Source organism: Notamacropus eugenii, chromosome 5 (genome assembly GCF_028372415.1).
Source record: "Notamacropus eugenii isolate mMacEug1 chromosome 5, mMacEug1.pri_v2, whole genome shotgun sequence".
In the NCBI taxonomy this organism is placed as follows: Eukaryota; Metazoa; Chordata; class Mammalia; order Diprotodontia; family Macropodidae; genus Notamacropus; species Notamacropus eugenii.
Window position 1 is genome coordinate 72,533,078 of NC_092876.1, and position 136,688 is coordinate 72,669,765.

The following is a 136,688-nucleotide window of genomic DNA, read 5'->3' on the forward strand; positions in this document are numbered from 1 at the left end:
AACATACCCAAGATTCTCCTTTCTCCAAGCACAAAGACAAATGGAGCACCACAGCATGTACTAGATGACTTGGGTTGGAATCCTGACTCTGCTCTTTCCTACTGAGGGAGTTTGGATGAATCATTTGGGTGCATCAGCCTCCCTGGGCCTCCAGTTTCCTCATCTGTAAAATGAGGGGCATTGGACTAGATAAGACCCCTTTCATCTCTAAATCTGTGAGCCTATGCAGTGCTCAGAGTACTGGACCTGGAGTCAAGAAGATGCGAGTTCACATGTGTCCTCAGACACTTCCTAGCTGTGTGACTCTGGGAAAGTCACTTAACCTTGTTTGCCTCCCTTTCCTCATCTGTAAGATGAGTTGGAGAAGGAAATGACAAGCCACTCCAATATCTTTGCCAATTTCAAATAGGGTCAGGCAAACCAAATCGACTAAACAACAACCAATTTATTGAGTGCCTCAGTTTCCTCATCTGTAAAATGAGATGGAGAAGTGGCAAATCACTCCAGTATCTTTGCTAAGGAAATCTGAAGAATCTGATATGACTGAAACAACAACAAAATGTGTGTGTGGATATATATATATATAACATACATAGTCATATATAATATATATTTAATTATATATAATTTTTACATATAATATATATAAAATATATGTGTATGTATATATGCATATACATATAATGTATGCATGTATATATACATTAAGCATACATAACACACATATACTCACATACACATATACATTTAATGCATATATTATATGTATATGCATATATACTTATACATACCTACACATAAAATCTTCCAGAGTTGTCAGGGGGCACTAAGAAATCAAATGACTTGATTAGGGCCAGGAAGTGTCAGGGACTGACTAGAATCCAGACCTTTCTGATACTAAAACCAGCTCTTTAGCTAGTTCAGCTCTCAGCCTCTGAATTTGTGGCCTTTTGCTTTAGGAGATGATCTAAGGAGCCTCTGAAAGGGAAGATAAGGGAAGGAATGGGACATTTATCATAGGATTTTAGATTTAGAACCAGAATGGAAATTGGAGGCTGTTTAGTTCAAAACCACCCCCTGCACCATTTGGTTGTCTTTTCACCCGTGATAATAGAAGAGTATTAAACAAACAATATAAACCAAAGAAATAGGGTCTATATTTTCATTTCTTTCCATTTAAGGCCACAGGTTGACATGGTGGGAGTACATGTATGTGTTGAGGATGAAGGTGAAGGAATCAAACTCGACACTAAGCTAGACTGAGTGACAAGAAAAGAAGAGATCTAATGGCAATCCAGGATCCTGATGGAGAAAAAGAACATCTAGATGAGTGGAAATAGAAGATATTAAATAACATTCACATTATAACATGACAGAGACTGCAGAGGGAAAAGAATGAGAAACTCCATTTCAAAGAAGAAAACTGAGTCCCAGAAGAATAAATGATTGCCCAAGGGTTTCGTAGTTGGTAAGGGGAGAAGTTGAGACTGGAATCCAGGTGTTGCTATTTTTAAATTTACTTTTATTTTATTTTTTATTTTGGCTTTCAAATTTTCTTCTTTTCCCCACCTCCATTTGACCCTGCCCCTCTTGAAGGAACCCTGGTTCCTTTTAACTCCAAATTCAGTTCTGTTTTGACCATTCCACTCTTCTGATCCACAGACCCAAAGGGAGAAGAGTTCGAAAGACCCAAAGGCTTTTATCGGCCCAGGACTATTACAGCTCCACTTTTGCTGAGAGATGCTGGGGATGCTGAGATCCATAAACCTCTCATGGGGCCAGACGAGGGAGGGAGGTGCCTCCTTTGGGTCTTTCCCCCCAAATCAGTGTACCAGGTCGAGATATGGGGATGGGGAGATAGTTTTCCCCTGTATCCAGTTTAAAATTTGTGCAGCAGGGATTTGAATTGAGCTTCTAACCTTTCCATATCCAGAGAAGCTGCCCACTTCCTTTTTTTTTTTTTTTTTTTTTTTTTGCCAAACTACATCTTGGAATTATGTTTCCTCTAGAAAGAACACTTTCCCTAGAGTGTTCTCTTCCTAGGAAAAGTATCCTCCTGCATTTTGTCCAGATCCTGGGTCCCAACATAACCCACCTGTATTCTATCTTCCTGGGTATATATCTCGTTTCCCCCTCCCCAATGATGTAAATTCCTACAGGGAAGGACCTGGGCCATTTTTTTCTAGCACAGTGCTACATGCTTGATTAATGTTTATTGAATTAAATATTGAAGTGGGAAGCATTTTGTCATCATGGACCCCACTTAGACCTCTTTCATGCACATACCAAGATAATATGGTCACCCATGCCCATGGATACACATGATGTTCAGAAACTCATCATTCTGCAAGATTAAATAAACTCTGAAATACCCACCTCCTCCCAGCTCTAACACCTGGGCATCCCCTTCCTCTGATTGGAGAAGGTAGAGAGTGGGCATTAGAAACCTCCATCCATATTCTCCCTTTTAAGGAGGGAACCTGGGGCATTCACCTCATCATTTCCTATCTGGCTACTCTCATGATCTCCAGAAACTCATCGTTCTGCAAGAAGAAATCATCTCTGATACCCCATTAGAGTACTTGCTCATGCCACCCCCACCCCCAGCCTTTTCCCTTTTCTTTTCATGTATTGTCTTCCTCCCTTAAACTGTGCAACTGCCTCTGAGTCCACGCCCCCTTGGATCAAGGTGGAGACTGCCAGAACCCAAGAGCTTTGGGAATGGCAGCATCCCAAGTCCACTGTCTTTGCTTCCAGCTTGCCCTATAGCGATTCTTGGGAGGATGTGGAGAAGGGCCTCACCTTCCTCCCCACCCAGCATTGTCTGTCACCGATTGGCAAGTGAAGCTGAGAGTACCCTGCTTCTGTCCCATTGCAGGGGTGGGGCATCCACAGTTAACAAAGACCCAGAAGAGGACCTTCTTAGCACCCAACTCCTTGGCAGATGGTTCAGCATTAGAAAATGATGATTTTATGGGGGAAAAGAAATGGAAGGGAAATACTCCCATCTGCTTTGCTTCTCTCCCCTAAGGACCATGGGACCTTTCTAGATATGTGTTGTCTCCTCCATTAGAATGTGAACTCCTGGAAAGCAGGGGTGACCTTCTAGTTCAGTTTAGATCCCTAGCCTTTAGCAAAGGGTTTTTGACACAGTAAGCACTTAATAAATGCTTTTTCATTCATTCTTGGCCGATGGTGTCCTGGGCTAGACAGCAAGTAGTGCTTTATGATAGCTAGCATTTATATAGGCATGTTACAAGTATTATCTCATTCGATCCTCACAATCCCGAGAGATAGGTTATCATTCCTTTTACACAGGAGGAAACTGAGGCAGAGCTTAAGTGACTTGCCCAGAGTCATACAGCTAGTGAGTGTCTGAGGTCAAATTTGAACTCGGATATCCCTAACTCCAGGTCCAGTGTACTAACTCCACTATGGCACCTAGCTGCTGCCTCCTAGCCATGGCAAAGTCGTAGCTTCCTCCCAGCATTTCTTGACTTGGTGCTTATAACTCAAAGAGTAATGTTCCCATTTTCCTTCACTGGAACCTGATCGGGCATTGATCGCCTTTATCTTGCCTTCATATTCTCTCATAGCCATAGCTCACTTCTTGCCTGGTATAACACAATTACCTAACTGGTTTCCTGCTTCCCTGCTTTCCCATTTCCCATCCATCCTCTACATACCTAGCTATGGAACCAATCTTCCTAATGTGAAACAGTGATCCTATCACTCCCTGCCTAAGATCTTTCAATAGCTCCCTATTGCCTATAGGATAAAGTCAAAATTCCCTTGACCCCGCAGTTGGTGGGGTCACACTCATAAATAAGAGTTGAGAAGACTGGAGTTCCAACTTTGAAGGAATTAGGCTGATTAGCATAGTAATTGACCAGGGTTCCAGAGGGCTGACTATGAAACATACTACCCACCTCCTGATAGGAGGGTGAAGGATGAGTGCAAAATGGGGTACATCTCTTTTTAGACGTGGCCAATGTAGAAATGTTTTGCTCGACTATACATGTTTGTAATAGGGGTTTTGTTCTCCTTTCATTCTCATTTTGGGGGAGATCGGGATTCAAGTAGGAGGGAGAAAAGGCAAATGTTAGTTGAATGAAAAAATATAATTTAAAAATACTTCAGTTCCAATTTGGTCTTGTGACCTTGAGCAAATCATATTCTGTCTGCTTTAGTTTCCTATTCTGTAAAGTGGGCATAACACCAAGGGTGCTATGAGGATATTTATAAAAGTGTTATATAAAGCCTAGTTATTATTTAACATTTCCTCAATTTGGTCCTCACCTGTATTTACGGTCTTCTTTTTCACTCCTCCACGACAGGATAGTACGATTACGATCCATCCATGTATCTTTATCATTGCCTAAATGGGTTGTGTGCATTCCGGTCTCCTCTGCTGACTCCCTCTCCTTACCTGGAATATATTCTATCCTTCGATCCCTCTCACCCTTCAAGGTTCAGGTCAAGGATCATATTGTACTTGGGAGAAGAGTCAGCAGTATATTGCAATACACACTAGAATGGGATTCAGACATACTGTAAATCTGTAAGAGGCTAGGTGACCACAGGGGACACTGTAGGTGGGATTCATGTTCTGGTAGGGATTCTATTAGGGGATTGTGTTAGAGTGCTGGGGTCAAATGACTTGAGTTCAAATCATGCTTCTGATATGTACTGTGGGTACCCTGAGCCTCAGTTTCCTCATCTGTAAAATGAATTTGGACTATTCTGCCTTTGTGCTTCCTTCCAGCTTGATCTTGATGATCCTATGAAGTCTGAGTTTCTCAGGCTGACGCAAAGGGAATATTGATCACAGTTGTCAAAGTGCTTGCATGCATCGGACACATCCTAGTCCTGGGACAACCTGTCCGGATCATGACTATCAGGGCTCTGTCTACTTCTAGATGGCTCCTGGTTCCTGACTAGTCTTGGCTCTTCCCCAACTGCTAGCTTGTCCATTAGCCTTGTTCATTTTAATCTTTTTGGTTCTGGGTTTCTGGATTTTGCCATCATCTCTAGATAGCAGTTCAGGGCTGCACTCAGGTGTTTGGTAGTTCCAGTCATGTCTGATTCTCTGTGACCCCATTGGGGGTTTTCTTGGCAGACATACTGGAGTGGTCTGACATTTCCTTCTCCAGCTCATTTTACATATGAGGAAACATACGAGGCAAACAGGGTGAAGTGACTTGCCCAGAGTCACATAGCTAGTGTCTGAAGTCAGATTTGAACTCAAGTTTTCCTCACTCCAGGCCTGGCACTCTATCCACTGTGCTGCCTCTCAGGGTCTGCCCCCATTCAATGAATGTTTGTTGCTCATGACCCAACTTGTGGACTTGGTTTCTTGGAGAGAATGGGACTGCCCACTTCTGCAGTCCAACTCGCCCCCTCCCTGCCATCCTCTTGGCCATTAAGGCCTCTTGTTTCCAGTCTCTAGGAATCTCTCCTGTTAGGTCTTCTCTGATCCCTCTTGTGTTTGATCCACTCCTCCCATCCTGTCTTTCTGGCCCTGGGATGGGATGTGAAGGGTTCTGTCCCTGGTCAATCAGGATATGGGAGGAAAAGAAAGAGAAAACACCATTTTTAATCAACCCATCTGCACAGAAACCAGGGGAGCACCTTTGGGGGGAAGGCAGGCGGCTGGGGGAATATAGCATCCTTCTGGCCCAAATTAGAAAAGAAAGCAATTCACTTTACAAAGACTGTCTTAAAAAACCAAAAGGCTTCAAAGCACCAGTGGCTAAACCTGTTGAGTAAAAACAAGAGAGTGGGGTGGAAAGAGGGTGAGGAGAAAATTAGCTTGAGGATGGTGGGGGGATGCAGAGGAAGGCTCTGGCCCAAGAGGGACAATAGAACAGAAAGCTAAGGATGTGTGGGGGAGTCAGCCTGGGCAAGGGAGGGTGGTTGAGGGGGTATGTCTGGAAGCATTTGGCCCAGGGGGTGGAAGTGATGTGAGGGAGGTAAGAGGGAATGCTAGCCCAGGCCCAGGAGGGAGCTAACCTGAAAGGAGAGCTTCCCCCTTCTTCGTTCCCCAGGCTGGTCAGAGGGCTAGAGGCAGAGGCTATGAGTCTCAAGGGTTCCAGTCCTAGGAAGGAAGCTTCAGAGAAGTTACTAAAGGGAGCTAGAGCCCAGGCAGGAAAAGGGAAGGGCTATTGCTAGGTCCTGGCATAGAGAGTCCAGCTTTTGGGACGCTGTGCCCCTAGAGGGGATAGTGGCTGTTAAAGGTCATCTGAGAGGGTGGCATCATCAAAGGCCAAGATGAGACTTAGTTCCTCTTCCTCTTGGGATTCCTGTATCCTACAAGGCAAAGAGGCCCAAGTGTCTACGCCTCCTCTCCCAAGAGCTAATCTGCCCAATCCTTTCATTGTGCCTGACAGACCAGCACCAGGAAATAGGAATGGCACCTGTTTACACTTGAGAAAAGGGAACACCAAGGACCAAGTCAGGTGTCCAAAGCATTCCATCTGGAACTTAGTCCTGGTAGAATTGCTCCTACCAAGTGAGGCTAATTCATCTCACTGTGTCTAGCCCCTAAGGGAAGGAGGCAACAAGATGTCTCCCACCACTATGTTCCCCAGTCAAAAGAGACACAGGTTTCTCCAGAGAAGCAGTGGGTACTTTGCCCTTCCAAAAATCCTGGTCCCCCCTCCTTCTTTACATCTCACGAAAGGGAAAAGTATGTCAGATTTGAGTGGCCTCCAAACTCCCCAATGCCTTGGGTTCCTGAGTTCCAAGGGGGTTTGATAGGCCTACAGAAAAGGTGGGTCACCCAGGAAGGAGTGTGTGTGTGTGTGTGTGTGTGTGTGTGTGTGTGTGTGTGTGTGTGTGTGTGTGTGTGTTGGGGGGGGGTGTCTGGGTCAAGAAGTGTGGGGGGCTGGAGATGGGGCCAAAAGAAAGGTACAATGAAAAACGAGGAAGGAGGAGGTAGGCCAGGCATGCGAGGAATCACTATGGCTGGCCCAGGTCAAGAAGACCCAAGAAAGGAAGGAACTGGTCTCAGACTTTTCTTTCCTTTCTGGAAGGGGTGGGTAAGAGTTCCCTACAGGAAAGTAAACTGTTCTTCCTCCAGTCACTGGCCTCTGGCAACTTCTCCCCAACACCAAGAACTGCTCTATTGCTCTATTGGTAGATGGCCCAGGCAGTATGGGCAGAGGATGAGTGTGGAGGTGAGGTGGGGGAGGCTAATAGGGAAGGTAGTGACTGTACCTGAGTGGTGGTGAGGGGAGATACAAAGCTAAGAGATCCGGGGCTGTGTGGGAGGGAGGGTGGAAGCAGTGCATGTCGGCTTGATGTCTGACCTGGATCGTGGGGTCCGTGTGGAGGAGGGGAAGAAAGGGGGGTGATAGTGCTAGGGCTGGGGCACGTTATTGTTTGACTCTGGGGTCCCATTGACAATCTGCCCTCCTGGAAGGTGGGTCCCCCACAACAGAAAGGACAGGGGCTCCACTGTGGAGGGGAGGGGCTCCCCAGTGAGAGGGGTGCAATTGCCAGTAAGGGAAAGAGGACGGGTAGGATCAGAGGGGAGGGACAGGCTCAGTACCAGGGCTAAGTTTAAAAAAACAAACATACAAATCCCACGAGTCCCTTCCCTCCCTCCCCCCAAGTTCCCAGGGCTAAGCCAGGGGCCGGGCCAGCTGCTCCGGGGGCCAGTCCCCTTCCTCCGCCCGCAGGTCCGAGTCGGGGCTGTGTTTCCGCGGGCCGGCAGGGGGAGCTCCTGTCCGTGGCTCCGTGGGTGGCCGCCCCGCAGCGTGGGCGCTGGGCCCTGGCCCAGAGGGGAGCTCGTCTGGGCTGGATGCGCAGCGGGCGGGCCGGCGAGCAGGCGAAGGCGGCTCCGCGGCGGCGGCTGCACAGTCACGTCCAGAGGGCGGGGTCCGGTGTCCAGCGCCGGGGAAGGCCGGGGCGGGGGCTACCCCGACCTGGGTGGGGGGGGGAACCGGGAGCGATCACTGCCAAGGAAGCAGGCAGGGACCCCGCCAGGGGACTGCCCTGGCCGTCCGGACCCGCCCCAACCTCCACGCCCAGCCCTGCCCTCTCCCAGCCGGGCCCTGGCGCTGCCTGCACTGGCCAAGCCCCGACCCTGGCTGGTGCCGCTTGTGGCCCCCAAACCCTGCTCCTGGCACTGAGAGCCCCAACGGATGGACTTTACAAGCCCTCGAGTGCTCGGCTTCTCAGCCTTAGGCGGCGGCGGACCAGCGGCTTTGGCAGTTTTTAAGAGCATAAAATAGAGTAACAAAGGAAACCAGTAATATTTAAAGTTAAAAAACAACAACTAGGTTATAGCACTTGATTTGCAAAACATTTTGCAAATATTATTTCATTTTATCCCCATAAAAATCGGAGGAGCTAAGGGGGTTGTTATCATTTTCCCCATTTCACAGACGAAGAAAGTGAGGCAGACAGGTTGAAACACTTGCCTTAGGTACACCGCTTAGTAAGTGTTTGAATTTGAATTCTGATCTTCCTTTCTCCAGGTCTAGCACTCTATCTACCCAGTTACCTGGCTCACCTAGGTTAAGAACTAGGTTAAGAATTCAGTCCAACCCCTTTATTTTATTATTTTTCCTGTAATTACGGTTCCACTTATTTTACAAATGAGGAAACTGAGGCTTGGAGAAAAGTCACCAGCCCAAGGTCACACAGGTACTAAGTAGCAGAGAAGGGTTCAAACTCAGGTCCTCTGGTCCCACATCCTCCACTCCCTCCATGGAGCACGCTGCCAGGCCCAGCTCTGTGCCTATCATGTCTCCCACCAGTGCCCTGCCCCTGCCCTATTGCCTTTACCACCTTGGCTACTCACGTGTATAGAGGCTGCAGCTGTAAGTGTGAAGTCTTCTGAGGGGCCTGGTAACCGTAGGAATCAAAGCCTCCAATGAAGTCAACTGTGGAGAGAAGGGACAAGGGTGGCTCAGGAGAGACCAGGCTATGGCCAGGAGGGGACTGGGTTGGCCTAAGAGGGGCAAAAGCTACAGTGATGACAGTGGGCGGGGAAGGGGGGGGCAAGGCAAGAGGAAACTAGACCAGCATATGAGAGGCAAGGAGTGGCCCTGGGGATAGCGGGGATGGAGAGGTTTGTTTCCAACGGGGCCCTGGGGCCTGGGAGCTGGGGCTGCGAGGTGGGGTTTGGGGTTCCTCAGCCCCAGAAGACTTGTTTCCTTTGGGGGACGAGGGTCTGCCTGTGCCAGATGGCTGTCGGCCACAGCTGGGCAGAAATCCAGGGTTGCTAGTGGCTTCCATTGCTTCCTTTGCCCAGGTCTGTAGGAGCCCAGTGGGGCACCAGCAGGCCACCCGGACACCCCCATGTCCAGGAATCTAGGGCTGGGGGGACTTACAGCTGTCCTCTTCCTCCAGGAACACTTTGCTGACGTAGCAGGCATACACAAAACCAAATAGCTAGAGGAAGAGGGAGATGGGTAGTCAGTGGAGCAAGGGGTGGAAAACCCTCTCCCCCCAAACCCAGCCTTCCCTTGGGCAGAGTGGTGAAGTCACCTTTTTTTTAAAGGGATTCTTCCCCCCTCCTTCACCCCTTTAACTTGGTAGAGGCCAGAACTCCAATTAGTGCCAACAAATTCATCACCCTGCAGCCAACTTCTTGATTCTTAAGACTCAGCTGAGCTGGAGCTTAGACACAAAGTCCATTACTGTATGTCTATCCTCAGAGCCTGTCTGGCTGGGACATCACCTGCCAGAATTAATACTCTACTGGCTGAGTCTTAGAGAACCTAGGATTTCTTCTGGGCCGGGATAAGACATCCGTTGGAGGTGGCTCCATCTGTAAGCTCATTAATCTGGGTATTCTCTCCAAGGCTGATGAACGAAGCACCTTGCACCTCCCTCCTTCAGGACTCATCCATGTTCTCCCAGAGATCTTGCACAGAGGATGATCATAATAATATAAGTGGAGGATTTATATGGTGCCTTGAGTTTGCTCTGACTCTGTTACAGGAACTGCGATTCAGCATTGCAGGTGTGGTCCTACCAGCAAAATCACAGTTTCTGCCAAAAAATCAGCAAGGGTTGGCAAAGCACCTTATATGCATACATTCTCTTAGTTAAGCCTCACTACAGGTGGCACAGTGGATAGAGTACTGGAGCTGGAGTCAGGAAAATGTGAGTTCAAATCCAGCCTTAGACACTTATTAGCTGTGTGATCCTGGGCAAGTCATTTAACCTCCATCTGCCTCAGTTTCCTCAATTGTAAAATGGGAACAATAATAGCATCTACCTTGAAGAATTGTTGTCAGGATCAAAAGAGATAATATTTGTAAAGTGCTGAGCACAGTGCTTGGCACATAGTAGGTCTATACGCTTTTTCCCTGCTCTGTTGTTATTTAGTAGTGTCTGTCTCTTTGTGACCCCATTTTGGGGTTTCTTGACAAAGATACTGGTATGGTTTACCATTTCCTTCTCCAACTCTTTTTACAATTGAGGAAACTGAGGCAAAAAGGGTGAAGTGGCTTGCCCAGGGTCAAGCAGCTAGTAAGTATCTGAGGCTGGATTCCAAGTCTTCCTGATCCCAAGCCCATGTGCTACTGACTGCACCACCTAGATGCCCTCATTCCCTTCCCTACAACCCTGGGAAGTAGATACTAAACATGAAAGAAAGCATGGGAGAGTGGACAGAGTCTTGGCCTTGGAGTTAGGAAAACTCAGGGTCATATACCCTCTCTGATAGAGCTAGCTGCGTCAACCCTAGTCAAGTCAATGAATCTCTCTGTCTTGATTGCTTTGTAAAAGGAAAGAGCTGGTCTACATGGCTTTTAGGTCCCTTTCAGCTCGAAATGATCCCATGTACTTTGCTCATTCTAGCTGTTTCACATGTGGGATTTCACCAGTGTAGGCCACATTAGGTGTGGCATCTCCCTACAGGGATGCTGATGGTGAGTTGAGCAAGTGGCTTAACCTCCTGGAGTCTGATTTTCCTCATCTATAAAATAAGGGAAGAGGGCTTAATGACCTCAAAAGTTCCTTCCTAAGCTCTAAATCAACCCTCCAGTGATTCAGCCGCAGCTTTTCTATAAATTATAGTTTTGAATAGGATGGGGGTAATGGAAGGACTGGGAGGGGAGTAAGCTGTACATGGTCAGATTTATCCTTTGTCACTGTCAGAGACAGGATGTGAACCCAGGTCTTCATGGTTCCAAAGTGGGCCCTGTATTTGTTATGCCAACTGCCCATCTTACTTCATGTATTACTATACCCATCTTAGAGATGAGGTCATTAAACCAAGGCTCACAGAAGTTGCTTATGGTCACACATTATAAAACATTAGAAGTAGTACCTGAATTGATATCCTCTTGACTCCAAGTCAACCTAATATGCTAAACAGTCCTTCCTCTAGGTCTCTGAACATTTTGTGGATACCAGTATGGCACTGAAGCTGCTAAGAAGCTCTTGCTCTGTGGCTGGCTCAACTTTCTTGCTGATCATAGCCTTCTTGAAAAAGGTGCTTTCCCCCTCATTCTCTCTCATTGGATCCTCATCAAACCTCCATGACAGAGGTAGGGAAAGGATTATTATCCCCATTTGATTGATGAGGACACTGAGGGCCAGAAACAATGAAGCATCTTCTTGTCCAAGGTCACAGAGAAAGTCAGGCTCAGTACTGAGACTAAAGGTCTCTTGAGATTAAAATAAAAATGATTTTCATTGAATTTATTTATTGGCTCACTCTGAACTATACAATGATCCAAGACAATTCTGAAGAACTCATGATGAAATATACGATCTGCCTCCACAGAGAGAACTGATCAACTGAGTGCAGACTGAAACATACTTTTTTCATTTTATTTTCTTGCTCCGCTTTTTTTGCAACATGGCTAATATGGAAATATGTTTTGCATGATTTCTCATGCAGAACTGATGTCATGATTTTGCCTTCAATGGGTGGGGAATCTACCTTCTATCTATCTTCTATCTATCTATCTATCTATCTATCTATCTATCTATCTATCTATCTATCTACCTATCAATCTATTTATCTATCATCTGTCTAGCTAGCTAGCTATCATCCCAAACTTGATATCCCAGAAATATCTCAAACTCAACATGTTCAGAACTTGTTTCCCTCAAAGCCCACCTTCTTCCAAATTTCCCGTATTTCTGTCAAAGGCACTACCATTGTTTTAGCCTTCCATTAAAGGGGATAACCTTGGCATGATCTCGTACTCCTCACTCTCCCGTACCCCACAAATTCATTCAGCTGCCAAATTTTGTTCTTTCTAGCTCTGAAGCCCTTCTCACATCTGTCCTCTTCTTTACTCACACAGCAGTCCTCATCACTTTCCTCTGAAGTTATCATAATAGCCTCTTCCATGGTCTCCCTGCTTCACTTCTCTCCATCCTTTATTCAGCTGTCCCAGTGGTTTTCCATAAGTGCAGATCTGACCATATTACTCCCCTATTGAACAAACTCCAGTGGTACCTTGTTTCCTCTAGGAAAACAAATAAATTCTTCTGGCTTTCAAAATCCTTCCTAACTTTTCCAGACTCATTCTACAATACTTGTTTTCTTGTACATTATGAGCTAGCCCATGCTAGACTTCTCCCTACTTCTCACATACAGCTCTTCACTGTGAGTTTTCTTGTCCAGGTACTGGCCATTTCTCATGCTTGGAACACACTCCCTTCTTTAAGCTTGCCTCATAGAATCTCTCTTTCCTCAAGGCACAGCTAAAGCAGTGTCGCCTTTATGCCTTCCTGATTCCACACCTCCCTCCAACTGCTGGTTCCTTCACCCTTTAACTTCACCTTATATTAATTTTGTACTAATTCTGCATGTATTTCTATATGCACATCTTGTTTCCTCCGAACCTTAGTAAGGCCCTTGAGAGAAGGAATTATTTCATTTATGTCTTTGTATCACCATCATCTTGCACACTTCCTTGTACATGGTGGTGCTTAATAATTCTTGCTGAGTGTTTGCTTGTACCAGGCTGCCTACCTGGAGGGGAGAGCCCTAAGAGTTGGTTTAGCTAGCTGCCCCTTTGCAGGAGCAGAGGAACAGAATGATTCTATTCTGGGACCTGTCTTGTCCCAGTAGGTTGAGGCAGGAGGCAGAATATTGTAGCTTTTAGACCACAGCAGTCCACCCCTAGGGAGGGGAGAGGAGCTCAGGGGAAGGCTTGTGGGGGCTGCAGGGTAACTCACTGCCAGGAAGATCTGAAGGGCGCTGCTGAGCACCTCAATGTAGGGGTAGTCAAGCAGGCAGCCAGTGACAGTGATGACGTGGTGGTCCTCCAGGGCCAGGCGGGAGTTCAGTACCGGAGTCACGAGGCAACCAGGGCCATTCTCCATCCACCAAGATCGATGCAGGGATGTGTTGAAGGTCATGATGAAGTCTCTGTCCTAAAGGGATCAGTATTCAGGAAGTACAATATATATATATGTACCCTCCTATACCCACTCCATTTAGGTCAAGATGGTCCTGAGGAGGAGAAGGGGCCTAAAACTATCCCTGGACAAGGGCAAAGGAAATCTGTTGGGTTTCCTTACCTCCAACACCTAGGAACAGTGGGCTAGGGGGGAACCTAAACTTCTCATTTCCCACATCAGGAAAAGGAATCAGTACTGTGCTCTGTCTCTCCATTCCTGCCCCTCAGCTCTGAGCTCTGTGGCCTCCCACCCCCACCAAAAAAACCCAAAAAACCCTAAAAAATCCTTCTCCAATTGAAAGTAGAAGAATGAAGGTGCAGAGAGAATGCTGCTGAAGTCACTGCAGGCCTGGGGGCTTGTCTTGAGACCTCAGACACTGAGAGAGGAGATCTTTGCCCCCTTCCCCCTGCCCACCCCCATGTCAGGTCTTGGTGCGTTGGTCCTCTGTCCAGGCTGGGTACTGAAGGTTCATTCCCTACCCTCAAGGATCCTTGAACCACGTGGTGGCCCCCTCCCTCCACAGTCCCCTCCCTTCCTCCTCCCTCCCACCATTCCCCCATGTCCATAGGCAAATTTTTATTACATAGGGTTCTACAGAATGGTCCACTTATACGAAATGAGAACTGTCTGATTAGTACTTTAAAGTTACATACATTTACATACATTATCTCTGACTCTCCTTATAACTTTCTGTAGCCAAAAGGTCCTTCCTTGGCTTTATGTGTTACTCCTCCATTAGGATACAAGTTCCCTAAGGGCAGAGGATGGCTTTACCTTCCTTATTTGTATCCCAAACATTTAGCACAGTGTTTGGCAATTTAAGCACTTCATTCATTCATTCATTCTTTCATTCATTCCTCTGTCCCATTTTGCTCCCCCCCACCTTTTTAGAATCCCTGGTTCCTTTCAAAACTTGGCTAAAATGCCATCTTCTGTAAGAGGCTTTTCCCTGTCTGTCTGTCCCTCCTCTCTCTCTGTCTCTCTTTCTCTCTCTGTCTCTTTTCTCTTTCTCTCTCCCTCCTCTCTCTCTCCTTTCTCACCATCCTTTACTTGTCTCCCCACTCTCCTCTCTCTCTCTCTAAGGTAGCCTTTTATCTATTCCATATCTGTTGCAAGTACCTATTTAGATGTTGTCTCCCTAGTTGAGGCGTAAGCATCTTGGACTGTTTTGGCCTTTCTTGTGCCCCCACCCCCCACCCCTCACCAGGCTTGGTTTAGCGTAGTGCCTGGCTTATAGTAAGTACTTAATAAATTCTTATTGATTGACCATAGACAACTGTTTCATATTTCACTGAAGCTACATTCGATACCCCACCTCTCTGGCTTTGCAGAGGGCTGTCCTTTATATCTAGGATACTCTACCTCCCTTTTGCCTTTTGAAATCCCTGCCCCTTGGATGCTAAGTTCAAGTTCCTTCTTTCTGATTTCTCCCTTTGTTATCGCACCCATATTCCCCCTGTCAATTATTGTGTATTTATTCTGTATCTCTCTTGCATCTATGCATCTCTATATGCATGTTTTATTCCCTTTGTAGAATGGAAGGTTCCTGAGGGTAGAGACTGTTTCATTTTTGTCTGTGTATTTCCAGAAGCTAGTTCTGGTACTATGTACTTGACACTTCGTAAGTGCTTTATAAAGGCTTTTCATTCACTCATTCATTTGTTCACTCACTCACCCCCTCACTCATTCATCCCTTGTTGATTGATCACTCTCATTTACAACAACTGTGTAGGAGAGGCAGCTGAAGTATTATTTTTTCCATGAGACAACTGAGCCTTAGAGAGAGTAAATAAGATAAGGTGAGATAGGAAATGGTTAGTATGTTCCATAGGACTAAGCCGGCATGGGCTGGGACAGGCGCACATGTATCGCCTCAGGATTCTGGTGGACATCCTTCTACTTTCTACTTTCCCCACCCTAACTCAGCATTACACACTCCTGGAAGAAAGGAGGTAGAGGCAGGGAGAGGCTCTTCTTGAATTTCTCAGGTGGTGGTGGTGGGGCGACAGAAGTTGAGGGAGAGAGAAGGCAGGGATTGGAAGAGGAAAAGGTGTGTGGGTGTTTGTCAGTCTGTCCTTCCGGGTGGGAAGGAGTTCAGGGCTTTGGATTGTCATAATCTTATAAGTGGCCAGCAGGGGGCAATGGTGGGCCACACATATTCTTTCCTTACCTTGCTTAGGGTAACAGGGATAATTCTTGGTGCTACTGTGTGGCCATGCAGGCATGGTGGGGAGTGGAAGGGGGACTGTGGGAAGGCTGGCTCAGGGGACAGCAGAGGAGACCCCTCCCTAACCTTGTAAGCCGCCATTAATGCTTGATTATCTCCCTTCCTTCTCGGTGACTGATTCAAGCTCACAGACCCTGTCCAATGCTAGGGTGTCGTCTCTTGGGCACAGCACAGCACTAGGGGATATTTGGGCTCCTCAGTTCTGGGACAAGTTTGAGGGGTGGGCACTAATAGGAAATGCTCCAATAACAAAGTTGGGAGCTCTCAGACTCATGGGGATAATTACAACACCTCCCCCTCAATGGGCTGTGAGGATCAGATATCTTTGTAAGGTGCTTAGCATAGTGCTGTGCACACAGTAGGTGCTATATACATGTATATTACCTTCCCTTCCCTCTTTCCGACTTGGAACACTGCCATAGTTTGGATCAGAAGCTGTCTGGCATAGGGATGGGCAAGAGAAGACCAGGCTGAAGGACTTACCTGAGACAAATGCCCAACTTCCAGGTAGAAGCAGATGATGAATGCATTCCAGCCGACCCAGAGAACAAGCCAGCCTGCATACTGGGGAGAGAACAGACAAGCAGGCAGTTGGGCAGCTGTGGTTAGTAGTGGGATCTACGTGAGGAGGAGAACCTGATAGCTCGAAGCATCCTCAGAGCCCATGACAAGGGAACAGAGGGTCTAAAAGACATTTGCAATCAATTGGTGCCTATCTGTCAGGGACAAGGAGAATCCCAAATGAACAGGCTTGACTGTAAACGCCAACCCAGTTTCCACAGATTTCTTCTGCATAAACCAGTGAATCCTTCAAGTTCCCACTACCCCGGTCTCTCAGTTCAGCTCCTAACCCTGACTGGCTCAGCCTATAAACACTCCTGGCCTGACCCTACCCTCACCCCTGCAACTAAAGTCACCCACTAATAACACAAATGACAGGTGAAGAGACAGTGCTTGGAGGGATGAGTTCTGGGGCACTGAGGTCTGAGCTGGAGAATTCCTGGAAAAGACTGCAGAGCCTGAGATCCTACGAATCCCTTTGGAAAATGGCATTCTGCCAGAAAGGCCCAGGCCTCAGCTGCCTGTAGAGAAGGGGACAAGGCAACAGGGAGGGAGATTGAGGTGGGGGGGGAGGGACGAAGTGGGTTATTCTATTCTGGGGTTGATTCATTTATTCAAGCACTAGTAACATACTTACTGTGGGCCAGGCACTATATTAGAAGCTGGGGATACAAAAACAGAAAGAAAAAAAAGATCCAGGACCTGCCCTTAGAGGGCTTAATGTTTTACAGAAGAAGAAGCTTACATTGTATTAGGTCTGGGGGGTACACCACTGGACCAGAGAGCTCTAGAGGAACACCATTTTATACATTTGACTTTGCAAGGCCAGTAACCCCGAAATGTATTTCCCATCAGGCACCAATGGGGTGGCGGGAACCTGCTAACCTTTCAGTTCCAGGGCTGGGGTACCCTGGTTTGGGGCTGTTGTAGTCCAATCTAGCTAAGCTTTCCTAGCATGCCTGTGAATGTATGTGTGTATGAATAGATGTGTGCATGCATGTATGTGTGAATAAGTGTAAATATATGTGGATACATGTATGTGTGAATGTGCAAATATAATTGTGTATGTGTGAATATGTGTAAATGTGTGTGTGTGCAGGTACGTGCGCTCATGTGCATGCGCTCACGTGCATGCATGTAGTGTCTGATGGGCTGATGGGGACAAAAGGCAGAAGCTTGTTCATCCCAGCCCTGTCCCCTCTTTGTTCTGTTACACTGAGAGACACCCTACCCTTTCCTGGGTTTTGGTACCAAGAGGCTCCTCCTCCCTTATCCCCTCTTCACGGGGATCTGAAGGCACCTGAGAGGGCCGGCAGGTACAGACAGTGGCAGAAGGAAAGGGCTCACTTCTCAGTGACCATCATCACCAGTTGGGGGCTGCAGGTGGGGTAATCAGCCCAATTCAAACCAACAAGTATCCATTAAGCACATGCCCAGTATAAGGCACTATGCGAGTTATTAAGGAAACAAAGGCAAAATAAATAAATAAATAAACATTCTCTGCCCTCAGGGAGCTTACTTTCTGCTGGGGGTGATGGTGGAGAGGATAGAGCCCATAAAAGGACATGGGTCTTCTGTAACTAGGCTGAGGATCTGGAGAATTCCAGGTCAGGTATTTAATATATAGAAACAGGATCATAGGGACAGAGACTTAGAACTGAAAAGGACCTTAGAGGTGATCAAGGGCAACCCTTTCATTTTACCAAAAGGTTAAGTGACTCACCCAGGGTCACACAGATACTAAGTGTTTGAGGTGAGATATGAAACTAGATATTCTTGACTCCTACCATGATGAGATATCTGGATCGGTACTGCACAGTCCCGAAGATACCCAGGATGACAGCCATGATGTGCAGAAAGTTGGCCAGGATGGGAGCCCACTGGTAGCCCAGGAAGTCAAAGACCTGTCGCTCCAGGGCTGCCACCTGAGGGTAGGAAAAAAGAGAAAAGGCTGAGGATCCAGCAATCCTTTCTAAGGCCCCTAGGAGAAAATAAATGCAAGTGTCTCAGTTTGGCATTGAAGGCCCTCCAGAATCTGGTACCCATTGAGCTACCCTGTCATATTACATGAGCTTTCCAGGTTACTAAAAAGTGGCTCTTAGTTATTTCTAGCACACTCCATTTTTTCTGTTCTTTGTCCTCACCTCCAGGGCTGCAGATCCCTATATCCCTTCATACACTCTCCTCTGTGGGTTTTCCTGCTCTGCTCTCTCTCAGTTTCCCTATTAGCTACCTGCTCTCAGTTTCCTTTGCTGATTTTTCATCCTTCTTGTGCCCTCTAACTGTTCATATCCCATAAGGATTTCTCCTGAGCCTGCTTTTATCACTACACTATCTCCCTTGGTGATCTAAATAGCTCCTGTGGATTTCCTTATCACCTTTATGCAGATGATTCCCAGACCTGCACATCTAGGATGAGTCTCTCATAGGTGATGCAATCCCACATCTCCACTTACCCAGTGGATATTCCAAAGTAGATGTCCCAGAGACATCTCAAACTTGTGTCCAAAACCAAACTCATCATCTTCCCCCTGACTCCCCACTCCATTCAAACATTTCCATTTTCCCAACTTTCCCAGTACTATAGAGGGTTACCACTATCCTCCCAGTCTCCTACATTGACAACCTCTGGGTCTTCAATGATTCCTCAATCTCAGACCACATATCCAATCAATGACCACATCTTCTTTTTTCCCTCATAAGATTTCTTGTAAATAGGCTTTTCTCTCCCCTCACACATCCCACACCCTGAGTTCACTCCTCATCACTTCTTGCCTGGACTACTATAGTAAGTTTTCTGATCAGTCTCTGTGCCTTAATTGTCTCCCCACTCCCATCTATCCTTCACACAGCAGACAAAGCGATTTTACTGAAGTGTAGGTAGTACACACAATTCCCTCCCCCATACTCCCCACTCAATAAACTCCAGTGACTCCCTACTATCCCCAGGATCAAATCTGAAAGTCTCAACTTCGCATTTAAGACTTTTCACAACTTGGCCCTTTCTTGCCTTTCCAATCTTCTCACATTTCCTCCCCTCTACACACTCTATGGTTCACTGATAGCAGGGTTTTCCTGCTTGATTGTCCTTACACAGGACACAACATCTCGCATCTCCAAACTTTGGCATCCACCGTCCCCTGTGCCTGGACTGTTCCCTCTCCTCATTTCTGCCTCTTGCTTCTTTTAAGACTGCTCAACCACCACCTTCTGCAAGAAGCCAGTCCCCTTAGCCACTTGAACCTTCCCGTCTCAGGTGACTTCTACCTCCTCTGAATGTATCTTTTCTGTACCTATTTATCTACATGTTTTCTCCCCAATTAGAACTGAGGGCCAGAACCGTTTTTCTGTTTTGCCTTTCTTTGGATCTTTAGCACTTAACACAGGGACTGATATATATAATATTATTGTTATGGTTGAGTTGTGTTGGATTCTTCTTAACCCCATTTGGGGTTTTCTTGGCAAAGATACTAGAGCAGTTTACCTTTTCCTTCTCCAGCTCATTTTACAGAAGAGGAAACTGAGGCAAACAGGGTTAAAAGTAGCTTGCCCAGGCGCACACAGCTAGTAAATGCCTGAGACTGGATTTGAACTCAGGAAGATGAGTCTTCTTGACTCCAGGCTCAGCGCTCTATGCACTGTGGTGCCACTTAGCTGCCCAGCAGTTAAGCAGAGTGCTTAACCAATGTTTGTTGATTGATTTCTCTCTCACTTCCATGCTACATCGTTCCATCTATTATTCACTCATGCCTATCAGAGACTGGGGATAAAGTATGTTTGGGCACCATCCACTATTGCTGGCCTTGGCACCAATGTGGAAAAATCACTCTGGTGTTGAGGAAGCCACAGAGAAGCCAAGAATTAGCTCCTGGGAGGCAGGAATAGAGCCTGCTCCTGCCATCAGACCAATCCACTGCCTCTACTTCTTGATCTGAAGAAAGAGGCCATGTGGGCAGAAGGGCCAGAGTTCAGGGGTTTGGGTGGAGTGGGTCTCAATCCACCTCCACCACCCTCACCCTGATTCTTTTTTGCTCTCCCAATTCTGCCCTTAGAATTATGGATCTTAGATTTAGAGTGAGAAAAGGCTGTGGTAGCTATCTAAGCCAGCCCCTTCACTTTACAGAGGGAGAAACCAAGGTTCTGAGAGGAGAAAGGACAACCAAGGTCATACAGGTAGCAAGTGGCTAGATTTGAACCCACGTTCTTTGACTCCAGATCCAGCATTCTTTCTACTGCGCCAGGCTTCCCCTTCCGCCTTCTCTTGCTCTGATTTGCCTCAGAGTAGGATGGGGTAGAGGTCTAAATCATGGATCCCAAGAATCTCAGACCTGGAAAGGGACGTAGAGTCCAAGCCCTACCAGAAGCAGAATCCACTTTACAACAGTGGTCCTCCAGCAGCGTCTGCCTGAAGAGCTGCAGGATGTGAGGGCCCATGCCCCTCCCAAAAGAGTCCACCCCATCCTGGTCAGCTCTGCTTGGGAGAAAGCTTTCCCATTAGGGAGAATGATTCCCAGACACCACTCACCGTTCTATCCACCAGGGACCAGAAGAATCCCCAAATCTCTCTTTTGCACGACAGCTTTTCAAATATCCATCCCCTATCCTGGATCCAGAGTTGGAAGGGACTTTAGAAGTGATCTAGTCAAGCCTCAGTTTAATAGAGAAGGAAACTGAGGTCCAATGAGCTAGAAGTAAAAAACGCTTTGACCCCTGGACTCCTAGTTACGGCATCTTATTGCCTCCTGGGATGTCCTAGCTGAGTCTTCTAAATATCCTCCCATTCCTTTGACTAATTCTCTGGTAACATGGTACCTTCTCTGGCCTAGTGGCCCTTCCCCTGGATGTGCCCCAGTTGGTTAATATGCTTCCTACAATGTGAGGCCCAATCCATCCATCCATCCATCTGTGTTATTAAGTTTTCATCATGTGCCAAGTACTGTACTAAGCAATGGGGATAGAAAGGCCACCAAAAAACAGAAAAAAGAAAAAACAATCCTTACCTTCAAGGAACTTTTAATCTCTGGGGTGGGGGTAGGGAAATACATATATATATATGTACATATATACTAATAAGTCAATATACAGTACATACAAAGTAATTTGGGGGTGGGGCAGTAACTGGGGAAGGAAGTCAGGATAGGCCTCCTGTAGGACAAGGCACTTGAACATTATTTTGAAGGAAGGGAGGTGTAATTTCTGAGGGAATACGCTCAACCCCCCTTCTTGGTTTGAGACTGACTCTTTATCAGTCAGGATAGGGAAAGGAAAAAAAGGGGGTCCTGGGACGGAAGCAGTCTGGCAGGGTGAAGACTGAGGCAGTAGTGAAGTGGTTGTGGGGTAGGAGCTCTAGAAGAGTTAGATACAAGGTCCCGAATTCCTGAAGATTTCTCAGCCTAAAACACCCCACTGGGGAGGGAGGGAGGAAAAGAGACAGAGAGAGAGACAGAGACAGAGAAAGAGAGAGACAGAGAGACAGAGAGAGAGAGCCAGAGAGCCAGACAGAGACAGAGACAGAGAGCCAGACAGACAGACAGACAGACAGAGAGAAGGAGGGAAGGAGGAGAAGGAAGAAGAAGGAAGGAAGGAAAGAAGGAAGGAAGGAAGGAAGGAAGGAAGGAAGGAAGGAAGGAAGGAAGGAAGGAAGGAAGTTATTGTCAAGCAGATACATAGATAATAAAACAGTAAGCCCTAGAGGGCCAGGGCAGTGCAAAGCCTAGTGCTGGCAACCTCATGACACAGCACCAGTCCACCTCTCTGCAAAGGCATGGAAAGTCGTGGGTGGGTGGTTGGGGTGGAGGGGAGCTCTAGGTTCTCTCAGGTGAGGCCTCCTGAGGCCTATTGTAAGTTCTCTGCACAGTCCAAATTGGTTTTAGAGGTCGGAATGACAAGCTGAGTCTTATAAATGGAGCCCACAGTTGGAAAGACCTTTAGAGACCTGCCAAGCCTAACCTCTCCTGTGTAGGATTCCTTCTCCAGTAGCTCACCTGAAACTCAGTCTTCTAGCCTCTGCCTGAACATCCCCAGAGACAGGAGGCTGATAGTTTCCATTCCACTGCACTATGGGACAGCTGTGTTAGAACATGTTTCTATATAATGGAACCATCTAAAGGAAGAAAGTGAAAGCTGGGGACTGAAGCTATTTCACAATTTGGCTAAGCCATAGCCCTGCTTATCACATCCCATAGAGTGTCAGAGCCGGAAGGTGATGGAAATAAAGCAACAAACATTTATTAAGAAGACCCTAGAACACAGACTATCAGAGCTAGGGGTAGCCCTTCGAGATGATCTAGTCTAAATGTTTAATTTCATACAGCCAGTATCTGAGGGAAGAGAGTGGAAAAGAAGCTCACCTATTCCTGTCATCTTGTGTGGCCCACCCCTCTCCCAGCTCTTTTATCAGATTCAGAGCAGGCCTATAGCTCTTAGCCCCCCAACCAAATTTCCAACCCCCATTAGTCTTTTCAGGCACAAATGTTCCACCTGGATAGGGATGTATCTTCATGGCAGAGATGCAGCCTGGTACACATGACCATAGTCTGCCGATGGCCCTCTGGACAGGATCCCTCTCCTCCTCCTTTCTGCCCACTTTTAGCTCTGGTATGATGTCCTCATCTCCCTTGATCTCTGACTTTCCCAGGTCTCAGAGTCAGGTAGGACAGCCAAGCTGGAAACTCTGAACCCTCACTATTTGGGGGTCCCTCTTGAAGCTGCAGCACACCTGACCCTTAGCACTGGTTGGGGTAGTGGTGGAGGGGAAGTCCTGTTTGTTCCACCTCAAAGTCTACTGATTTCTTTGTGGAGTAGGATGGAGGAAAGAAGGGAAGGAGGAAGTTAGAGCAGAAAACCCAGAGCCAATAATGAGAATCACTATCCCTGTTTGACAGATGGACATATGAAGGCTCCATAAGTTAATCAGGCGAGTTAGCAAGCAAGAAGACCTCCCCTGCCCCCCAGGACAGAGCTGGAGGGGTGACACTGGGTGTCAACAGAAAGAACCTTGGACTAGAAGTCAAGAGATCTTACTGTTAGTCTTGGCTCCAAAAATTGCAGTGAGGTGAAGCAAGTTGCTTCACCTGTCTGAGTTTCAGTGTCTACAAAAGGGTTAACAATCCCTGCCTTACCTCCCTTTCTCACACATAGCTAGCATGTATAGAAAGCTTGAAGATTTGCAAAGCACTTCACATATATTTGATGCTCACAACAACTCTCAGAGGTGGGCACTATCATTATTATTCCCATTTTACAGATAAGGTAATTGAGGCAGAGAGGTCAAGTCAAGAGAGATCAATAACTAAACATTTGTTAAGTTCCCACTATGTGCCAGCACTGTGCTAAGTACTGGGAATATGAAGAAAGGAGCTCACAGGTCAAGTGACTTGCCTAAGACCACATGACTAGGAAATAAATGTCTGAGGCAGGATTTGCACTCGGGTTTCTTAACTTGTAATCCAGCACTCTCTCCACCCCATCAAGTCTGACAAATGAGAAAATATAAAAATACTTGGGAAAGTCTAGAGCTCTGGAGAAGGACAGTAACACAAGTCACTGATTCTATCGTCAGCATTGTGATTGTCACTGCTGCCACAACGTGCCAGTTGAGCTTGCTCCAGCCTCACAATTGGGATCCTTCAGCCCCAGGGCTCTGGTGTGTTCAGCACCAATCAGGAAGAGGCCACCTGTGCTCCACACCACAGGTCAGAAGAAGGGTCAGCTTTCCCCTGCCCCAGCCTTAATGCAAAGCAGTACCTAAATTAGCCAAGAGACCTCCCTCTGGTAATCCCTCTCCTGGACTGTCCCCCTCCCCTTCTTCTTTAAAGACATAGAAATCTCCAAGCTAAGCTGGCTCCCCCACCCCCTGATTATTTATTTGGTAGCTCAGGGGCTAAGGGGAAGTGGTTGCCATGGGGACCTATAGCTCCCTCCCACTCCCCATCACCCCTGGGCACGTCTGCTTCTTCCAGTAGGATGCTCTTCTGTGTCTAGACACTGGCCCAGGGGTTGGAGAATCGGAGGCTGCTGAATAATGCAGGTGGACCCCTGGGAAGTTGGCTAGGAGAGGGAACGGGCCTGTGGACTGGGCTTAGGTTGCAGTCACCCAACCCTAGATCCAACTCTAAGCTCCCACAGTCTCTTATGCCTAAGTCTCTGCCAACCAAGTTCGATTTTCATAGTCAAAGAGCCAACAATCCAGTTTTTCCTGCTGCAGTTCACCATGCTCTGATGACTTCTCAGGAAGCTGAGGAATTGTACTCCTGGGGACTTATGGATGAGGTTATGCTAGGATCTGCCAAGCACAGTTCAGGTGCATTCACTTAGCTACTTTCCTCTATCAGCTGAGTTCAAATCCAGCCTCAGACACTTACTAGCTGTGGTGCCAGGCAAGTCACTTTACCTATTTGCCTTAACTCACTGGAGAAAGAAATGGAAAACCACTCCAATATCTTTGCCAAGAAAACCCCATGGACCATATCATTCATTGCATCATGAATAATAGCAAAAATTATTTCTTACATCAAACATGATTGAAAGACTAAACAGTAGTAACAACAAACCAGTGCAATTTTGGGGAAGTCAACAAGCCAAGTCAATAAGCATTTATTAAGCGACTACTGGGTACCAGGCACTGTGCTAAGGGCTGGGGATACAAAGAAAATCAGTTCTTTGCTGTCAAAGAGCTCATTACCTAATGGACAAATCACTTACTCTCCTTGGGCTTCTGTTTCCACATCTGTAGAATGATAATAACTAGAATTTCTATAATTCTTTAAGGGTTGAAAAGCATTTTACAAGTACTCTCTCATTCAGCTCTTACAACAATGGCAGATGCCATTATCATCCCCATAAGGGACTTGTCCAGAGTCACCCAGTTACCAAGCATCTGAGGCCAGATTTGAAATCCTGTCTCTCTCACTGCAAGGCCCACGCAGTAATTTTTTGTACCACTTAGTCTAACTGTCTGAACAATGGGGTTAGGCCTCTGAATTTTATTCCAGTTCTAAATCTAATCGAAATCATGATTTCATGATCATCTAGTGTAGGGGTCAGCAAACTATGGCCCATGGGGTTGGGTTGATCCACAGCCTCCAGAGCTAAGAATGATTTTTATATTTTAAAATGTAGTTTTACTGTATTAAAAAAGGTCAAAACCATTCTTAGCTGGCAGGACATGAATGTGGTCCTCAAGGGTAGCTTGCTGGCCTAATGCATGCATTCCTGATGCATGAACGCCTTTGCGCTGTCCCTGCCAAATGATCCCCCCAACTTTTACTTAAATACATTGGGCCAGAAGTTAGGAGGCCCTGATTCTAGACTCATCCAGAGTCAGTCATTAAGTCATTGTGCAACCTTGGCCAATCCTCTTGGCTAAACCTTCTGTATCTTTATAGAATGAGTGAGCTGGTCTAGCTCAAATATCTCAAACTTACTGCAGCTCCGGCACTCTGCCCAAGCCCGAGGCATTTGAGGCTCTTTGCCCACTTATTCAGATAAATGTGAAATTGGATTATGAAGAGAAGCAGATTTAGATAGTATCATAGAGATTAAATCAAGGATCATTCAGAGGACCTAAGTAAGCAGAAATGGATGAGTTCTGTAAATTCAAAATCACTGCAATTCTCTGGTTGCAATTCTCTCCTCACCCATCCCACTCCATTTCATGTACTCCAAAGTCTTGCTTATTTATTCTCCACATTTCACTTCTTCTGAATTCCCTAATTTGGGAAGGCAAGGCAATTGGGGTTAGGTGACTTGCCAAGGTCACACAGCTAGTAAGTGTCAATTGTCTGAGGTGGGATTTGAACTCAAGTCCTCCTGACTCCAGGGCCGTTGCTCAATTTACTGTACCGCCTTCATCATCCTTCCACTCATCCTGATTCACAACTAAAGTGTCATCTCTTACTCCATTTATCCAATGTGTTGCCAAACCCTATTATTTCTACTTCCTCGTTATTTCTTAGAAGGCTGTTAGGTGGAGCCACAGTGGATAGAGCACCAGGCCTTGATTGAGGAAGACCTGAGTTCAAATCCAGCCTTAGACGCTTACTATCTGGGTGACCCTGGACAAATCACTTCATCTTGTTTGCCTCAGTTTCCTCTGGTTCTGCTCCTTCCTATGTGGGTGCCTTGGGACAGTTGTTCAGCCCCTCTGAGCTTGAGTTTTCAGCTCTGCAAAGTGGATGATTTGGACTGGATGGCTTCTGTATTGTTTAAATTTCCAGGAAAAAAACCCCCACATATATACCTACCTCACACTTTAAAGTTTAATATGCATTAACATTTTTTCCACCACTTTCTTAGGTCTAAAAAAATCAACAAAGTCATAAATCCAGCCCTGATGTGTAGTACTTGTCGATTTCTGAGATGTAGATGCTCAGCCTGAAAAATGTAATGATCAGCACACTCCATAATATATCCTTTTCCAGATCTAGATAGATAATTCTATGACTTGTTCCTGTTGTGATTGGAATTTAACAAAAAAGTAAACTGAGGCAAATCTCTGTGCAAGATAACATTTATTAGCAGGGGCATGCTGCCTGTCAATAAAGGGGTCAATGGATTGCCTCCATTTATGCCAACAACTCCAAGCAAAAGGACAGTTCTCTTCATATAGGGATTGGGCGGAGGGCAATACAGAACAAAGAACAGAACAGAAGAGATGACATCATGAAATTGAAGGCAACATGACTGGTTATAGAGCTCAGGCACAGGGAACAATCAGTAAGTATGTATTAAGTACCTGTGGTGTGCTAGGTGTTAGGGATATAGAGACAAAAAAAGAAACAGTGACTGCCCTCAGGGAGCTCACATTCCTCGAGGGAGATATAACAAGTTCACATAAAAGGCAATGCAGGACAACCTCCCCTTCTCTCATGAGACTAAAAAACGTTAATTATTTGAGTCCAGGCGGGAGACAGCAAACCAGACATCCTTGAAGGATAGCTTGGTGGTGCAAAGATATCAGGACCAACTCCCTTGAGTTTACATACATTCCCCAAGGTCAGTTAAATTCCTTGAGGCAAGAGTAGATCAGTGAGCAGCAGGAGAGCTGGATTTCTAAAATGAACCCATTATAGGCCAGTTAAAGTCTGAAGTGAGTTCAGAGACAAAGAGCCATGACTTAAGTAGTCACAGGACAGACAAACTCAGTCACTTGTAAATAAGAATAAAAGAATGATACAGCATGAATCTTAATGTTCTCCTTCCTCCATCTGCCTTTAATGTGGCGTGGTCATTCAACTCATCTTTCATGTTTGAAATGCACTTACTAGCTGTGTGACCCTGGGCAAGTCACTGAATCCCAGTTGGAGAGAGAGAGAGAGAGAGAGAGAGAGAGAGAGAGAGAGAAGAGAGAGAGGATTATCTTAGACTCTTATTTCTCCATGATTTTTCATAGTCAATCACTGTCAAGTCCTGTTTTGAATCCCCCTCCTCTCTTAATTCCTACTACTTCCATCCTCATACAAATTATCATTACCACCACAATTTGCATAGCCTTCTGACAGGTCTTCCTGTCCTAATCCATCCTTTATAAACTGTCTGATTCATCTTCCTCCTGTACACATTTGGTTATGTCTCTACTCAAAAATCTTCCTTGTCTCCCTATTATCTGTAGGATAATGTTCAAACATCTTGGCCTGGAAGAATCATTTTTAGGTGTAGTCTCTCAGTCTAGTATAAACCTGAAAAATCATTTCATCCACAACATAGCTAGCCTTTATTTGAAGACCTCCAGGAAGGAGAACCTCCTTGCCTCCTGAAGCAGCCCAGTCCACTTGAGAACCACTTTCATCACTGGGAAGTTTTTCCTGATACCACACTTACATTAGATTCTGTAATCTATACTTAGTTACCTTCCCGTGGACCAAATAGACAAAGTCTAGTCACTATTTCACAGGACAGACCTTCACATTCTTAAAGGCAGTTATTTTATCCCTAGCACAATGGATACAGAGTTGGATCTGAGGTCAGGAATTCAAGTCAAGTCACATACACATCAGCTATCTCAGGACTTCTTAAACTTCTTCCCTCTTGGGACCCCTTTTTGCATTTCTGAAGCATTCATTGGCATTGCATGGTGTGAGGGCATGCTCAGTGCAAAGTGCGCATGCTGTGTGTTCAGAACCAAGGCTGTAATGAAGTTATGCAATGCAACATGGGCAAGTGCTGCCAGAAACACCTTGGATTCACTACTTGTTTGACTTTTAATTAATTTTTGGTCATTGTGCATTCAGAAACCTTTTGCTGTTTCCAAATTTTTTGTGACCCCATATGGGGTCATGATCCACAGTTTAAGAAGTGCTGAGCTATATGCCCCTGAGCAAGCTATTTAACCTCTGTCTGCCTCAGTTTTCTCAACAGTAAAACTGGGATAATAATAGCACCTTCCTCACAGAGTTACTGTGAGGATCAAATGAGATAAAAATTGTAAAGTTTTAGCAGAGTGCCTGGCACACAGTAGGTGTTTAATAAATGCTTGTTTCTTTCCTTCTTCCAGGTTAACTAATTCCAGTTCCTTCAACTGGTCTTCATATGGTATAAACTTGAGGCCCTTCCCCATCCTGGTATCCCTCCTCTGGACACTATCATATCAACATCCTTCCTAAAGAGGAGTGCCCAGAAATGAACACAATAATCCTACTCCCTTCTGGAAGCTGTATCTCCTTTAAAAAAAAAAACAAACCCATTTTTTTTCCCATTGTCTTAACCTTGAAATACACAAATTAACACCAGTATTACCATATGCAAAGAAGAAAAAAAAGGACTGCAAAAGAAACCACGAATATCCATTATAAACCATTTGCCCTTGGGGGGAAAAAGCATATAATAAATGCAACATGGTTTTAAAGATGTACTGCTTGTCTATGTCCCCCTCTGAACCTCCTGCTGTTCACTTTTGTGGGGTTTTTTATGTGCTTCAGTGACTCTCTTTTCTTTCTCTTCTTTTTTAAACATCATTATTACTCCTCCCTCCCCCTCCCAACACTCCCTTCCAACCCAAAAAACTCCCCCCAAACAGAAGAAGCCAAAACATCACTCCCTAGTGACAAATAAAGTCAAGCAAAAACAAATCCACCCAATGGCCGTGCCTGAATATGTATGCTTCATTCAGCATCTTGAGTCTATCAGCTTTCTGTCTGGTGGTGGGAAGTGTGCAGCTGTCTCTCTCTCTTTCTCTCTCTCTCTCTCTCTCTCTCTCTCTCTCTCTCTCTCTCTCTCTCTGCCTACTCTGCCTCAAATACTTCCTAGCTGTGTGACTCTAGGCTAAAGTCTTACAACAGTGTGCCTCAGTTTCCTCAACTGTAAAGAAAAACAGGGATTATAATAGCACCTACCTCATAGTAATGATACCAAATGACATTTATATTTACTATTATAAATATCCAAATTAATTATAAAGGACATATGAAGAAAGACACTATCTGCATCCAGGGAAAGAACCGATAAATAGAAGTATGTATAGAATAAATTTACATATATGTAAAATATATAGGCATATATATGTAAATTTATTCTATATATAGACTATATATATGTGCCTATTTGTTTCTAATGATAGCCATCTCTAGGGCCAGGGTGGGGGTTAGAAAGAAAAAGAGAAATTTACATGATAACTTTATTATATATTTAAGAGGAATAGTGAATTGTACATAAATAGTTTACAGTTTCATGTGCCATCATCTCTTTTAGTATATTATGTTATGGAAAAGCCTGTTTTATTCCATAAATTAAAAATAAAATAAATAAATGTGAAAAAAGGTACTTAATACAGTGCCTAGAACATAGTTAGTACTTAATAAATACTTATTCCCCTTCCTCCTTTAAAATGGAGACATAATAATAGTCCCTACTTCCCAAAGTTCTTCTTGTTGTGAAGATAAAATAAGTTAATATTTGTATGGGGCTCTACAAAACAAAGTGCACATGTAAATGCTGCTACTGTTATTATTATCACCTAAGATCACATTAGCCTGTTTTTTGGCGATCACATCATACTGGTGACTCATTGAATATGGGGTCCATTAAAATCTTGTCATCTTTCTTTTTCTTCAAAGAAATACTAATTCTTCAGAGAAACCCTAATCATGTCTCCCCCATCTTGCAAAGTTGATTTTTTGAACCCAAGCTTAAACTTTTCATTTATCCCTACTAAATGTCATCTTAAATAGAATTTTATTAGATTTGGTCCAATGTTCTTCCTTGTCAAAATCTCTTTTGGATTACTCTCTTTTTAGGCTGTGGGAAGAATAAGGTGAATAAGACAGAGACCTTTCTTTGAGGCAGTTCACCAGCAATTGGAAGTGGGGAGGATATAACACATATACCCAGATAGCCACCATACACAGCATTACACAGAGAAGTATAAACAAAATACTATGAGCAGTCCCAGGGAGACCAATAGGGATATTTAGGAAGGTCTCTTAAAGGAGATGGCATTTGAGTTAGATTTTTTAAAATGGGGAGGAATTCAGCAGGGGGAGGAAGAGAAAGAAGAAGACTGCTCAAGGCATGCAGAAGAAAGAAAGAAAGAAAGGAAGGAAGGAAGGAAGGAAGGAAGGAAGGAAGGAAGGAAGGAAGGAAGGAAGGAAGGAAGGAAGGAAGGAAGGAAGGAAGGAAGGAAGGAAGAAGGAAAGAAAGAAAGAAAAAGAGTTTCTGCCTTTGAGTCCAGTTTGGAGAGCATCTGACCCCAACTCCCTGTTGCTGCAACAGTCCGTTCTCCAGGGAGATGTAAAGTGTTTTATAATCTTTAATGTGCTACATAAACATCAGATATTATTGTCATTGTTGTTGTTATATCAACAATTACCGTTAGAGGCAATATGGTGTAGTGGGTAAAGAATCAGAAGATCTGAGTTCAAGCACCCGACAAGCCCCCGGGAGAGATACTTGATCTTCAAGCAATCCTTTAAGATGTCAAGCTGAAGAACCTCTCCTGACTGACATTTGAGGAAGATATTTCCTCATCTGGAATTCCCTATACCAATTAAAATCCCAGATCCAGTCTAATTAATTATTATTTAAATTTTTTTTAATGAAGGTTTCTAGAATTCTCTCCAACTCAGAAATAAGGACTCTCTTTGTCCAAGGGCAGGGGAGTTGAGTTGGGGGGACATAGGAGGGAGGAAGGAGACTACCAACCTCTGTTGAAATACTTCCAGTGAGGAATCACTTCCTCCCTCCTGTGGCAGCCTCATTCTAAGTTTGGATTGTTGGAGCGATCAGAAAGTTCCTCTTTATATCCAGCCTGAATCTGTCTCTTTACAACTTCCCATCCACCCTAGCCCTACTCTCTAGAATTTTTTTTTTTTTTAATTATTAAATTTATTTATTTAACTTTTAACATTCATTTTCACAAAATTTTGGGTTACAAATTTTCTCCCCTTTTATCCCCTCCCCCCCCAAACACCAAGCATTCTAATTGCCCCTATGACCAATCTGCTCTCTCTTCTATCATCCCTCTCTGCCCTTGTCTCCATCTTCTCTTTTGTCCTGTAGGGGCAGATAGCTTTCTATACCCCTTTACCTGTTTTTCTTATTTCCTAGTGGCAAGAACATTACTCGACAGTTGATCCTAACACTTTGAGTTCCAACTTCTCTTCCTCCCTCCCTCCCCACCCCTTCCCTTTGGAAGGCAAGCAATTCAATATAGGCCATATCTGTGTAGTTTTGCAAATGACTTCCATAATAGTTGTGTTGTATAGGACTAACTATATTTCCCTCCATCCTATCCTGTCCCCCATTACTTCTATTCTCTTTTGATCCTATCCCTCCCCATGAGTGTCGACCTCGAATTGCACTCTCCTCCTCATGCCCTGCCTTCTATCATCCCCCCCACCCTGCTTGTCCCCTTATCCCCCACTTTCCTGTATTGTGAGATAGGTTTTCCTACCAAAATGAGTGTGCACTTTATTCTTTTCTTTAGTGGAATGTGATGAGAGTAGACTTCATGTTTTTCTCTCACCTCCCCTCTTTATCCCTCCACTAATGAGTCTTTTGATTGCCTCTTTTATGAGAGATAATTTGCCCCATTCAATTTCTCCCTTTCTCTTCCTAATATATTTCTCTCTCACTGCTTGATTTCATTTTGTTTTAAAGATATGATCCCAACCTATTCAATTCACTCTGTGCACTCTGTCTCTATGTATGTGAGCGTGTGTGCATGTGTAATCTCACCCAGTACCCAGATACTGAAATGTTTCAAGAGTTACAAATATTGTCTTTCCATGTAGGAATGTAAACAGTTCAGCTTTAGTAAGTCCCTTATGACTTCACTTTGCTGTTCACCTTTTCATGGTTCTCTTCATTCTTGTGTTTGAAAGTCAAATTTTCTTTTCAGCTCTGGTCTTTTCATCAAGAATACTTGAAAATCCTCTATTTCATTGAAAGACCATTTTTTCCCCTGAAGTATTATAGTCAGTTTTGCTGGGTAGGTGATTCTTGGTTTTAGTCCTAGTTCCTTTGACTTCTGGAATATACTGTTCCATGCCCTTCGATCCCTTAATGTAGAGGCTGCTAGATCTTGTGTTATCCTGATTGTATTTCCACAATACTTGAATTGTTTCTTTCTAGCTGCCTGCAGTATTTTCTCCTTGACCTGGGAACTCTGGAATTTGGCCACAATGTTCCTAGGAGTTTCTCTTTTTGGATCTCTTTCAGGCGGTGTTCTGTGGATTCCTTGAATATTTATTTTGCCCTCTGGTTCTAGAATCTCAGGGCAGTTTTCCTTGATAATTTCATGAAGGATGATGTCTAGGCTCTTCTTTTGATCATGGCTTTCAGGTAGTCCCATAATTTTTAAATTGTCTCTCCTGGATCTATTTTCCAGGTCTGTTGTTTTTCCAATGAGATATTTCACATTATCTTCCATTTTTCCATTCTTCTCTCTTTGTTCTGTGATTTCTTGGTTTTGCATAAAGTCATTAGCCTCCATCTGTGCCATTCTAATTTTGAAAGAACTATTTTCTTCAGTGAGCTTTTGAATCTCCTTTTCCATTTGGCTAATTCTGCTTTTGAAAGCATTCTTCTCCTCATTGGCTTTTTGAACCTCTTTTGCCAATTGAGTTAGGCTAGTTTTTAAGGTGTTAATTTCTTCAACATTTTTTTGGGTCTCCCTTAGCAGGGAGCTGATCTCCTGTTCATGCTTTGACTTCATGTCTCTCATTTCTCTTCCCAGCTTTTCCTCCACCTCTCTAACTTGATTTTCAAAATTCTTTTTGAGCTCTTCCATGGCCTGAGCCCATTGGGTGGGCTGGGACACAGAAGCCTTGATTTCTGTGTCTTTGCCTGATGGTAAGCATTGTTCTTCCTCATCAGAAAGGAAGGGAGGAAATGCCTGTTCGCCAAGAAAGTAACCTTCTATAGTCTTATTTCTTTTCCCTTTTCTGGGCATTTTCCCAGCCAGTGACTTGACCTCTGAATATTTTCCTCACACCCACCTCACCTCCTGATCCTCCCAGCCCGTGTTTGTGGTCTGAGATTCAAATGCTGCTTCCAGCCTCAGGGCTTTTGGCGGAGGCAGGGCTGCTATTCAGTATGAGATTATGATCTGGTGCTGAGATCGGGGCAGGGCCACCTCTCAGGCTCAGTTCCCTCAGGGGGTTTATGCGCAGACCTTCCGCAATAGATTCAGATTCAGGCTCCCGCCCGCTTGGGGAGCCCCTGTCTGCAGCCGCCTCTCAGCTTCTACCTCCCGGGGGGGGGGGGGGGGGCCTGAATTATGGGGGCACCCCACTCCCCTCTCGACCCGCCAAAGAGACTCTCTCACCCACCCCTGTCACCTGTGGGTGGAGGGACTTGTGCGGCCGCTGGAGATCCCGTCCCTGAAGCCTGCTCGGATCTGTTTCTCTCGGTGCCGCAGCCGTGGCCGCAGCAGGTCTGGGCTGGGCTTTGTGTCTGCAGCGCGACGGACCTTTTGCGAGAGGTTTCTACTCTCTAGAATTTTGAAGAATGGGTCTGTTCTCTAATATCACTCTCCCACCCACCTCCCTGCCCCCACCCTCCTATGCCAACCCTCCACCTAGCTGAAGCCAGTGAAACCACATCCCTTGATCCTAGGACAGGACGCTGTCCCAGAGGGCTCAGCTTCACTTCTTCCCAGAAGTCCCAGAGGAGAGCTGGAGAGCAGCTGGTTATTATCTTCCATGTAATTACCTTTCAAAGACCAGGACTGGAGTGTTTAGAGGATAGCGGCCAGGATCACCTTAGAGGGAATGACCCCAGCTCTCCTCAAGGCAGAGGCTCTAGTCCCAGTTGACTGGTCTCTATATGGTAACACATCCCTCCCTTCCCCAATCCTTCCCCCATCCCCAGCTCTGCAGCTTGCAAGGACTCATGGAGTTATTCCTGAGGCTAGAAGGTGGATGCCACCCCTCCATCCTGCCCCAGTTAAGTCCCCTTCTGTGTTGGGTTATTGGAAAAGATCTTTGAGAGGACTCATGATGAAATATGTTACCCATCCCCTGAAAGGGGTGAAGGACTCAGAATGCAGACTAAGACATATGTTTTGGACATGGCCAATATGGGGATTTGTTTTGCTTAGCTATGCATATTTGTTACAAGGATTTTGTTTTTCTTTCTTTTCCAATGTGTGTGTGGAGGTGGGGGAGTAAGACAGAGGAAAAAGTGGTTTTTGTTCACTGAAAAAAAATTTTAAATTAAATGAAGACATCAAAACAAAAAAAATCCAAAAGATCTGTGAGTTATTGACTCAAAAAAGAAGCCAGGGCAGTCTGTGCTCATTAACACCTCACCACCATGCCCTCTGCATACAACCTGGGTCTGTAGCCCCAGGCTGACATCTCCCCCCACCTCCCACCCCCACTTCCTTACCCCTTATTGTACTGGCAAAGAGAATAAACCTGCTTGCTACCTCACGGCAGCTACAACTGGCCTGGAGCCTGTGTCATGGAAACGTGGCCTTCTCCCTGGGATTCTTAGAGAGAACCTGGCTGGGCTGGACAGTTCCTTTGCCCCCGGGACCCCTCTACTCTCCCTTTTCCCTCTTTCATGCTGACCAATCACTGGCCCTCTACACTCTGGCTGGAAGCACCTTCCTCACCCATCTCTGGGAGGCTTTGCTTCCTCTCCTAGGAGTTGTCAAGCAACCTGAAAATTACTCAAATGTTTTTCCTCCCATGAAATAGGAAACATGAATTCCAAGAATCACAGGACAGCACTATCTATTTACTTATTTTTTTTGGTGGGGGGAGAGCTAATTACTATGAGTCTTCTGATACTGGTTTCTATTGGGAGAAAAGTTTCCTCCTTTGTAAAATGAGAACATTGAAAAAAAATTTTTTTTAAATGAGGGCATTGAATAGGGGAGGACTGGGGGAAGGGTGTTCTAAGGGCCTTCCAGTTCTGATTTTCTATGCCCTATGATTCCATGACCTGAACCAGATGTGCTTGCCAGGATTTACCTCTCAACTCCCCCTCCCCCTTTCCTGCAGGTTGGGGGCCACCCACTCCTCAAAAAAGAATCCCTCCTCTCCTCTACCAGGCTTTTCCTGATTCTTTCAGATGTTGGGGCTCTGGTTCTCTTGTAATTACTTTGTATTCAGTTGCTTGTGTCTATCTCCATGTTGTATCTTCCCTGTAAGCTCCTTGAGTGCAGAGGACTGACTGCTTCTGTCTTAGACTGTTAGATTCCCATCTGCCTGAATTTGATGCTTGCATATGAAGAAGGGCAGTTAAGCTGAGTCATGGTGAGGATGAGGAGGGGTAATGTGTAAAGGTCTTGGAAAGGGGTTTGAAGTGTCAGAGGAGACTGTATTTTATCCTAAAGACATTAGGAAGACATTGGAGTTCCTTGAGCAGGGGAATGACATGATTTGACTTGTTCTTTAAGAAAAATATTTTGGCTCATCCCCCAAATGATAAATGGTCAAAGGGTATAGTTTTCAGATGAAAAAATTAAAGCTATCTATAGTCATATGAAGAAATGTTCTAAATCACTATTGATTAGAGAAATGCAAAGTAAAACAACTTACACCTATCCAATTAGCTAATATAACAAAAAAAGGAAAATGATAAATGTTGGAGAAGATGTAGGAAAATTGGAACACTTTGTTGGTGGAGTTGTGAACTGATCCAAACATTCTGGAGAACAATTTGGAACTATGCATAAAAGGCTATAAAACTGTGTGTACCATTTGATATAGCAATACTACCACTAGGTCTGTATCCCAAAGATATCATTAAAAAAGGAAGAAAGGACCACATGTACAAAAATATTTATAGCAGTTCTTTGTGGTGGCAAAGAATTGGAAATCAAGGCAATGTCCATCAACAGAGGAATGGTTGAACAAGCTGTGGTATATGACTATAATGAAATAACATTTTTCTATAAGAAATGATAAGGGGGGCAAGGCCAAGATGGCAGAATAGAAAATTGTACCTACTCTAGCTCTCTCCCCATAGCCCATAAAATATCTGCAAAAAATGACCTGAAACAAATTCTAGAGCAGCAGAAGACATAAAATGACAGAGTGAAAGAGATTTTCAGTCCAAGGCAGCCTGGAAGGCAGACAGCAATAGCATCGGGCTCGCCTTGGCCATGCAGTATGAGCAGGTCTTGGGGCGGAATCCCTGGCAGCAGCAGCAGCAGCTGTGGTTCCCAGATTGCTCAACCCACAAATGCCAAAGCCAGCTTCAAAGATCCTTGGCAGAAAAGCTTGCGGTATCTCCCAAACCAGAGTGCAGGCCAGGAGAGGAGTAAACTCCTCTCCCTAGATTGTGCCACCTTGGAGGAACTGAGAACTTACAGGTCCCCAAAGTATACCTTCCTCTTGACAAAGGACTCAAAAGTCAAGTAACTGGCTGGAAAAATGCCCAAAAAAGGAAAAAAAAAATAAGACTACAGAAGGCTACTTTCTTGGCGAACAGATATTTTCTTCCATCCTTTCAAATGAGGAAGAACAATGCTTACCATCAGAGGAAGACCTAAAAGTCCAGGCTTCTGGATCCAAAACCTCCAAAATAAATATGCAATGGTCTCAGACCATGGAAAAGCTCCAAAAGGATTTTGAAAATCAAGTAAGAGAGGTGGAGGAAAAATTTGGAAGAGAAATGAGAGTGATGCAAGAAAACCATGAAAAGTGAGTCAACAGCTTGCTAAAGGAGATCCAAAAAAATGCTGAAGAAAACAACACCTTTAAAAATAAGCTAGTTCAACTGGCATAAGAGGTCCAAAAAGCCAATAAGGAGAAGAATTTAAATTCTGCTTTAAAAAGCAGAATGAGCCAAATGGAAAAGAAGAGTCAAAAACTCACTGAAAAAAATAGTTCTTTAAAAATTAGAATGAAATAGATGGAAACCAATGACTTTATGGGAAACCAAGAAATTACAAAACAAAACCAGAAAAAAGAAAAAATAGAAGACAATATGAAATATCTCATTGGAAAAACAATTGACCTGGAAAATTGATCCAGGAGAGACAATTTGAAAAATATGGGACTACCTGAAAACCTTGATCAAAAAAAAGAGCCTAGACATCATCTTTCATGAACTTATCAAGGAAAATTGCCCTGATATTCTAGAACCAGAGGGCAAAATAAATATTGAAAGAATTTACCAATCACCTCCTGAAAAAGATCCAAAGAGAGAAACTCCTGGTAATATTCTAGTCAAATTCCAGAGTTCTCAGGTCAAGGAGAAAATATTGCAAGCACCTGGAAAGAAACAATTTGAATATTGTGGAAATACAATCAGGACAACACAAGATCTAGCAGCTTCTACGTTAAGAGATCAAAGGGCTTGGAATATGATATTCCAGAAGTCAAAGGAACTAGGATTAAAATCAAGAATCACCTACCTAGCAAAACTGAGTATAATACTTTGGGGGGAAAATGGTCATTCAAATGAAATAGAGGACTTTCAAGCATTCCTGATAAAAAGCCCAGAGCTAAATAGAAAATTTGACTTTCAAATACTAGAATCAAGAGAAGCATGAAAAGGTAAACAGGAAAGAGAAATTGTAAGGGACTTACTAAAGTTGAACTGTTTACATTCCTACATGGAAAGATAATATTTATAATTCTTGAAACTTTTCTCAGTATTTGGGTAGTTGGAGGGATTATATACATACACACACACATACACACACACACACACACACACACACACACACACATAGAGAGAGAGAGAGCACAGGGTGAGTTGAATAGGAAGGGATGATATCTAAAAAAAATAAAATTAAGGTGTGAGAGAGGAATATGTTGAGAGGAGAAAGGGAGAAATAGAATAGGGCAAATTATCTCTTATAAAAGAGGCAAGAAAAAGCTTTTTCAATGGAGGGGAAAAGCAGGGAAGTGAGAGAGAAAAAGTGAAGCTTACTCTCATCACATTTGACTTAAGGAGGGAATAACATGCACACTCAATTTGGTATGAAAATCTATATTACACTACAGAAAAGTAGGGGAGAAGGGGGCAAGTGGGTTGGGGGGGATGATAGAAGGGAGGGCAGATGGGAAGAGGGAGTAATTGGAAGTAAACACTTTTGGGGAGGGAAAAGATCCAAAGAGAGAACAGAATAAATGGGGGCAAGATAGTATGGAGGGAAATATAGTTAGTCTTACACAACATGACTATTATGGAAGTCTTCTGCAAAACTACACATATATAGCCTATATTGAATTATTTGCCTTCTCAGTGGGGATGGGTGGGGAGGGAGAAAGGGAGAGAAGTTGGAACTCAAAGTTTTAGGAACCAATGTTGAGAATTGCTTTACATACGACTGGGAAATAAGAAATACAGGTAATAGGGTATAGAAATCTATCTTGCCCTACAAGAAAAGATAGGGATAAGGGAAGGGAGGGGTGTGATAGAAGGGACGGCAGTTGGGGGAAGGGGTAATCAGAATGAACAGCATTTTGGAGTGGTGGGAGGGGAGAAAATTTGGAACTCAAAATTTTGTGGAAATGAATGTTGGAAACTAAAAATAAATAAATAAATATTAAAAAAAAAAAAAAGAAATGATGAGCAAGCGGACTTCAGAAAAACCTGGAAAGACTTGCATGAACTGATGCTGAGCAAAGTGAGCAGGACCACAAGAACACTGTATGTGATAACAACAACATTGTAAATGACCAACTTTGATAGGTTTAGCTCCTCTCAACAATGCAATGATCTAAGACAGTTCCAAGGGACTCATAATGGAAAATGCTATCCACATCCAGAGAAAGAACTATGGATGAAGTCTGAATGCAGTTCAAAGCATACTATTTTTTTCTTTCTCATGATTTTTCTCTTTTGTTTTGATTCTTATTTCATGTGGTTAATGTAGAAATATGTTTAATGTGACATGTATAACCTATATCAGATTGCATGCTATGTTGGGGAGGGCCAACAGGAGGGAGAAAAAATTGGAACTCAAAATTTTATAAAAGTGAAATTTGAAAACTATCTTCACATGCAATTGGAAAAAATAAAACACTATTAAGTGGGGGAGTGGGGGGAGAAGAATAACATTTTGGCAGCTGCCTGGAGGATAGATTGGAGAGAGGAGGGATTGTAGGAGGGAAAAGTCATTAGGGAGGAGGCTTCTCCAATAGCTGAGGCATGGGGCCAAATAGTAGGTCAAGTCCCTAGGAGTTAAGGTTAGGGCAACTGCAGGCTAAGGCCTGGAAGCTAATACCATTCTTGGACTTTGGAGGACCTCACTCCAGCTGCTGGAGTGGGAAGAAAGAGTGATCCTGAAAGAGAAACCTAAGCAGAACCCAGTCTCTCCAGGGACGGGCTGGCCACAGACAAAGGAGCATTTGGATAAATAAAATTGTGATTAATCAGGCACCTCCATTAAACACAATGAGCTGCGCTTGTAATTAAGCCAAAAATTCGCAGTGGAAAGCACATTAGCAGAATCGGCACTAAGGCGTTGAAAATTAATTAAGACATCATTAAAACCTTCTATGCCACCAAGACCGGAACTACCCAGGGATGCACTGGCCAACAGTCCAGGGGCAGATGGGAGAAGAGAGAACTAAGACCTGACTTGGGGCACCCATTGTTCCATGGTCAAGGAAGGATCAATAGGAAAGAGAAGTGCTAGGGAAAGGATTTCACAGAGTTAGAAGGATCATGGGATCCTAGATTTAGATTAAGGATTTGAAACCTGAGGGGAGAGGTGGTTTTCCATGAACTTTTAGAATATGTATATATTTATATTGGCTTTCTTCATAATTTGCATAATTTACGCACTTAAAAACATGATTCTAAGAAGGGGTACACAGGCTTCGCGAAATTGCCAAAGAGCTGTATGATACAAACAAGGACCCTCGACTAGAGCTCAACAGGATGTTAGAAATCATCCAGTTCAACTTCTTCATTTTGCAAGTGAGGAAAATGAGGTACACAGAGGTTAATTAACTTGCCAAGAGTCACACAGCTTCTAAATGCCTGAGGCTAGACTTAAATCAAGGTCCCTCCCTGCCCCCCACCCCCCACCCCCACTCCAAGTCCAGTGTCCTATTACCACAAAGCAATAGCAAAACTTGTACTCTTCTCCCCCAGTCAGGTGTATCTATTTACTCCACCTAGAGGTTCAATCCTACTCACACACTGACCCAGGGTAATGAGCAGAGGGAGGCTCCTACTATCAAGTTCCTCCATGCCTATCTGGGAACCTTTAGCTTCATTGCAAATTCATGTCCCCTAACCTCAAGTGAGCCCTTGGCACTGTCCAGCAATCCTTCAGATCCTCTCTAAGTGACTAAGAGCCCCTGAGTGGGGTAGGGGAGACTCACAGATTGGATATAGCAGCATTGTGCTAAGCAGGGTGTATGGGGAGCAGAAAGTGACCTTTATGGAGCCCCATGCAATGGCTGGATTGTGCTGCACAAGTCAACCAGCCCCTCGGATTGCTGGGAAGAAGTGGGAGCAAAGTATATTTTAACTAACTCCCACAGTGTCCCCTCTCTCAGGGTTACGGGTCCTGGATCTCCCTGTATGCGCCTGTTCATTATTTCAAGTACCACCAGGGGTGGCTCAGAATAATTATCTCTCTCTGGCTGAGCACAAAGTCCCTAAGGTTTGCAGAGGCTCCTGAGTCCCATCATAACTGGGGTTCCTGGGAAGATACTGGTGGGGTCACCATCCTCTGGCCCCACCTTAGGTAGCCCTGTCTACCCTTGCTAATGAGGCTGCCTTCATTCTGGACAAGCACTTTTAAGCTCTCCAAAAAGTGATCTATTGGAGTGGCAATTTTCCATGTCAAATCCTGACAGGGGCCAAAGGAGGTGTCAGGGAGGCATATTCAATTATAGTGGGAGTGCTTAACCTGAAGTCATGGTTAGATGTCAGGTGACATGTGAATCTGGATGGGAAAGAAATTACATCTTGATTTTCACTAACCTCTGACTGAAAGTTAGCATTCCATTCAATGATGGATGTAAGCAACAAGCCAATATTTTGAGAAGGGATCCATAAGCTTCATGAGACTGCCCAAAGGGTACAGGACACAAAAAGGGTGAAGAACCCCAGAATGATAGAATCGTACCTTGCTGGAACCAATGGAGGTCTCAGCTTGCCAACCAGCATGTTGGCAGGCGATGGAAACAGATCAAAAGTCTCACTGAATTCCTTGGGAAAACTACACATTCCCCAAAAGAAGGTTGTTATGAGTAAAGTAAATGTTTGCCTAATGGGCAGCCCCAAGTAGGACACAACCAAGGCTCCTTTGCCTGATCTGTGGGTACTGCAAAGAGTCACAGGCCAGTAAACCATTTGCTTTGGGGTCTGGGCTACCCCTTTCCAGTTCACTTAAGGCATGGTTCTAGATCAAGTGTTCATTTATGTGTATGTGTGTGTGTGTGTGTGTGTGTGTGTGTGTGTGTGTGTGTTCCAGATACCTAGTCCCCCTTGGGCAATCTGGTGAGATTCCTACTCAGAATAAGATTTTTTAAAAACCTAAAATAAAATACACAAGATTACCAAAGAAATCTGTTAAATTGAAACAGTTATCATTTTTTCCCATTTAATTTTATGAACTCCCTGAAATCTTCCAAAGGATGCCAGGTTAAGAATTTCATAGCTAGTTCCTCATCCAAGAATCCTTCTGCCCTAGCTTCATTGTCTCTGGAGCCCCTCCTGCCACGGCCATTGTCTGCAAGACTCTCTGAACCCTCAGACAGCTTTTTCCTGACCCATCCAAGGCAGGACCTGGACTTGAAGGTGAACTCTCAATCAGCCATTACTTATTAAGTGCTTCCTATTTCCCAGCACTCTGGGTTAAGTGCTGAGGATACAAAGAAAGAGTTAAAAAAAAACCCAGACCCTGCCCTCAGGGAGTTTACATTTTCCCAGTAAGCACCACATAAACCAGAAAGTCAGGCTGGGTAGGTACCGAAGCATGTGGGGAACCCCTTCAGACTCTTTAAGGAGGCAGCCTGAGCTCACATGCCAGGGATGGGTACGACTCAGCCTCTTTTTGTTTTAGCCTTTCCTATCACGCCATTAGCAAATACAGCTCCTGTTTCCCTAGTCCCTCTGGGCCTGGGCTCTGACCTCTATTAACCTCTCTGTCCCTGGTTCCCAAAAGACTCATCTGCAGTCCATCTGGAACCCTACTCCTCTTTTGTATTGAGCTTTCTAAATCCCCTTCCCTATATTCCTTGCCCTTCTGGCTACCAGCTCTTAATACTAATAATAGCATTCAAATTGTACTTTAAGATTTGGAAAGCAATTTACATATGTTATTTCATTTGAACCTCACCACAACCCTGGGAGACAGGGGCTACAAATTCTCCCCATTTGAAAGATGAGGAAACTGAGGCAGAGACTAAGTGACTTACCCAGGGCTATACAGCTAGTTTCTGAAATAGAATTTGAACTCAGGCCTTCCTGACTCCAAACCCAGCACCACATCCACTGTGCCACCTGGTCAAGTCAATTCCATTCAACAGGCGCTTAATTAAGCACCAAACATGTCTCAGTCCTTGTGTTAGGTTGTGTGAAACAATAGAAAATAGTATCTTAATTTAAGGAGTTTTGAGTTTACTGGGCAAAAGATAAGTAGGATATGAAGATAATTAAATATGTAGACAGACAACACTGCCCCCAAAGGGGACACAAGATGACAGGTTTAGGCTCTCCTGGCCTGCCCAATCTCATTGCTGCTAACACTCAGGGCTGACAGCAAGGCCACACCTCCCCAGCAGGCAGGACTTGGCTCTGCACCGGCCAGGTCTGTGGAAGATAAACCAAGGCTACCCAATGGGATGTGATGGGCTGGGCAGATGGCCCACAGCATGAGGATACCTGGCTCGGAAGGAGATTAGCCAAGGGACTCCAGAAATGCTCCTAAATAGAAGAGGCTGAGAAGGTCTGCTGAGACCAGGTGGCAGCATCATGAAGTCCCTGAAGGGAGAAGCTACAAAGAGCCAGGAGCAGCTGCTCAGGTTCAGGCCATGCCAATCTGACAGCCCCACAGGGAGGCTGCTGGAAATGGGGATCTGGTGGAAAAGAGAGACTTCAATGGGCTTGGGGAGGACTTAGAGAAAGAGTAAAGCTGGAGTGGAGACCATGCTGGCAGTGGGAGCAGTTGTTAGATCTGAGGATTAGGTAATGAATACCTATCATTCATTCATTCTTTCAGCAAACATGGCAGGCCACAGGATTCAGGGCTACAGGCAGAAATGGGTGACCCTTACAGATCCCCTGTGGTCAAGGAGCTTATAATCTAGTAATAGAAGAGAAGACACAGATAAATGGAATGGCTCACTTGACTGATGTGCAGGCTGGAGGATTATTTGTTGTATTGATGTTTGGGGTCCCCTTGACCCCTCAACCTCGACAGTATGGGGTAGATATGTGGCTGCCAAGCCTGAAGTCAGGAAGACTCGTTCTGAGTTCAAATCTGGCCTCAGACACTTACAAGCTGTGTGACCCTGGGAAAGTCATTCAACCCTGCTTGCCTCAGTTTCCTCATCTGTCAAATGATATAGAGGAGGAAATGGCAAACCAATCTACAGTCTTTGCCAAGAAAACCCCAAAAGGGGTCACAAAGAATTAGACATGACTGAAAAACCACTGAACAACAAAATGTTGTATAGGGTGAGATTGCCTGGATGGTTTCTGAGATTCCTTTCCTCTCTGAGTTTCTGAACAGAAAACAAACAAATTTGAAAATAAAAGTCAGAAGGTGAGGGTGCAACAAGAGATGGGTGAAGGGTCCTGTTGATCCAAAGCAGGGACGGCTCCCTTCTGGCCAGGGAGATCAGGGAGAGCTTCCTGGAGGAGGCACCTCCACCATAGCTGGGACCTGCAGACTAGGTGGTGGAGACCGGGTGGCAAAGACTTAATGGAGGAGGTAGGATGGGCACCCAGCCTCCAAGGATGATCATTAGAATTTAAATCCTTTCAGAAATGGTAGAATGGGGATTTCCTACTTAGACCATTAGGAATATAGCAAATAAATTCAATTGAATGTGAGCCAACCTACTTTTGGTAAGGGCTTCCTGGCTTAGAGTGAATGACAATGGTAACAGTTTCTCTTCCAAACAACAACCCTGAGGCTCCTGCCCCTCCCATTGGGATTTATCTATTTTTTTTTTCTTTTCTATCAAAGGGGCCTATTCACTGAATGGGCATTACCTCACTTTAAGTGAGTACCTGAAAAGGCCTTAGCCTAAAAGGCCAAGGTCTCCCATTGCATCCTGGGCAGTCTCCAGTCATCCTGATGAATATCTGGTCACTGGATCCAGATGGCTCAGGAGGAGAAAGTGAGGCTGGTGACCTTGCACAGCCTCCCTCCCTCAAAATAAAGTCAACTGTAAGTCTTGTCATCACTTCTCTGACGTCATGGTCCTCTTCACAAAAAAAGGACCAACACAACAAGTAAAGGCCTACTATGTGCCAGGCACATGAAGTCTAGGGATAAAGACAGAAACTAAATAGTTCTTGCCTTCGAAGAGTTTCCATTCTACTCGAGCCTGCATCTCAGTCAATGAGACCTGCAAATAGTGTGGGGACTGGTCTGAGGCAGAGCCTGCAGCCTAACAGCAAGGGTATGACCTGCATACACATATGGGTGATACAAGGGCAAATGTAACATCACTTTTAGATGGGGGAAATCAAGGAGGTTTTCATGAAAGGGGTCAGTCCAGATCTGGACCTTTAAAGCAGAGATAGATTTTGACAGATGGTGAAGGGGAAAGGAGAGCATTCCAAGAATGCGAAAAGACCTGAGAAGAACATGAAGGTAGAATCAGAGAATGGCTGAAACCCAACTGGACAAATTTGTGGAATAGTGTGAAACAAGGTCTGAAAGGGAGGATGGGGTTAAGATTGTAAGGGCTCTGAATGCCAGACTAATCATTGTCTATTTGATCCTAGAGCCAGAAACAAAAGCAATCAGAAGCCATTCAAGTTTTTTGGTCCATGGTGAGGAGGCCAGACCTAATTTTAGCTGTTGTATAAAAGGTAGGTAAAGATCAGAGTTCATAACATTTTTCTGTGTATCTGAGTCTGAATTCGAATTCAGACCTTCCAGAGACCAGAGCTAGAGCTCTATCCAGTGTGCCGCCTAGTGGCCAGCTAGTAGAATAATTATTATCATTCCCATTTTACAGACAAGGCAACATTTAGTCAGGAAAGGTGAAGTAACTAACTTATCATTGTGGTGAAGTCAACTAAAAATCGCACCAGATGTTTCTGTATCACTTTACAATTGCAAAGGACATCTGTCTTTGTATTCACAGCACCTAGCACCTACTCGGAGCTTAATAATTGCTTGTGGAAGACTGCCTATGTTTTTTCATGTTAGCCTTCCAAGGATTCTGTAAGAATGAGGAAGGCAAGTAGCTTAAGGGATAAAGCACTGGATTTCAGAGAGACCTGAGTTCAAATTCTACCTTGGACATTTACTAATTGTGTGAACCTGGGAGAGTTGTTTTAGTTTATCTGAGCCTTAGTTTCTTCCTCTGTAAAATGAAAGAGTTGAACTTTAAATGGTCTTTACGATCCCTTCCAGCTCTAGAGTCAATGATCATAACAGTAATTGATATTTATTGCTATCCCTTTAAGGTTTACAGAATGATTTTCATACATTATCTCCATTGAGACTTACATCAATTCTGTCACAGCACAAATATTGGCTTAGAGACAGCAAGATGGCACAGGACCTGGAGTCTGAAAGACCAGAGTTCAAGTCCAACCTTAGATACAGACACTTACTGGCAGTGTGACCCTGGACAAGGCGCTCACTCTCTGTCTGCCTCAGTTTCCTCATCTGTAAAATGGGGATAATAATAGCATCTACCTCTCAGGGCTGTTTTAGGATCAAATGAGTTAATATTGGTAAAGTGCTTGGCACAGTGCCAGGCATACAGTAGGCACTTAATAAGTGCTTGTTTCCTTCTTTTCTTTTTTAACTTTTGTTATTCAGTCATTTCAATCATGTCTGACTCTTTGTCAGGGGGTTTTATTGGCATAGATCCTGGAGTGGTTTGCCATTTCTTTCTCCAGCTCATATTATAGATGAGGAAACTGAGGCAAACAGGGTTAAGTGACTTGCCCAGGGTCACACAGCTAGCAAGTGTCTGAGGTCAGATTTGAACTCATGGAGATGGGTCTTTTTGATTTCAAGCCCAGAGCTCTGTGCACTACAGCACCACCTAGCTGTCCTTTTTACAGGCTTCTTCATTTTACATGATAGACGTGAGTGAGCTGCAAACATCAATAAAAAATGTCAGAGGCTCAGAGTGATGGATGTCACCAAAGAGATAAATGAAAAAGAAAGATGGTGGGTTGGTCAAACATGGGGGGAGAGTCTAGGGTTAATGATGCCTTTGGAGTTCCTGGGCTCCCATTACATCTTCTCAAGGTCAAGCTACATTGTGGACATGGCTGAAGACCCTTGTGTGGTAAAGTCATGGAAGGATGTGGATGGCAGACATGCAGATTGGGTGGAGCACATGGGGAAACTATCAACACTGGTCCAGTCACAGATCCACTGCTGTATTTGACAGATGAGGAAACTGAGGCTCAAAAGTTGAATTCATGAAAGCTGGTTCATGCAGCTAGTAAGTGTCAGAGACAAGACTGGAACCCAGGTCTTCTCTTCTTCCTGTTCAGTGTTCTATCCACCATGCTGCACTATCTTCCTATATCAGAGCTGGAAAGGACTTAACTGGTCACCAAGTCCAAATGGATGAGGAAATTAAGAGCCTGGGAATGAAATTGACTTGTATCAAGGCCCCATGGTGGCAGAAATGCACCTCAAGCCTCAGTCCCCCAGCCCAGCCTTGGCACGTTCTGACTGACTGTGGCAGGCCTTTGTCTGAGTAAGATCCCCAGGATGGGGCTGGCCCATCCTGAGGTAAGGGACTGGGCAGGGATTAAAATGCCAGGCAATTTCCATGCTAATGCATGCAGGTTCTGTTCTTTGGTTTAGATCTGTGTGGAGCAGCCCTAATTCCTCTCAGATCCTGAATAGTGACTCAGAGTTAAAGGGGCAGTTATATAATCCGATGGAGAGGGGGAAAAAATCCAATTTACTGACTTATTTAGTGGCACCTTTTGTAATTGATTCTCCCGGGAAAGAAATACTGATTAAAGTCAACCTCATCACCACGGCAACCATGGGCCTTCTCCTCCCTTCTCCAGGGGCTCAGAGGAAAACTCAAAGTACCCAGAAGGCCTGGAGACAAGTCTGCCTGGTAACAGCGGGAAGATCTTCATAAAAGTCAGGCTGGGGGAAGCCAGTAGTGGTTCCTGTCCCAGGACTCTTCCTGTGGCCTGATCACTATGGTTACTTCATCACAATTACAGGTGATCATTTCAACAGCATTCCTTAAGTACCTACTGTGTACCAGGCACTGTGCTAGCTGCTGGGGATGTACAATGATCAAACAACAAGCAACTATTAAGCACCCCTGTGTACCAGGAACTGTGCTAGGTGCTGTAGATACACATCAAACGATCAACAAGTATTTATTAAACACCTACTATGTGCCAGGCTCTGGAGACACAAAGCAACCGATCAACAAGCACTTTTTTTTTTTTTTAGCATTTTTGGTTTTTATTTTATTTTTTCTCATTACATGTAAACAATTTTTTTTAACATTAGTTTCTTTACATTTTGAATTTCAAATTATCTCCCTCTCTCCCCTCCTCTCTCCTTGAGGACAGCAATTTGATATAGATTATACATCTGCACTCATGCACATTTCCATATTAGCCATTTTCGTAAAAGAAAATGCAGACAAAAAGGGCAAGAATAATTTTTTTTTAAGTTTTTAAAAAAGTATGTTTCAATCTGCACTCAGATTCCATCAGTTCTTTCTTTGGAAGTGGCTAGCATTTTTTTTCATCCTAAATACCTTGGAACTGTCTTCAACAAGCATTTATTAAGCACCTACTACTACATGCCAAGCACTGTGCTAAGTGCTCAGAGAGGCAAAAATAGAATTGAAAGTCTCAAAGGAGGGGACAGAATAACAGAATTTTAGGGTTGAAATGAAGCCTCGGCAGCCATCTAAGGCCTTCTGTTCCAAAAAAGAATCTCTCACTACAACAAATTGAAATAGGTCTTTGCTTGCAACCCTCCAGGTTGGGGGAACCCACCACCGTGAGTCAGTTTCCATCTCTAGGTCCTGTTTCCTCAAGTGTAAAATGGAGAGGTGGGGGATGGGTTGGCCAAGATGATCTTTCTATTTACTGTCAGCTCTGAACTGATGAGCCTGTGGCCTTGGGGGCAGCTCATTCCACTTATGGACTGCTCCAACTTCTTGCTTGTTTCATCTGGTTTTCAACAGTTTTAGTGACATCTTTTGATTCTCTATATCACCTCCAGTTCTAAATCTCTCTCTTCTCACTCCCCTACACAGAGAGTCATTCCTTGTAATGAAGAAAAACAACAAAAGAAATTCTGTAAAATGAACTCAGTTACCAGCTCAGTCTGACAGTCTATGTATACAACATTCCAAACTCACAATCTCTAACATCTGCAAAAAAGGGAGGGAGGTGCACTTTCTTATCTTTAATTTGGACCCAAATTTGTTCATTATGATACTTTTTTTATTTCAGTTGTCATTTCTTTTCTGCTTTTAATTCTTTCCCTCTCACCTCCATTAAGAAAGTAGGAAAGCCTTCCTTCCTCCAGGACGGAACCAAGATGGCGGACTACAAAGACACACTTACGTAGGGTCTTCCCACACAGCCCACAAAATACCTGTAGAGAGGGACTCTCAACAAACTCTGGAGCAGCAGAAGTGGAGAACAACAGAGTGGAGATTTCCAGCCGACAGTGACCTAAAAGGCCCACAGGAAACATCAGTTGCGCCAGACGCAGAGCGGAGCACGGAGCCCATCCCAGACTTGGCCGCGTGGCACAATGAGAATCTGGGAGTAGGACACCTCGGGGGTGGAATCTCCAGTCGCAGAAGTGGGTCCTCAGATCCCTCAACCCACAGGTGCCAAAGGTCAGTGACGGGGTGTTAACAGCTGGCCAGGAAGGGAGAGGGGACTTCCCATAGCTCCAGCAGCAGGCAGCGGCCACAGAGGCTGCACACCAGCCCCTACGGATGCTTCATTGTTGGAGCATAAAAACCCTTGGGGGCAATGAAGAGCTGAGTCTTACCTCAGCCCTGTGTGGAGGCCCTGGGCAAGCTGGTCTTTGTCTCACACTGAAAGGCCACCCTGCCCATCCAGCTTATCTGAAAATCAGCCCCCAGTGCTGACTTGGTGGAACTGGAGGCCAGGTGTCTGTGGAGAGGTAAATGCTAAGATTCTGGGCACAAGAATACCTCTCTGCATCCAGAACAGTACACGCTTGATTGTGCCACCTTAGAGGAACTGAGATCTCACAGATTCCCAGAGTATACCCTACTCTTGACAAAGGACACAAAAGTCAAGTAACTGGTTGGGAAAATGCCCAAAAAAGGGAAAAAAAGTAAGACCATAGAAGGCTACTTTCTTGGTGAACAGATATCTCCTCCCATCCTTTCAGATGAGGAAGAACAATGCTTACCATCAGGGAAAGACATAAATGTCAAGGCTTCTGTATCCCAAACACCCAAAATAAATATTCAATGGGATCAGACCGTGGAAGAGCTCAAAAAGGATTTTGAAAATCAAGTTAGAGAGGTGGAGGAAAAACTGGGAAGAAAAATGAGAAAGATGCAAGAAAAGCATGAAAAGCAGGTCAACACCTTGCTAAAGGAGACCCAAAAAAATGCTGAAGAAAATAACACCTTGAAAAATAGGCTAACTCAACTGGCAAAAGGGTTCAAAAAGCCAATGAGGAGAAGAATGCTTTAAAAAGCAGAATTAGCCAAATGGAAAAGGAGGTCCAAAAGCTCACTGAAGAAAATAGTTCTTTCAAAATTAGAAGGGAACAGATGGAGACCAATGACTTTATGAGAAACCAAGAAATCACAAAACAAAACCAAAAGAATGAAAAAATGGAAGATAATGTGAAATATCTCATTGGAAAAACAACTGCCCTGGAAAATAGATCCAGGAGAGACAATTTAAAAATTATGGGACTACTTGAAAGCCATGATCGAAAAAAGAGCCTAGACATCATCTTTCATGAAATTATCAAGGAAAACTGCCCTGAGATTCTAGAACCAGGGGGCAAAATAAATATTGAAAGAATCCACAGATCACCGCCTGAAAGAGATCCAAAAAGAGAAACTCCTAGGAACATTGTGGCCAAATTCCAGAGTTCTCTGGTCAAGGAGAAAATATTGCAAGCAGCTAGAAAGAAACAATTCAAGTATTGTGGAAATACAATCAGGATAACACAAGATCTAGCAGCCTCTACATTAAGGGATCAAAGGGCGTGGAATAGGATATTCCAGAAGTCAAAGGAACTAGGACTAAAACCAAGAATCACCTACCCAGCAGAACTGAGTATAATACTTCAGGGGAAAAAATGGTCTTTCAAAGAAATAGAGGACTTTCAAGCATTCTTGATGAAAAGATCAGAGCTGAAAAGAAAATTTGACTTTCAAACACAAGAATGAAGAGAAGCATGAAAAGGTAAACAGCAAAGAGAAGTCATAAGGGACTTACTAAAGCTGAACTGTTTACATTCCTACATGGAAAGACAATATTTGTAACTCTTGAAACTTTCCAGTATCTGGGTAGTTGGTAGGATTACATAAACACACACACACACACACACACACACAGAGCACAGAGTGAATTGAATAGGATGGGATCATATCTTTAAAAAAATGAAATTAAGTGGTGAGAGAGAAATATAAGGGAGGAGAAAGGGAGAAATGGAATGGGGTGAATTATCTCATAAAAGAGGCAAGCAAAAGACTTTTCAGTGGAAGGTAAAAGAGGGGAGGAGAGAGAAAAACATGAAGCTTGCCCTCATCACATTCGACTAAAGGAAGGAATAAAATGCACACTCATTTTGGTATGAAAACCTATCTTACAATACAGGAAAGTGGGGGAGAAGGGGATAAGCAGGGTGGGGGGGAGGATGGAAGGGAGGGCAGTGGGAGGAGGGAGCAATTTGAAGCCAGCACTCTTGGGGAGGGACAGGATCCAAAGAGAGAACAGAAGCAATGAGGGGCAGGATAGGATGGAGGGAAATATAGTTAGTCTTACACAACACAACTATTATGGAAGTCATTTGCAAAACTACACAGATATGGCTTATATTGAATTGTTTGCCTTCCCAAAGGGAATGGGTGGGGAGGGAGGGAGGAAGAGAAGTTGGAAGTCAAAGTTTTAGGAACAACTGTTGAGTATTGTTCTTGCTACTAGGAAATAAGAAATACAGGTAAAGGGGTATAGAAAGTTATCTGGCCCTACAGGACAAAAGAGAAGATGGGGACAAGGGAAGGGAGGGATGTTAGAAGAGAGAACAGATTGGTTATAGGGGCAATTAGAATGCTTGGCGTTTAGGGGTGGGGGAGGGGAGAAATGGGGAGAAAATTTGGAACCCAAAATTTTGTGAAAATGAATGTTAAAAGTTAAATAAATAAATAATTAAAAAAAAAAAAGAAAACAGGAAGATAAAATCATTACAAATAGGTACAGTCAAGAGAAAAGAAATTCTCACATTATCCAGATCATTATAACTATATAAGCAGTTGTTAAAAAGTTCTTCCTGAATCAAGCCTAATTTAGTTTCTTTGCATCTTCTCCCAAATATTTCTGGATCTGTCCTGTAGAGCCAAACAGAACAAGTGCCATTGCCCTTCCAGAGGACAGCCCTTCAAATATTTACTATCATGCTCCTCCCTTAATTTTCTCTTTTCTAGGCTGTACACCCCTGGCTTCATGTTCTAATGGGGGAGCTAAAGCAGGAATACAGATACATAAATATAAATTACACACAAAATAATTAATAAGTGATTCCAAGATGGAAAGAATATTAATCACAAAGGTCTAATACAATGTTCTCATGGGGACCTCACCTTCCTCCCTCAATTAAGTCAAGTCAGTCCAAGAAGTAAGCCCTTACTATGTGCTGGGCAGATAACCACACAGATGCTCCTATGTACCTCAGATAACCTCTAAAAGGACCTACAGTGTAGTTTGAAAGAAAAAAACTTATGCCACAATCATAAGAGTTATGACTGAGTATAGAGATCCAGTAATCTGTATTATGATTCCTGATTTTATCAATTAGTTTATTAACTATTCTTTCCAAATTCATGTCATCTGCAAACTTGATCAATATATGCCTTCATACAAATCTCTGACATATAACAAGACCAAGAACTGTCCTACAGCACTCTCAGAGAAGCTGCTAGGTGGTGCAGCTGGGCTTGGAGTTAGAAAGACCTGAGTTAGAATCTGGCCTCAAATATTTACTAGCTATATGACCCTGGGTAAGTCACCTAACTTGTTTGCCTCAAAGTCTCCTCATTTATGAAATGAGGATAATAATAGCATCTACTTCTCAGGCTGGTCGTGAGGATCAAATGAGATAATACTCACAAGGCAGTTGGCACAGTGCTGGCACATGGTTGGTTGTTGTCCTTCGTTCTCGAAGAGGACCAAAATGATATCTTCGTGATAAAGTGAAATTTCAGTGTGTCCCACTGGCTGATCAGATCAATACGAGCTTGGAATGCTCTACCACAGGTTGGGCAAAGAGTCCGTGTGAATATTTGAGGCAATTACTCCAAATCTGCACAGCCTACATTTCCTTTGTGCTGTCTCAATTCTGCTTTGCTCATAGAGCCCAACACCTTTTCTGATGTGGGCACACCATGCTGAGCAGTCCTGTGCCAGTGTCTCCCATATTGCACAGTCAAATCCAAAGTTCTTGAGAGAGACCCTGAGAGTGTCTTTTTATCGCTTCTTCTGATCATCATGTGATCACCTGCCCCATGTGAGTTCTCTATAAAATAGTCTTTTTGGCAAGTGTACATTTTGCATTCAAACAACACGGCCAGCCCATTGGAATTGCACCCCCTCTGAAGCATAGTTTGAATGCTTGGCAGTTCGGCTCAAGCAAGGGCTTCAGTGTCTGGTACCTTATCCTGCCAGGTGATCCCCAGAATCTTCCTAAGACAGTTCAAATGGAAGCAATTGAGTTCCCTGGCATGGCGTTGGTAGACTGTCCCTGTTTCACAGACACACAACAATGAGGTCAGCACAACAGCTCTGTAGACCTTCAGTTTGGTAGTCAGTCTAATACCTCTTCTCTTCCAAGCACATAGTAGGTGTTAATAAATGTTTGCTTCCTTCCTTTCCATAGAAGCCAGATTCCAGCCCCAGGTTGAATGCACCTATTTAATCCTTGGATCCAATCACTAAACTAGTTCCAAATCCACCTAAACAGACTACTACTATCATCTACTCCTCATTTCTCCATGTTGTCCACAAGGATATCCTAAAAGACTTCATCGAGAGCCTTGCTGAAAGCGAGAGATCCTATGTCTATGGCATTCCCATGAACTACCAAACCTAGTAAGCCCGTTGAAAAGGAAATGATGCCAGTCTGTCATGGCTCACTCTTCATTAGCCCATGCTGGCCCGCAGTAATTACTGTTTCCCTTTTTCAATTCTCACTAAACCATCCTTGTAATATTATGAATGTGTTGTAGAATTTGGCTAAAAATTGAAGTCTACTAGCTAACAAATCGAGTTTGTCCCACCCCAAGCTAGCTGTGTGACCCTGGGTAAGTCATTTAACCTTTTAATACCCCCAAGCAACTTCCTAAAAACTATAAGGTGCAGAACAACTGTAAGTCTGCATTGGTTGAGGGAGTGTCCTCAACAGGTCTCCTTCCATAGAAGAAATCGCAGGCCCAAACCAAACCCCACAATACCCCATCCATGCCAAAAACAAACAAACAAGTCACACTGACTTTCTGAAATGCCTTCCAAATCAATCCAGTTAAACATGTCTTCTCCCCTCACTCTCAAGAAGCATGTTATTCATTTGACAAAGTGGAGATCCAAGGTGGGTTCCATGGCCTCCCAAGAAGGCCAAAAGCTCGCTATCTTTCTTCTCAACAAACCTTTGTAGGCAGTGAACAGAGAGCACATAGTAGGCACTAAATAACTACTTGTTAAAGGACAAGTAGGCAGATTTCAGAAAAACCTGGAAAGACCTACATGAACCAAGGCAAAGGGAAATAAGCAGAGCCAGAAGGAACACCATACACAGTGACAGCAGTATTGTACCATGATCAGCTGTGAATGACGTAGCTCTTCTCAGCAATATAAAGATCCAAGATGGTTCAAAATGACTCATGTTGAAAAATGCTATCCCTCTGCCAGAGAAAGAACTGATGGAGTCTGAATGCAGATTGAAGCAGATGATTTTCACTTTATTTGTGTGTGTGTTTCTTTCCGTTTGTTCTGTTTCTTCTTTCACAACATGACTAATGTGGAAATATTTTGTGTGATATCATGTACATAACCTACATCAAATTGCTTACCATCCTAGGGAGGGGGGAAGAAGAAAATTTGGAACTCAAAATTTTACAAACAATGAATGTTAAATATTGTCTTTACCTATAACTGGGAAAAACCTACATGAATAATTACTTGTTGCTTGATTGGACTTGACTCAACAAGTCCAATGGGGTATGCTAATGGTCCTTCTACTGGAAAGCGGACTGCCCAGGACTAAAGGTATCAGCCTTAATGATCTGCCCCATAGACCTTTCATGTTCCCTTTCACTGGGGAGAACTGTCTACGCTCTTCCTATCTATTCAAGCTGGTGTGTCTACACTCCCAATATTGAAGGGTGACAGAAGGACAGAAGGTATAGTAAAAAGATGATAGATGGAGAGATGAAAGGGACCTCAGGTCATCTAACCCAACCCTTTTATTTTACAAAGGAGGAAACTGAGGCTCAGAGAAGTTAGTGACTTGCCCAAGGTCACACAGGCAGTGAGTGGCAGAACCAGGATTTGAACCCAGGTCCTGTGATTTGTTCAGTACTTGTAGTTATAAGATTTGGTTCCAAATTCTGGCTCTATAGTCTGCATGACCTTGAAAGTTAACCTCTCTGAGATGCAGTTTCCTCATTTATAACCTGAGGAGGTTTGACTGTGATTTCCAAGCTTCTTTTTGAGCTTAAAATCCCTTTGAGGGACAGAAGTGGGCCAGCTGTGGGCTGTCAACTCTTCCTGACGTGGCCTTCTGTTCACAATACCTCCCTGGATGGCCATTGGTACAGATGCCAAAGAGTTTCCAGGGAGCTATGTGTGGAAAACTCAGGGCTGACAACTGAATTAGGATATCTGTGGACTGGCAAACCTTGGAGATAGGAGGCTGGGAGATAGGACAGCTGCATGTCCCCTCCCCCCCCCCCCCCACCAGGTCACCATGTGGGAGAGTTATAGCTCTGGTTGGCCTCTATGGAGACACTGAATAAGGCCTACCCAAAAACAGGAGTCACCTGGGCAAAAATGCCCTGCCTGAGTATCGGAAGAACTCATAGGCTTTTCAAGTGCATGGCATCCAGCCTCCTGCACACTGTGAAGGCCTCCAGAGGTGACCATAGAGTGAAGAGGGGCACAGGATCAAGCTTGGGTAGTCATTCTGGGAAGGCCCTTACTGCTCTGGGCAGCAGCGATCCTCTTAGAAGACCCCACCCACCAATATCTGGCCTGGGTTGGCACAGTATGAGAGTAGAGGCAGTAGGCAGGGACACTGGCCTACCCCTCCCACAGCTCAGGAACTCCAAGATTCCACCTGCTCATGGCACGTCTTCCCCCCACCTCTCTCAGCCGTTCACTCACATATTTCATCTCTCTAAGTCAGCTTGCTTAATATCCCAGGTGACAAACCATGCTGGCTCCCAGACATGTACCAGCTGCCAGTTACTGGGGAGAGGGGGGAGATGGATGGGCCCTGCCTGGCAAGGAAGAGCTCAGGGTTCACTTGGTCTCCAGGAAGTGAGTTTTACTACCACAAGGGGTAGACAGGCTGCTGGGTCAGAGTGCCCATGAGCCAAATTCAGGCAACAGGTCTGGCTGGAGGAGGAGGGACAGGCTGCTCTGGAGTCTGGGCTGCTGCTGAGATAAAACGGCTGCTTATCCTCCTGAACTGAGCGTGAGGACTGCATCCCCTCATTTCTACATCAGCTGGTGAAAGAGAGAATCTGATAACAACCCACAATAATGAAGATAATGAGGAGGACGGTGTTGACACAGTAGATACTGTCCCATCATTCAGTCTCTTATCAGAGTAGTCCCAAAGTCTCAGTCTGAGCCTCCAGAGGATAACCTTCCAGACCAGTGCTTTTATCCAATTACAAAAGGCCATCATTTTACTCATTTCTGCAAGGGCCTTGGAATGTTAAATATAAAAGATTAACAGCCCAGAAGTGAGGGTTTTTATCTCAAAAAAGATGAGATGAGCAAGGTAACAGCAACGGCAACACAAGCTGACAAGCCTGTAGCACTTTCCATACATTATCTCATAACAGCCCTGCAGATGCTACAATTATCATTTATACATATCCCCATTGGAGGGATGAGAAAACTGAGGCTCAGAGAGGGGAAATAGTCAGTCTTTGATCATATGGTTACTAAGTATCAGAAGTGGGATTCAAACTCAGTCCTTCCCATAGGATCCCACATCCTCTCCACTCACTCAAATAATGTAGTACAGATGGCCATGTACCCTGTTTCCCACTGATGATTCACAGTCCAGCCTCTGGACCCTTACCCTCTTCTAATTCATTGCTATGTGTGTTCAGTCTGGCCCTCCCCCTGGCCTATCGGCCTGAGTGGCCCCTGGCATCAGCAACCGTCCCAAACACTGGATGTCCCAAACACTTCCACTGGGATGGAAAGTTATCCTCTGGAGGCTCAGACTGAGACTTTGGGACTACTCTGATAAGAGACTGAATGATGGGATAGTATCTACTTGGCTCTTTCCATACTACACCTCCCCATCCCCAACTCATAGTTCATACCTGCTACCTCTGGTCGTCCACCATGGGACAGATAAAGCTAGAGCCAACAGTAACCAGTGTCTGCTTTTTTTTTTTTTTTTTAAATATAACTGAGAACAGGTGGAGAAGGTGACACCCACTTAGCGGTTCTCAAGTCTGAAAAGATATGCTGAGTGTTAGATATGCTAAGTGTGATGCTGGCGGACATTCATCGAGGGATGTCCAACAGGCATTTCAGAATGAATCCCAGGGTCTCCTACGCAGAGGAGACCTCAGGGAGCGTCTAGCTAGCCCAAGCCACAAGTGACAAGGAGTGCTGACTAGGCTATTTCCAACAAGTGGGTCCTTCAGCCTCTGCTGGATAATCTCCAGTGAGGGAGACTGACTGACCTTCCAAAGCAGCCCAATGCACTCTGGGAAAGCTCTGCTTGTCAAGTTCTCCTGATCTCACACCTAAACTGTCTCTTTGCAACTTATAACTCTTCCTCCTGGTTCTTCTCTCTGGTGCTAAATGGAATTAATCCTTCAAAACACTCCCAGAATAGTGCCTGGCACAGATAATAATAACAAATGCTTAATGATAAAAATAATGCTTGATCAGCAAGCATAATAAATGCCTGCCAATTGGCTGATTTGATGAGACTGCAGCTGAGAAGAGAGGTTGCATCTGGAAATCAGCTGCATAGTCTGAGGACTGAAATCTTGGGAATGGATGGACCCACCAAGGGAAAAAGATTATCAAAGAGAACCAGACCATGGGCAGAAGGAGCCAGGGAGAACACCCTAAAGCAGAGAGGACAATGTCCTCAGAGGGTAGATGGAGAATGAGGAACAAAGGAGGGTGAACCAGAGAGGTAGGACCCAGGAGAGTACCAGAGGGTCAGAAAAGACAAGGGAGGAGAGTCTGAAAAAGGTGGCCCCAGAACGATCATGATGGACAAGAGTGGGGAAAAGATTCCTGGTTTTGGTCCTTGGGAGGTCACTGGTAACTTCAGAGAGAGAGAGAGAGTGAGAGAGAGAGAGAGAGAGAGAGAGAGAGAGAGAGAGAGAGAGAGAGAACAAAGAGAGACAGAGAGACAGAGGGACAGAGAAACAGAGAGAGAGGAGAGAGAGAGAGAGGGAGAGAGAGAGAGAGAGAGAGAGAGAGAGAGAGAGAGAGAGAGAGAGAGAGAGAGAGAGAAGTCTCTATAGCTCATTGGGGCAGAAGGCTGATCACAAGATATTAAGGAATAACAAACAGGTCATAGGAGGTGGAGGCAGCAAAGGCAGAATATCTTCTTTAGCCACGTGACCCTAGACAAATGAACTTCTTTGTTTTCTCATCTATAAAATGGGAATAGTCACTGCATCAACTATCATTGTGAAGATCATATGAGATGATTTCTGTAAAATGTGAGTTGGAATGAATCCAGAAGAGTGAAAATGAAACATGCCACTTACTTCCTACCAGAGAGGAGATGATGGTTTATTTAAAATGCAGAGAGGGACGGACATTTCCTGGCACAGTCAATGGGGTAATTTGCTTTGTTGGATTATCTATATTTGTTTATGATGAAGGTTTTTTTCCTATTTAATTGGGGGAGGAGAGTGGGAGGGACAGATTATAGTGCATGTAAAAATCAAAAATTAAGTTTACTTTGAAAAATTACATGTTACACACATATATGCATGTATATATAGGATATATGTACATATACACATGTGAATATAGAGGATAGATGTGGTATATACATATGTGCGTACTTATATGTATATCTATGTATATGTATACATACATGTGTCTATGTGTGTACATATACACACATAGACACATATATAAAACACCATTGGATAAGAAGAGTAGAATGGGACAGGGCCTGTGATTTTAATGGTATTAGATACCTCCTCTAAAAGCATGTCAGCACCTTCTCTGCAGCTTATAGCCTTAGAAAGTTGCCTAAAGAGCTGAGAGTGACTTGTGGGGCAGCTAAGTGGCGCCATAGTGCATAAAACATCAGCCCAGGAGTCAGGAGGATCTAAGTTCAAATCTGTCCCCAGACACTTACTAGCTTCAGGACCCTGGGTAAGTCATTTAACCCTGTTTGCCTTAGTTTCCTCTTCTGTAAAAAGAGTTGGAGAAAGAAATAACACATTGCTCCATTGTCTTCTCCAAGAAAACCCCAAATGGGGTCACGAAGCATTGGACATGACTGAATAACAACAAGGAGAAAATCTACAAATCCTAAAGCCGCTGTGACAACATTAGCTCTTATGATTCCCTCTCCCTGTGCAGGCTGCAGCCCACTCACTCTCATATCTTGGGCAGTTCTTGCTTCATCTTTCCCTGACTTCTTCCTGGTGGTTCCACCAGACCCAGTATCCTGGAGGCCTTCCTCTGGGGCTTTTAATATTTCATGGAAAACAGGGCAGTAATCAGGCAGTCCATCTGTCACCCTTACTCGTGCTACGTGACCAGCTCTGACAGCCCACCTCCTTTCCCAAATCATTAGTGTCTTTGCCTTTTGGTCTATGTAGGGAGGGTCCAGTTTAGAGTCAGGCAGGCCACAAACAGTCAGTGAGCACCTACAATGTGCCAGGCACTGTTCTAAACCAGTGCCAGCATAAAGAAAGCCAGTCTTCTCCCTTGAGAAATTTAAATTCCAGTGGGAGTAAACAATGCATAAAAGGGAACAGGAAAAAAGCAGGGGTGTGGGGAAAGTGCCCAGGTACCATGGAGAGTCAGCATCATAGCCAGGAGGGGATGAAGGATGGCAGGCCTGGGTCCCTGCTCAACAATGGGAGAAGAGGGTCCAAATGGAGATGACAAAGTTCAGAGAGTTAGAAGGCCAGCTACAGGGGGAGTCAATGAAGACTGAGGCTAACCCTTCCCTTAGGTGTATATTAGCAGAGTGACTACGGGCAAGTCACTTCCACGCTCTCTGAATCTCAGTTCTTCATCAATAAAACAGGAGCGAGAATAGCCCTTTATCTTGTAGGGATGATGGACAAAGATAATGTATGTCGATGCTTTATGTGGGAGACCTTTAGAGGGCTATACAAATGTCAGCTATTAGAATTCTTAAGAGGGCAGATGGAAGCATACTTTTTCACTTTATTTTTCTTGTTTTTGTGTGCTTTCATTTGCAACATCTCTAATATGCAAATATGTTTTCCATGACTTTGCATGTATAACTGATATGATGGTTGCCTTCTCAAGGGATAGAAGGAAGAGAATTTGGAACTCAAAATTTTTAAAAACGAATATTAAAAAAATTTTAATGTAACTGGGAAATATTTAATGAAATAAAAACATATTTAAAAAAGAATCATTAAGAGGCAGTATGGTATTGCTGTTGTAGATACAGAGCTGGTCTCAAAGTCATAAGAGCTGGGGTTCAAGTCCAGTTTCCTGATGGTTGTGTGACTTTGGGCAAGTCACTTAACCTCTACCTGCCTCAGTTTCTTCATCTGTAAAAAGTGAAATAATAATAGTGCTTATGTTCTAGGGCTATTGTGAGGATTGAGTGAGATACCATTTGCAAGGTTTTGCAAAAATGTGCTGACCTAGTCTGATGGGAAATAACCATACACTGAAGCTTCCTAACCTGATGAAAATCATAGGGAAAATTTTAAAATGGGATCATAGTTTTTTGAATTAGAAGAGTATTTTGAGAATCATCTGGTCCAACCCCATCAAATCAAGCCAAGAAGTATTATTAAGAGTTCACTGTATACCAAGCACAGGGGCCTGGAAAGAAAGGAAAAACCAGTTCCTATTCTCAGCTCACCTTCTAATGGGGGAGACAAGCTGTAAAGAACTAGATAATAAAAGATAGATGAGGGGAAGGGAATGAACATAAATTAAGTGTCTACTGTATGCCAGACTTTGTGCTCTGCACTTTTTACAAGTATAATCTCCTTTGATTCTCACAACAACTTTGAGAGGTAAGTATTGTTATTGTGGTGTGGTGGTGGTAGTTATTTCCCTTTTTTACAGATGAGGAAACTGAGGCAGGCAGAGGTTAGATAACTTGCCCAAGAGCACAAAGCTAGTTAGTGAGTGGGGTCACATTTGAACTCAGATCTTTCTGACCTCAGGTCCAGCACTCTTGTACTATGGTGCCACCTAGCAGTCAATGGAAGACGATCTGAGGAGGGAAGTCACTAGCAGCTGGGATGATCCCAAAAGACTTCCTATAGAATGTAGAGTTTGGAAGGAAGCTGGCAAAAAGAAGAGGTGAAAGAGACAAGGTAGAGTTTTCCAGGCATACAGAACAGCTGGTGCAAATGGATAGAGGTGGAAGAGAGAATGTCCATGTCTAAAAAACTGCATCATCCCATCCAATTGTTTGTCATAGTTTCAGCAACTTTCACTGAATATTATGTCATTCAATGTTCAGAACAATCCGAGATAGGTGCTATTATTATCCCCATTTTACTGATGAGGAAACTGAGATAAGCCAACGTTAAGTGACTTGCCCAGGTAGTGTCTGAGATTGGAGCTGAACTCAGATCTTCTCAACCCTAGATCCAATGCTCTATCCACATTCTTCATCCACTTTGTTTTTCCTCCATGGATGGCTGCGGATCTCCCTGAGATGGCCTCATACAATTTTAGGGATTTATGTAATCAATGCAACATCAGGCATAAATTTGAGCATCTGATGAACCCCTCAGTCAGTAGGGAATCCCTCTTCTCTTTGGCTTTTGTCCAGGACTTCCTCTGTGAGGTTGATGAAAGCCTTAGGTGAGCATATGTCTTCCCTGCTTCATGTCTCTCTTATTGTTGATATTCAGTGGATCTTGAGAACGGCGTTGTCTCTCTGGTCCCATCTGTCATGGAATCTAACAGATGCATGCAAGACACCTTGCTGAAGGAGAGCTTTTAAGGTTGTAATTTGCTCTATCAAGCCAAATGCTCTTTTGAAACTAACATAGACATGGGGGAATCTTATATTATCTTCACCTCTCTGTCAGCTGTGTGACTGGGAATGTGTAATCTGCTGTCGAAAACAATCTATAAAAGCCTGGCTGTTCCCTCCCCATGTCTTCATTGTGATATGGGTGTAGATGTCTTTCATCAAGATTTGATAGCACTAAGAGAGCAGGAACATGGGCCAGTAACTGCTGTCTCCTTGGTTGCCTTTTTTTGCCTAATAGCACTGTCTGTGAACTGCCTGTAAGCCTTTTTATTCTTTTAAAGTCTTCCCTTGGAGATACCTTCATGATGGACAAGTCATTCCTTCCCTCTGGGTTTTAGTTCCCTCCTTGGTGAAATCAGGAGCTGGGAAATGGCTGTCAGTCTAAATGGAAACATCCCTAACAGGAAGCTGATATAAACTCTGAGGAACTGAAAAAATAGAGAATGGTCCCAAAGCACAGATAATACCTCCCTCCCTGTGGCAGGAGCGGGAAGGTGGGGGACTCCAGGAGCAGAGTATGGAATACATGGCCAGATTCAGATTCAATCACTCCATTCAAATTTAGGTTTAACAACTTTTCTCTGTCACAGGGGAGAGTTGAATTCAACGTGAGTGGGCAGAAAGCCAGAAATAAACTCTGATACAGAATCAAAGTCATCACTAGCATTTAAAAAAAACTAAGTTGAAAATAAAAACTAAAACATTTCTAAGCGGTCTAGAAGGTCCTTGGAAGCTCTCAATGGAGGAGCCCAACCTGAGAACCAATGTGGGCAGAGAAGCCAGGTCCCCCTCCAGCTCTTCCATTATGATATATCTAATATAATCATATATTTAATATAATATCTGTATTTTCTGAACCCCAAATCAGGACACATCATCTTCAAGAAAAAAGGAGATGTTCCTTTTGTAAAACTTTATTCAAAGTACCTTTTCTTTTCTGATATCAGGATAGTGAAGAGGAGAAGGGGACAGGATATCAGGACATATGAGGATCAGATGAACCAGTGAATGCATCAATAGACACCTACTGTGTGTCAGGCACTGTGCTGGGCACTTGGGGTACATTTACAAAGAATGGAATGAAAGCCATGTCAAGGGGCCTATGTGTTCTCATGTATATTGGATCTGCTTAGCCTAGAGAAGACCGGAGGTAGAGAAAGACAATGGGAGTTGTCTTCAAACATTTTGAGATTGTCATGTGGAAGAGAAATTCAGACATTTTGGGCTGCAGAAGAAGATAGAGTTAGGAATAAAGGGTGGAAATTGAAAAATTGGAAAGAGGAAGAAAACAGGAAACACTGAGAGTATCCCAGTATTAAAAGAAGTGGTATACTGTTGTATAGCTGTGAGTCGGGGAACCATATGGTTTCCCTTATGAGGATAAGCAGAGAATAAACCTGTGATTTCATTGGTGTATGAAGTCCCAGGTGAGGATACGCCTTTCACCAATGCAGGTCAGAACCTTCTCCACCCTTTGTAGTCTTATAGTTTCAGATGAATTGAAAATAGGTATTGCCGAGGGGGCAATGAAACATCCACGTTCCAGGTGTGAGTAGGGAGCAACGTGTACTCACAAACAAGGAATCACCAGGGAGAAATGAGTAGATGGATATTATTAGAGAAATGTATAAGTGAAAAGTTTGAGTTTCACAACCACCCCCTGTACAGTAGGACCTAGAGGTATTAGTATCCTCATGTGATAGGTGAGGATAACCTCAGAGAGGTTAAGTCACTTGCCCATGGTCACACAGCTAATAAAAGATGGAGGCGGGATCTGACCCCAGGTTCTCCTAACTCCAAGTCCAGCACCCTAACCACTTCCCCAAGGGAAATGGCATAAGCAGATTGATACATGCAGAAGATGAGTCAGGTGATGGGATGAAGGATAGATCAGAGCCAAGAGAAGGGAGAAGCAGGGATTCCTGTGAGGAGACTTCTGCAAAGCTCAGGCAGGTAGGAATCAGCGTGAATCCTCTGGTGCTGGCACTGGAAATAGGGACAACCAGAAACAAACAGTCTCTTGGAGTAAGGATGCTCATCCCTCATGCTGACAAGCCAGGAGGTTGTCAGAGCCAAGCTGAGATTTCCACCCACCTGTCTGTGGGATAAATGGTTAGTTATCCTTGTATCTCTAGTGCTGAGGACAGTGTCTGCACCTAGTAGGCACTTCATGCATTTTTGCTGATGGATTGATGTCTCTAACTTTCTGCCAATGCTGCAGACTTCCTTATGGGAGGATGGGCCAACTCAGAGACCTGGGAGATTTTCTTTGAGTCTTCTAGGCAGCAAATGACCCTCTCTCTCCTCCTCAACCCTCCCATGATCACCTGCTCCCAGAGTGACCCTGATCAAAGCTTAAAAAAAAAAGAAAGACCAAAAAGAAGCCGGAGGCTTCCATCAAAAAACGTGGTCAGTTGGCAATGCAAACCAATTGTCTCCCTGCCTCTGCTCTTGTCTGGTCTGGAAGAGCTGGTAATGGGGGAGTGGGGGATGGGCATGGAGGGGAGGGACCCTGCAGCCTTTTCTACTTAGTGTCAAGGGCTCTTTCATAGACTCACAGGGATGATGGCACTGAAGCTGTGGGAGGGCATATGTCCATAGAGGGTGTTCCCATCAGATCCTGAGAACCTGAATGACTGTCTCTGAGAAGGGAAGCCTGAAAACTCCAGTCTGGAATTGGGGTTCCTTCTACAAGGCTTCCTAGATCTGTAGAAGGTAGGTCCAGGGGGTCAAGGAGCAGCACTGGTTAGTAATGGGACCAGCTTGGGGTGGGGGTGGCTTCTGGGGGAAAAATCTGCCTCTTTTCAACATTATACCACAGTAGCACAGAGAAAGAAAAGGAGAGTCTGACTTCTGCTGCCTCCTACTCCTTGGAATTTATTTTTATTGAGTGGCATCTGGATTCAAACATAGGCCTTCTCTGCCAACTCGACTGTGCTGGGCCTAGAGCTGCCCGGATGCAGAAAGAAAAGCTCTTCCAGAGCACTAAGGGAAATGGGGAAAGCAAACAGGCTAAGGGGGTGACCATCCACTGGGAACAAGTCACTTCCCCATTTTGGACCTTCTTCCTCATCTATGGAGTAAAGAGGTAGGACTAGATAATTTCTAGGGCATTCTAAGGGCCCTCCTACCTCTGACCTTCTGTGTTCTAAAGGCCCTTTCAGCTCTGACATCCTGTGTTCTAAGCTCTCTCCTGGCTCTAACATCCTGTGTTCTAAGCTCCCTCCCAGCTCTGGCATCCTATGTTCCAAGGTCTGACATTCTCTGTTCTAACATTTGTGGACTTGGTCTAAATGACATTAAAGATCCCCTTCCACTCTAACATCCTGGGAATTGATCTATAAGATCCATTCTAATTCTGTCAATCTATTTTACAGTTAGAATCCACTGATGTATTCTAGTTTTAGGGACTCACAACGTATCAAGAGTTGGACAGCTGCTCCTGCCCTCCAAGGGCTTATGATTTAATAGAGAAGACAAGACAGAACATCAGCCTCCACTTCCTCTCCTCTCAATCCCTTCTTAGCTCTTTGTCATCTAGTTTTCAATCCCATCGTTCCCCTGAAAGTGATCTCTCTAAAATGACCAATCAACTCCCAATGGAATGGCCATTCCAATGGCTCAGTGCACTGCAGCCTCTGATGCCTCTGACCACCCTCTCTATCTTTTTCTTTAATTTTTTATATTAATTTTATTTATTTTTAGTGTTCTACAATCATTACCATATAACTTAGATTTTTTTCTCCCTCCCTCCCCTCTACCTTTCCCCTACCTCCCCAAGATGGCATGCAGTTTTATATAGGTTCTACACATACATTTCTATTAAATATATTTTCACTATAGTCATATTGTATAGAAGAATTAAAATGAATGGGAGAAATCATATAACAAACCAAAATGTAATACAAAAGAAAATGATCTGCTACATTCTGCGATTGAATTCCATAGTTCTTTCTCTGGATGTGGAACATATTTTTCTTTAAAAGACCATTGGGGATTTTTTTAAGTCCTTGCATTGCAATGAAGTTCCAAGTCCACCAGAAAAAACTCTCGCACACTGTGGTCATTGCTGTGCACAAAGTTCTCCTGGTTCTGCTCCTTTCACTCAGCATCAGTCCAATTAAGTCCTTCCAGGCCTCTCTGAAGTCTTCCTGTTCATCATTTCTCATAGCACAATAGTATTCCATTACATTCACATACCATAGTTTATTTAGCCATTCCCCAATTGATGGGCATCCCCTTGATTTCCAGTTTTTGGTCACCACAAAGAGTGCTGCTATGAATATTTTTGTACATGTGGGACCCTTTCCCATTTTTATGATCTCTTGAGGATACTGTCCTAGAAGTGATATTGCTGGGTCAAAGGGTATGCATATTTTTGTAGCCCTTTGGGCATAGTTCCAAATTGTTCTCCAGAATGGTTGGATCACCCTCTCTATCTGAATGCCCTCTTCTCACTGGTCTTCATGACTCCTCTCTCTTGGATCGTCTAGCACCAACCTGACCATCCTTTCTCAGTCTGGTTTGCTGGTTCACCCTCCATCTCATACTCCCTACTTGTGGGCCTCAGGGCTCTGTCCTCGATCCCCTTCTCTCTCCCCTCTCTTGCTGGGTGACCTCATCATTTCTCATGCAGATATTTCCCACATCTACAGATCTGACCTTTATCTTCCCTGAGCACCACTTCCTTCATCACCAACTGCCTACTGGACATCTTCAAGTGGATATTCTACTTGTCACGTGCAAAGTAGAATTCATTATGTTTTCACAAAGCAAATCCACTCTTCTTCCTAACTTCCCCATTTCCTTCCAGTCCCCCAAGTCTCCCTAACTGCTCAGCTCTCATTCATCCCATTCCCCCCACCCCCAGCAGCATCCATAATCAACCATTTCTATGCCCACAACATCTCTGGCAGAGTCCTCTCCTGCACTCACAGTCACTAGTCCAGTACAAGCCCTCATCGTCTTCCTCCAGGGTGACTTAGACTTTTAAACAGTCTCTCCCTACTCTAATCTGTCCTCCACACAGCTACCCAAGTGATTTTCTGGTCTGGTTATGTTATCCTTCCCCCCTACTCAATAGACTTCAGTGACTCCCTTTTATGTCCAGGCCAAAACATACATTCCTCCATTTAGCATTTCAAGCTTTTCACAACTTGAACCCAATCTAACCTTTCCAGCTTTATTATATATATCACCCTTCTTCATGGACATTAGGATCCAGCTTAACTGGCCTTACTGTTCCTCATATGTAATACTCTATTTTCCTCCTTTAAATTAGAAGGAAAAAAAGAAGTATTTATTAAGCGTCTACTATGTGCCACACTCTGTGCCAGGGGCTTTACAATATCATCTCATTTGATCTTTACAACAACCCTGGGAGGCAGGTGCCATTATCACTCCCATTTTACAGTTGAAAAAACTAAAGCAGGCAGAGGTTAGGTGACTTGTCCAGGGTCATACAACTAGTAAGTATCTGAGACAGGATTTGATCAAAGGTCTTCCTGATGCCAGGCCTAGGGCTCTGCACACTGTGGTGTCACCTAACAGTCCCCTATGCCTTGAACACACTCCCCACCCCCCACCTCCACCTCTACTTCTTAGCTTCCTTTGTCTCTTTAAAGCTCAGTTGAGGCATCATCTTTAACAGGAGACCTTTCCCACTGTTCCTAATGGCTTATTCTCCAATTACTTTGTATTTAGTTTATAGCTTCCATTGTCTCCACTGATAGAATAGACACCTCCCATGGGCAGTCATGGTTTCATTTTTGACTTTGTATGCCCAGGGTAGCCAGATGGCACAGTGGATAGAGTGCCAGCCCTAGAATCAGAAGGACCCGAGTTCAAATCCAGCCTCAGATACTTCCTAGCTGTGTGACCTTGGGCAAGTCACTTAACCCTATTTGCCTCAGTTACCTCATCTTTCAAATGAACTGAAGAAGGAAATGGCAAGCCATTCTAGTATCTTTGACAAAAAAACCCTAAATGAGGTCTCAGAGTCAGATACAACTCAAAAATGACTGAACAACAAAATCGCCAGTACCTAGCACAACACATAGTAAACAATAATCAGTACTTGTTGATTGATTGAGGATTGATAAATAAATAACCCTAACAACTCCTCCTCACAGAGCCCTCTCTTCAGGACACCCTGGAGTAGCCTAAGTATTAGCATTTCCATTTAACAGATAAAGAAGCAGATTCAGAAAAGTTAAGTGACTTAGGTGAGTTATCCAACATCAGGCAGCTGTAGAATTGGAGATTCTCAGTCCATTTCTCTTTCTGCTACACCCATTCGCCTCTCCATAGAATACAAATCTTTATAATCATCCAGTTACTGGAACCAGAGACCTCCAGAGTTGGAAGGGCCCAGAGGAATCTCCTATTCCAGGGGTCCTTAACCTTTTTTGTGTCTGGGGAAGCATACAGACTCCTCAAAAGCATGCTCAATTCATAACTGAAGGAAATACTAAATTTCAGTTAGAGTACCACGGGAAACACACTGGAGAGAGAGAGCTGAAAGATGACTGCAGAGATAATGACCAAACTATGTTCCAGCCCCATGGAATAGATACAGAGTGGCTGGAGCTGTTCAAGTCCTGAAACGTGAGCTTGTGCAGCAACACTTGCAGTCTCTGCTGCTGCTCTCTCTCTCTCTCTCTCTCTCTCTCTCTCTCTCTCTCTCTCTCTCTCTCTGTCTCTTCTAATCAAGGGGTGGGGGATAAAGACAAACTTGAAATAATCACAGAAGGCCACTGAATCCTAATTTAGTGCAATATCCTTGTTAACCAGATGTTTTGTTGTTACTATGCTGCCAAAGGGTCACAGAGATTGGTTGCTGGGCTCAACCTAATTGTGGTTCTGGGAAGCAATGGTCCATCTGGAATGAGGCCAGAAGAGGAGTTCCAGGATGCTGAGGGGACTGGAGATCATGCCATATGATCAGCTGAAAGAACCAGGAATGTTTAGGCTTAAGAAGACTCAGGGGGGCAGGAGAGGAGGCTGGTTGGCTCCTATATTTAAGAGGGCTGGCATTGAGAAGATGGATTGGGCTCATTCTGCTCGGTCCCATAGGGCAGACCTTTCAGCAAAGGGTGGATGTTGAAAAGAGGTAAAATTTAGACTTAATGATAAGAAAACTTTCCTGACTCTGCTGGCATCAGGAGCAGCCTCTCCTGCCCCAGTTTCAGCTTTTGTGGAGCCGGGCCAGTGAATGCTCTCAGCACCATTCAGCCAGATGGACATTCAGTGGTATCTGATCGGAGATCCAGCTCCTCAAGCATTTTGAGCAGAAGGGATTCTTCCTTCCAGCCATGGAGGTTTCTTACAGGCCCAAAGGCATGTCTGAACAGCATTACAGATGTCCAAAGGGTGAACCATTTTCCTCTGAAGTCCATGAATTCAGAGCTGATTAGGGACTCAGGCAGAGTGAAGCATAGGGGAGATCAACCCAATCCACTCCAGGCCCAGCACTATTTGTAAGGATATCTACATGCATGTTGGCAGCAATTCATGCACAGCAGTGATAGGGTAGAGGGAAGGGGGGAAAGTACTGAAAAAGAAATTAGTCTGCAGTTTAAACCTGAAGAGCTGGCCAACTCTAAGTCTTGGGCTTCTCACTGGGTCTACAGGTAAGGATTTTAAAGGAGCAACCCCATCACATTGAATGGCCCATTCTCCCTCTCCCTCTCCCTCTCTCTCCCCCTCTCCTTCTCTCTCTCTCTCTCTCTCTCTCTCTCTCTCTCTCTCTCTCTCTCTCTCTGAATATAACTTTTTAATTTGTTAATATAACTGAAATTTACACAGGGTGTCCCAAAATTCTTGAAGCTTATTCCAGCTTATTCAAGACTCTAAAGCTTTTGGGATGCCCTATATAATGCTTTAAAGTTTGCAAAGTACTTCATATTTAAACCTCACACCATTCATGCTGTAGGCATTATCCCCACTATACAGATAAAATAAATTGAGGCTCAGTGACAAGTAGCTAGGACTTATGTAAAGCTTTAGAAGTTTACAACACCCTTTGCAAATGTTATTTCAATTTGCTCTCACAACAAGCTTGGGAGGCGATTGCTATTATTAGCTCCATTTTATATGTGAGGAAATGGAGGCAGGCAATAGTTAAGTGACTTGCACAGGGTCACACACCTAATAAGTATCTGAGGCCACATTTGAACTCAGACCTTGTAGGTTTCCAGGTCTTGCATTCTAGCCGCTGCACTAAGTAGCTGCCTCTTCGTGAAGTGAGCTGCACATCCTTGGTTACAGAAATAGCAGAATAGAGATTTCAACACCGATCTTTCTGATACTGACCGCATCCCACACTTACTCCTTCCCTGAATCATCATGCACATATTTATCTATTTATGTGTTAACAGCAGCCAAGTGATAGTGCTGGACTTGGAGTTGAGAAGACTACCTCCGTCTGCCTCAGTTCCCTCATCTGTAAAATGGGGATACTAACAGCACCTACCTCCCGGGGTTGCCGTGAGGACAAAATGAAATAAGAGATGTAAAGCACTTTGTAAGCCTTAAAGGGTTCTATAAATGCTAGCCACTCCTGCTGTCGGTGTAGGTTTTATGCCTCCAGTCAAGTACAATAGAAACTTCCTGAGGGCTGGCATGGTTTTTAGTTTTGTCTTTCTATTCCCACCACCTAGCACAGGGCCATGCACACAGTAGGCATACAATAAATGCACGTTGTATTGTATTGGAATAACAGCTATCCCAAGGTAGAATGGGCTGCCTCTGGAGGAGACAGATTCCCTGTGGCTCTGTTCTTGTCCATTTGCTCTTCAGTTGTGTCTGACTCTTCATGACTCCGCTTGGGGATTTCTTTTTTTTTTTTAATTATTATTTATTTATTTATTTTAATGTTCTACAATCACTACCATAAAACTTAGATTTTTACCCCCCCACCGACCTCCCCCCCACCCCCTCCCTCCCCAAGACACCATACAATTCTATATAGGATCTACATATACTTTCCTATTGAATACGTTTTCACTATAGTCATGCTGTGTAGACGAACTAAAATAAATGGAAGAAATCATACAACAAATCAAGACATAATACGCGCACACACACACACACACACATGATCTGCTACATTCTGCTAATGAATTCCATAGTTGTTTCTCTGAGTGTGGAAGGCATTTTGCTGTAGAAAACCACTGGGAATTTTTTTTTTAAGTTCTTGCGTTATCACGAAGTTCCAAGTCTACCAGAAAAAACTCAAACACCAGGGTCACTGCTGTGCACAAAGTTCTCCTGGTTCTGCTCCTTTCACTCAGCATCAGGTCATATAAGTCCTTCCAGGCCTCTCTGAAGTCTTCTTGTTCATCATTTCTTACGGCACAATAGTACTCCATTACATTCATATACCATAATTTATTCAGCCATTCCCCACTTGATGGGCATGCCCTTGATTTCCAGTTTTTGGCAACTGTAAAGAGTGCTGCTACAAATATTTTTGTACATGTGGAACCCTTTCCCATTTTTATAATCTCTTGGGGATACAGTCCTAGAAGCGCAATATTGTTAGGTCAAAGGGTATGCACATTTTTGTAGCCCTTTGGGCATAGTTCCAAACCGCTCTCCAGAATGGTTGGATGAGCTCACAGCTCAACCAGTAATGAATTAGTGTTCCAACCACTTGGAGATTTCTTGGCAAAGATATTGGAGTGGCTTGCCATTTCTTTCTACAGCTCATTTGACAGATGAGGAAACTGAGGGAAACAGGGTTAAGTGATTTGCTTAGGATCACACAGCTAGCAAGTATCTGAGGCCAGATTTGAACTCAGGAAAGACTCTTTCTGATTCCAGACCTGGCACTCTGTGCACTGTGGCGCCACCTAGCTGCTTCCATCACTGGGAGTGTTCAAGCAGAGACCAGATAAGCACGCATTGGGGATGTTTTAGAGGGAGTTCCCAGTCCAGTCCAGTCTGATCTCAGAGATCTTTTTTATCTCAGATATTATGTGAAATTCCAGTTTTGGATAGCTGCTGGAAAAATCAGACTCCCTTCTGATGATATATGGGTTTGGGGGTTAGGCCACAGCATGCTGTGTGGATTCTGTCATGGCAGATCCACTTTTCTGCAGCGAGCACTGAAGTAACAGGAAATCTGGAGACCCCATCTGTGTGTCCTTGGAAGAGTCCCCAGCAGACACTGCTGTAACAGGAGTTTTTGTACCAGACAGCATCTAAGGGAACCACCACAGACAGACACAGGATGTTTCCAAGTGAACTTGTCATTCTTAGAAAGCCATCTCTGGCTGCTGGCCTGAACACTTCTCCAGATGCCCTGCATTAGTGTCCAGGCTGGAAATTTGAGTCAGATCAATGCCACTTCAAAGTCAGCCAGACCTGACCCAGGCCAGACAGAGAACTCCAAGAACTTCTTTGAGAGGCATAAAAAAAGTTAAAAATGTGGCCAGTGGAGGAATGTACTCCCTCTGTCTCCAGTCCATAAGAAGTAGACAGTTGCTTGGACAGCAGATCTCCTCAATCAACTTCCTGGACTATCTTGGTCATGCAGCCATTAGGAATTGGCAGCCAGTTCTTGGAGGGAGAGACGAGCACGGGAATCACAGAGTCTCGGATTTCAGAGTTGGAACGGGCCTCAGAGGACATTTCGTCCAACCAGAACCCAAAGCAAATTATTTATATTAGTCAGTTAGTAAACACTTATTATGTACCTACATATGTGCTAGCATATATAACCTCTCGTTTGGGGTTCAAAACCACCCTGTGACTTTGGTAGTATTTCTAATAATACCCAGCATTTCTAAAGTTCTAAAGTTTAAGGTCTGTCTATTCTGTATTATTTGATCTTCACAACAACCATACGAGATAGATGCTTCTCATTACTCCCATTTTAAAGATGAGGAAACTGAGGGCCAGAGAAGGGAAGTGACATGCCTAGGGTTACAGAACTAGTGTCTCATGGCATGATTTGAACTCAGGTCTTCCTGAGTCTGACACTCCATCCATTGTATATTCTAATCTTCATTTTACAGATGAGAAAATGGAAACTTGGAGAATTCACTTAAATTCACAAACATTTATTAATATTAAGTGTCATTTATTATTAATAACAAATATTATTTAGTATTATCATGTCCCAGGTACTGTGCTAAAGGCTAGGGGTACAAATTACTCATAGTAAGTAGCAGAGCTGGAACTCAGTCTCAGGTCCTTTTCAAGGCAGTGTGGTGTATTGGCTACGGCCCTAAACCATTCTTATTAGCTGTGTGGCCTTGAGTAGGTCACTTCTTGTCTCTGGGCCTCAGTTTGCTCATCTGTAAAGCAAGAAATTTAGATTTACTGGCCTCTAAGATCCCTTCCAGGGCCAAATACCTGCCTCTCACTTAATCCCAGCACATTCTTTCCCCTGAATCTCCCTGCCTCTGCTTTATGGGAGCAGTCTACATGATTCACAACTTTGGCTTCCTTTATAAGTGATACCCTGCATGGAAAATTATGGTATCTTTCACACCTCTAATGGACTTTTTCTGCCACTAGCTGGTTTGTGTTGTATAAATGGTCACTGAGGAGAAATTCTGTGCTTTCCCTTTTTGTGACAGACAAATTGCAGAGGCCTGATAGGAAGCATTTTGAGGCATTGGGGAGGGGCTTTGGGACATCTCTGCTCATGCTCCAGGAACAGTGAGCTACCCATGTGGCATTTCCTAGACGACAGGAGAGTTGAATTTAGGCAAACTCACTTAGATGGGTTCTCAATATCAGCCCTGCCCAGAAGGCCCTCCTTCCTGACAGTCTAAATTCTGCCCAGTATTCAGTAGTAACTCCATGAAGCCTTCCCAGAATGCTACAGGCTTCAGTGGGCTTTCTATCAACCAGCCAACCAACTAACCAAAAAATCCACCAACAAGTAATTATTCAATGTGCATTATTTGTGACAGGTATCAGGAATACAAAGACAGAAAAGAAAACAGGTCTGGTCCTCCCTCCAGCTACTTACTCAATTTAATTCAATAAACATTCACTAGCACCTACTATGTGTCAGGTATATGTACAACATGTATGTGTCTGTGTAAGGGTATGTATGTATACGTGTGTGTGTGTGTAAAATAGTTTGGTTTGGCTCGAGTGAAGAGTATGTGGAGGGGTGGTGAAGCGAAAGGAACCAGATGTTGAAGGTATTTTAAATGTCTAAGACAGTTTACAGTAATAGGGAGTCACTGGAGTTTATGGAGTGATGGAGGAGTGTTCAGACCTGCACTTCAGGGAAATTGATTTGGCTGCTGTGTGGAGGATGGATTAAAGGGAAGAGACTGGAGGCAAGGAGACCAATTAGAAGACTAGTCTGAGTGAGAAGTGATAAGGGACTGAATAAGGGTGTTAATTGTGTGAATGAACAGAAAAGGATAGATGGGGGAGGTGTTGTGAAGGCACATAGTAGGCACTTAATAAATGCTCTTCAGTCAATTTGACAACTAGATATGAAAGGGGAGGAGGAATCAAGAATACTTCAAGGCTGTGAAATCATGTGACTGGATGGAAGCATAATCTTGACAAAAAATATGAACATCTAGGGGATAATAATCTGGCAAAGAATGAGAAGGTCACATTAAATAAATAGCAGAAGAACCAAGAGACAGCCATGGCCTGAAAACTCAGAGAACGGACTCAGACAGAGAGGATGGCCAAAGGCAGGGGTAAATGCTGCAGAGAGATCAAGAAGGATAAAGCTGAGAAAAGACTGTTCCATTTGGCAGCTAAGAGAATGTTGCTAACTTTGGAGACAGCGGCTTCAGCTCAGGATGAGGGTTTGGAAGAGAACAAGAGGACAGGAAATGGAGACCAGAGGAGAGACCCTGTCCTAGGAGTTTGGCTGTGAAAGGGGTGGAAGATAGAGGGCAGCAGCTTGAGAGGATGGTAGGCTTTTTAAGGATGGGGAAGATGTGGCCAAGGTCACCCAGACAGGAAGGAGCAGAGCCAGGGCCCATTGTACCTAGCTGTTTTGCATATTGCCATGGGTAAGCTTGGTAGACTTGGCTGTGCTGTAAGCAGCTTGAATTCTTAGACCCAGAGAACAAGAGAAGATTGGGCTGTGACACAAGGTTAGCTACCATTATATCCTTGAAAATACCTCCTGAGCCTCCACCTAATTTCTTAGACCTGGGTCAGAGGTCATGGGTCTCTGACAGTCAAAGGTTATGAGACCCTGACAAGGGCATGGTGGTTCAAATATTAAATAGTTGAGATCCTGCCATTCTGGGCCACCCTGGTTCATCAACACACAGGGTTGGAAGGAACTCCAAGAGTCATCTAATCCAACCCACAGCTAGACAAAAGTCTCCCCATAAATATCTCTGACAAAATATCATCTTCCTTCTCCTTGATGGACTCCAGCGAGAGGGAGCTCGCTGCCTCTTGAAGCAGCTCGTTCCACTCTTGTATATCTCTGGTTGTTTGGAATGTTTTCCTTATGCTGTTCAGTCGTCTTTAGTCTTGTCTAACTCTTAATGATTCCATTTGGGGCTTTCCTGGCAAAGATACTAGAGTGGTTTGCCATTTCCTTCTCTAGCTCATTTTTACAGATGAGGAAACTGAGGCAAACAGGATGAAGTGACTTGCCCAGGGTCATGCAGCTCGTAAATGTTGGAGGACATATTTGAACCCAAGTCTTCCTGATTTTAGACCTGGGGCTCTATCTAAACCCTAAATGCGCCAACTAATTGCCCAAGTTTTCCTTACATTAATATCCACCCATTGCTCCTAGTTTTGCTCTCCAAGGCAGACAAGATGAATGAAGCCTGAGCCTTCCTTCACATAACTGGAAGATGGTTACCATGCCCCCACCCAAGTTTTCTCTTCCCGAGTTTTAAACACCTCTAATTCCTTTAGCTTCTCATTGGTGATTCTCTCTGGTCCTCTCACTCTCTTGGTGGTCCTCCTTTGGATGAGCACCAGCTTCACAATGTTTTTCCCTAAAATCCAACACCTAGAGCTGATCCCAATGCTCCAAGGGTAGCTTGGCCAAGGCAGAGGAAAAAGTAGGGCCATCATGTCCCTCCTTTGTTCTGAATGTTCCGAAGCTTATGATTTCTTAGCTTGTTGTCTGCCAAGCCACAGGGCTGACTCACATTGACTTTACAGGCCACAAAAGCCTCAAGATCTTGTCACATAAACTGCTGTCTAGCCATTCCTGCCCCCAAAAGAACTGGTTTTTGAGCCCATGTGTAGGACTTTATATTTGTAGGACCCAGTGCCCCTCCCTCCACCCCTTCCCCATATACCCCTTTCTGCCTTACAGCTTTCTCACAGCAGCCCCTTCCTCTGACCAGTCAGTTCCTCCAGAATTTCCTTCTTTAAGAAAGGGCCAGGCACACCATATTCACACCGCTCCTCTTCTCTGGCCTCTGCTCCTGACCCTTCAGACTTCTTTCTCTACCATGTCTCCACTGGGTACCTTTTCTCTTTGTCTTATACCCTTGAGGGCAGGACTGTCTTTTTTAACTTGTATCCCCCGTGTATAACACAATGCCTGCCCCCATACATCGAGTCCTGTATGGCAAATTTATAGGAGGGCCTAATCACTGGCCACCAAAGAAGGGTGGTGATCTGCATCACTGGAGGGAATTTCCACATAGAGGAGATTATAGATCCATATGGGTGACAGAATATGGTCTCTACTAGGAGGAAGGGGTGGAGGTGGGAAAAGAAAAACCGGCATGCAAGAAGGATTTAAATGGGATTTTATCACATGCTTTCTTCTACTTTAGGAAGGAAGCATTTGTTTGAGAGTGGGCACTTCTTTGACCTATTTTTGACTTGATCATTAATAGGATTACCATAGAATCTCAGCACCAGTCTTAATAGTCTTTATCAGAGACAGCTAGGTAGCATGGAGGATAGAGCACTGGACCTGGAGTCAGGAAGTGGTTGTTGTTAAGTCATTTTTCCAGTTGTGTCTGACTCTTCATGACCCCATTTGGGGTTTTCTTTGCAGAGATACTGGAGCAGTTGGCCATTTCCTTCTCCAGCTCATTTCACAGAGGAGGAAACGGAGGCAAACATGGTGAAGTGACTTGCTCAGGGTGATATAGCTAGTAAGTGTCTGAGGCCAGATTCGAACTCAGGAAGATGAGTATTGTTCGAAACCCAGTGCTCTATTCATTGCACCAAGAACTGGGATTAAATCCAGTCTCAAACACTTACTAGTTATGTCACCCTAGGCAGGTAAGTTTAAATCTCTGTCTTCCCCAGCTTCTTCATATGTAAAACAGAAATAATACTAGCACCTACTTATCACAATAACCATGGGTTGTACTGAAGATCCAATGAGAAAATATTTGTAAAGCATTTTGGAAACTTTAAAGCCCTATAGAAGTAATAGTTACTATTATTCCTGATGTCTCAGTTTCTCAACTTGTGACATTACTGAAGTGCAATTCTAAGGATGTATTTTATCAAAAAAAAAAAAAATCCACGTATTTGTCACAGGATCTCCTAGTAAGAACAGATGTTGTTGGACATCTAGACCAAATATCACATGAATAGGTATTCCCTCTCCATAATATCACCAACAAATGGTTTTTCAGCCTCTGTCTAAAGGTTCCTGACCCCTCCACCAAGGAAACTCACTTTACTTCTGGGTTGTTCCAACTGATATCAAGTTTTTCCTGACAATAAATCAGTCTAAACTGGCCTTTCTATAACATCCAAAACAACTCTAATCCCCCCTCCTTTCCTTAAGATATCCCTTCTAATACTTGCAGACAGATTTCTTGGAGTGACTAAGAGCAGAGCAGCCCAGTTCCTATACACACACTCCAGAAATGACATTAAAAAGTAGCAGAACAAATAATGATTAAGAAATGAAAAAAGAAATGACAATAAGTATCTTCATCTCATCTGGATTGAGGGAAGAGGGTTAACACTCAAAAGGCTTCAGGCACTCAGGAGGAGATCCAGCCAGGGAAGCCTGGGCATCACGAAGATAGTGTTCAGAGGCCCTCTGCTGCATGCACCAACCAGGAGACCAGGCACATCCCAGAGGCCTGACCTGAGGACCACGTACTCCAGCAAGGAAGCTTCGGGTCAAGCAAGCATCCGAGAAGTAGGCTGGGAGCCTGCAAAGTTCCTACTGAAAGGGCAGTGTTTGGTCTAGAAGTCCCAAGGGCTCTGAACATTTGAAGAAACTGACATGAACCACCTCTGATAGAGGAGAGCTCAGAACCCAGAACCTCCCATTACTTTGTACAAGGAAGATATCAGCAGAGGGAAGGCCCAACAGAAGCATTCTACTCAATACAAATCCCAAAAAGGTGGACCTACCAGATCTCCTCCAAGTATGGAGGAGCAGCTGGAGCCTGGCACTGACAAAAAAAAAAATCCCAATTCAGGAAATAAAGCTGGGAATATTAGTAAACTAAAGAAGAGACTGATGATCAAGTCAGTTTTTTGATCTGGGGACATTAGGATACAAACTTGGAGAACAAGAGTAACTCCTCAGCGATTATAGGCAGTAAACGTATGGCTTGGCCACAAGGTCTATTTGAATTACTGGAAGAGATTAAAAAAGAATATTACAAATGAACTGATAACTCTAGAGCAGAGGTGACAAATATGAGGCCAGCATGAGGCCCATAACACCCACAACTCCAGAATCAGATTAAAACACAATTAGGAAATTGTTAACAAAATAAGCAAAAATACAATATCACATCGATAATGCAAATTTTCTATTTGAGTTCAACACCACTGTTCTAGAGGAAAGAAGTAGAAGAAAGGAAGGCAGGCTTAGCAGAGGAGGTACAAAAACCTTATCCAAATAATGGACTCCCTGGAAATTAGAATGGGCAAAACAAAAATCAGTGAGTTCACGAGTTAATAAGAAATAACAGAATAAAATCAAAAGACTGAAAAAAAATATAATGAAATGTGAACTATAGCCCACCAAAGGCAATGCTCTAGAAAACAGGCCAAAAAGAGTGAATTTAAAAATTGTCAGGCTTTGACAACCACAACCAAAAACGTCCATTCTGGATCCTATATTTTAGGAATTATAAGAGAAATTTTCCCAGACCTATTAGAACCAGACAACAAAGTGAAAACAAAAATAATTCACATCAACTTTTGAAAGAAACTCTAAAATGAAAGCATGTCCCAAGAATGTCGTAGCCAAAATCCAAAGCATCCATATTGTTTAAAGAACAAATAATGTAAACAGCCAAAAAGAAAGAGTTCAATTACCAAGGCCCCACAATCAAGAACACACAAGACTTGGCAGCTACCATGTCAAAGGACAGGAGGGCATGGAACATGATATTCTAATAGGAAAAAGATAAAAGATTACAACTACAAATAACTTAGCTGGAAAAACTAAGTGTAATTCTACAGAGGAAAAAATGAATCCTTAAAGAAAGAGAGGACTTTTAAACATCACTGATGAAAAGACTGTATCTGAATAGTATCTTTGCAATGCAAACACAAAGAAACTTAGGTAAATACATTGGAGCAAATGGAAAAAGCTAAAGGAAATGTTTACATGCTAATAAGGGGAGAAGAAAGAAGTCCTCTGAAACAAGTGTTCTAATGTCTTCAACAGTCATAGAGGAAGTTAAATAAATAGGATAAAGAGAGGGTATAAGAGATGCTTTTTGTTCCATTTAGATGCCCTTTAGTGAAGAAAGAAAAGGAAGGGCAAAAACAATACAAAGGAAGGAAAGGGAAAAGAAGGAGTGAAATATACTACTTCATATAATCAGAGGGCATGAGGAAAAGATTGTAACAACTTGAAGGAAGGGGTGGGAAATCTCTTTTCATCTGAATGAGATATTGGAGGATTGAACACACAAATATACACATGCAAAGAATTTTCTGTAGGAAAAAAAATATTAAATTAAACAAGGAATATAGGCAGGGACAAGGAGTGGGGAAGAGGAATTTAGGAGAGAGGTAAGGAATTAAGAATAAGGGAGGGATTAGTTATAAGCAAAACAAACTCCAGCTTCGGAGAGGGGATCCGGAAAGGGAGATTAAAAAACCAAATATCTGAAGATTGCTGTCACATCCGTCCTGAGTTTTCTTTTGTTCAGGCTGAATAACCCCAAGTCATTCAACCGATCTTCCTATGGCATGGTCTCCAGACCACGGATGCTCTTTAGCTTCTCAATGTCCTTCCTAAAATGCAGTATCCTCAGATCTCAGCATGACATTCTAGACATAGTATGAACAGAGCTCAACTAACTCCACCTTTATTCTGGATACTCTGCCTCCATTCATATACCCTAAGATTTCATTAGCTTTTTGGGGTTGCTGTGTCACACTGTTAACTCCTACTGAATTTACATTCTTACCACTTCATCAAAACAGAGGATGGTGTATTTAATTGGTAGCCAAAACAGGATCTCACTTCTTTCTCCCAGAAGAGCAAGATAATCTTATGTATTTTATTTATGAAGCGTCTAGACATGCTCACCCTGCCTCAAAGGAATATTCAGCGTTCCATTTTTTTCCCATTAGAAAATGTTACTTCAAAAATGTTTCCACCTCATTTCATTTATTCCTATTCCTATGGAAAGTGTGTCCATTTTTTGGACATATTAATACAGCAAAAACCATTTGTTGAAGGAGAAAAATCCAAACATGGGCATAGAAAGCCAATATTTATAGGTATAAATATATAGAGAGAAATACAATATGCATATATTTATAAATATATTTGATATATTTATACATAATATATCAAACATTTATACATATTTAATACATATTTGGGTCAACTAGGTGGTGCAGTGGATAGAGGGCCAAGTCTAGAGTCAGAAGAACCTGAGTTCAAATCTGGCCTCAGACATTTAATAGCTGTGTGACCCTGGGCAAGTCATTTAAGCTTATTTGCCTCAGTTTCCTCATCTGTAAAATGAGCTGGAGAAGGAAATGGCAAACCATTCCAGCATTTTTGCTAAAAAAAAAAACAAAAAAACCTCCAAATATAATTATGAAGATTCAGTCATGACAAAAAAAAAAACCCCATTCAACAACTGTATCCAAGAATCCACACTAGTTAATTAGAAAATCTTTATTTATCATCTACTATGTGCCAAGTAAAGTGTTAGGTACTGGAGGTAGAAAAACAAAAAAGGAAACAGTCCCTGCCTTAAGGAGTTTACCTCCTATCCGGGAGTCAACAGATACATCAATGGGGTCCAACTCCAATAGAAATGAGGTCCACTAGATCATACCAAAGAATCCTTGTGGGTGGCATATTGACTTAGAAAACCATATATTAACATTACTTATGTTCTACTGTATTTTTATTTTGGTAAATATTTCCTATTTACATTTTAATCTTCAGTAGTACAAGTGAGTTTGACACCTCTAATATATATAATAAGTATTCAATATACAAATATATCCAATATACAAGAAACACACAAAAAAGATGGAGATGGGGAGGCACTACCAGCTGGGGGATCAGGAAAGGCTTCATGTCGGAAGGGTGATGCTTGAGCTATGTGTTGAAGGAAATAAGAGGTTATAAGAGGTAAAGGTGGAAGAAGCCAGGTCTCTTGTCAATCTAGTGCTTTGTCCCAGATCCATGAGTCTCCCTACAGATATATTCTTCACAGGATCATAGATATATAACTGGAAGTGACTTTGGAAACCATCTAGTCTAACTCCCTCATTTCAGAGATGAGGAAACTGAGACCCAGAAGTGACTTACCCACAGTCACACAGCTCTCCCTAGATAAGATTACATCCGTGGCCATCATTTTTTTTTTCTGTCACACAGTCACTGAATCTCAGAGTTGGAAAGGACCTCAAAGAGTCATCTGTACTTGGACAGAAATCCCTCCAATAATGTCTTTGACAAGTTGTGGAAGATCTCTCTGAGTGAAGTGGAGACCTCTCCGCTCTGAGGAAGGTCAGGTATTCCCTTTTTTTCAGACAGTTCTCATTTGAATAGAAAAAAATCTCTTTACATTGTATGGAAATCTGTCTCTCTGTAACTTCCACCCCCTCTTTCTTAGTTCAACCTTCTGAGGCAAAGCAGAACAGGTCCAAAGCCCTCTTATCTGAAGCCCTGGTGCAGAAAATCCAATCCTGCTCTAACACACAGTCATCTTAACCAGCTGTTCGCTTTCTAAATCCGCCTCAGCTTCGGCCTCCAAGTCTTTAGTTTCTGGCCCCACAGTTCATAATCCCCAACAATGCCTCCAAGGTTGCTCCTGGCTGAATCATTTGTGCTTGGCTAAGTCACCAGGAGTGGGTGCTTAGACAAGTCTGAGGATTCTCTCTATCGCCCTCCCTGGAACAGGCCCCACGAAGATAGCACCCAACCCTTCAGAACAGCTCAACAGAGGGTTGCTTGGCTACCCCTCAGCAAGGAGTTACTAAGCACCCAGATTTCTCTCTCCTGACCTTTTACAGGACTTTCCTCTCTTCCTACTCTTATGGTGCCTCAGTCTCATTCCCTGGAGCATGAGAAGCTGTTTCTTCCTCAGGAGGTCTAGCCCACCCTCAGCAAGAAGAGTGTTACATCTATTATATCACATAGCTCCAAAGTCTCAGTAGTACTCCTCTCTCCCTGAATTGGAAGATGGACCAGAGTGTGGAGGGACTTGAGGCAAACAGACCCATTTGTAAAATGCTTAGTACCGTGCTTGGCATTTAATAGGTGCTCTATAAATGCTAGCTTTTCACCCTCTCTGTCCTCAGTGTCTCTGTAAAATGAGGAGGCTGGTTTCAACGGAGCATAATGAATCTCCCTTCCATGGGATAACCCTTCAAATATTTGAGGACTGCTATAATGTACTCCTTAATTCTTTTCTTTTCCAGGCTAAACATCTTTGGTTCCTTCATCTGACTGTCAAATGAAATGAGCTCAAGGCCACTCACTAATCCTGGCTTCCCTCCACCATATCAGTCTGTATCTGTGTCACATTTCTTTACTAAATAACAAGAAGGCAAGATTTTCTCAGTGGTCAAAATAGAGTATCAAAACCAGAGTGTTTTGTTTTCATTGTTGTGGCCGACAGATATGCATAATAAAGGCAGGAATGTGGTATGTATTTGTAGGTTGGTAGGGGAACTACCTATCTCCTTCCTTAGTTTTGGTTCTAGCTCAAATTCATTTGCTTCCCAAGCCAGAAAGAATTTTCACATTAACTCTAAATTAGATGCTATAGAGTCCCAGATGTAGGGAATTAAAAGAAAATCTTAGCCTGGGGACATTCTACCTGGCATTTGTTCAGCAGGCCCTTAGCTCGGTATGTATCGTGTTTCTGAGCCTCTAGCTGTGATTAAAGAGCTACTCCTCTACTCTTATCAGGGAGAGGCTTTCTAGTCATTGTACCTTAATAGATGGGAACTGAGATGATCAACAGTCAGGCAGAGGTGAAATTCTAAAGCCGATTGTAGAGACAAGCCCAGACACTAACTACATCCTGGGCAGAAAGTAGACACGATAGCCATCAGAGAATACCACTGAAAAGTATCAGTAACCCCAGAGAATAGGAGGTATGAATGGCCTTAGCCACACAAATGCCCTTCCTGTGTGCCCCAGGCCACTTGTGCTCTTGGCGTGTGCCTCTTCACACATATACTACGTACTTATCCCCTAGATGTGTGCCCTTCATGTTGGATCCCTGGTCAAGTGTTATCCCAATACACGTACTCCCCACTACTGGTCTGGATAGCCTGTGGGAAAATACACCCGCATGTGCATATGGTGGTGAATCTTCTTGTTACTTTATGTGCCATGATACTGGATTGTCTTTAGTTTGAACTCTGGCTGGCTGAAAAAAGTACTCATGAGTTACAGTTTGGAGTGAATGTTAACCTACAAGTAACTCAAACCTGAGGCAGTTTTGAGGTACACTAGATGGTAAGCTTCATAAGGAGACGGCCTATGCCTGCTCTCTTTGTACCACGTCCGGTACCTAATATACCTCTAACAGGGAATTGAATGAATTGCTGAATATGACAATAGACACATTCCTGAAAATATCCACAGTTTGACTTTTCAAAGTTCTTTCATAGCAATATCTCAAGGGATCATCTCTGTCTGATAAATGATGAATTAGGCTCAGAGATAGGAAGTGAGTTGTCCAAGTTGACACGGAGTTAAAATGGCAAGTGCAGAGCCCAGAGCTCAGGCCTTATGATGAACATTGTAGGTTCTTTCCAATATACCACACTGCCTGGTGTAAGATGGAGAAGGTAAAATATATCATTCCTTCCACCACCACCACCTGCTCCCATCACAAAGAGGTCCCCAACCTCAAATCTTGACTAACTGGAGTCCTCATCTGCTGGGGTGCCTGAGGTGGGAGCAGCACCCCTGAGCATGTACCTCAGCAGATAAGGGTGGAGAGAATTCATTGCCTACAGTTCCCCACACAGACCCTGAAAATGGGGGGAGGAGGGTTAGGACAACAATGTGTCTTCACCTGGAAGGGTGGAGAATATGGGGGGAGGGATTTACAGGCTGGCTCCCTGGTGGGCAGATACCCGTTGCCATGGCAATCGACTCAGTCACTCAGAGTCAAGGGATAGGGGCTTGTCTGAGCTCTTCCCTCTTCCTCTAAGGCTGAGGCAAGGAGGCTCTGTTGTCATGACAACACCCCTTAGTTTAGCGCTCCACCCCCCTTTTCATCTGCTACTTTATTGAGGGGAGGGGGCATCTCTGAATCCCCATATCCCCTCGGTCTGTCCCCTTATTGTGCATGCATGATTTCCACAGGCTGGGGGTTGGGTGGATGGAGGAGGGGAAGTGAGGGGAATTCTTGTTTATCCTCCTCCCCCTTCCAGTGCCACACAACTCTTCTGACTGCTGGGGCTAGCTAATCATTTGCCACGAGAGGGTGTCTGATGATGAGGGGTCTCCCTGGTAACAGGTCTAGCTCCCGTCTCCATGGCGATCCTTGGTTAGAGACCCTTGTCTTACACTCCGGAGGGATTTATTGACTTCTACTTTCCAAGGCTGGGCTCCAGGCATGGCCACCTGGGTTGGGTGAGTCCAGCCTGGATCACCTCCCCACTGGGCTATTCAGAGATAGGGGTGAGGGGTGAAATGCTTTCAAGTGTCTTCATCTTCAAAGCCCGAAGGCAGAGAATTGATCCACAGAAGAGGCAAGGGAGTGGACAGGAGACATCATCACAGGACTCATTGTCACTCAGGCCCTTTTTCTTAAAGGACAAATAAAGTACCTTTCCAGTAGTCCAAACTTCTCTCACTCCCAGGGCCAGTGAAGCTCCCATGGAGATTTGGGGAAAGGAGAGTGAAAGCCGGGACAGGCACAAGCCTAGGTCTCTCAGTCTCATTACCCTTCCATCCTCAGTTCTCAGTGCGGGGAAACCAGAAGCTATTGGGCAGGGCATGGTGAAGAACTGAGGTCTCTGAGGAAGCTAAAAAAAAGCAGAGTGGGGGCCATGCAGACCAGGGACAGCCAAGGAGAGCTCTGGCAAAAGGAAGGCTTCTGAAAAGGGGCAGCACAAAGAAGAAAGAGAAAGCTGAGGCAGGCCACTGAGCTAAGTGCACCAGAACAGAAGGAGAGGGCACCCCTTCTCCATATTGGAGGATAAAAAAACCCAAGGTCCAAGGTTTTGGAAGAGGCAAGGCCAGTCCTGGCAGCTGGGACAGGACCCCAGAGGGTGGGAATAATAAGGAATACAGTACTAGCTTCCATTCCCAAAACCAGGGAATGAGGATTCCCTGAATGATACCCTCCCCCCTCTCTCCCAACACATGGGGGTGGTGGAGAAAAATCCTGGAGGAAGGGCCGTCCTAGACCCAAGGGGACTCCTGGGGCCTTGAAAGTCAATCCTATTGACCTTGTACGGATGGCTCTGAGAAAGCCTCCCTCCACCAGGGTATCATCTGGGGACTTGTGGGTGTGAGACGGAGGTGCTATGCCAGGATATTTCCACCATATCATGACAGCTCTTCTAGGGTTAAGATTCTGGATCTTGTTTGTGTCCTGAACTCCTCTCCTGTCAGTCTGGTGAAGTCTATGGACTCCTCAGAATTATGTTGTTAGACATAAAATAAAATATATAGAATTACAAAGGAAACCAATTCTTTTTATGGATCCTAGGTTAGGAAGCTCTGCTTTAAGGAGTCATTAATGTATTTTAAACAGGAATGATGTGATCTGATCTATGCATAAGAAACCTTAGAAGTTCAGGGCGGGATGAAACTTCACAGACCAGCCAATCCCTCCCGGCCCTCAAGAGGAGAGTCTTCTGACATCATCTCTAACATGTGGCTGCTCTTCCTTTCTAGCGATAGAGAGCTCACTATCCCTCTAAAATGGCCCATTCCACTTTAGGGTAGATCTAATTGTTATGCAACTTTTCTCTACACAAACCCCAAATCTGCCTCGGGGACTTCTATCAGCTGGTGCTCATTCGGTCCTCTGGGACTAAAGACAACAAATCTAATCCCTCTTGGGGTGGGGTGGGGGGCTCTTCAGATACTCAAAGCTGGCTATCACCTTCCTTTCTGCTAAATCTTCTCTTGTTCCAACTAAACAGCTCTTATTCAGTCTCAAGTGGCTTCCCCATTCTGGTGACCCTCTTCTGGGTGCTCACAGGTGTGTCAATGTCCTTCCTAAAATATGGGGACTGCTCTACTGTCAGATGTGGTCCAAGTAGTGGTTAGGATTGGATTCTCCCCACCCCTACCCCTGCTTTTAAAAATTAAAAAAAAAAATCTTTGTTATAAGAGATAGCCCTCTGGGTAGGAGAGGGGGAAGAGACATACCTGGAAATAAAGGTGATGTATTAAAAAAAACCACAAAAAAATCAAAGATATCAATAAAAAGCCAATAAAATGTAACAAACATCTATGGCAGACACTTAGACACAAGGGATTAAACTGGCAGGTGTGAACAACATATTGAAGTGAGTAGGAAAGGAGAGGTGAAGAGTCTGTCAGGAAGCTAATTCTATTTCCCAGGTAAAGGAGGAGGAAAAGAGCCTACAGATGTGAGAGGAATGGAAGAAATAAAATGTGGAGGATTTGACAACTGATTAGATGTGGGGAATGAATGAAGGACGTCAAAAAACGGCTCAGATCCTATGATGGTAGATGAAAGCTCAGAGGAAATGTCTAGTCCAAAGCCTCTCATTTTAAAGATAAGGAAACCGAGTTCAGGAGCTCAAGGTGGCCAGGTGATTTGTCAAAGGTCAGATAGGTGAGTGTCAGAAGTAGGATTTGAGCCAGTATCTTCTGATTCCTGAGAATTATTTCCCATTGTACCATGTTTCATAGGTTTTCCAGCCTAGGGGTGATGGGAGGGAGGGTACAAATGGTCATAGATTTAGAGCTGGAGGGGATCAAAGAGGCCAGCTAGTCTAACTCCCTCATTTTACAGATCAGGAAACTGAGGTACTTGTCCAAGGATCACTCGGGCAATGTCAGACGCAAGATATGAACTCATATCCTTGGACTCTAGAGCCAGAGCTCTTCCAATAATAATAACAACATATAGTACTCTACTATGATCCAGGCACTATTTTAAGTGCTTTACAAATATATCATTTGATCCTCACAAAAACCCTAGCTGTTCTATTATCATTCCCATTTTAGAGATGAAAACACTGAGGCAAACAAAGGTTAAGTGCCCGGAGTCACACGGCTAGTAAGCATCTGAGGCAAGATTTGAACTCTGGCCTTTCTGATGCCAGGCCTGGGGTTCTATTCACCCATACCACCTAGCTGCCCTCATTATAGAAGCTGCTGCAGTTTTAGAGAGTCACCTAAGGCACTTGGAGCTTGTCCACTGTCAGCATCTGACCAAAGCCTCCTTGATGGTGCGGCTATCCACACAGTCTCTGGAGTGTGACATCCCCGCCAGATGTTCAGGTGGGGCTGTCCAATAAGTAGCAGTAGATGAAAGAACAGAAATCAGAGAAGACTAGGCTAGAATCATAAATCCTAACCGGAAGAAATTTAGCTAAGATCACCTATTTAAAGCCCCTCATTTTAAAGCCAAGGAAACTAAGGCTGTTCATAGAAGGAAACACCCCAATATATGAGATAAAAGCTTTGAGAGTCATGTGTGAAATGAGTCGGAAGTTGGGGAGTGGATGAATTTGCCAATGGAAAGAAAGACTGTAGAAGGAGAGAGAGAAGGGTTTAGGACAGAAGAAATAATGAAAGAGGAGGTAATGGGAGGAAGAGATGTCAGACAGGAAAAATAATAATGCTCCCCTAGCAAGACCTGGAAACAAAATAGATGCCCATCAGTAGGTGAATGACAAAATAATCTGTGGTACATTAATGTAATACAGTAATACATAAAACTACTCACAAAACCTTACTTCTATTATTTTTCCCATTTTAGAGATTAAAAAACTGAGAGACAAACAAAGGTTAAGTGACTTGCTCAGGGTCACCCAGCTAGTACTGCAGTAATAATATAATACCGTGTTGCTGTACTTCTTGAAAAAAAAAAGAAGAGGAATATGATGGATTCAGAGAACCACAGGAAGACATATGATCTGATGCAAAATGACACAGGCAGAATCAGGAAAGGAATATAAGCAACAAAAACAACAGAAACAGAAACAATCAACGCAAGACAATCAAATTTAGATGCTGACAAATGATATTGACCAAGTTCAGCTCCAAAGGAGAGAGTTGTATCTCCTTTCACTTCTCTGCAGAAGTAGAGGACTCTGAATGTGGAACCCTGTGTATGATGTCAGGCTTTTTCTAGGTTGTTTTGTTTTGCTTAACTTGTGTTTTTTCTCTTTCTTTAAAATTTTCTAGTGATGGGGAGGTTACTGGTGCCAGAAAGGAAAGCAAAAGCTTGGAACAAAGTGGTGCCCAGTGACTAAGGAATGGCTAGACCGCTGTGGTATATAGACATCATGGGATGTTATTACACCATAAGAAATGACGGTTATGAGGAATTCATAGAAACAAGGGGAGATCTGTATGAAGTGATTTAGAGCAAAGGAAATAGAACTAAGGTAACGGATTCACAGTGACTACCGTGATGTCCACAAAAATAACACTGGATAGCAGCTGAACTCAATTTGCAATCCTGTTCCCTGAAAACAGAGGTTTTAACATAAACATCCCTTCTCGGGAGAGGTGAGGGACTGAAAGGAGGACAGAATGTTGTATACACTGTAAGACTGGGTTGTTGTGTTGGTCAGTTTTTGTTCAACTGTACCTAGAGATTTTACCCTCTAGCATTACTTTCCCTCTATTCTCCATCAATGAATATGGCTTAGGTCCTTGCTATGTGCCTAGCAATGTGCTAAATGCTAGAGATAAAAAAGGCAGAAGACAACTCTTCTGCATGAATCTTGCATGCCTCTAATCATGATTTCCTATATGAGAATGTAAGCCCCTTGACGCCAAGGGTTGTTTTTGCCTAGCATGGTTTCTGACACTTAATAAGTTCTTAATAAATGCTTGTTGACTGACTGACTTGGTTATACCAGGGAGGACTAGGTGGGGGCGAGGGAGTTGTACATGGAAGGATGGCTGTGAATTTTTTTTCTTTATAAAGAATCAAGGCAAGAAGAGGGACCACAAATTGAGCAGGAGGAAGAAATGCCCCTGGGGCAGATTCTGAGAAAGTGATTCTTTTCAATGACCCTACTTGCCACCACAAAGACCACTGCTGTAACATCAATATTGTCTCTTGCCAGTGCATTCTCCTGATAATTTCCATGACAGCAAAACATGGAAAACTGTGCTCTCAGAAGGATCAAAAACTCCAAAAGCCCCAAAGGATGGGCTATGGAAGTGGGCTGCCAAATGGTAAAATAAACAACCAAAAAAATCCCTGCACTCAAATGAACAAAGAAACTCTTCTGGGAAAGGAGGTGACCCAGTGGAGCAGGGAGAGTGACAGCAAAAGTGGTTGGCCAAGTGGTGATATTGGTAATGAAGGGAGGCGAAAATAATGAGAAGAGCTTCCTAAGGTTGACTCCTATCCCCAGCAGCAAGTACGGTGCCTGCCAAGTAGCAGACACTTTAGAAATGCTTGTTGGGGAACTGATTGACAGATGAGAGAATCCTCATTAGAGGACCAGGGAAGGAGGGAAAAGCAGCAGTTCTAATGACCCGAGTGACCTTAGGCAAGTCACAGCTACTCTGGGCATCAGGTTCCTCATCTGTAAAACAAGGTTGGACTGGACAGATGGCCTGTGACGACCCTTTCAATTCTAATCTTACAATTAGCAAGGGTTGTAATTGCTATTGGGGGGTGGGATTGAACCCCAGATAAACCACTGACAGAGTGGTATGAGAGAAAGTGCTGGCCTGGATCACCCACAGCTTTTCTATTTTCCATCCCACTGAGCAGAGTGCTGGGCACACATAAGCACATGACTGATTGGAATTGATCACCTCTCCCCTTCCTCCTCCTACCCTAGTCAGTTCTTATTCATCCTTCAAGGCCCACCCCCTCAGTGAATCCTGCGCTAATAGCCCAGGTGAGATATGATAGCTGCCTCTGAATACTTGAAAAACTGTCACAGAGAAGAGGGATCAGATCCGTTCTGCCTGGCCCCACGAGGCAGAAAGAGGAGCCATGGAGAGGAGCCGTAGGGAGGTCAGTTTCAGCTTGATGTCAAGAAAGATTTCCTAAGCACCCCAGCTGTTTACAAGTGAAATCAGGCCTGGCTTGGGAGATCATGAGACATTTGCTTGACTACAGTTATTTATTATCAAGGCAAGGAATGTACTGAGGCAGGGGAGGGAGGGAGAAAGGAGCTAACGATGGTGACTCTGCACCCCACCCCCACCCCACCCCACTCCCATTCCACTCAACCCCCCCATCCCATCTCTGAAAAAAAGCAAAGGGTCTCAATGAAATAATTTTTTAAAGTGCACAGAGGAAAACAAATGAAAGTTCAGAGGAAGGCACAGATAAGTGGGAGAGCTTTGGAAGTGATGTGAATTTGCTTCCAGATGCCAAGGTCAGCAAAATATACGTTTGTTTGTTTTTTTTTTTTAAAGCTATCTAGAGAGTGTGATAAATAATCCAGTGTTTTTCTGGTCTTCTTTGTCTATAGAAATGGTCACAATCGTCAAGTTCAGAAACACAAAAATTACAAACTAGAGGTAAGCTCCTTTTCCCTGAAGGGGTTCAAGCAAAGGCCAGGCCATCACTTCTGGGGTTAGCTCTGGTGAGTCTCCCTTTCAGGGAATGGTTGGATGATATGGCTGCTGAGGTCCTTTCCAATCAGTTACAGCATCTTGAGCTCAGATATCAACTAGTCCTCATTTTACAGATAGGGAAATCAAGGCCCAGGAAGATTAAGTGTTTTGTCCAAGGAGGTTAAGAGCCAGTATGCTGGAGATAGGATCCTCTGCTCCTCTGACTCCAAAGACCAGCCTCTTTCCACTATACCACATTGTTTTGCACTCTGTGGCCCTAACCCTTCACTTGCCCACCTCTCCACTAGGCTGCCTGCTTTCTCCCTTCTGTGAATTCTAACCCAGGCAGTTCACACCATTCAATTAACAATTAATCAGAGACAGCTCTGCTATTGTCATCTTGAACTATTATCTTAATGTTGTGCTGCTAGATTGTACAGGCTTAAGTCTGATTATGAGATGATACTGGGTCTTATTCTTTTTTGTGTCTCTGATAGCCTCAAGCCTAGGATCTTAGATGAAAGCAGGGACCACCAAGAAGAAACAGGGGAGACAGACAGACAGCCTCAGAACCAGGAAGAGCTAGGTGCAGTGCTGCCTCTGACTGGTTGTGTTACCCTGGGCAAGTCTCTGAGACTCTGCAAGATCTAGTCAAGTCTCTGAGATCATATGTTGCATAGAAGATGCCAGCCTGCTATGTTCCCTATGCAAATATAACTGCAAACTCAATCTCTATCCCTTTATAGCCTCAACAGGGAGCAGGGGTTCAATGAAGTCTTGTTCATTTGCCATGAAATCTATTGGATTTTGGAAGGAGGGGGATTTGGGCCTTTGGATTTGAACTTGAGATATTCCAAGAAAAACAGTCTGATTTAAAGGGCAGAACTATGATGGTGGTTATTTTTGTTCCCTAGGTTATCATCCCTGCTCTGGCAAGACTATTCTCCTTTACCAGTATGGTGGACCAGTTCAACTCTGCACTATCCTTCACTCTCATAATCCTCAATCCCTTGATTTAATGCTGATCATGCTTTGTCAGGCCCTTGAATTGTTTCCATCCTCTATCTGCCTTCTGCAATCTTAGTCATTCATGGCTGACTAGAGCTGAAGGAAATCAGGAAACTATGCTTACTGTAGTGTATCCACCACAAATTATATCATATCTCAATGTGGGCCCTTGCTGCAGCAAGGCAATCTTCTGACTCCCTCTCTAATTTATTCTCTGACTTACCACTATCCCTTTATTTTACAGATGGAGAAAATGAAGTTTAGAAAGGGGAATACAGGGCTACATGGTCACACAGCGAGTCAGCAGCAAAAGGGGAACTAGAATCCAAGGCTCCCTGTTTCCTGCCAAGTACACACTCCCTCTCTGATTTCCATGGCCCACACTCTCTTCCTCTCCCACCACCCCTTCTTTTATCTGCTGTCCATGTCACAGTTCACAGCTACAGGGTCTGATGTCCCCTCACTAACCATACTCCTTTCCTCCCCAGCTGGCAAAGGTTCTAATTAAAGGATGATTGTTTTCTTCCAGGAAATTTATTTGGAGCCAAGGAGTTCAGAGTTCATGCATAAATAATGAGGAAGGAAGCAAGTCAGGCTATTTATTGACCCACGAATATCTAAGTTTTACCTCGGCACCCCCAGCCCTCATCGGAAAACCACACTGCAGTGAAATGAATATCCAGGCTGAGCAGATCCGGTCAAGATGCTGACCACAGAGGCATCGCTCCTTCCTAGGAGGACCCTGTGTCTTTTCAGCAGTTCCACTGAATCTTTGGCTTATCTCAGAATATAAGACAAGTTCATCAATCAACAAGCGTGCATTAAGCACCTACTGTGTGCCAGACATATAGTGCAAAGTGAGGGAGATAATGTATAAATAAATCTATGCAAGACACATAGAGACTACACGGAGAGGGACCTAGAGAGCAAGGCTCTAGCTGGTGGGGGTAGGGGTGGGGTGAAGGTAGCGCTTGAGGGAGCTTGGAAGGACATTTATGATTCTCGGGGAGGGAGGTGAGGGGACAGTACATGCCAGGCATGGGGAAGAACCAAGGCAAGGGCAGAGAGCCAAGAGATGAAGGGATCCATGCAAGCAGCAGCCAGTGTGCCAGTATGGGTGGTTCATAGAGGTCATGAAGGGAAGCAAAGTCTAGGAAGCCTAGCAAAGGACGAAGGTGCCGGGTTGTGAAAGACTCTGCAGTTCAGGGGAGGTAGCTGGCATGGAACCCCAAGCTCAGTTTCCCAACTGTGTTCTTCCCATCACCATCATAAACAACACCACATTGTTGCAGCTAGCTAGCATGTAGGTAGGATTTTAAGATGTGTACAGCAATTTACATCTATTATCTTATCGGATCATCACAACAATCCTCTGAAGTGGGTGCTGTTATTATTTCCATTTTATAGATGAGGAAACTGAGGCTCAGGAAGGCCCAGGGATTTGCCAAGTGTCACAGAGAGCTGCAGGATTTGAACACAGGTCTTCCAGACTCCAGTTCTGGTTCTCCACTTACTGAGGTACTTGTCCAAGGGTCACTCAGGCTATCTGTCCTTCACTTAGAATTATAAGATGTCAGAAATGGAAGGATTCTATAAGGCCATTTAATCCAGCCCCCTCAGTTTACAGATAGGCAAACTGAGGCCCAGAGAGGGGTCTTTAGAATCTGGCTCCAAATCAGGTCATTGGCTCCACCTGTCGCTCCCCTCAATTCTTCACCTCCAGACTGTCCATGAGCCCAAGCTAGGGGCAGGGGGCTGACGAACAGAACTACTCAGTAAGATCTTCTTGAATGAAATATTTTCACTTCTCCCGTTTGCAGACAAAAGTCAAACTATCACAGAATGTCTGGAAGTAAAAAGAAGTTCCATGTTACAATACTGGAAGTCAAGGACCCTGGGTTCTAATCCTGGCTCCCCCAATGACATGTTATATGACATTAGAGAGAGTGGAAAGGGAGAGAGGGATGAAAGGGAAGGACCAGGGAGGGACCTGGACCTCAGGATCATCAAGGAAGGATGCCGAAAAACAGATGGAGGACTTTCTATTTGATCTTGGAGGTAATCGAAGGTCATGTTTGCTGGGGCCAATACCAGCATGGGTTACATAATCTCAGCTGAAGGGGCAGCCAGGTGGGGCAGCAGAGTCAAGAGAACCTGAGTTCAAATGTAGCCTCAGACACTTGACACTGTATGACCTTGGGCAAGTCACTTAACCGTATTTGCCTCACAATAACCAAATAAACCTGGGCCAAGGGAGTTTATTGATGGAGTGGAGAGTCTGAACTATTAACCTGGGCTTTAGGAAAATCACTTGGTATCTGAGTGAAGGATGGATTGGAGTGAAGAGACTCTACTAAGCACTCATAGCTACAGGAATAAGGAAAAAGGGTCCTGTCTGGGGAGCTAAAAGACATCTCTGCTGCTAATACCTGTATGACCTTGGAAAAAATAAGTTCCCCCCTAGACCTCAATTTCCTCCTTTGTAAAAAGAAAAGACAGGAATTGATGCTAAGTCTCTTCTAGTGCGGGTGATACCTCAACTTTCTTTGTTAGGTGTGGAGAGGAATACCTGCCATCAGATAGGGACAGTTAAGTTGGACAGTGTGCAGAGGACAAATGACTTCTCTGGGGTGAGCATGAGAGCAAGGGCCCCCGGTCAGGGGAAGGCTGGCCACCGGGGACCCTGCCTGAGCCAGGAAGCATCTGTTGGGAGAATTGCCCAGGGCAAGCTCTTCCCTCTGGCCTCCAATGCCTCCCTAGGAGGCCACCGGGGAGCTAGAACATCTTTCAGTCACAATCTTGGGGCCCCTGATGCTACAGCCCATCGCCATGGCAACCATGCAGAGTGAAGGCATTCTATAATCATTAGGGGAAACGAGTTGAGCAGTATAAACAGTAACTGCACTCGATTACATGCCTATTATCAGCAGTCTCGGATTTTGAGCATTGGTAATTATGCCTAATTGTGCATTTAATTGTGTAATTGAAAACCCGCATCTAGTTCAGCTGGGGCTATTCTCTCCCCCCAAACAGGGAGGTGAGGCAGTCAAGGCCCCTCCACCCCCAGAGCAGAAAATATTTTGGCAGGGCCAGCACCCCTCTCCTGAGCCCACCTGCGGGGACAACGGGCACAGGGCAACCAATTCTTCCCCAGAGAGGGGCACCTGCCCTGGGCTTGTGACCCAGTGCTGCTGCTGCTGGGGAGATCAGGCATGTCTATAGCATGCCCCAATCTACATGTACAGTAATCCTGAGTTAGAGGGGACCTTAGAGGTTTTTCCTCCTCCTCCCCTATTTCACATGAGGAAACAGAGTAAAGTGAGTTGCCCAAAGTCACAGAGGTGGTGAGTGACAGAGCCAGGATTCAAACTCAGGGCCTGGATCTCCAAGTTTCAGAGAGTTGATGTCCCCTTTGACTGGAATGACCCACGGAAGTTGCCACTTGGCCTAGCCAGGGAAAGGAAGGAAATGCAAGGAGAAAGTGAGAAGGGAGAGAGGGATGAAAGGGAAGGACCAGGGAGGGACTTGGACCTCAGGATCATCAATTTGGCAATGGAAGGGACCTAGACACCACGAATCCAATACCATAAAAGAAAATAATTTGGAAGGACATCAGAATTCAAATTCATGTAAACAATCATTCTCTCCTGCCAGTCCTGATCAGGGAAGAAGAGACTGGAGCTGGTAGGAGCTTAAGGCACCATCTACCTCAATACCCTGTTAGCAGTGGTCACCCAGCTGGTACAAGTTTGATCCTCGGCTGAAATGAGTCACATATAAGACATTCAACAGTTAACAAAAGGAGGTCTACTTATCCCTAACATGGTGAGGGTATGAGACAAGGATACAGTGGCATTTGCCTTTTATAGAGCAGCGGAAATGTGTCGGTCAACTGGGGAGAGTATGGTGACTCAGCAGACATCCAGTGAATTAACGAGCATTAATCTTAACTCCTGGGGGGCAGGGACTGTCTTTTGCCTGCCTTTTTATCCCCAGTATTTAGCACAGCGCCTGGCACTAGTTAGCTGACTGACTGATACCCACCAAGTTGGTTGGACTTTTCATGCTCTGGGTGACCAGGAAGTCACACCAATCCAGCCAGGAGTCATCAGGAATTTACATCAAGGGATGTGCATGCAGCCTGAGCATGGCCTCATGCCCTCTCCCCATCCCCCTTCTGCCCATTATTGTAACTTTTTTGTAACCCATGGTGAAGAAGGGAAAACCTTGGGAGATATTGGTCCTATCACACCCTATCGTTTTACAGACAAGGTTAAGTGATGCCTTCAAAGTCACAGGGGCAGTAACTTACAAAGATGCAATTTGAACCTTTCACATTTTTTTTTTTTGAACCAGAGTCTTTGAACTGGAAACCATCAAATTTGAACAAAAAAAAGTCCACATCTGCTTTCAAATCCAGTGTTATTTTCATCATATATCATGCTGCCTCTCAAGGGCAAAACAAATGTTTCTCCGCTGGAGAGAAGAGTGGCAAACTACGGGTGTGGAATGCTACAGACACATCAGCCGTGGCTCTGAAGTGTCAGTCTCTCCTCACACAGCCACTACCTCACAGCTTCTTCATCTCCAGACATCTCCCAATTGGGGCTCCCAACCTCAGGTCTCTCGCCACTCCATTCAGCCTCCACCATGCTGCCAAAGTGGTTTTCTTCAGGCACCCTCATTCTCAGTAAAGTCCAGGAACTTTGCCCCATTTCCTTAGACATTCCCATATTCAGCAAACCCCAGGCATTCTCCATTTCCTCTGGAATCAGTACTAAACTAGCTTTTCAAGTTTTCCACAAGGTGGAGAACCCTCTCCTTCCAGACTCTTTGGGCAATGCTCTCCTTCTTGGCACTCTGCAATCTGGCCTCACTGGCCTTCCCTCTAATCCCAGAACACAAAACTCAAATCTCCCACCTCTGTAGTTTGGCAGCAGTGGGCCCCAGGCCTGGACTTATCCTTCCTCCTCACTTCCAGCTCAGAGAATCCTTCTTTTTTTCCAGGATGGAGCAGCTCAAGCCCTCCCTTCTACATGAGAGAGACTTTTGCTGATCCTCCCAGTTGCTGGTGCTCTCTCTCCCAAATGACCTCGTATTTTTATTTATTCTACAGCCATTACAGATGTACATACTCCCTCACATGAGAGAATGTCAAAGTCCTTGGAGATTAGAGATTGTTTCATTTTTTAATCCATATCCCAAGTTCTTAGCACATAGTAGTTGCTTTATAAACGGTTTAGCAATTGTTTCTCCTTGTTACACGGGAGGATTCCCTGGAGGGAGAGGAAGGAGATCTCCCCCTCTATGAACTGAACATACCTTAGAGCCTAACTGTAGAATCTCTTCATCTATAGCTAAGGCAACTAAGGTCTATAGAGAACAAGTGACCTGCCTGCAACCAGAAGCCAGCAGAGCTCTTTCTCACATGGATCCCTCATTCCTGAGAGCCCTTCTCTCTGTGACAGACTACCTTGGCTACCAAAGTGAGCTTCCTTAGTGTTTAGGTAGTGGTTCCCTAAGTAGAATTTTTTAATATTTATTTTAAATTTCTTAATGTTCCACCCTTTTCCAAGAAGCAATCTGCATCCTCAGCACCCAGCACAGTTCTTGGCACATTTACTAAGCGTCTACTCTGCTGCTTGAATTGAATCTCTGGACTCTTCTCTCACCTTTCTTTCTCAACTCTACGCAACTAAACACAATATGAAAGAGGATTAAAAAAGGAGAACAGAGAGTAGTCACAAGAAGCAGACAAATAGACAATAACAGGGGGTTCTGATGAGGGAGACTCAGTGCTCGCCTGGAGTAAACGAATTGGGGTTTTTTGACAGCAAAAAGAAGGTAGTGTTAGGTTAAATTCCTCAGTTCAATAATTCAGAGCACAGAAGTACAAGATGGCAGCACTGGAAGGGACCTCCAGGAAGTGACTTGGGCCAACCTATGCCTAAGCGGGGATATCCCCAGAGACGTCTGGGACAAATAGTCACCCAGGCTCTCTCCAGTGATGGGAAACCCATGACCCTTGGACCTATTCCACATTGAGACTGCCTAATAGGGGACAACATTTTTCTTACCAAAGAGTTAAAATCCATCCATCTTCAGTTTCATGGAAGCATCATTTGAGGACTGAAAGTGACCAGAAGTCCACCCAAGCCAAGCCCTTTTCCTCTGCCCTCTGGGGTCAAGAAGCTCAAGTACAATACTTGCCTTTCAAGTTATTGTTATTTAGTTAATTAGTTGTGGCTGCAAAGATACTGCAGTGGTTTGCCATTTCCTTCTCCAGTTCATTTTACAGATGAGGAAACTGAGGCAAACAGTGACTTGCTCAGGGTCACACGGCTAAGTAAGTGTCTGAGGCTGGATTTGAACTCATTTCCTGACTTCAGAACCAGCACTCTCTCTACTCTGCCAAGTAGATGCTCTTCAAGATAATTAATTAGTTCTTAGTACACCTAACTGTGGAAAGCCTATGGAATGCTTGGAAAGAGTACTGGTCTTAAAGTCAGAAATGTTGGTGTTAAATTTCAGCTGTGACAATTACTGGCTGTGTGACTCTGTAAAAGTTATTTAAACCCTTGGGTCTGCATTTTCTTCACCTATAAAATGAGCATCATGACACATGACTCAGTCTGTCTTAACTCAAAGGTTTGGGATGAAAGGGCTTTTAAATCTTAAGGCACCATCCATATGTGAGTTATTACTATTACTGAAAGAATATGGCATACCTCCTTCCTGAAAACCAGATAGACTGAGTCTCTTGGTGTTCCTCTATCACAAAAGGGGAAATGAGGTTGGCTTGCTATGTCTTGCTCACAGTGAACCCACAGGATTTTGAAGTCATCAGCCTCTCCCTTTCAAAGAGCTCAAAATACTATCCCTTTAAAAATGTGTTCTAGAATTTTGCCAGGAATTGAAGCCTAACTCACTGACCGACAATTTGGAGCATTCACCTTCCTTTCCCTTCTGAAAACTGGGACAGTACTTCCCCGTTTCCAGTTCCTCAGACTGCTATTATTTACCAGGATTTCTCAGATCTCATCACAGGGGATTGGAAGGGATCCTGCTAGTATCACGTTGAAGTAATTGTTTCAGATTATATATTCAGATGTAATCCATCAGAGTTTATTAAGGACAGGAAGGTGTTTTCTTACTGTATTGCCTTGCTTACCTTGGGTTTCAATTCCCTGTTAAACTCTGTTTTTCAAAATTTGATATTTCCTATTCTCAGCAGATGGAAGCAGCCAGGTAGTGCAGAGCATAGAACACTAAAACAGGAAGACCTGAGTTCAAACCCTGCCTCAGACACTTACTAAACTGTGACCCTGAGCAAGTTGATTTACCTTTCTGTCTCAGTTTCCTCAACTGTAAACTAGGGATAATAACCTCCCATGGTTGCCATAAGAATCAAATATTTGTAAAGTGTTTTTAGCACAATGCCTGGCCCATGGTAGATGCTTAATAGATGCTTCCTTCCTTCCCATCTGGCTCTCCAGGAACTAATATTCAAAAAGTTTTGGGATGAGAAGGTAGCCATTCCTTGAATTCAAACCCAGGGCCTGCCACTACCTCCAATTTTACCCTTGCTCATAGTTATGTTTCTAGATCAAGGGTTCTTAATCTGGAGTCTATTCACTATTAAGATGTTCATCTTGATGCCAACATAGCCAAAAAAAGTTGTCCTTACTGGTCCATGTTAGATCTTCCACACATTTGAACAAAATGGCAGGCCAATCTTTCACATTTCTTCTCAAGGACCAAGCTTCCCACTGCTCTTCCACACCCATAGTGGACTTAGCTAAGATCACATGGTTGTTTCTTGCTAACCTTTCTAACATTTCTACATTTGCAGAAAGTGCCTCTGTGTGATCAGAAACCGGTCCAGAAGAACAGTTCCCCTCCTTGACCTGAACAGAAGAACCATCAGAGAAGGCCAAGAACTTAGCTGCTCTGTCTTCAGCAGAGATATCCAGAAGATGCTCAGAGCTGACAATTCAACAACATTTATTAAGCTCCTACTATGTTCCACATATTATGCTAGGAGCTCAGGATAAAAGGCAAAAACAAAACAGAGCCTGCCCCCAAGGGGCTTACATTTTACTATACAAAACAGTTTTTTGTTTTAATTTCCACACCTGGAAATTTCATTGGTATAGGGAATTCCTCTGCATGCAGGCAGCAGATGTTTTATAAGTACTAGGTTTCTAGGAGGGAAGAGAGAGCATCTTTTCTTTTTCTTCTTCCTCACGACTGTAAAAACTTGGTCATCAGGTGTTATCCAAACTCATTATATCTGTACTATAGAATTGGTGTCAGTTTCCATTTCTAGGTGATGGAAAAGGTGTTGGTAATAACGAGAATAACTGAAATTTCTCCAAAGTCTTTTAGGTTTCAGGAGCATTTTCCTTCTGGTAACTCTATGAGGGAAGTGGTACAATGATCTTCTTTTATTTTCCAGCAAAGACTCAGAGATGGAAAGCTGCTCAGTGAGTGCCATGAATAGTAAATAATCAAGATGAGATTTTTTTGAAACCAGACCTAAGATTTCATTGATCTAGGACAACCCTTGAGGATATTCCCTCTTACAACATAGACTAGCATTTGGTCTGTGACTTACAGTCTTGGAGAATAGCCCAGGACACTGGGAAGTTAAGTGAATTATCCAGGGTCCCACAGGCAGAATGTGTCAGAGGTTGAATCCAGGTGCTCCTGATTCCCAGACCAGCTTTCTGTTGACTAAACCATGCTGCTTCTTATGTACGTCCAGCATAAGGAAAATTAAGAAGGCAGAGGGTACAAAGAACTGGAAGAAGGTCAAGGAAAGCTTGAAGGAAGATTGTATTATTTGAGCCAAACCTTAAAATGAGCCAAGACTTCTGCACAAATGAATCAAGGTTGAATCCCAAGCCAAACCAATGACTGGAGGAGTTGGAGACTGTGATAGAAAATAGTGTGGCATCAGGAGAAAAAGATAACTTGGATGAAGGCAGTCTGTAGAAGGCCTGAAACGCTCAGATGAGGAATTTGGATTTTATCCTATAGGCAATAGGAAACCAGTGACAATTTTGGAGAGGACAGCAACATGGTTAAATCTGTGACTTGGAAAGATTATTTTGGTTGTAGTGTGTAGGATGAGACATCTGGAATAAATATTGTGTTCAGTTCCAAGTGCCATTATATTGGAAAGACATGGAGAAGTTGGAGGATCCAGCTGGCAACCAGGCTGGTAAAGGGCTTGACGTTTGTGTCATGTCAAGACCAATTAAAAGAACTGGGGTGTTACTCTGGGAGAAGAAAAGAGGGAGAGATGGTCTGGGGGGAAGGGAGGAGAATGGGGGAGAAGTGCAGCATGGTCACTATCTTTAAGTATGTGAAGGGGAGGAGAAATTAGAGTTGTTCTTAGCCCCCATAAACCAGAATCAGGAGCATGTGCTGCTGGGGGAGTCATGATTTGGTCTAATCTCTTTGGAAAGTAATATGGAATGTCATGATTAAGAGTCATCAAATTCCATATACCTTTGAACCCAGTGGCTCCACTATGGGGACTTTACCCCCTAAGAAGTTATCAACAAGAAAAAACCCAATACCCACTGGTACAAAAATACTCCTGGCTATTTGTTAATAGCAAAATACTGAAAATAAACCAAATGACTATCGACTAAAAACAGCTGAACAAATCACTAAATTATGGATGTAATGGTGTATATTATCGCTCCATGAGACATGATGGCAAAGCAGAATTTGAGGAAATAGGGGAAGACCTGTAGAAGGTGATACAGTGGGAAGAAAACAAATGGACTGTGTACACAGACCATGTAGTTAGAGTTCAGAAAACAACACACCAAAGGAGGTCTTTACTATGATTCTGCCTCTCCTAAGGGGGAGCTAATGATCAGTAAATGGAAGAAGTTACAGACACGTGTAGAATCGCTTACAATCTCTTGTTGTTTTGGATTGGTTGGCTGGTTCGGCTTGTACGCTTGCTTTTCTCATTTTCTTTCCTTACGCTCCTGTTCACATATTTGAATACTGCTATTTATCAATGGAACTAAAAATAAAATTCACCGGGGGCAGGTGCATGCGAGTAGGTGTGGGTGTGGGTGTGTATGTGTGTGTAGACAACAAAATCCTATTACCCAAAGACCACCCTGCTATGGCACAAATACTAGGAGGTCTCCTGGCCTGACTCAAAGCCTTTCTTTCTTGTTTCTTTCCTGTTCAGTAATATATGCTAAGGCCGCTGGCATTGTCTTTGAGAATCCAGGGATACACCTCTTTGATGAGGCATCCAACAAGGACTTCAGTAACACAGCCAGGATCACAGGTCTAAAGCAGGAAGAAAGCTGAGGGGTTACCCGATTCAGTTCCCTCATTTTACAGATAGGGAAAATGAGGCCAAAAGAAATGATTTGACAAAGGGTTACACACACTGAGAGGATCATAGGTTTAGGATGGGTTATCTAATTCAATTCCCTCATTTTCCAGATAAGGAAACTGTGGTGGGAAAAAAAAATGTAGGTGACTTGCCCAAAGCCATGCAGACAGTGTTAAGCTGCAGTTAGGTTAATTCTTGCTGCCTAATTTTTTAAAAAAAGAAACAAATTAGTTTGTCTGAGACATTCTTCTTCCTGACACCAAATTAAAGAAGGAATGTATTACTAAGAGTGGCTCATGTATATAACACTTAAGGTTTGCAAAGCTCTCTACAGTTACTATTACTTCTTTTGATGCACACAACAATTCTGAGGTAGGTCTGATTATTATCCTCATCTTACAGATGAGGAGCTGAGGCAGAGAGGGGGTAAATGATTTTGTCCAGTGTCACGCAGCTAGTAAGAATTGGAGGGAGGCTTTGAACTCAGGCTTTCCTGACTCCACACCCTCTATCCACTATGTCACCTTGCTGATTCATATAGCGTAGGTCCTTCTGTAAGGGACACTGGATAATAAGAATCAGATTCTCTTCCATGATGATCTCTTAAAAAATAGATTGTAAGCCCCCTGAGAGGAACTATGTCTCCTCCCTTGAATTACATGCTCAAAACAGGGGCCTGCATGCAGCAGGTGTTCAGTAAATGCTGAATAATTCATGGATGCAGGAATCACAAGACAAGAAGTCAGAGGGGTTTGTCCATGCCACGGGACTTCATAGACCATCTAGTCTAATGCATATGAATCAAGATGCATTTAGTAAGTGCCTACTATGTTCAACATGCATTTATTAAGTGCCTACTATGTGCCAGGCACTGGAGATATGAAGATATAAATGAAATAATCCATGCCACCGATCAGCTTATGTTCTATTGGACAGACAACACGCACGTATACAGAAATACATGAGATAGACATAAAGTGGTTTTGCTGTGAAAGATCCTGGCACCTGGGAGGGAGGGGTCAGAAAAGGCTTTCACAGAGAAGAAATTCCCATCTGGTGGTTTACCACAATCATCCAAGAGGTTTCCTAAAAATTATTTAATGGCATCCTAAGCAGTCCATAATTGTAGAATATTACGAGTAGTAGATTAAATAACTCTGAGGGGTTCACAATGCATTTCTTTTTGTTGAAAGGAGTTTGCAGAACAAAAAATGCTGGGAACCGGTGACATCGAAGCTGACATGTAAGCTGAGTCCTGAAAGAAAATAAGGATTCTAAGAGGTAGAAGAGAGAAGGGACTGCCTTCTGAACAGCCTGTACAAAGAAAGTCAGCTATGATAGCAAATGGAAATAGCTAGAAGGCCCAACTGATTGGACCATAAAGGTGAATAAAGGGCAGTAATGTATAATAGGAGGCAGCTCGGTGGCTCAGTGGATAGAGCCTTGGGCCTGGAGTCAGAAAGTGATGAGATCAAATTTGGTCTCTAACACTTCCATGCTGTGTGACCCTGGGCAAGTCATTTAACCCTGTTTGCCTCAGTTCCTCATCTGTAAAATGAGCTGGAGAAGGAAATGGAAAATCACTCTAATATCTCTGCCAAGAAAACCCCAAATGGGGTCACAAAGAAATGGGCATGACTGAACAGTGAATAACAAGGTGAGCAAAGTAGATTAGGGCTAGGTTAGGAAGGCTTTATGTGCAAACAGTTTGGATTTCATCCTAAAGGTAATAGGGAGCTTATGGAATTTGTTGAGTGGAGGAGTGACTGTCAGATCTGTGCCATAGGAAAAGGGACTGCAATGGAGCTGGGCTTGAGGCAGGGAGTCGAATTAGAAGGGGACTGTGATAGTCCACAAAAGAAGGGATGACAATGGTCTGAACCAGGTGAAAAAGAACAGTCAGCTCCTCTACAAGAGTTCCCCAAAGTAGGTGCTGAGCCTTTCTCTTTAGAGACCTTCAGCCATGAAGCCCCAACTCCACTTGGGGATAGCTGGGGCTTTTAATATATGGTATATACACATTTATAGATATTTATATACACACACATACACATATATGTGCATATATATACACATAGATGGATGGATGGATAGACAGAGACAGAGAGAGAGAGAGAGAGAGAGAGAGAGAGAGAGAGAGAGGGAGGGAGGGAGAATCTCCATTTCTACAACTATTGCTCCCTGCTCCCCGATGCTGTGAGCCTGGATTGCTCCAAATGCTGAGTCCCCTTACACTGAGCTGAACTCTGTCCCCACCTCTTCCCTCTTTTTTCTTCCAGTCCTACCCTCTGGGGCCAGGCTGAACAAGTCTAATGCGTGAGCCAGAATGACACACTGCTGGTCCTGCTGTGCTGTGAAGAATGAGCAGCATGTCACTTCAGGGATGTGTCATCACGCGGGAACCCAGCCGGCAGGATGGAGGGAAGACTGAAAAAAAATGGCTTGTTGAACTGAATGCTGAGCTGATTGAGGGGAAACTCTCTCTTATTAGACAATGGGTTTTTGGATGCAGAAATCTATCCTTCCACCTCCAAAGGCAATGTCTCTCTCTATGATGGGGTGTCTGAAAGTCCTTATCTTGTCACAGAGTAAGAGGCTTCAGGAGGAAAGCAGAGGGACATGAGAGAAGAGAGTGGAAATGGGGAGGGAGAAAACAAAAGCGAGAAGGGGGGAGAGACAGAGACCAAGAAAGAAGACCGAAAGGAGGGGGACAGAGAGAGAAAGAGAAGAGAGGGAGAGAAGGAGGAAGATAAACAGAGAAAAAGAGAGAAGGGGAGAGAGGGAGAAGGGGAAGAGAGAGAAGGAGAAAAAGAGAGGTGGCAGTGAATGAATGAAAAAGAATTTACTAAGTGACAACTACATGCCAGGCACTGGGGATAAAAATACAAAAGGGAGACTGTCGCGGTGGTCTTAGAGCACTTTTGAGATTTACAAATAAGTCTGTGATCTCACTTGATTCTTAGAACTATCTTGGAACATAGGCACTATGGGTATTAAATGCTTGTCTCCATTTTAAAAAACCAAGTAAACTGGACTTCTGATTTCATCAGTGTAGAGAACTCCTGGGGAGCAAACTGACCAGGCAGTATAGTAGATAGAGCTCTGGGCCTAGAGTTATGAAGACTCGAGTTCAAGTATGGCCTCAGATACTTACTTAGCTGTGTGACCCTGTGGAGGAATATCATTTTGGTCCTTTTTGAGCATGAAGGACAACAACCTAACCTAAGCTGTGTGATGCTGGGCAAGTCACTTAACCTATTTGCCTCAGTTTCCTCATCTGTAAAGTGGAAACAATAACAGCACCTACTCCCACAGAGTTGTTGTGAGGATCAAGAAAAATATTTATAAAGTGCTGAGCACAGTGCATGGCATATAATTGTTATTGTTTTTCCGTTGTTTTTGTCTCATCCCACACTTCATGACTGAATTTAGAGTTTTCTTGGCAAAGATACTGGAATGGTTTGCCATTTTCTTCTCCAGCTCATTTTACATATGAGAACATCAAGGCAAACAGGGTTAAGTCACTTGCCCAGGGTCTCAGTAAATGTCTGAGGCTAGATTTGAACTCAGGAAGATGAGCTTTTCTGACACCAGGCCTGGCGCTCTAACCAATGTACCACCTAGCTGCCACCTGCCACATAAGAGGTGCTTTATAAATGTAGCTAAATAAATATGGCTATTGTTATTTTTCTCTTAATGCAAACTGGGTCATCTCTGCAACTTCAACAACTGTCTGGGGCACTGAGAGGTTTGCCCCCATAACCGGAAGGCCTCAGTGCTGAGACTTGAGTGCCAAGTTGGCTTGACTACTAAGCTAACTCTTCACTCACCATATCACCTCTGATTACTATTGATAGATAAGGAAACAATAACAATAATTAGCATTTGTATGGCACCTAGGAAACAGAGTTTCAAGAAATGAAGTGATTTTCCCAGGGTTACCTAGTATCGGAAGTAAGATTTGAACCCAGAACCTCCAGTCACCAAGTCCCAGCACTGTTTCCACTTCACCACATTGTTCCTGTGAAAGTATAGGATGTTCAAGTGAGAAGAGGCCTCAGCAGCCAACTCATTTAAGCCATGTTGGAGCTCCCCTTTCACAAACTCAGCCAGGGTGTAAAAAACCAGGTTTGAGTCTCCTAAGAAGCCTTGTCAACAACTCCAGAGCTCCAGCTGTGTGAAAATACACGTTCTGGCTTGGCTTCAAGGCGACAAAGGCTCGTCTTGATTTCCTATCCTCTCTCATGTGCTGTCTGGCCTCCCCAACAAGGCTGTGAACTCCTTTCAAGAAGCATTCCTGACGATATTCTTCACAAGGCAGGACACCCAGGAAATATCTGCTCATTCACTGACTGACATTTTCAAGTGTTCTCTCTGTGTCTGTGCGTCTTTGTGTCTGTGTGTTCCTCTCTGTGAGTCTCTGTCTGTTTCTGTCTCTGTGTTTCTGTCTCTGTCTCTCTGTCTCCATCTCTGTGTCTCTATCTTTCTCTGTCTCTGTCTGTCTTTGCCTCTCCCCCTGCCCTATTGCTGAGTCATACACAGTCCTTCTCTTGATAAAGAAATACATCCCTTTCTCCTCTAAACCTGTTCACTTTCTCAATTTTCCCACCTGTCATCCCTCCACACCAGTGATATTCATTCCCTCTTACTATCATCAGGAGCTTCCTTCCCTCCCTTAGCCACACACATACTAACCAACATTTATATGGGTCTTTGAATTTTGCAAAGCCCTTTACACATATGTAATCTTATTCAAAACAATCCTGTGAGGTAAGTACTCTGGGTTTTATTAGCCTCCTTTTACAGATGAGGAAGAGACCGATCAAGAGTGAGGAAGCATGCTTAGGGTCATACTAGCAGGGAGTGTTGTGGGCAGGATGCAAACCCAGGTTCTACTGACTCCAAAAGCACTTATTAAGCACCTACTATGTGTATGGCACTGTACTAAGCTCTGGGGATACAAGAAAAGGTGAAAACACAGTCCCTACCCTGAAGGAGCTTATAATCTAATGTGTAAACAAATGTGTGCACACAAGATAGAGACAGGACAAATGGGAGATAATTTCAGAAGGAGGCTGCTTTTAGGGGCACTATATTTACTATATCTATCCCTAAAACTTTGATATTCCCTGTCTTTCCTCTCTGTTCTAGTGTAGGCCCTCAACACCTCACCATAATACAAAGTAATACAGTCAATATTTATTAAGTGACTGGGACTCGTATAACAAAGCTTTGAACCAGAAGTTGAGAGAGACAACCTTTAGATGAGATGTGGTCATGTCCTCAAGGGACTTTCAGTAAACATGGCTGGGATGGATGAGCACTGAGATAACCATCACATACAGTGTTCCAATATGAGCCCCCATCGGATCCATCCTGTACCAGTATCAGTCAGTGCTTAGCATGCTCAGGACCTTATGGGGACTCTCAGTGGTCTACCACATAATAACAACACAAACCCCTTGACTTAATGTGAATAAATCTCAACTCCTCGGTCTAGCCTTCTGATACTCTAGTGCCTTCATTCCCTCCTCCCATGTATCTATCCAGGCTCATCTCAGTTCTCTAAAACAACAGATAGTGTGACTTAGCTACAATTACACCCATGGTTACCATCTCCATACATGGATGGTTTAATTCCCACTTACACAGCTTTTGCCCACCAATGCACATCCATCACTTACTCCAAGGAACCTTCCCAATCAACTCTGCTCCACTCTGAGACTTACAATCACGAAGTCTTGTCTTACAGACAGAAAACACCTAAGAGATTATTTAGTTCAGTGGTCTCAAACTGTTTTAAGTATCTCGTTTCAAGTGTTTATATTACCAATAAAAATATTAGCTGTTCCCCCATGCCTGGAATGCTCTCCCTTCTCATCTCTGCCTCCTGGCTTCCCTTGTTGTTGAGTCATTTCAGGCAGGTCCAATTCTCCATATCCCATTTTGGGGTTTTCTTGGCAAAGATACTGGAGCAGTTCACCAGTTCTTAATCCAGTTCAATTTACAAATGAGGAAACTGAGGCAAAGAGAGTCACAAGGCTAGTAAATATCTGAAGTCAGATTTGAACTCATGAAGATGAATCTTCCTGACTCCAGGCCCAGCTTGCTATTCACCACAGCTTCCTTCCAGTCTCAAGGAAAATCCCATCTTCTAGAAGAAGGCTTTTCCCAAACCTCAATCTTAGGGCCTTTGCCTGAGAAGATCTTCAATTTATTATGTCTATATCTTACTGGCACAGTTATTTATACGTTGTCTTCCCCATTAGACTGTGAGTTCCTTAAGAGCAAGGACCATCTTTTACCTTCATATCTCCAGTGCTTGGCATACAGTAGGTCCTTAATAAATTCTAGGTGAGTTCATTACTACTACATCTTCAGAGAAGGGGGGTAGTGGGGAGAGATGTGGCCAAACTTTTCATAGACACCTGATCTGGCCCAAGTTCTCTTCCCACTTTATACATAGGGAAACTAAGACAAAGAGCCATAAATTCAGAGAGCAAGGTCAGTAGCAGAGTCAAGGTCAAAAGTTCTTTCCTGTTCACCCTTGTTCTCAGTATTTAATTTTCTTTTGTTTCATTTTTTAATCACACTAGCAACAGAGAGTCTTTATAACTCCTGGGCTATAAATACATACAAGCAGGTAAATACTCCAGGAGTGTTTACGTTTTAGTGGAAGAAAGCAAAAAGGGAACCAGAAAGGTGGAGGAAAGGTGTAGAGAGAGGAAATTACAACCTGGAGTATAGAGATGGCCTGGCTGGATTGTGCTCACCCACCAGAGGTCAAGAAGCTCATTACCCAATTAGGCACTGATTCAAATTCTGGATGTTTGAATTGGTAGAAAACCCTCTTCAAGATATCAGAAGGTTGACTCTTAAGATTGAAGTCTGACTAAAACTCAGTCCTCAACTTAGCATTTGGAGGCCCTCCTGATCTGGCCCCAACTAAAGGCTTACTGTTCAGAACTCTCTTCTTCAGGTACTCTCTTGCCAAATGGACCTTCTTGCTGTTCTCCAAACTCAACATTCCCTCCCCTCCGCCATATTTGATTCAGGTATTCCTTCCTGTGAGAAGACTTTCTTTATCTCCCCTTAATTATTTTCTCTCTTCCTCTCAATATATCGTGGATGTATACTTAAAATCATAGAGAGGTCATGGGATCACAGATTTGAAGCTAAAAGGATCTCAAAGGCCCTCTAGTACAATCCTCTCATTTTATAGATTAAACCCAGGTGTGACTTGTCCAGGGTCACACAATTAATTCACTGGCAATATCAGGATTTTAATTCAAATCCTCTGACCCAAAAACCCATGCTCTTTCCCTTATATTATGACTACACTATGTTGTATTCCTTGCCCAGGAGGATAGGTATTGAACTCCAATGCCAACTTCAAGGTTTTCCCAATTGCTAGTGTCTTCCTCCATGAGATGACCTTTCATCATGATGTGCCCTCATCAGAGAAGGTGCTGTGCTCTATGAGCAAAGCAGAATTGAAGTAGCTCAAAAGAAATTCTAGATGTGCAAATTTAGAGAATCCATCCCAAATGTTCACATGGACTATTTGTGCCCAAGCTGTAGTAGAGTGTTCTGAGCTCATATTGGTCTGATCAGCCACAGTCGCACTCACTGAAGCTTGACTCTAGTACAGTGATGTCAGTTTGGTCTTCTTCGAGAACCAAGGACAATAACCATATCTTCTTAGGTATATAGTTATTTCAATGCTGCCTTACCCATTAGATTGTAAGTTCCTTGAAAGCAGGGATTGTCTCTGCCTTTCTTTGGCTCTCCAGTGTTTAACACAGTGCCCAGCATATAGTGAACAGTTAATAAATGTTTGTTAACTAACAGGAGGGGTTTTTGGTTTGTTTTTTATTTATTGCTATCTTTTTATATTCCCATCAACTAGCTCAGAGTCTAGTACATAGTAGGAGGTTAATAAATGCTTGTGGGATGGGCCTGGGCGAAAAGACAAAATAAGATCATTAAAAACAGAACTAATTACATGTTGACTGTATGTAAGTACTGAATGTCATATATAATATATTTTAATGATATAATATACACATATATAAAAGAAAGGATTTCAAAAACAAGCTGAGTGAACAGGTCTGGAATGGGATATAAAGTAAAACCCTTTTGGGATCATTGATTATTTTTTAAGTTCGTTTGGATCTATTTGTTAAATGCTAAGGTTTGAAATAAGATTTTTTTCACTCCTCGTTCTAGGTTGAGTTGTTTTTTGTTGATGGTTAAGTCAACAATTTTAAAAATTAATCATCCAACCCTAAGGGGTTTTTTTTCCGCTTGAACCATCAGCCAGGTTAGGATTTTGCTTGGTCAGCCATATAATCAAGTCCTGGTGGCAGCTGCCACTCTTGCCTCTTGCTGGGAAAGCAGGTAAGTGCTCTAGGCTCTCCTTCTACCCTCTCCCTCCCCTTCCTTCACCTCCCCCTACCCCAACACTTGTTCTACTGTAGCAATGTAATAGAGTAGAAAGTGGAGAAGGCCTGGGTTGCATGTTTGTTAATTATTATATTATAGTTACTATTATACATTATGATAAATATATTTATAAACATATAATTAGATAAATAATTTAGATATAATCAATAATATTTATTGTTATTATTTTCTTTGCTGCCAATTACAGGCAGCAGGATCCCAAATACATTACAGACCTTCTGAATCTTCGTCTCCTAGTCTGTAAAGTGGGGACAATGACACCTGCCCCACCTGTCCATCAGAGCTGTGGCAAGGAGCATACCACATGACACATATAATCCCAACCTGGCTCGAGCCCCCATTCCCTGTGGCATACTCTTGTAGGCATAAAGAATCCAATTTTATAGTGCTTAATTTAACAAAGATCAAAACAAAAAGAAAAACAAACATTATTGGTGCTCAGATACAAAAGGTACAAATCTCCTACATCTCCAGGGGAGTTATAATCTGTTTCCCCTTCTATTCTTCTACATCCCCAATTAAGACTTCACTCACTCAATAAACATGCAAAAAATTGTTAAACATTTATTCCACGCATTGTGCTGAGCTAGGCACTGGAGGAGATACCGCAAAAGAGTTGTGAGAGTTTTATGCAAACGTAAAGGACTGTTCTTTCTTATACAATTCAATTTTTCCAAGGCTCCTTTGTTTACTCCTCCTACCAATACAGACTAACACACAGTCTATGACTTGGTATATGGTATTCAAGAGCTGCTGTGTGTCTGGAACACTTATTACCCTGAAACCAACTGGGTAATGAGTATCCTTCAAGTTAAGGACCTGGCCAGGGAAAGGTAGCACAATGCCTATAGTTCCTTGCTCCTAGGGGAGGTTGAGACCAACGGACTGCTTGAGTTCCAGAGTTCTGAGGTGCAGTAAATAGGGCTAAAGCAAATAGGGTTTCTTTACTATCTGGCACCCATAGGGTGAGTGCCCAGGAACAGGGGAACCACTATGCTGCTTAAAGAGGAATGAACCCACCCAATTTGGAAAGGGAGTAGATGAACAGTTCATGAGTGGCTACTGTACTTCCAGTGTGGACCAGAAAGAGAAACCCTATCTCAAAAAAACCAGATCCAAACCAAACAAAAAAAAAATGTTACTAGACAGGTCCTTGAACAACAGGTCCTGTACCCAAAGCCTTTCCAGCTTGGTAGGGTCTATCAGACTTTATTCTTCAACAGTTCAGCCTTTGAGAAGGTGGGGTCACCTCCATTAGATATCAGAGGAGGAGATCAGAACAGGAAGACTGTTTTTAAATATGTTGCTTTTCTAGATCTTAAAATATCTTTTACCACAGTTTGAACTTTTCTCCAGATCAATTCCCCTCCTCTTCAACTCTACCCCATAAGTCTGAATTAGCAGAAATTTAAAATTTATTGCATTACTTTGCAACTGATAATATATATAAAGCTCTTTGCAAACCTTCAAGCACTAGATAACTGTCAGTTATCATTAATATTATTACGCCTTTTGCTTGTTCAGAAAACTCTTCATGAGCCATGCTCAGAGAATGGAGAGATTCTGATCAACGGTGAAGGGTAATCTATTAACCCATTATGTACTACAATCTAAAAAGTTTCTCAGAGACTGTTACAACTGGGAGGAGCCCTTGATGCTGTCTAGTTTAACTGCTTGTCTTAACAGGCAGGAGGAAATAGGCACAGAGAGAAATAAGCACAGAACTCAGAACTACTTACCTATGGCGCCATGCAGCCAGAAATATCAGAGGTGGAACTCTAACCCAAATTTCTTGACTCCCAGACTGTTTTTTTGTTTTGTTTTGGTTTTGAGTTTGTTTCTTCTTTCTATTTATTTGGTTGGTTTGTTTTTTTTTTTTACTACACCAAGGTGCCAGCCCCTTGTTGCTGGGAATCTTTCTAAAATTTCAGCACCCACTTTCTTTAGCGAGTGGAGCTGATGATGTTCCCTGAAGGCTAGGTTTTCCAGGTTGTCCTTTGACAACCACAGAATCAAGGGATTTTGGAACTGGAAAGGACCTTAGAGGTCATCTGATTGCACTCAGGTTCTCCTCTACAATCGTCCTGATAAATGGATATCCAACCTTTGCTTAAAGATCTCTTCTGAGGGACCCTCCACTACCTCCAGAGGCAGCCCATTCCATTTTTTTATTTTTCCAGTCTTAGGGAATTATTTTTCCTGATATAAAATCTAAATTTGCCAAGTAGGGACTACTTTCATTTATTGTTCCGAGTTCTGCCCTGGGGGTCCAAATGGGATTCACTGATCCAGGACCAGGAATAAGAGAAGGAAGAGGCTATCAGGTTGAATGCTAACTGTGCCCAGGACAGTCCTTAGGAGTTTCTACCCTTGCACCACCCCCCTCAAGAAATCCCTGATCTCAGCTTGTTTTCCTGTGAATTTTCTCTTCTTCCCCAGTAACTGACTTCAGTAATTGATTAAATATTCCCATTTCCTCTCACTGACCATCAAATGCTTAGTAACTAAAAGGCAGTTGAATTCTGATGAAATATAACTGGAGAACTGCTCATGAAATACAACTTCCTCCTTTCAGCAGAGATGTGGGGGACTATGGAGGCAGAAAGGAGTCTACACTGTCGGAAGCTCAGTCAGTTGGCTTGGCTTGAATGTTTTTCTAACAAGGAAAGGTTCGATGGTGAGGGTAAGGTAGGTTAAGGGGAAGCACCTGAAGGAGAAAATAGGCAACAATAAAACTTTAAAAGATAATCAAACACCTACATGTAGAAAAGACCTTAGACTGGGGTTGAGGAAATGTAGTCCTAGACTGGAAACTCCTTCTGTGCATTTCTGTGCAGGATATGCTGGTAAATGTTTAACAATCAGCTGGGGGAGGGGGTGTAGAATATAACCATGACACACTTATAAATTGAATGATAGTAACATTTTCTCCATCACTTTCTTAAGTCCAGAAATCAATAAAACAATAAATCAAGCCCTGATTTGTGGGTTTATCAATTTTCTGAGGCATAAATGCTCATACTGAAATTTTAACAATGGGCTTTAGGCTGAGTTGGCTCCAGCTCACCCCAGTTTCTGTGCTCTGTGATTTCCCATGGGATTATAGTCCCATCTTTCCCTCAAGATAGGAGGATCAAAAAGATGGAGTTTAGAATCACAGCAATTTAAAACTGGAAATGAGTATAGAAATTATCTACTTATTATCACAGAACCTCAGCATTTGAAGGGACCTTGAAGGCCAGCTAGTTCAACCTGTATCTGAAAAAAATGTCTTCTCTGACATCTCCAACAGTCATCTATTCTGTACTTGAAACCCCCTTGACCACTGATTCAGAATCATTGCCTCCCAAGGCAGCCCCTTTCCACTCCTGGACAACTCTGGTTATGTGGATATGAAAGCAGCCTCTCTACAACCTCCACCCAATGCTAACAGCTCTGCCCTCTGGAACCAGGTGAGAAAAGGCTAATGTCCTTTCCTCAAGAAAACCCTTCAAATACTTATAGATGTTATCCTGTTTCCCCAAAGTCTTTTCTTCTCCAGGCTAAACATGGTCCTCCATTTCACAAGCGAGGAAGTTGAGTACCAAAGATTTGTCCAAGGTTATGAAGCATTAGTGGCTGAGCTGGCACTAGAACCCAGGTCTCTTGATTCCCATACCAGTCCTCTCCCTACCACACCAGGATGCCTTGGGGAAAGTGAAAAGTTCGCTGCAGAACCAACACAGGGCATTATTTTATTTTTGTCACCAGAAGAACCTGATGTGAAATCATTATAACAATACAAGCCCCTCTGGTCAAATATATCATAATAACCTGCCATGGGGACACTCCATGGGCAGCATCCAGAGGCACTACCTTTGTAATTGATGCTGAGGCATTTTGGAGACCCTGTCTCAGTTCCCCAAGCTTGCCAACATCACTACTGTTAATAACACAATAATTCAACCTAGCTATTGTTTCAGACCATCAAACCCAGAGACAGCAAGCTATGTGACCCAGCAGCAAACACATAAACACACAAATATGTATTCCCAAAAGGAATTTCTTAAGTGGAAATGAGGAGAACTAGCTTCCCAGGGCCTGCCTCTCTCAATTTGGCCAGGGCCTTCAAGACACAATTAAACAGACACAGGTTAAGCGCCTACTATGTGCAAGGCACTGGGAGACAAAGATAGAAACAGAAACAATCTTTGTTTCCAAGGAGCCTACATCTTACTAGGGTAAGGGAACACATGTAAATTAATTAATTCAAAATTAAGCAACTTTAAGAGGAAGAGAGGGCTGAGGACTGAAGGGAATAAGAAGAGATTATGTAGGAGGTGGCACCCGAGGTATGAAGAAGCAGAGACCAAAATGAGGCAGGAGGATGAGAAGAGAATCTTAAATCAGAAGCTTCAATCAGGAGCTCAAAAGCCACCTTGTCCAAACTCTTTATTTGACAGAGGAGGAAACTGAGACCCAAGGAAGTTAAGGGACTAATCCAAGGTCACACTCACACTTTCCTCTGTACCCGTGTAGATCTGGGGAATCACCTATGTAGAGAATCAGAGAGGACTTAGGCAGAGTGCTGTGTAAGGGAACAGCTGGCAAGCAAGTCTCACTGGATCAGAGACAGTGTGAAGAAAAGAGAAATGAATGAGGCTGGGAAAGTAGGTGGAAGCCAGATTGTTAATTATAAAATGAGACTGGAAGGGTAGGTGTGAGCTTTAAATGTCAGGCTGAGGAATCTCTTTTTTATCCTGGAGGCATCTGGGAGCTGTTGAAGGTTTGGGAGGAGGAGAGTGACATGGCCAAACCTATGTAAAAATACAATTTCAATCCAATTCAAAAACATTAAGTGTCTACTATGTTCCAGGCACTGAGTTAGCCATCCATCTTTGACTTAGGATGAAGTCAGTCCCTGGCATCTCTGGATACAGCAAATCAGAGAAATTGGCCCTAGTGATTTCTACTAGTAGACGATCAAGTAATATTTTTGCAGCTGTCGTTAGCCAGCTACTACAACTGACTGCCAACATCCAGATGTATGTCTTTGCTTTTGTCCCTGTGCCTCAGTTTCCCCAAATGTAAAACAAGGGGTTTGGGCTTGATTAGGTCTAAGGTTTCATGCAGCTCTAGCATGGTATGATGACATGATCCATATCTGCCTTGTATTATTTCCTACATTCATAGAGCAGAGTGGAATAGTATTGAAGGCTGGTTTCAGAAACCGTAAGACCTGGGTTCAGGTCCCATCTCTAATACACACTGGTTTTGTGACCCTGAGCAAATCACTCTCAGTGCTGTACTCTCTAAGGCTATATGTTCAGTTCAATGCAATAAACATCTATTAGGCACCTACTATATACTATGCACAGTGCTAAGCACTGAGAAAAAGATAGACAATCCCTTCCTTCAAGGAGCGTACAATCTAATTGGGGGAGGAAGACAACACACAAAAGCAATGTGTCTGATGTATAGAAAGTGCAGGTGCAGTTCTGTCAAGTTTGGATTCAGTCAAACAGCTGCACTCAAGGACCTAGAGGGTCACATGTGGCCTCAAGATCCCAGGTTCCTTACCCCTGCCCTAGACCAATGAAATCACAGGTCTAGTAATTATCCTTCTTGGATGTGAAGCCATTGCTACAATGCTAATAAGAGCAGCTAAAAAGTCATATAGCATGTTAGAGAATCAGTCAGTCAACAGGCATTTATGGAGAACTTTCTACGTGCCAAGCTCTATGGTAAATTATGAATACAAAGAAAGACAAAAAAGAGTCCTTACCTACAAGGAGCTCAGTCTAATAATTGGCTTTAGGCTTTGCAAAGTGATTGACACATATGATTTCAGTTTAGCCTCACAATCATACACAGCTGTCCTTATCCCCATCTTACAGATGAGGGAAACTGAGGCTCAGAGGGGTTTAGGGACTTACTTGCCCATAGCCACACAGCTGGTAAGCATCAGAAAGGGAGGGGAGAGAGGTAGGAAGTCTTCTTGACTCCAAATCCTGCACTGAACTATGAAGAACTTATGAAATTCTGGCTATCCAGGAACTCACAGTCTAGCTGGGGATCTCAAACCAGGAAATCATATGAACTGCTAGGAAAGAAAGCCAGGCAGGACAGAATCAGGGACTAGGGAGAGTGGGTGTTTCAGCCTCTTAAAAATTCAGAAAAGGGAGAAAGCGAGAATTGTAAAGCTGGAAGGGACCTTAGATCCCCTAGTCCATCCTCCTACTCCTCAAATCCATTCTCCCACTCCTTTATGTTGTTGGTGACAGAGAGTTATCTAGCTTCTGATGGAAAACTTGTAGTAGCCTGGAGCAAGTTTTTTTTTTCCCCCTTTCAAGGCAACCATTCCAGTACTGGACAGCTCCGATCATTAGCCAGGCCTTCCCCACACAAAGTGAGCTGGAGTGTACTTCCTTCTAAATTCTCCCTGGTACTAGTTCTGCCCTCAAGGCAGCCAAAATAATGTCTAATTTCCTCTTCTATGAGAGGGTCTTCAAATATTTGAAGGCAGGCATTGTGTTCTTCCTTTGTTTGCTTTTCTCTCTGATGAATAACCTCAGTTCCCTCAACAGTTTATACAGATTATGGGCAACCACAGAAGGCTTCCTTGAAGAGGTGGCATCTGAGTGAAGCACTGAATGATGATTAAGATTGGTGTCTCCTTGATAGAAATGGTGATTCTGCAAATCATAGGGAGGGGGAAAGGGTAGGAGTTGGAGGGGAAAATTTCACCAACCTTTTTCCTGCCAATCAAAGGTCTCAGAATTTCTAGAGACTCAGACTGAAAAGGGGTTAATGATGTGCCAAGGTCAAACACCAAACATTAATTGATAAAGAAATTAATATTATTAAATCATTTGAATAAATTTAAGAATATTTTAGAAAAGTACTGCAAGAGGCAATAATGGAGAGAGCCCTATAACAGATCAGATATTTTTGACAGAATCATGAAACTTTACTGCTGCATGGACCTGCAGAGCCCATCTAGAATCATCTCCCTCCCCACAACAAACACATACCCATTTTAAACTAAAAGAAACCAAGGCCTGGTGAGGTTAAATGGTTTGCCAGAGGGTCTGAATACAATTCGGTTCAGTTCAAGTTAGGAAAGAGCCCTTTCCCCTATGTAGATAAATTGGATGATTCTTACAGTGGTCTAATGTAAGCTGCCTGTTGGTTACCCAAAATCATCCTCCCTCCACTCCTCCTCTCTATAACTCAACACGGACTCCCACAGCCTGCATCCTCCTGCGTCAGAGACTTAAATAGGGTGGGAGGAAACTGAGGCAGGCAAAAGTGACCCAGGGGACTTTCCTCCCACCACTGCCACCACCACTTTCTAGGAGATGAATTAGTCAGCTTTCCACCCACTGTAACATGACTGATAGCTCCTCAAACTCAAGCTTGCTGCTCAGAGGATACAAGTAGAGCAGAGCAGCCCGATCATCCATTCTGAGCTCTCCCAGTGTCCACGTGTCTCTGCCTCTATGACATCTAGAACCTTAATACACCTGTTTCCTGAAGGTTAATAGGTTGTTGGAGCTTTAAGTGGTTAAACTGTGGTCTTAAATGTGGCTTTTACTGAGACTGACCCCTTCTTCCTGGGTTCCTCTGGGGGTTGAACACATAGAAATAAGTAAGCCTTTGTCATTACCACCACAAACCTGACTCACCCCTGGGTATCACGGTTCTGGGCCCCCTAAAGTACTAGTTTGGGAGCCAGACAATACACCGAGGGTCTAACTGTCCTAGTCTGTTGCCCACCTGTGTCCTAGGACACTCTGATTTTGAAATTTCCCCTCCTGCACGCCTCTAAAATCGACTGTCTCCCCCGCTCCCCAATCTGAAGTGCTAAGTAGCCGCTTACCTCAGACTAGCCCTTTTCCCAGTTTGGGTCATGATAAATAAGGGCCAGCTCAAGAAAATGCCTACACTTTGGGGGCTGGGAGTGAAACTACTCCCATCACTGCCCCTGGTCCACTGGCCTTCTTTAAGCTTGGTGGCAACTCCACGGCCCTAGCGTCCGTTCCCTCGCTGCCCACCAGGGCCCAAAGGCAGGAGTTGGAATCTCGAATGTCAACGCAACCAAAGCCTAACTCAGCTGCCAAGGTCCAGGCCCCTTCCTCCCTCCCCGGCTGCCCCATTGTCCACCTAGCCCTGCAGGCAGGGTGAGGAGGGGGCGGGGTTCCCACTCCTCATCTTCCCTCCCCATCCCGAGGAAGTCGATTCTGCCTTCCAGTCGCTCAGCGAGGGTGGCCCTGTAAGACAGGCATCCTCACAAAGGAGGGCTAGGGGGTTTGTGACACTCGAGAGAGACACAGACACAGGGAGCCCCGCACAGAGGCACGCATACACACACGCGCGCGCGCACACACACACACACGCAGGAGGATAACACACCGGGCTCGAGGCTGGGCGGGGATCTCTGGCTCGCTCGCCAGCTGGCCCAGAGCTGGTCCCCGGCCCGCGCCACGGTTCGAGAGTCCCAGGGTCCCAGTTAGTCCCCACCCCTCCCCCAGCCGCCCCGCTCCGGTCCCGGGAGGGACCCCTTCTCACCAGCTGCAGGCAGCAGAACCCGACCAGCGTGCACCTCCCGTTACACTTGCTCATGGCTCCAGTGGGACCGGCCGCCGCGGCGCTGCCCACTTGGTTGTCGCCGCTGCTGCCGCCCCAGCTCGGGCTCGGGCTCGGGCTGCGCTCGGACGCCGGCTGGGCTCGGACTCGGGTTCCGGCTCGGGGGGCGAGTGCGCTGCGCTCTGGCGCGGCTCCGCACCCCTTGGCTGGCTAGAGCCGAGATACAGGGAGCCAGAGAGCGTCCTCCTCCAGTGCCTCCTTCTCTTCTTCCTCCTCCGCGTCCTCCCCGCGCCCGCGCCCCGAGCTTCCAGCAGGGCGGCCGGGGCTCCCCTAGTGCTGGGGCCGCGGCATCGCCCGGGCGCGGCGCGGGCTCGGACTCGGGCGGCTCCGCTCAGTCTCCATGCCCCGCGTGGGGAGCGCTGGGCACCGGGGCGTACAGCCCGAGCCGGGGCTCTTTTGTTTGACCCGCTGTCCGCCAGCGGCGCCTCATGCCCCCAGAGGCGGGCGGGCGGGCGGACGGGCAGCGGGAGCGGAGAGCTGGGAGCCGAGCGGAGCGGAGCCAAAGGGAGCGGAGCAGAGCCCAGCCCAGCTGGGGCAGGATCCCGAGCAGTCTGCAGCCGCCCTGGCCCGACCACGTGGCTTCGCGGCCCGGAGAGGGGCGGGGCCCGGGGACAGGCGAGGGCTAGTGGGGAGGGCGTGAGAGGGGAGAGACGAAGGAGAGAGAATAGACTTGGGAGGCTGGCTGCAGGCGAGGATGGTGGCAGAGCCTGGGAGACCCGAGCAAAAGGGGCAAGGGGAGGGAGGAGGGTAGAGGACCAATAGAAACGGCGGGGGAGAGGCCTCAGTTTCCTCATCCATAAAAAAGAAGGGGTCGGACCAGATGATGCCTCGGTGTCTTTCCAATTCTAAATCCCAGGAACATTTGTAATTAGAGAGAGGAAAAACGGGGAGGGAGAGGGGAAGAGTAAGGCAGACAAAGAAGAAAACTTGCCGAATGGGAGAAGACTGGGAAAAACAAGGGAGAAGGGGAGGAGAGAGAGAGGGAGGGGCAGAACTTTCTCTCCCTGGGTAAGTGGGCCCGGGAGCAAGGTGGAGGAAGACTCCAGATTATGGCACCCGCTCTATGCTGAACTCACACTGACACCTCACCTCCCTAGAGGTGGTCAGGGGAGCCCAAGGCAAAAGCTGCAGCTACTGATCTTAGCTAGGGCGAAAGAATAGGGGTCGGGGGTGAAAACCTCGCCAAACCTCAGATACCCCTCAAAGCTCCCAGGATCCAGAAAGATCGGAGTGGGTGGTAGCGAACGAATGACTCCCTACCTTTGGGAAAGATCTACAGAGTCTCCCTGGAGTCAGCCCATCAACGCCATTTATCCCAATCGCACCTGGCACGAAAAGGCCTGGGAGACTTTCCCCCAAAACCTTCCTCCTCGGTCCGATTGCTATTCCCTGAAACCCAACCACTTTCTACTTTGAGCCCAGAGGGCAGAATACAAGCCCCTGAAGTGAGGCAGGGTTGCTTTTGTTTTCGTCTTTGTATGCCCAGCACCCGACTATACAATGCCCCGTAGGCAGTACGTACTTGATCCGTGCTTGGTGAATTAAAATTCATCTTTGCTTTCTCCAAGTTATGCTTTGAAATTGCCACCCCTTTGGGGCAGCAAGAAGACAACACAAACCACCCTCTATCCTGAGCATCTGGTACCTCAACCCTTACATCTCTTCAGTTCAAACTTCCAGTCCTCCTCCTTCCAACCTGGTCTGAAATTCCCCTATCTATCCTGGTCAGGTCAGGCATGAATATTCCCTTTCATTCTCCAGTCCAAAGGTTCTTAAATCTTTCCGGGGAGTCTTGGATCTCTTGAGCAATCTGGTGAAACCTATGAACCCCATCTCTGAAAAATGTTTTAAAATACTAAAATTAAAAAGGAAACATTATGTTGAAATATTTATTAAAGTGTGTATTTTTTTCAAAATTCATGTATCCCAGGTTGAGAACCTGGTCTAGTCCAATGTAGAAAATAAAAAATTGAAAAACACATGTCTTTACTAGAAGAGGGAAGAAGAAAAGGAAAACATATTAACTTCAAAGCTTGGGTCAATGTGACAAAAGGCTTCTAGTTGTCATTGTCAAAACCCCAGTCTGACCCAATTAGGTCCCCCCTCCTTCATCTTCCCGCTCTTCAAGTCACTAAAAGGGTTGTTTTTTTTTCACCTCTTCCTTATAGGTCTGTCTCAGTAAAGGTCCTTAAGGCTAAGGAGTCTGAGCTTTCTTGGAAGAGTAGATTTACAACTCAAAGACTGTGACTGACCTCCATCCAAATCCTCCAGGTGGAATAAATGAACACACAGCAGACTGTCAGAGAAGGTACAACAAATAAAGATCATTTCTTGACCTGTCCGTCTCCTTGGAACCTAAACCCCTGCTCTTGAGTCATTAAACTCCTACTATGTGCTAATACAAAGTTAAAAATGAAACTCCCTATTCTTGAGAAGTTCACACTCTGTGAAGGAGACGGCATTTGCATATATAAGTTTATACACCAAGGAGCAGAGACTGGACTTGTGATTTCACTGGCATGGGGAAGGAACTCAGCCAATCTTAGGTGCCTTCTGAGCATCTTAATAGCTTGGAGAGTAAGTAGCCTAGATCTAGAATTTTGAGAAGTTAAGTGACTTTGCCCCAGGTCGTCTGTCAAAGGCAGGACTTAAACCCAGGTCTTCTTTCTGGCTTTGAGGGCCACTCTCTGTCCCTTTCCTTAAGGACTTTACATTCTATTGGAGAAAATCAGCAGGTGGCCAGATGTCAATGCAAAATATATTTTACTGGTGTAGGGAACTCCAACACAAACCAGCAACCTGTAGTCCTAAAAGTGCTACTTGTAATCGCTAAGAGGTTAAGTGACTTGTCCAAGGTCACACAGCCAAATAGGCAAAAGACATGGGACATGATAAACCCAGGTCAGAATCTCTATTCATCATGATATGAAAATATATTCAAAGTAATACAGGGAGGGCAAGGAAGAAGAGAAGAAGGGGGGAAGAGGGAGGAAAACACTAACAACTATGTATAGAAGTAAAGGTCTCAATAGGAGGCAGCCCTTGAGCTGAGCCTTGAAAGAAAATAGAGATTCCAAGAGGTGATTTGTGGAGGAAGAATATTTCAGGCAGAAGGGACAGTTACTGCAAAAGTAGGGAGTTGGGAGATGGTATGCCATTGCAGGGAAGGGGCAAGCAGGCCAGCTGGGCTGGTTCTTACAGTGGGTGAGGGGGAATCATGGACAATCAGCCTAGAAAGACAGGTTCTCTCCACTGAGCAATCTTCATTGCCGGTGCCACTCACCACGATCACTAGCACTGACTCTGTGTGTGTGTGTGTGTGTGTATGTGTGTGCTAGGTACTTTGGGGTGCTACGAAGAAACAGCTCTGAGTCTTCATGGGAAAGGAAGGTTAAGCCATACTACGCTATCTAAATTGAAATGATACAGATGATGAAGGCAGGGATGTCTCTGGGTATAAAACTGAGACACTAGAACCACTGAACACCTGAGGCCACTGACCTACCATAATTGTTAACTCAAAACAAAGGTATTTATTGGGGCAGCTAGGTGTCCTGAAGTATGGAGCTCTGGGCTTGGAGTCAGGAAAATCCTCTTAAGGAGTTCCAATCCGGCCTCAGACACTTATTAGCTGTATCATTCTGTGCAAGTCACTTAACCCTGTTTGCCACAGTTCCTTATCTGTAAAATGAGCTGAAGAAAGAAATGGCGAATCATCTTTGCCAAGATGTTCAAATGGAGTCCCGAAGAGTTGAGAAACATTGAACACCAACACCAACAAAGACATTTATTAAGATGATATGGTAAGGACAGTAGACCCCAAATTCTCTTCCTATAAACCTAGGGCACACTCTTCCACAAATATATACAGCACCCATGTGAAAAGCAGGTTCCAACTGATAAGTACATTTGTGATAGGTCACTGTATGTAGAGATCTCATGTACCCAAAGTAACTCACACCTCTGGTAACTACAGGACCCCAATGTCCTTTCTCTTCTCCTAAGGTCTGCTGCTCCCCAACACTGGGCTTGGTGTCTCTTCTGGGTAAGTTGCTCCCTTAATATTTCTGGATTTGTTCTTCTCTGTAGTTTGGCTGCCATGTTCTCCTGAATCCAGTCAGCTCTCTTCGCAGTCTGAGGTCTTTTGGAAACTACTTCTTGCCTGGGATGCTGCTCCTCCATTAGGACTGTCTCCCCATATAGAGTGAGTGTATCTAATGCTGGCTGGATGCCTCTTTCTCAGCTCTCACCATTTGACTGTCTTTTAAGGATCACTTAGGTCATGGCCAATATTTTGCCTAGATAATAGCTAAGCTTTCCTTCCAATCAATCCAGTCCCATTCAGTGACCTACTTCCCTCACCCCCACCCTCACACACACTTCTTAAGGGGATGATAGGGTATAGATACCTCTTTACACTTAGGTTAACATCTCTTTGGGGGGGGGGGGTCATCTCCAGTCATCCTGATCTATATCTTGCCACTGGACCCAGATGGCTCCAGAGTAGAAAGTGAGGCTGGTGACCTTGCACAGACTCCCCCACTTAAATCCAATTCACTTGCAAGCCATGGCATCATCTCCCTGAGCTGATGGTCCTCTTTGAGAACAAAGGACAAACCAGAACACCTCTTTGACTGCCCTTCAAATATTTGAAGATAGCTGTTGCATCCCCCTACTTCTTTAGGCTGTGCATCAAGAAGTCCTTTAACTGATTATCCTAAGGACTCCAGTTCCCTCACCCCTGGTCATCCTCCTTTGGATGTAATCTAGCTTTTCAATGTACTTCTTAAAATGTGTGGTGCAGAACTGAGCATGGTATTTCAGATGCAGTCGAACAAAGGCGAAGTTCATACAAAATGAATGGGATTTCATTCTTTTTGGCCTCTCGAGGTAGCCTAGGGTCACTTAAGTTTTGGGCCACCATATCTCCCTGTTGACATAGTCCACTAGAACTGCCACATCTTTGGCACACAAAATGTTGTCCAGCTTCTCCCATTGGGGATTTCTGCTAGCATTTTTTTTTATCTCAGTGTAGCTATATATATTTATCCCTATTACATTTAATTTTATTAGATTTGGCCTGGTGAGATTTTGGGGGTGTGAAGGAAGGAACCTCGATTCCATCAACCAACATGTGAGTAATTCTTCCCAGCTTCATGTCATCTGAATACTTTGTACGCATGCTGCCTGTGTTTTTATCTAAGGCAGGCTGACCAGTAGGCAACGAGGATCTGCTGGTAATTTTGTGAGGTGTCTTAGAGGCTATAGGTCCAATTGGTCTAGAGTTCATCATAGATAGAAGTTAAAGTATATAGGTGAGGAAACTTTGTCCCCACCCCCAAGCATTTGGGGACTAATGACTGGGCAGCTAAACTCAAAAAAACAGTCTTATACTTCAAAGACCCTTTCCAGTAAAGGCACTGATGAATCAAAAGAGATGATTAGGGCCTTTTCTCAGCCCATCCGGAAAAGCATGGATGCAACAGTTCCCTATTACTTCCAGGATCAAATAGAAAATCCTCTGTTTGGTATTTAAAACCTTCACAGCCTTCCTCCTTCTTATCTTCCAGCTTTCTTACATTTTGCTCCCCTCCACAAACTCTAAGATCCATCCACACTGGCTTTCTCACCATCCCCCAGCACAGGATGTTCCATCTCTGAACCTCTGCACTGGCTGGCCTCGATGCCTTCAATACTCTTCGTCCTCCCCATTGCCTAATAACTTCCTTCAGGGCTCAGCCCAGAAGCCATCTTACACAGGAGGGCTTTGGTCATCCCTCCCCACTGCTAGTGTCTCACCTCTCTGGAATTACTTTCTACCCACTCCATCAGTATCTTACAGGCAATTGTTAGACTGTGAGATACTTGCAGGTTGGGAATGTTTTTGCCTTTCTTTATGTCAGCAGACAGCACAGAATTTAGTTGGCTTAATAAATTCTTGGGGTTTTTGTTTTGTTTGTTTGTTTTTAGGCAAAATCAAGTGACTCCTCCAGGGTCACACAGCTACTAAGTATCTGAGATCACATTTGAACTCAAGTTCTCCTGACTCCAGGGCCTGTGCTCTATCCACTCTGCTGCCTAATTACCCCTAAATTCTTGTTGACTAACTATCTGTCAAGGTGTGAAAAACCCTAGCTGTCTCTTGCTCGGTAAAGATCACTGCTGTAAACCTTGGTTAAACTTGAATAGAGAAGACACTTTCCCAGGGATTCAATTCCTGGCTCAGTCTGCTTTAAACCAAAGCAATGGCTTCTCCTTGACTTATTCCAAGAGAAATGTTATGACTCATAGGATCGTAGAATTTATAGATGGAATGAACCTTAGGAGTCATAGAGAATTCCCCATTTTACAGGTTAGAGAACTGAGATTCAGTGAGAAGTGATTTGTCCAAGACCAGTAAATAACAAAGCTGAGAAATAAATCCAGGTCTTCTAATTGCAGAGACAGATTATGACCTAACACGGTCCCTGGCACCTAGGTATTTAATAAAAGACTGTTGCAGAAATGAATGAATTTTAGTGAGGCTTTCAGGAAAGAAGTGACTGATGGTGGGCATTTGGGGGTCCAGGGCTTGATTATGGAGGGAGTAGTTCTGGGAAGGAAAGGCCCTTTCTAGTGCTCCTCATGTCCTAGCCATAGGTAGGCAGGTGTCTCCTCCTGTGAGGGTCAGCTGACGATGGGACTGGGCAAAGGCTGAGCAGAGTATTTAGGGTCAAGAGTGTGAAACAGAGGGGGAGGACCTAGCATCAGCATGTGGCTGGTGGCGCTGGAGATGAGCTGGGGGGCTCAGGCACGGGTAGCCACCTCCTAAGTTAGGGGCTGCTGGTTTCTTCCCTGGGAGAGGTCAGTGTATTACCAGTCTTTAACATCTTATCACAAAGTCAGGATCCGGGCGACAAAGAAGTCATGGAAGGAGAAGAGAAAATGAGACATCTGAGTAAAAATAAAGGGGCAGAGTGGGTAAGGGAAAGCACAGGAGAAAATAAAGGCATTCTGACCGCTGCCTTCCCCTCCCCACTTCCTGGGACCCCACTCCCCCTCCACCATCTTAGATTACTGTATCTGCCCTGGGAAAGATGGCATGTTCAGAGAGAACCTGAGAAGCAAACAGTTCGTGGCAAAACAGGCTCTCTCCAGAAAACCTGTCTCCCTGTTGGAGAGTCAAATTGCAGCCTCCACTGACCCCCTGATCAGCCAAGACAGATTTCCCCTCCCCATCTGCTCCCTTGTTGGGCGGGGAAGCCCTGGTGAGCTTTCAGTCAAAGGGAAGACAGGTATATGGTGAGGGATAGGTGAGTGCCCAGCTCCAAATGGCCCCATAACTCACCCAGGTTCGTACCATCAGCTCAGTCCTCCAGTGAGGGATTAAGCAGGGGGCCCCAGAGATGAATGGGTTAGCCTGGGGCCATATCTCTCAGTACTAGGCTGGTATGCGGGGAAGGGAGGTATGTGGATGGTGCTTCCTATAATCACCACCATGAATAACTTATGTTCACAAAACACTGTAAAGTCTGCAAAGTGTGTGCAGTATCTCACTGGAGTCCCATAACAACTCTGAGGTCATTGCTATGGTTATCAGTACTCCCATTTTACAGATGGGGTAATGGATGCTGAGAGAAGTCACAAGCCTCCAGGCACACAGCTAGTAAGCGCCCAAGGCCAGTTTACACCCCAGGTCTTCCTGCCTCTGAGAACAGTACTCTCCTTCTTTCTCTCTATCCATAGGCTACACTACATTTAGATTTTAGCTTTCTGCCCAACTGGTGCAGTAGAGAGAGTGCTGGACCTAGAGTCAGGAAGCTGAGTTTAAATCCAGCTTCAGACACCTAGTAGCTGTGTGACTCTCAGCAAGTCACTTCACTGTGTTTGCCTCAGTTTCCTCATCTGTAAAATGAGCTGGAGAAGAAAATGGCAAACCACTCCAATCTTTCCCAAGAAAACCCCAAATGGGGTCACAGAGAGTACTGGAAAACAAATCCAGGCTCAAGTAGGCCATTGCCTTATGCCCCTGCTCTAGGGTCCCTTTACAATTCCCTACTAGACCAACGAGTGACCATACTTTCCAACAGTATCCAGAGTTGGGCTCCAGTCTCTCTCCCATCCCCCAATTTCTCTGCCATGTTTTCCTTTCCTTCAAGGTTTCACTATGTACCTGAACAGCCTGGGAAGCATGGCCCATTTCATAATTTTGGAACAGGTAAGTTCTAGTTTCAGGGAAGGGAAAGGAAACAAGCATTTATTAAGTGCCTACTATGTGCCAGGCACTGTGATAGATATGTTATAAGTATCTCATTTGGTCCTTATAACAGTCGTAGGAGTTAGATGAGTGCTATTGTTATCTCCAGTTTACAATTGAGGAAACTGAGGTGAAGTCACTTGCCCAGGTTCACAAAGCTAGGATCTGAGGCTGAATTTGAACTCAGACCTCCCTGACTCCCTGTCCAGCACTCTATGTACTATATCACCTAGCTGTGTACCAGATTTTATGGAAGGAACTCTGGACTAGGATTCAGGGATCACTGTTTCTTGTCCCAGCTTCACCTTATTTGTGAGCTATCAAAATGGCTTTGGGCAAGTCATTTAAGTCCCTTCTGACTCTAAGGTTGTGTGACTATTTCGTTTTTCCTCATCTGTAAAATGGAGATATGGCTGCCTAGGCAACCTCATGAGGTTGTGGCAAGAATCTGAGACAGCTAAGACAGGGATGCTGTTACCCCCACCCCCTCTCCTACCCTCACCCCAGGAAGACATTAAGAAAACATTTGAAATGTAAAATATGTGAGATGAATGTAAGGTAAAGAGATGATATTAGAGAATGGGATTTGGATTTCTGGATTATGGAGTAAGAAAGATGAATGACAGTATGTTGGCCAGAGATAGTATGTATCTAATGAGGACCAGGAAGAATGGATTTGCCTGGAGACTGGGTGACCTGATTAAAAAGGAAAGGGAGAGAGAAAATGCTCAGATCAGCTGCTAAGCCAGACACCATTGAGGACAGCAGGTGTGAGCAGAGGTGTTCCGAAATGTGCAGGAGACAGTGATAGGGAAAAGGTGAAGAAATAATATTCATGCCTCTGATGTCTGTCAGTCTGTTTAATAAACAGTAAATTAAGAGTTTTTCACTCAGGGAGGTAAATATGCCTTTGTGGGCATCACGGGGATGTGGGATATGACTCATGGCTGGAATATTTCAAGGCACATCAGCCTTGACCACCAATCCTGACCCCCATAGCCCTCATCAAGGAAGGGCAATCCTTGTGGAGAAGGGGCCCCCTTCCAGTCCCTCCAGGACTGTCCCCTGACCCCCCAACCACCACCAACAGGATGGGCAAATAAGACATCTCAGCCAAAGCATCAAGGTAGTCTGGGGGAGAGTGGGGAGGAAGTACCATGTGCAAGGTATTGTCAAATCATTTCAACCACCACCTCCCCTCAGATTCAGGGGGACCCTGGACCCAAGAACCCCAGGAATAGCAGTTCCAGGCCTCTGGCCTTGCTGCCAGCCTTACTCCCATAGGCTGTCGTGGATGGGAGCAACCCTCATGGATATCAAACCTGGTAACTACCTCCTCAGCCACCACAACTATTGAAGACCTCAGGAAAAAAAATGCTCACCATCCTAATCCTTGGTGCTATCTAATAGTTCAATATAAAACACAGATATTGGTTATATCACTGACATGAAAGAAGAGGCATCACTACTTCAGACCCTAAGAACCATGGACCTTTCCTTCTGACTCGTAGCTGAAATCTCTAATGTGGTGTCTCACTCTGTGAGCTCTTTGGGAACAGGAACTGTATTCTCTCTCCTTTCCTTTTTCTCTTTTCTTTTCCTTTCTGTCTTCTGCTCCTTTCTTCCCCCTCTCTCTACATTTTCTCCTTCCTTCCTTCCTCCCTCTCTTTCTCTCCTTCCCTCCTTCCTTCCTTTTCTTTTTTCTCTCTTTCCTTTCTTCCTCTTTCTTTGTTTCTTTCTTTTCAATTTATATCTCTTCTAGTGCTTAGCGCAGTGCTTGACACATCGTATTTAATAAATAATCTTTTATCCATTCATCCAGTCATTCAAGAGGAAGAGATTGGTAAGGGAGATGGTGGCACACTCCAGGTTTTGCTATGTGACATATCTACAAGCCTGAGGTGGGGAGTATGGAGGGGCAGGCCAAAGAAGGGAGAGGCAGAGGACATACAGTAGTTGGGAGTTTTATTAGAGACCTCATTACTAAAGTTATTAAGCATTTGCTATGTGAGCAGCTAGGGAGGCAAAGACAAATATGAAATAATTCTTGTCCTCAGGGAGCTTACCTTCTACTATGAGAAAATAATATGGACTAGATAAATAAATAACATATACTAGGGAAGTCAGTATGAAATACATACAAAGTCATGTAAAGGAGGAGAGAATAACAACTAGGGTGTCCCTGGAATGCATTAAGCAGCAGGTAATTTAAGCCTTGAAGGTAGCCAGGAACTGAGGCAGAGGTGAGGAGGGCAAGCATTCCAGGCAGGGGGTACAGCCTGAGCAAAGGCATAGTGATAGGAGGTAGAATGTCAGGTCATGGAGAACAAGCCAGATAGAGATCATGGATAATGGGTTCCTGAGGCAGATCACAAAAATGATGCGAAGGCAGCAGATAGTTGAAATATGGAAATATTCAGACATCAGCTGGGGAATCTTTTTGCTAAAAGCACAGCAGCCGATAAATTCTTACCTTATCTTGAAGATAATTTCCTCTTTCAGCAGGTGAAGGCAGCAACAATTATTACCGTTGGGGACTTGATCCTGTCTCTGAGGAAGAACTGACTAGTGAAGAAGAGATTCTACGAGTGGGCAATGCTGGAGGAAGCCCAGCGTGTAAGTGGCCGGACTTGGGCAGGTGCTTAAGGACTCAAAGGCAGGAAAGGTAGGTTCCTGCAACCTTAGACACTAAACAGTTGGACAAGTTCAACCACAAACTGATGATTTCTGACATCAGTTAGGGAAGCTCAACTGCCCAGTGATTCATTTCTTACTGAATCCTGATCACGGTCACCACTTTTGGCCAAAGAGGGAAGAATAAAGGACTAGGGACCATGGGTGAAGGCCAATTTAAGCTTGGTCTAGGGAAAAGCTTCCTGACCATTAGAGCCTTCCAAAAGAGAAATGGGCTGCCTCCGGGGAGAGCTGGTTCTTCCTTTATTGGAAATTTTCAAAGGTTGGAAAGACTTGCTGGTTACAATGTAGAGGGAGTTCAAGTTTGGGTACTGGCTAAACTAGATGTCCTCTGGAGCCCCTTCTGACTGTAAGGTTATGTGACTACTTCAAGTCTTCACCTTCCTCAGATTGATAAGTGCCACTCCATCTTCCTACCCACAGAAGCTGGGAGAGAGGGGAAAAGGTGAGACTTCCTACTTCAATGAAAAGATTAAAACCATCCAACAGAGCTCTTCCACATTCCAAAAATCATCTGAGTCTTCCTTTCTTTTCCTTTCCTTCTGTCTCATGGGATAAGGTGGCCTTCATTCAGTCACTCAACAAACAATTATCATCATCCATTGCATCCTGGGCTGTTGCCGGTTGGCTTGATTTTTGTCTTGTCACTGGACCTCCACAGTTATCACTTTCTCTCTGAAGTCTTCCCTGCTTCCTCAACCTTATTTCTTCTGTTGTATAGATATTTCTGTGTCTGTTGAAATGTCTCTCTCTGCATATATATATATATATATATATATAATATGCACATGTATGTATGTTTTATATATATATATACACACACACATATACATATGTATGTAAATAAAATGTCTGCTATGATGTTTCATTAGAATGGAAGATGTTTGAGAGTAAGGACTTTATGTTGTGGTCTTCATTGTCTCCAGTATTGCATATAAAAAGTGCTTAATTAATGTTGGTAATGTTGGTACCTAAATGTAGGTAGCTAGGTGGTGAAGTGGAGAGGGCTCCAGAGTTGAAGTTAGGAAGGCTCATCTTCTTGAGTTCAAATCTGGCCTCAGACACTTACTAGTTGTGTGACCCTGGGTAAATCACTTAATCCTCAGTTTCCTCATCTGTATAATGAGCTGGAGAAGGCAATGACAAATCACTCCAGTATCACTGCCAAGAAAACCCCAAAAGGGGTCAAGGAGAGTCAGACACCACTGAAAGGACTAAACAACAACAATGCTGAATTGAAATGATTAAGAGATGAAATGATTAAGAAATCATTAAGTCAGATGAAAAGCTCTGGCAGGTCCTCAAGAAAAGAATTCTTGGGATAGTCACAATTGATTCTATTGAGGAAGACAAAGAGATCCATGTGGCTGGACTGGGAGTTCAGTAACTAACCCAGATTTTAAATGGACAGGGCCAAAAAAAAAAAAGAGAGAGAGAGAGAGAGATAGGAGCAAAGGCAAGTGGTTTAAGACAAAAACAAGAGTCGAAAGGTCCTGGAGGAATTGTATCTGGAAGTAGAAAGCTGTAAAAAGGCAATATAAAGGCTTTATAAAAGGGATGGAAGACCCAAGGGCTAGATCAAAGAAAGGAGAAGACTGCTTGGCTTGGATGGATGATGAGATAATGGCAAGAAGAAGGCAAACCTAAATCGAAAGTCCAGATTGCTTTGTCTTCATTTGTTTTGTTTTGTATCAAGGATGATGATCTTTAGACTAGGAAGAAGAGAGCAAAAATGGTTAACAGGGAATTGAAACCCAGGAGCAGGAAGATTGTGTCAGACTCTGCTCCATGCATCGAGTCAGTTGACTTAGACAAATCACCTCCCAGGATACCATTGAGCTGGCACAGGTGAATGCTGAACCACTGCTGATGATCTGTAGGAAATCCTAGCAAATAGGAGAGGGGCTATGGGACTAGAGGTGGGCAAATATTGCCCTGATTTTCAGGAAAGGGAAAAAAGTGAATACAATGTGTTGTGCTTTTATATCAATGCCTGGTAAAATTCTAAAATGAATTACTGAGAGGATTAATGGGTGATCAACACTTAGGAAGGAAGGTAATGGTTACCAAGGGTAATCTACTACCAAGGGTAGGCTTGGAGTTAATTGGTTAGTGAAGAGCAAATTATTCAAGCTAACCTCTCTCTCTCTCTTTCTCTCTCTCTCTCCAAGGTTATTAGTCTAGACTTAGGATGTCTGAACCTGGGGTGGGGAACCTGCAACCTCAAGGTCACATGTGACCTTCTAGGTCCTTGGTTGTAGTCTTTTAACTGAGTCCAAGTTTTATAGAGTAAATCCTTTTATTAAGGGGATTTGTTCAGTGAAGTTTGGATTCAGTCAAAGGGTCACACTTGAGGACCTAGAAGGCCACATGTGGCCTTGAAGCTGCAGGTTTCCCATCCCTGGGCTCTGAGCCAAAAGCCTTGCTAGTAGGAGGAGAGGTAGGCTGAATGAAGGGATAGGCTAAGTGATGAGGGGGAAGGCTGAGTAAGGAGTGGATAGGCTGAAGGAAGGCGGAGATAGGTCTGTTCAAGCAAGGAATTTTCCCTCTAGCATTGACTTATGCTGTACTTTTAGAAGGCTTATGCTTCCTCAGCTTCTGATTTAGTTCTCCTCTCCTGCAGATGGGAATCATTCTTCCTTCTCCAACTCAATGCTTGGATAACAATAGAAGTGGCATACTTTTTAATCTGTGGATATCATGAAGCTGGGAGGGATAACTAACACATTAGAAATTTTAAAAAGATCTTGACAAGGCTAGAATCATGAGCCAGTGCTAATAGGATAACATTTAATAGATATAAATGTCAAGTCCTAAGTTTGGGTTAAAAAAATCAATAGCAAAAGTACAGAATAGGAGAAGGTAGCTAAAAAGCAGCTCGTATGGAAAAAGTCTAAGGGCCCAATGGTCATCGGTGTGATGTGACAGTGAAACGAGCTAATGTAATACTGGACAGCCTTAACAAAAATATTATACAGGACAAGACAGTTGAGAGTCAGTCAATAAGTATTAAGAGTCTAGTATGTGCCAGGCACTATGCTAAGCACTGGGGCTACATCTTTGTATGTCAAAGGCAAAAACCAAACAAATAAACAAGTCAGTCCCTGCCCTCAAGGAGCTCACCACCTAATGGGGAAGACAACATGTAAACAATGCACAAACAAGATAGATACAGGATAAATTGCTGAAAACCAAGAGGTTAAGGCACTAGCATTAAAGGGGAGAGGATCAGGAAGGGCTTCTTTTAGAAGGTAGAATTTTAGCTGGGACTTGAGAGACATCAGGGAGGCCAGGACATGGAGAGGAAAAGGAAGAGGATTTCAAGCACGGTGGATAACTACTGACAGCACTAGGAGGCAGGAGATGAAGTGTCTTGTTTAATAAGCAGCAGGGAGGCCAGTGTCACTGCATGGCAGAAGATGTGGGGAGTGGGGAGGGAAGAGGGAGGATATGAAGGTCTTTGAAGGGTAAACAGAGGGTTTTTATACTTGATTATGGGAGTGATATAGAGCCACTGGAGTTTACTGAATGGTGGGGGGAGGGAAGGGGAGACTGACCTGGTCACACCTGTGCTTTAGGAAGATCACTTTGATGTTGACAGTTGAGTGGGAGATGTATTGGAGTGTAGAGAGATTTGAAGAATGCAGACTAGCCAATAGGTTATTGAAATAGTCCAGGCTGGAGGTGATGAGGGGCTGGGACAGAATAGCAGTAGAGTAAGAGGAGAAAGGGAGATATATATATATGAAAGATGTTACAAAGGTAAAAATGGCAGGACTTGGCAACTGGTTGGATGTGGCGTTGGGGACGGGTGAGAATGAAGAGTTGAGGATGACACTTAGATTGTGAGCCTGGGGGACTGAGAAGATGGTGGTGCCCTTGACAGTAATAGCAAAGTTAGAAAGAGGGGAGGGTTTGGACTGAAACATAATGAATTCAGTTTCGGACATGATGAATATTTAAAACATCTACAGGATATCCAGTTTGAGATATCTGAAAGGCAGTTGGAGATGCGAGACTGGAGGTCAGCAGAGAGTTTAGGGGTTGGATAAGTAGATCTGGGAATCATCCACATAGAGATGATAATTGAATCCATGGGAACTAATGAGATCACCAAAGGAAATGGTATATGGGGAGAAGAAAAGAGGGCCCTGAACAGATTCCATATGGAGTGTTGTTCAGTTAGGACTAGCACATTTTAGGAAGGACGTTTGACAAACTGAAATGTACAGAAGGGTAACTCAGATAGTTCAGGGGACTCAAAGCCACACCATGGGAAGCTGGATTGAAGAAACTGTGGATGTTTAGTTTGGAGAAAAGACTGGGGAGGACAGGATAACAACAACCACAAGTCACAATAGCAGGTCAAATCATGGGCAGGGACTCTCTTCAGATCAGTAGCATGGCCTTCTTTTTATGGACCTCAGGCACCTGAGTGAGGTGTTTCATCCAATATAGTTCAGTTCACATGAAACATTTCTTGTAGGTGAAGAACATCTTTATGCTAAAAAAAAATTAACTCTTTCATCACTTCTCAAGCTTCTTATATTTTGCATCCAGTTTCTTTGCATGTTCATCCGACTTGTCAGCTCCCTGCTCCTCACTTATAGTGATTGGATCCAGATAGGGTGGAGGCACTACAAATATTCCTGGTTCACATCTTTGGAGTTTCAGCTGGCGGGAGCAGAGCATCTTTCTAGATACTTCACATGGAGCAGTCTGTTCTTATTTTCCAGAAGTTTGCCATCTTCACTGGTAGCTGCCAGCTTGCCATTTTGGAGAACATGTCCTGGAAGTCTTGTGATAATGGTCTCTGTAGGCTTCCTTCTTAGGCAACCTCCTTGGCTGTTTCCATCACAGTACCATCTGAGTGGAGGATGGGAGGGAAAAGAGAAGAAAGGAGAGAGACAGAGACAACGCAGAGATAGAAAGATGAGAGACTGGGGAGGGATGAGAAAAGGGTAAAGAGAAGGGGAAGGATAGCATAATAAGTCTTTCAAATGTTTGTAGACACATCTCACCTTGCTTGAACCTTCCCTAAACTAAACACAGGGCAGCTAAGTGGCAAAGTGGATAGAGTGCTGGGCCTGGAATCAGGAAGACATCCTCCTGAGCTCAAATCCAGTCTCAGACACTTACAAGCTTAGCTGGGTGACCTTGGGCAAGTGACTTCACCACTTGCTTCAGTTTTCTCATCTGTAAAATGAGCTGAAAAGGGAAATGGCAAACCACTCCAGTATCTTTGCCAAGAAAGCCCCAAATGGGATCACGAAGAGTCAGACACAACTGAAATGACTGAACAATGATCAACTAAACATCCCCAGTTCCTTCCCCTATCTACCATCCAATTGCTGTGGAAATTTAGGCAAATCATTGTGATGCTACATGGTTAGCAGATGCCTTGTATGATTAAAGATTTTTTCAAGGTAAAATGATCTGTGGAAAAGTAGAAAGGGCACCAGAGTCAATAGATTTAGCTTTTCCCCCACTTAGTATTTTATTTTTTCCAACTACATGTAAAGATAGTTTTCAACATTCACCTTTGTAAGATTTTGAGTAACAAGTTTTTCTCCTTCCCTCCCTTTCCTTCTCCCTCCCCAAGATTGAAAGCAATCTGATATGGGTTATACATGTACAATCACGTTAAGTCTATTTCCACATTAGTCATGTTATGAAAGAAGAATCAGAACAAAAGGGGAAAACCACGAGAAAGAAAAATAACAAAAAAAAGAAAATAGTATGCTTTGATCTGCATTCAGACTTCATAGTTCTTTCTCT

At 44.1% G+C, this 136,688-nt stretch overlaps 1 protein-coding gene and 1 long non-coding RNA gene across 3 annotated transcripts in view; one reads left to right on the forward strand and one right to left on the reverse strand.

Moving 5' to 3' along the window:
- Positions 1 to 3,182, forward strand: part of LOC140504558 (uncharacterized) — an 11,737-nt gene extending 8,555 nt beyond the window's left edge. Inside the window, exon 2 of the long non-coding RNA XR_011967146.1 lies at positions 1,182 to 3,182. This is a non-coding gene — a long non-coding RNA (uncharacterized lncRNA). The remainder of the gene's footprint in view (positions 1 to 1,181) is intronic.
- Positions 3,183 to 5,576: 2,394 nt separating this feature from the next.
- Positions 5,577 to 120,528, reverse strand: NKAIN1 (sodium/potassium transporting ATPase interacting 1). Of its 2 annotated transcripts, none has more exons than XM_072609660.1 (7): positions 119,903 to 120,528; positions 17,959 to 18,096; positions 16,094 to 16,174; positions 13,192 to 13,356; positions 9,342 to 9,402; positions 8,810 to 8,891; positions 5,577 to 7,928 (listed from the first exon to the last, which is right to left on the reverse strand). In XM_072609660.1, exons 1-7 carry the CDS (start codon positions 119,954 to 119,956, stop codon positions 7,919 to 7,921), a joined length of 591 nt encoding a protein of 196 aa, XP_072465761.1. In that variant the 5' UTR covers positions 119,957 to 120,528; the 3' UTR covers positions 5,577 to 7,918. The 2 variants fall into 2 exon arrangements, with proteins under 2 accessions (XP_072465761.1, XP_072465760.1); XM_072609659.1 differs by having other exon boundaries at positions 13,159 to 13,356.
- Positions 120,529 to 136,688: the final 16,160 nt, after the last annotated feature.

Bases quoted from the DNA above. Each gene is read 5' to 3' on its own strand.
- NKAIN1 (XM_072609659.1), bottom strand. From the start codon at position 119,956: ATGAGCAAGTGTAACGGGAGGTGCACGCTGGTCGGGTTCTGCTGCCTG. The intron at 18,097-119,902 runs GTGAGAAGGGGT...TCCTACCCTCAG, and splicing joins GGTTCTGCTGCCTGCAGCTG to GTGGCAGCCCTGGAGCGACA. The intron at 8,892-9,341 runs GTAAGTCCCCCC...TTCTCTCCACAG, and splicing joins CCTGGAGGAAGAGGACAGCT to TTGACTTCATTGGAGGCTTT.